The 134079-nt window shown below is 39.3% G+C and overlaps 7 protein-coding genes and 1 long non-coding RNA gene across 12 annotated transcripts; 1 reads left to right on the top strand and 7 right to left on the bottom strand.

Moving 5' to 3' along the window:
• Nucleotides 1–15053: 15053 nt before the first annotated feature.
• Nucleotides 15054–25052, bottom strand: GLE1 (nucleoporin GLE1-like protein). 2 transcript variants are annotated; one of them, XM_078578773.1, is made up of 16 exons: nucleotides 24791–25052; nucleotides 24339–24515; nucleotides 24107–24271; nucleotides 23709–23832; nucleotides 19336–19484; nucleotides 19004–19169; nucleotides 18628–18811; nucleotides 18283–18392; nucleotides 18028–18098; nucleotides 17817–17898; nucleotides 17598–17684; nucleotides 17445–17528; nucleotides 17236–17364; nucleotides 16983–17105; nucleotides 15516–15837; nucleotides 15054–15412 (listed from the first exon to the last, which is right to left on the bottom strand). In XM_078578773.1, coding segments are annotated over exons 1-15 (1878 nt in total). In that variant the 5' UTR covers nucleotides 24793–25052; the 3' UTR covers nucleotides 15054–15412; nucleotides 15516–15612. The 2 variants fall into 2 exon arrangements, with proteins under 2 accessions (XP_078434899.1, XP_078434898.1); XM_078578772.1 differs by lacking the exon at nucleotides 24791–25052 and having other exon boundaries at nucleotides 24339–24777.
• Nucleotides 25053–49256: 24204 nt separating this feature from the next.
• Nucleotides 49257–50736, bottom strand: LOC144705546 (uncharacterized). Its single transcript, XR_013582058.1, has 2 exons — nucleotides 49939–50736; nucleotides 49257–49381 (listed from the first exon to the last, which is right to left on the bottom strand). It is a non-coding gene; the product is annotated as an uncharacterized LOC144705546 (long non-coding RNA).
• A 2771-nt stretch (nucleotides 50737–53507) lies between these two features.
• On the bottom strand, nucleotides 53508–58711 carry FMA (basic helix-loop-helix (bHLH) DNA-binding superfamily protein). The gene is made up of 4 exons (XM_078579021.1): nucleotides 57687–58711; nucleotides 56200–56685; nucleotides 54889–55302; nucleotides 53508–53751 (listed from the first exon to the last, which is right to left on the bottom strand). Exons 1-4 carry the CDS (start codon nucleotides 57714–57716, stop codon nucleotides 53665–53667), a joined length of 1017 nt encoding a protein of 338 aa, XP_078435147.1. The 5' UTR covers nucleotides 57717–58711; the 3' UTR covers nucleotides 53508–53664.
• Nucleotides 58712–62231: 3520 nt separating this feature from the next.
• Nucleotides 62232–64721, top strand: TFIIIA (transcription factor IIIA). The gene is made up of 6 exons (XM_078577637.1): nucleotides 62232–62439; nucleotides 62530–62667; nucleotides 63311–63629; nucleotides 63703–63938; nucleotides 64025–64168; nucleotides 64453–64721. The coding sequence occupies exons 1-6, from the start codon at nucleotides 62242–62244 to the stop codon at nucleotides 64597–64599; spliced, it is 1182 nt and encodes a 393-aa protein (XP_078433763.1). The 5' UTR covers nucleotides 62232–62241; the 3' UTR covers nucleotides 64600–64721.
• A 4707-nt stretch (nucleotides 64722–69428) lies between these two features.
• On the bottom strand, nucleotides 69429–86585 carry LOC144705107 (SAGA-associated factor 29 homolog A-like). 3 transcript variants are annotated; one of them, XM_078577639.1, is made up of 9 exons: nucleotides 86191–86584; nucleotides 84319–84412; nucleotides 83474–83550; nucleotides 82698–82807; nucleotides 78182–78264; nucleotides 72287–72331; nucleotides 71862–72018; nucleotides 71479–71492; nucleotides 69429–69714 (listed from the first exon to the last, which is right to left on the bottom strand). In XM_078577639.1, exons 1-9 carry the CDS (start codon nucleotides 86306–86308, stop codon nucleotides 69609–69611), a joined length of 804 nt encoding a protein of 267 aa, XP_078433765.1. In that variant the 5' UTR covers nucleotides 86309–86584; the 3' UTR covers nucleotides 69429–69608. The 3 variants fall into 3 exon arrangements, with proteins under 3 accessions (XP_078433765.1, XP_078433767.1, XP_078433766.1); XM_078577641.1 differs by having other exon boundaries at nucleotides 86181–86316; XM_078577640.1 differs by lacking the exons at nucleotides 69429–69714; nucleotides 71479–71492 and adding an exon at nucleotides 71594–71818 and having other exon boundaries at nucleotides 71892–72018; nucleotides 86191–86585.
• Nucleotides 75744–78171, bottom strand: LOC144705106 (uncharacterized). The gene is made up of 2 exons (XM_078577638.1): nucleotides 76282–78171; nucleotides 75744–75940 (listed from the first exon to the last, which is right to left on the bottom strand). The coding sequence occupies exon 1, from the start codon at nucleotides 77390–77392 to the stop codon at nucleotides 76292–76294; it is 1101 nt and encodes a 366-aa protein (XP_078433764.1). The 5' UTR covers nucleotides 77393–78171; the 3' UTR covers nucleotides 75744–75940; nucleotides 76282–76291.
• A 4324-nt stretch (nucleotides 86586–90909) lies between the features above and the next one.
• Nucleotides 90910–93384, bottom strand: LOC144705736 (uncharacterized). 2 transcript variants are annotated; one of them, XM_078578529.1, is made up of 6 exons: nucleotides 93162–93384; nucleotides 93038–93083; nucleotides 92800–92963; nucleotides 92618–92720; nucleotides 92374–92543; nucleotides 90910–91747 (listed from the first exon to the last, which is right to left on the bottom strand). In XM_078578529.1, the coding sequence occupies exons 3-6, from the start codon at nucleotides 92908–92910 to the stop codon at nucleotides 91163–91165; spliced, it is 969 nt and encodes a 322-aa protein (XP_078434655.1). In that variant the 5' UTR covers nucleotides 92911–92963; nucleotides 93038–93083; nucleotides 93162–93384; the 3' UTR covers nucleotides 90910–91162. The 2 variants fall into 2 exon arrangements, with proteins under 2 accessions (XP_078434655.1, XP_078434654.1); XM_078578528.1 differs by having other exon boundaries at nucleotides 93043–93083.
• Nucleotides 93385–97068: 3684 nt separating this feature from the next.
• On the bottom strand, nucleotides 97069–99780 carry LOC144706096 (BSD domain-containing protein). The gene is made up of 4 exons (XM_078578991.1): nucleotides 99580–99780; nucleotides 99061–99179; nucleotides 97659–97756; nucleotides 97069–97310 (listed from the first exon to the last, which is right to left on the bottom strand). Exons 1-4 carry the CDS (start codon nucleotides 99755–99757, stop codon nucleotides 97169–97171), a joined length of 537 nt encoding a protein of 178 aa, XP_078435117.1. The 5' UTR covers nucleotides 99758–99780; the 3' UTR covers nucleotides 97069–97168.
• Between the last annotated feature and the right edge of the window lie 34299 nt (nucleotides 99781–134079).

The following is a 134079-nucleotide window of genomic DNA, read 5'->3' as shown; positions in this document are numbered from 1 at the left end:
TTGGGAGTATGTATTGAAAAAATGACTTTATATCTAATTTATGAGAACAGATAATAAGTGTGTTATCAGCCCTGGTGCCCCCTTGTATCATAGGCAGTAAGGTGAAGTTCTCTAAGAACAAAACAACTCATATAACCAGGATTTTAGACATAGTGATAACGACTGTCTAAAATCAGCCCTTTTACGATGAAATTAGCCATTTTATTCTAAAATGGAGTATAGGAGTTAGAGTTACAGGCAATAAGTTTAAATATTTTATATTAGAAAATTTTAAATTATAAATGAGAGAGCAAGGATTGGCTGTGAGGCTTCGCCGATTGAGAACTCCTCAGCTCAGTCCAAGGAGGCTTCGCCGATTGAGAACACCTCAGGCTAAAGGCAATGGAGGCTTCGCCGATTGAGAACACCTTAGAGGCTTCGCCGATTGAGAACGCCTCAGAGGCTTCGCTGATTGAGAACACCTAGAGGCATCGCCGATTGAGATCACCTCAGGCTTTAGAGGCTTCGCCGATTGACAAGGGCAAGTTTTTGACTTTTAATATGTTGTATTATATTGTTATACGCTTGTTATTTAAAAACTTGCCCTTGTGAAATAAGGGTTTTTCTTAACCACGAGTAAACGAGGTGTTCTCAATCGGCGAAGCCTCTAAAGCCTGAGGTGATCTCAATCGGCGATGCCTCTAGGTGTTCTCAATCGGCGAAGCCTCTAAGGTGTTCTCAATCGGCAAAGCCTCCATTCCCTTTAGCCTGAGGTGTTCTCAATCGGCGAAGCCTCCTTGGACTGAGCTGAGGAGTTCTCAATCGGCGAAGCCTCACAGCCAATCCTTGCTCTCTCATTTATAATTTAAACTTTTCTAATATAATATATTTAAACTTATTACCTGTAACTCTAACTCTATACTCCATTTTAGAATAAAATGGCTAATTTCATCGTAAAAGGGCTGATTTCAGACAATTGTTATCACTATGTCTAAAATCCTGGTTATATGAGCTGTTTTTCTTACAGAACTGCACCTTACTGCCTATGATACGAGGGGGTACCAGGGCTGATAACACACTTATTATATGTTCTCATAAAATTTTCTCATCTATTTGACTTCCAATATAATTTATATTTATTTTAGCAATCAAATATAATTTAACGAACTGAAACTAGCAAAAAAATTTAAAATTATTAAATCATGGTCAGAACATAATTATCTTAATTAACACAATTTATTCAAAATTTAATAAAGAATCAGGTAATTTAAATAGAATTTTACATCATAAAATACTAATTAAATACCTTCATGGGCCCTTCAAAAGCACGGGTGGTGGTTGATAATTGTGGTATGAAAGAAGTGAGAAGATGATTTTGACCATCGCAAACAATGGCGGAGATGTTTGCCCACACACTCCAAAAAAAAAGCAAAGAGGGGACAAGTAATGAAGATTTTACCATCTCGGTGGCGACAAAGATGGAGGTGGATACTTGCCAAAGAGTGGCAGAGCTGGATTTGACAGGAATGATGGTGAAAAACTATACTATCGGTGATGGTAACATATGAAAAAGGATAAAACCAGGAGTAAAAAAGATAAAGATCATACTAACCTCATCAACACATGCTAATGTATCGAGTGGTACTTTCTCTTCATGTGTATTAATCTGAACATCACTCCTTAAACCCTTTTCTCTTGGAATGTAAGAACCGTCCCAAATGATATTTTAAATGAGCAAAACAATTCACCAATTTTTATTAGCAACGAAACTCAATGGCCTAAAAGGATGGAGATCCAAAATGGTGGATGGATGAGATACAGATGGAACTACGCTTATGATTTCAACTCAAAAGTCCTCCTGGATTGTTAGATATCTTCCTTTGAAGTTGGAGCAATCTGAGCCATCCAATTTTCTCACCCCCTTTGATTTTCCCAGCCGTAATCCAAGTGGTTGATGTCTAGCATGGCAAAAAAGTTTGAGGAAGCCCAGAAAATTTCATAGAATCCTTTAAAACTATAATTATGAATTATTAAATTATTTCCTTTATGAATATAAAATCATTCAATTCTATTAAAATTCAAGAAAATTGGATCAATAACCTTGTAGAAATATACAATAACCTTGTAGAAATATTTGAATACAGTTCAATACATATTTTTTGACTTATAATTTTTTTATTATTATGAAATTAATTTTATAAATTTATGTTTAAAATACCATAAAGTAGAAAAAATTATGAACTCGATTCTAAAATTGTAATAAAATTTTAAGCCTTAATAAAATGCAGTTATGATAATTTAATGAAAATAAACATAATAATACATTAAATTGCTAAAAAAAATTAGCATGTTGTTGGTGCCCTTGAAAGTCAAGCTTGGGAACCTCGATTTAATGGAAGGCGGGAACATCAAGGGGAAGTCATTTGTTCAAGTGATCACTTGGGTATATAGAGTCTAGAAAAGAGAAGGGCTTGTAGGTACTCTTCAAAGAAACCAAGTGAGAGTGGAGTGTGCTTCAAAAAAAGGTGAAATGATCATCCTTTGATTAATAGTTATATAAAATATGATTCATCATTCTTATTTATAAATGTCAATCAAGGCTCTAAAACCCAATAGAATCTATACTTCTGACAGATCTTTAGTTATAAGAGTTGAATGCTTAAATTTTGGTCATCTTGATGGATTCATGTGATCTTTCATCCAATGATTTTTTACATCTCATATTATAAAAAATACTGAGTCTATAACTTAGAAAAGAAAAGATGGGGTGGGGAATTCAAATATATATAGAAAACCTAGATATCTGATTAGAATCAGATGACCTAGATCATATATATACATGAGGTGGGGGGTTGACATGGCCCGATAACACATACAAGATACCCCATAATCTAACTCAGATCTGGGTTCATTCATCCTGAGCTTTCAACCCCCTAGCCACATCATTTATGTAATTTGGAAGCTGCACCTTGATCCGTTATGTACTGACATCCATAGTGTGCACCAGTGTGCAGTACAACCACCCAAATCAAACAAAATTTGATCACACAGGAACCTTGTGCACATTTCCAAAGGGGATGTGCAATACAACTATCGTGTGGATGTACGGACCCATTGGGGACATAAAAAGTGTGGCCTCACAGATTTGACACAATTTTCTTTAAAAATTCTAGGCATGGCTGCCAATAAATGTGAACTTTAAATTAGATAGTTAGTATATTTTGTTAATTCTTGATCCCACATAATTGTGAATTTTATGTGTTCTTGATAATTGGCTTCTTTAACACAAGACAAAAACCTAGATATCACATTTTATTTGATAAATCACAAATATATCATTAGAGTATATATTATAGGTAAATGCCGAGTATATTGAATCAAGAAGACATAGATGAAAAACATTATCTATAACATGCCAAATATATTGATATAAAAAAAACATGGAGGAAAAAATCTGGCGGATGCTGACACCATTCTAAAGAAGCATAAACTCTCAAATATTTTAATTCACAGTTGGTCCAAGCATAGATATGGCTGTGACTATGGCTAAGTGGAATCATAATAAGATTTTAGTAAAAATCCATCCTAATACCAATATCAATTTCCCAAAACCAAAAAGAAACAAAAAATTATGCACCTCAAAGTCTCCAACTGAGCATCTGAAGAATTCATGAGAGAATTATCCCGATTCTCTTAGGTGAAGCTCCAAAAAAACCATTACCCTTTGTTTTCCCTTAAATCTTCCCTTTGAAGGATGAATGGCGATTGGTGGCCCTCTTACCATACTCATGCTGAGTTATAACCATTTATCGAGATTTTAAGTACTTTCTGAAACCTGAGAAGATTAATGGTAAATATACAATTTCTGATTTCCTTTTAAGCATATTTCCACCAAATTTGGGTGATATTTTCTGCACGAAAAGATATTTTTCTCTGAATATGAATTGAACCACTAAATGTCGTTTTCATTTTTATGAATAATTAAATCTGTCTGACAGATAACAATTGGCACATGTCATTACACATTCATTTCGAACTTTCTGCATGCGTTAATGGTCTAGTATGAGGGGTTCTGTGTAGGGAGTGGACCGGAGGATTAGAATCAATATAGATGCTTCCAATCGTGATTCAAGTTCTTAACCCATTAACAAATCAATGAGAAACATATTTAATGTTGCATTGATAATAACATAATTTATGTTAATGAGGCTATAAATTTGTAAATGGTCTAGTATTAGGGGCTTGTTTACTAATAATTTTCCTTGAAACCAATTAATTTTTACTATTTAAATCATTGCATGCACTTATTCACAGTTTTTAGCTAATGGTCACTTGAACTGTTGACACTGTGACGATGTAATTGCGAGATGTGGAGACGTTAAAAGCTTAATACCCCTAAAAGTGATAAAACAGTTTGAATCACTAGTTAAACAATTGACAACATCAAATGAAATATATTCATCCATACATCATAGACCCACTAATTCGTACAACTCAGGAACCTTCCTGGTGATTCCTTTTCACCGTGAAAAGAGAGAAGAAAAGAGAAAGGACGTGAAAAAGAGAAAGGAAAGAGATGACAACACAGTTTAAGGGTGAAAATAATGAATGAGGAGAATCCCTAGTCAACCAAAGAACATAATCAAATGATATATTCATCCATACATTATAGACCCACTAATTCGTACAACTCAGGAACCTTCCTGGTGATTCCTTTTCACCGTGAAAGGAGAGAAGAAAAGAGAAAGGACGTGAAAAAGAGAAAGGAAAGAGATGACAACACAGTTTAAGGGTGAAAAAATAATGAATGAGGAGAATCCCTAATTAACCAAAGAGCATAATCAAATGATATATTCATCCATAAATTATTGACCCACTAATTCGTAGAGCTCAGGACCTTCCTGGTGATTCCTTTTCACTGTGAAATAGGAGAAGAAAAGAGAACGGACGTGAAAAATAAAAAAGAAAGAGATGAAAATACAGCTAAGGTTGAAAATAATGAATCAGAATCACTAATTAACCAAATAACATTATCAAATGAAATATATTCATCCATAACTATAGACCCACCAATTCGTAGAGCTCAGGAACCTTCCTAGTTATTACTTTTCACCGTGAAATGAGAGGAGAAAAGAGAAAGAACGTGAAAAAGAGAAAAAAAAGAAGAGATTAAAACACAATTTAAGGGTGGAAATAATGAATGAGAAGACAAGGGAGAAGAGACAAGGCATGAGAAAGTGTCGGTGCAAAAAGACGGCATTGCACTGTGTGCGTGTAAGAAAAGATGTTAAAATTCTGAGCCCAACTTACCAGATCTTATCTTTAAATAATTACAATGAATAAAATAATTTCATCTCGATTTTACGACAAAGTTTTTCTTCCTTTTCTACGTATTAGTTCATCATATTTGCCGAACTAACAACTCTGAAACTACCGCAAGTTTTCTTCATTTTTTGACCCATCAGTTTAGCATATATACTGGACTAACAATTCGGAAACTACTGCAGTTTTCTTCATTTTTTACGCATCAGTTTATCATATTTGCCGGACTAACAACTCGAAAACTAACGCAAGTTCTCAGAAAACATGGAGAAACTAAATAGAAGTTATTCGCCTTAGTTAAACATGGAGAAAACTAAATAGAAGTTTTCTTCATTTTTTGACTCATCAGTTTACCTACCATATATACTGGAGTAACAATTCGGAAACTACTGCAGTTTTCTTCATTTTCTACGCATCAGTTTATCATATTTGCCGGACTAACAACTCGAAAACTAACGCAAGTTCTCAGAAAACATAGAGAAACTAAATAGAAGTTATTCACAAACAGGAGGAAAGTCGTACTCATAAATAGAAGATATCGTCTCATAAACCCAAAAGATTTTTTGTGCATCAGTTTATCCTTTCTACGCATCAGTTTACCCTACTGCTCTTGTAACCACGTAATGGTCATCATTCAATGTTAAATAACTGGAGCTAACATCTTTTAAGTTTCTTAGATGATATCTTCTATTGATGATTAACTAAGATGAATAACTTCAATTTAGATTCTCCGTAATTTCTGAGAAGTCGGTAATTTCCATTTTCATGCGTGCTTCTTGTTTCTCCCTCTGGGTTCTTCATTAAAAAACCCATTCATGAACTCTAATCGGCTCACACAAGATGGGATTTTATGAACTATTCTAAACCCATGGAAGAACCATAGCATTAAAGAATTTTTTTATAGATTTCGCTTGGAAAAATTCACGGTTCTTGTGTTTATTATACTTTTCAAAATAATTCGTTCTGCCCTCATGCATGCTTCTTGGTTCTCTGTCTATGTTATTTATGAAAAAACAAATATGGAATGAGCAGAAGAGGAAACTTGTATATATTTCACTGTGCCAAACTTCACTGACTAATAATACTGTCGAAAATAATTGTTTATGTCCTCCAATTATGGTTGTCAATTTCAAATCATTGTCACTGACCGTCTCGTCAGTTTCAAAAGAATTCTGCTCCAATGGAAATAATTTTCTAAGTACCGGATGACCCACATCATAAATGTTTTTCAAACCTAAATCTTGCAAAACCCAGTTTGTAATTAATTAAAAATCTTGGTATCAACATCTTAGTGTGTAGACCATTAAATGCGATTCGGACAACTTCTGATGCAACAACTACTCTTATTTATTGCACCGAAGAAGACACGGGTTTACTGTCTTCTCTTGCAAATTTTAGGGTTTGTCGGTGGTATCGGATCGGTTCCGATCGAAGAGATCGAGCTTGTTCGATCGATCGTTAGGCCAAACGCTGACATGGGCCGATCCGATCCATGTGACCGTTATGTCAGTGGATCGATCCTTTGGCGGGTTAAACTAAGCACAGTTTCGTAAAATTAAGGGCTGCCACGTGTCATGTGGGACCCACCAGACACTTTTGAAGAATATTACATTTCTTAAGAAGGGCTCACTATGCGTTAGTTTTCATCTTTAATATGATGTGGTTCCTTAATAGTGTCCTAAAAGATTGGTAATTGGCGTATTTTGGTGTAGAGGCTCAGTGTGTTGCTTCTGGGAGTTGAACCTGCTGCTGCCTCTAATACCATATTAATATTTGTTTGAATGTTTATTGGATATCCGAGCAAAGTGGCATCTTCAAATCTTGGAAGCAACACACTACAAAATCAGATTTTATCAGCCAGTGATAAGTGTTGTGGGAAGCAAGGACACTGCCCGTCTTAAGAAAAAAAGTCGCACCCTGGCAATTAGTGACAGCGTTAGTGTTAGTCACGTGAATTTTTACATGGTTATAGAGCTAGGTCACCCAAAGCAACACACTGCATGCGCAGACCATAAAATAGGCATGCATCAGGTGTCGCGGGTCAATGCTGAAGAACAACATCCTACTTAAAATGTAGACTACCTCCATTGCTATAACCCATAGCTTCAAATACTATGGTATTAGCTTGAATCATTACATGGAATCAAATCCAGGTCACATATTCATATGCCAGGAACAACACACGCTACATGCATTGATCATAACATAGGCCAAAGGCAAGTGTTGTGAGGGAGTGTGGAACAAAAACATTTTACTTTAGATGAAAAGCACCACTCTTTCTATCAGCTATAGTTTTTAACACAACTGAAGTATCTTGAATCTTTACATTGCATCAAATCCAGGCCACATATTCAAATTGCATGAAGCAACACACGCTATGCTCTTTGGCTAGAAATTAGGCCAGCATCAGGTACTCCAGGAGAGTGTTGAAGAACAACATCCGACTTACGATGATAAGTAAACCCTTGAATCTTCACATACTTCATTTATCTGTGGAACCCACGATCAATTTACTGGGATCAATCAATCAATCAAATTAGGAACTGGAAAAGGGCAAAGGAGGTGTCTTTCGTCTTAGGTCGATACGACGATGACATCAGCCAATGTCTCAACCATCGAATAGGCCAACGGCAGGTGTCGTACTCAAGAGAGGGAGGGAAGAATGAGCAGAGAGAGAATAGTGAGCCAGCGAGAGAAGATAAACTGGGAGAGAGACAAGAGTGAGAGAAAGCGAGAAAGAGGATGAGAGAGTTGAGCGAGAGAAAAGGATAAGAGAGAGCGAGAGAGAAAGAGGAAAAGATAGGAACGACCCAGAGAGAGAAGAGCGCGAGAGATTGGAGCGTGGCCCAACTGTCTTAAACGATATAAACAGAGAGGAACGAGAGAGAGAGAAGAATTCTAGAGAGAATCAGAGAAAGAGGGAGAGAGGAACGAGGGAAGAATGCCAGAGGCCCGGAGAGGCAGAGTGCGAGAGAAAGAGAAGAGCGATGGAGTGAGTAACGAGAGAGAGACAGAGAGAGAATAGTTTGAGAGAGAGAGAGACAGGAACGGGAGAGCGAGAGAAGAGTGCCAGAGAGAAAGAGAAGAGTGATAGAGAGAGGAACGAGAGAAAGAGAGAAGAGCAGCAGAGAGAAAGAGAAGAGCGATCGAGTGAGTAACGAGAGAGAGAGAGAGAGAGAGAGAGAGAGAGAGAGAGAGAGAGAGAGAGAGAGCGAGAGAGAGAGAGAGAGAGAGAGAGAGAGAGAGAGAGAGAGAGAGAGAGAGAGAGAGAGAGAGAGAGAGAGAGAGAGAAAGAGAGAGAGAGAGAGAGAGAGAGAGAGAGAGAGAGAGAGAGAAAGAGAGAGAGACGAGAACGAGAGAGAGAGAACGAGGAACGACAAAGAGAGAAGAGCGCGCTAGACAAAGAGGGAGAGAGAGGAACAAGAGCGAGAGAGAGGAGAGCAAGGAACGGGAGAAAAGACGCCCAGGAAGAGAGAGGAACGAGAGAGAGAGAGACACAAGAGAACGAAGAAAAAATCGGACCAAAAACCGCACAATCGCACCACATCGGCCTAAAATCGCACGGGTCGCACCAAAGGACCATCCCTAGGATGGAAAGAACCACTCTTGAGTCCACAAATTTTCATTTTTCTGTGGGACCCACTATCCATCCACTAACTTGGACCGATCGATCGGTCGATCGGTCGATCGGTCGATCGGTCGATCGGTCGATCGGTCGATCGGTCGATCGGTCGAACCAGGCATTGGAAAAGGGCGTTAGAAGGTACAAAGAACGTGTCTTTCCTCAAGTTTCAAAGCTCGACGACGAGCTTCGGAGCTCGCCGTCCGTACGACAATGGCGTTGGCCAAGGCCAAGCTCTCCTACACAAGGCTCAGAGGAGGCCCCCTGGACGACGATGACGATGACGCCGACGCGCCGCCGCGTCCCCGCCGCCGCTGCCCGCCGCGGCGGCGGCGCCCGCGGCTGAGAATCGCGCGGCTGGGATGCATTCTGACCAAGCACGGCCGGCGGATTAGGGCATCCGTTCGACGCGTCGTCGGCCGGCTTAGCGAGGCGCGAGCGCATTTCGGCGATCTCTTCTCCGGTAATTATTTGTTTATGCAGGTTAATCCTGTTCTTGCTCGGCGTAATCTCCCCGCCAAGGAGGTTTCCGGCGTTGTTCCTCCCCCTTCTCGATATCATCTCCCCAGGGTCGGTTAATCGATGAAAAATCAGGGTTTTTTTTTCCGATCTTTGCTGGTGGAAGAATCTTGTCGATTTCCTTGATCGATCCGCGCTTGTAATTCCTTCGACTTTGCTTCTATCTTTTGTAATTTGCTCGTCGTTTCTGTTGCTGCTTCTTCTCAATTGTTTTTGTGCTCGTTGATCATTTTCTGGCTGAAAAATCCGGATTTGTACTGCTCATAGCAGAAACTTTCGGATTATTCTACTCGTTTCTTTAGATAGTTGCTACTAATGATGTTTCTTTGCTGTTAATCGAGCTATCAACTCTAGAGGAATTCGTTGTTGTTTCTAGTAATTCATGATGAACAAGTGTGCATTTTCTGCATGAAATACTTCACCAAAACGATGGTTTCTGATCTGTTATTGGAATTCCTTGATCATTTAATTATAAAAATCTTTTAAAAGTATCTACAATTGAAGTACAGAGCGTGAGAACTTCGTACCGTGCTCATTCAGAAACCTCATTAGAAATATTTTCTGATCTAATGGTACATTTTTTCTTACTCCAATCTCAGACTGTCTCCCCTATTAAAATATTGATTTTATTTTCAAAATATTCCAGTTTTCTCATTTTTATAATATTAATTGGTGTAAATGATATATATTTTTTTAATGGTCATATTTTACAAGCTTTATGCTAGGGTCCCTTCAAAGAACAATTTTGAAGTTAATTAATATGAAAAAAATGTTCACTAAAAATGGCTGTTGATCAAGAACTTCTTAGTGTTAAGGATTCCCAAACGGAAGATTCTCAAACCTCGCACTGTTCAAAAGTCAAAATTTGACTTTTGAACGTTGGTCTTCAAGTTGTCTCATTTCTTAAATAATGATTCATATTAATGATATGTATTCTTCTTTTTTTAATAGTTATATTTTACAAGCTTTATGCTTGGGTCCCTTCAAAGAGCAATTTTGATATTAATAATATGAAAAATTGTTAATTAAAAATGGTTGTTGATTGAGAACCTCTCAGTGTTTAGGATTCCCACACAGAAGATTCTCAAACCTCTCACTGTTCAAAAGTCAAACTTTGACTTTTGAACAATGGTATTCAAGTTCTCTCATTTTTTAAATAATGATTCATATTAATGACATGCATTCTTCTTTTTTTAATAGTTATATTTTACAAGCTTTGTGCTAGGGTCCCTTCAAATAGCAATTTTGGCGTTAATCAATATGAAAAATTGTTAATTAAAAATGGTTGTTGAATGAGAACCTCTCATTGTTAAGGATTCCCGAACAGACAATTCTCAAACCTCTCACTGTTCAAAAGTCAAAATTTGACTTTTGAACGTTGGTCTTCAAGTTGTCTCATTTTTAAAATAATGATTCATATTAATGATATGTATTCTTCTTTTTTTAATAGTTATATTTTACAAGCTTTATGCTTGGGTCCCTTCAAAGAGCAATTTTGATATTAATAATATGAAAAATTGTTAATTAAAAATGGTTATTGATTGAGAACCTCTCAGTGTTTAGGATTCCCACTGAAGATTCTCAAACCTCTCACTGTTCAAAAGTCAAAATTTGACTTTTGAGCAATGGTCTTCTAGGTCAATCCACATGGATGAATAATTCTACTTTCAACTGTAACTTTGACATGAAAGATAGATTAAATGTGACTAAATATTTCCTTGAAAATAATGTCTACACATGAAAAAGAGAATGAGAAAGGAGAACATCGACATAATACTGTTCACATCTGACCACAGTTTTGATCAATAAAATGACTGATTTACTTTAAGAAAATGGAATGATTTAGATGACAAAGGAGGAGATTGACTGATCTGAGAGTGGATAAAGGTCAACATTTTATGGGATAGAGAAAGGTTGACCATGCTCTAGCTCACTGTTACAGAGTCCTGCACCTTCTAGTATTCAGTTGGAATATTGGTGATTTACCCATAGGTCCACTCTCAGATCTTTTAAGCTTGGATGGTTAAGCCGGATCTCCAAGTTTGGCGCAGGTTGTCACCTAGTCTTTTTTGAAAAGCTATCCTCTTCATAGAACCTTTTTAGGATTTGTAAGATTCATGGAGAGAATGTTTCAAAAGAATTCTCAAAATACATTGCTCAAGGAGCTAAAGTCTCAAACTCCCAAAATATTAATTTACTTTAGAGGCGAAGATGTTGCAGCATTACATGGTACATTAATATGTTGGCATTCAATATCATTTACTAAAGCTAACCTTTTAAAAATATTTTAAACTCAAAAGATTTGAAAGTTTTAAAAATAATTTTCATTTTCAATGTATTACTTAAGGATTTGAAATTATAACTTATAAAACCTTGCTTCTTGAGAGTGGTGCACGTGGTCTACAAAGTAAGAGGTTTTCCGAAGGTGCAACTTTAGGAGCGGAACGAAGAAATTCTGAAATCTGACATTACTAGAGTTGAAAATTTTAAATAACAATACACACATAAAAGTTGGAAATAAAATTAAAATAATTAGTGAATTTTTGTGTATAAAATTTAATCAAGTAAACCCTAAAATTATCCCAAAAACATATATGTATGTCAAATTAAAATGAAATTATTTAGATTAAAATTTTTAACCTATCATTTTAATATATTACATATTTCACTGTGAAAATGAAACTAAATTAGCAAAAGTTACTGAATTGCAATGGCTTTTATGAGAATTCACAGAGCTGGTGCGATGTTTTCAGATTTTCTTATATTAAATAATTAATCTGTAATATTAATTTTTATTTGTATAATCGACAATAAACTGTTAAGCGTAAACTGCATTGCGCTCTTACATATTTTAGTTGATCTTAATAAACTGTACTGTCATTATTATTTATTATTATAGTTATCCTGGAAAGTTGAAAGCCAGTGCCAGTGACATATCTTAACAGACAATGTTAGTCGATCCCTTATACAGCTTAATTCATAACTCAAGAAAATAAAAATGCATGAATTAGGAAATTGAACCATCAATCAAAAACAGTTATATCCTGGAAATTATCATTATCTAATATCATTATCTAATATCATTATCTAATAATGGATTCATACTTTCTGTTACCGTAGGTAAAATAGTGTTAACTTATCAAGTTGTAAAACACCATAATCGGAAAATTCTCAGATACTACATGTGGGAAATTCTCAAGTGAAGGGGAAGATTGAGTATGAAATCACTTCAGAAGGAAGTGAATGATAAGTAGCATGACAGTCTACAAATCACAGATATCATTGATTTTCAATTCTTTTCACAACAGCTCTCTCAATACATTGGTGGTTGATGGGGGACCATCCTGCCTTAAGGACATATTTTTCTGTTTGTTTGTTTCTATTTCCCCTAACTAACTTGGGCCCCCTTCTTCCCTATAATAGGGAGGTTGCCCCTCGTAAGAGGAGAGAGCCAAATGAAAGATTTGAGAAAATGTAGTATTTTGAATTTTTAGGCATTTTAGAAGTATTTTTGAGAGTTTTTTATAAGTTTTAGAAGTTTCAGAGAATTACGGAAATGCCCCCAAGATAGGAGGTTAGGGCATTTTCCCGTCATCATCGCCGGGAGCGCCGGCGCCGCCAGCTCCGCCACCTCGGTGGCCATGGGACCCGCCTCGGCTGTCCTCGTCATCACCGGCCACCTCATCTGCCCCCGCCGGCTTTGGCCGATTCTGGCCCCTCAGGCCGCTCATTGGAGCGACGCCCGATATCGCCATCGCTGAAGTCCGATAGAATCTAGATGCAGCTGCCTTATGCCGCTGCGCCATTCCGCTGTCACATACCCGCCACTACGGTCTCCTAGAGAAGCTTCAGGGGAGACGATCGTAGGATGACATGTCGCCGCTAGTTTACTGCTGCGAAGTACATGCCGCAGTAGGATATACAGCCGCCGCTCCGCACCGCCAACGCCTATCTTTGTCGCCCAATAGGAGAACGTAGCCGGGCCCACCCAGTCACCGATGCCGAAGCGTCCGCCCCGTGCTGCCGCTCCGCTGCTCTGCCCTTTACTCCTTGTGGTGTAAACACGAGCCGCTTGATCCCGGCACGTCGTGTTACATCAGTGGTTAGACCCGATAAAACAACACTCAATATATCTCACACCAACTATCCATTTAGTTAGATCTACTTATATAATATATCATAAAAGCATAAGGACATTCATATATCATATCAATGCTGATGAAGATGTTAGTATTTCATGACCACCTCTTCAGTTCCAGCTAACTTTCTGTATATTCATTTGATAAAAAAAATTAATTTTTCCATAGTGAAGTTATACATAAGCTTTAAATTGCTAAAAGTTTAAAAGCCATGTGTAAGTAGTCTTCTAAAATAATTTTTCCACAGGGCATCAGATTTTCTTTTCATAAATATAATTATTTTATTATCTTTCTTTCCCTAATGATTTCTTAAATCCGAAAACTTATCCCAGATTAGTCTGAAAAAGGGTAAACAAAAGTTAATAAAATATATACATAATTTTCATGAAGATAATATAGAATGAAACATGACCCATTTAAATAGTGGATTATTGGTAATTTCTGGAAGCTCTAAATGACAAGATCAGATCATCCTACTCCATGAAAGGATAAGTACAATCTTTAATTATGTATATACTCAATGGGTTCATCTGGATGAGAGGAATTATTGCTTGCATACCCAAGTTGAATTTCGTATTCCATCAAACTACATATTTATGCATGATGATCCTCTACCACAAAGAGAGGAAAAAATAAAAAAATAAACGATGATAATATTTATGACGTTTTGTTGTCAGGTAAGTGGTTAAGTAGCAAAATGTTTGACATCATCTCCATTGAATAACAAACATAAACTTCCCTGATGTTTATTCGCAACTCTAAAATATCATTCATGTAAATGTTCAAACAGTCAAACCCAATATACAATGGTTCTTAACACATTGACGTAATTTTTTGCTTGATTTTGTAAGCTATTTTCTTTTATAAGGCCAAAAAATGCAAAACTAAATACATACGACCACTTGTGAATCAAGAACTCTAGTTTTGAGAGTTCTGCAATACTCTTATATTTTACATTTACCGGGTAGTCAAGGTTTGTCTTTCTTCATAACCACGAATACTAAGTAGAAGTTCACTAAAGAATAATGAATTTTCCTTCCTCATAATTTACTTTGTTGATAAGCTTCTAAGTTAATTATATATCAGAGGATTTACAAATTTTGACCATACTGACCCTATATGTACTTCCAACTTATTCAAATAACTTTCTACGAACAGTAAATTTCTAAATGATTATCCGTGAAACTCTAATCAATTCTTTTTTCTTAGTGACATTCATTCTTTAGAGCAATGGATTTGGAAATACATCAAAAGTAAATACTACAATTTTTTATCTGAGTCAAGGATTGAAAGACAATACAAATGTTACATCCTACTCTATTGAACCAAACAATTCTCTTATTTCACCAATTAACATTAACTAGAAATAGATAATTAAACTAAAGATAGACCATTTATTGAAGTTTTTAACTTGAAAAAAAATAATTGAGAGATACTTTCTTGGTCTGGCAACAAACGCCACATTCCTAATCTCTCGGAAACCCACATTAACCATTGTATATTTGAAATGTTCTTGCCCACACTCAACACATCGTTCTCCAATTTGAATGACTTGAAGACAAAGCAACAGAATGATCATGGACCTCTCTTGAAGCTATTGATCTCAATCTGATACAAGTAAAGCTGAAAAGCCCATCCACTAGACATGACTGACCAAACTCGCCAGGATCTGGTTCAGATCTTTTGGCCATAAGCAACACTTCAAGAAATTCAAGGAATTAATATGAGACTCCTCATAATAACCTCATCTACGTTTGATCCACTGTTATATGTCATTTCTTGTTTGGCCTACATTTTTGGAAGCTGATCCATTCTATGTGCCAGTTTGAATCTGCAACAAAGACGCAGGAATGATTATATAAGCATTTCTATCACTAGTAAAAAAACAAAGAAACTGAGTTTGCTCCAAAAGCTGGAGTAAGGGGAGTCTGCACCTGAAATTGGGATCTTCTTGAAAACCTGGTTTGTATCTTGATCTTCTCAACAAATTAGATGAAGAGAGAGAAAAAAAGAATGCGAGAGACTGGATGGTTAGGCCATGTGGACTCTGGAGGATAAGGAGGTTTCAAGGCGGTGGCCGGGGGGCTCTGTGAGATACTGTCTGTGATTCAAGTAGGCCTCGAGCTTGCTGATAATCCGGTGGACATCTGGATCGGATTGGGACCTCCTCAGGGCCGGCATGAACCGTTGGTTGATGGTGTTGATTAGCTTCACAAACTGGCCTCTGTATCTTTTGAACAGCGCGAAGCCCGCCATCTGAAATTAGAAAAAAATGGAGGTTAAGAGTGGTAGAAATGGATGAAAGGATGGGAGGATGATGTGTGTCGTCATTGAAAGACGGACGGACTGATGGATAGATGGATGGATGGACTGACAGATTGATAGATTGCCAGAGAGATAGACAAACAAGCAGATGGATGATAGATGGAAGGACTGATGGAGGACGGATTGTCAGAGGATGTATGGATTGATGGAAGGTCAGACGGATAGAGGGACTTTTGGATGATGGTTTTATTGGCTCGCAGATGCATGGATGGACAGATGGATGATGGTTTTATTGGCTCGCAGATGCATGGATGGACAGATGGATGATGGTTCTATTGGCTAGCAGATGCACGGATGGACAGATGGATGATGGTTTTATTGGCTAGCAGATGCACGGATGGACAGATGGATGATGGTTTTATTGGCTAGCAGATGCATGGATGGACAGATGGATGATGGTTTTATTGGCTAGAAGATGCATGGATGGACAGATAGATGATGGTTTTATTGGCCAGCAGATGTATGGATGGACAGATGGATGATGGTTTTATTGGCTCGCAGATGCATGGATGGACAGATAGATGATCGTTTTATTGGCTAGCAGATGCATGGATGGACAGATAGATGATCGTTTTATTGGCTAGCAGATGCATGGATGGACAGATAGATGATCGTTTTATTGGCTAGCAGATGCATGGATGGACAGATGGATGATGGTAAGGATGGAAGACAAAGGGATGGATGGACAGATGGACAGACATAAAGATGGAAGGCAAAGGGATGGATGGACAGATGGACGGACGTAAGGATGGAAGACAAAAGGATGGATAGACAGATGGACGGACGTACGGATGGAAGCCGAAGGGATGGATGGACAGATGGACAGATGGAAGACAGGGAGGGATGGACAGATGGACAGACGGAAAACAGAGTGACGGATGGACGGAAGACGAAGGGACGGATGGATGATCAGCTTGACAGACTGACAGGTGGATAATGGATGGATGAATAAATGGAATAACAAATGTACACATGGATGGATGGTTGAATGGATGGGTGAACACATCTATAGATGGATGGAGAGATGGACGGATGTATGTTGATGGATATCTATGAGTGCACGGATCTAATGTGACCTTCAAGAAGGCCTCTAGGGCAACAGCAGTGGATCTGGTGACTGGGAGCGTGTTGAGGAACCTTGCCAGCCAGGCCCACCCTTCTCTCAGTCCATGAGGATTGGGCACATTCCCGGCATCCGTCTGCCAGCACATCATGAATCAAGAAAAATGAAGACCAAGAGTCAATGTAGAATCATTTTCCGTTCCATGTACAGTTTTTTCAAACAAAGGAAGATCACCACAGAATAATAAAACAAAAAATGAAACTAACCTGCACCAACGCACCATACAGCTTCATGTAAGATTCAACACGATCAAGATAGCTATCAGTGCTTTCCATCTTGTCTTCTTCTTCCCGATACCCAATCAGCTTCCAATATTCCTTTGCACGGTTCATTCCCTGAAAATGAAAAAAAAAACCTGGAGTGACAAGGGAAAGAGTTACGCCTAAATTTGAACAAAATTCCCACACGATCAGACCTTGGAATATTGCACGAACTGTGGCACTGTAAACATGCAGCTCTTGTGGAATTCGGCCAGAAGATAATCCAGAGTTTCAGGAACCTGTGGGAGAAACATTTTATGCTACTTCATTTCACATTAATGGGAAGAAAGAAGAGAAAATGGTCACACATTTGCAGTGACACGGACGATGATATGGCCAACAGCAAAAGCAATGCCATCAAAGCTAGCCCCAGGATTCTCACAAAGGTCCAGCAACTGTCATTCACAAAGGCATAATTATAAGAAGCGGTATATACGTTTTATAAAATTTCTAGAAATGGACGTAAAACAACCTAAGTAAATGGTTTTTCTAAGCCACTAGACACAAGAAAAAAATTGGCAGGGTACCTTCTTCGCAAATATCATCAAGGACACAGGGTACGGGCACCGAGAGTCCCTCAGGACTTTACTTAACTCTGTCGATTTAGTTCTGCAAGGAATCAAAGACAAGACAAGGTACACTCAAAAGAGGAATCAATCTAGAATAAACTCATAAATAAAAGTCAAGGGTTGAAAAAAATGCCACAGAAATTGCAGTCCGCTATTTCAGAAGGCTCACCTAACGCTCTCAACAGTCGCTGTTAGCTGTCTTATCTGCCTGCCAATCTGCCTTTGGTACTTATCGAAATCCTGTTGATCATGATAAAGTTAATACTTAAACAAATTGTTAAGTCAATAATATCAGTCGGCAATTTTTATACAAAATAATAATAAGCTCAATCGTTTTCCACTCCAAAAAATAAGGTATCTTTTGAAGAGCATTAAGAAAAAGGAAGCCTGAGCTATGGATCAAAGAAAGAGGAAAGAGAAAGACCTTATCCCCAGAATAAAGTAATTTGTTATACAGTTCCAGTCCATTGTCATGTTTTGTGATGCGTTCTACGGCCGCTTGTTTTGCAGAATCTGCGACTTTGACAATGAAATCTGAAAAAAGAAATGGATTAATTAATATGAGCTCCGTAACATAGACCCAATAACGAAATATTACAAGGCAAATTTGGAGAATGAAACAGAGTTTGGAAGGTAAAGCTTGTATGCTGAGTAGCACTTTTAAACTCTCTGATACGTTGTTTCCAAACAACCATAAGAACATACTTCTAAGCATGCATTTTTCTTTTTATTTAAGAAAAAAATCAATAAACATTCATAAAGATAGCACCTGAAAGTGTAGAAGGCACATCTCCTTCGGGTTGTTTCTCCTGTTTCTTCTCGGTTGCTTCAGCAGGAGGAACTTTGACAACTTTTTCATCTTCCTCTCTTTTTGCCACTGATTTGGCCAACCTCTCTGCTTCCAGGGCAGCCTTCTGTCTCTCCTCTTCCTGTCTCGCAGCCTCTTGTTTAGCCTGTATTTTTGGGAATACTCCATGTACAATTACAGAGTTCTACTGATACTAATGTTTCTCAATGCCAACATAAATTCAAAGAATATTATAATTATTCAATTTTTAACAAGTAAATGAAAAATATTCAATTTCTTCAAAAAAAATGAAAAATATTTAAACGTCTCCAGATAAAAGATTTTATGGTTTACTAACCTCAGCTTCTACTTTTGCTTGATGCAATCGTGCTTCTTGAAGAGCCTTTTCCCTTTTCTTTAGCTCTTCAAGAGCAGCGTCATCTTTGATTCTCCTCTCCTCTATTTGCGATCTTTGTTCATGATCCCTTTGGATTCGTGATAGATGACTATCAAACGCTTCTGCTCTGCCATGAATATAAATGTAGTGATTCTCAAATTTATGGGAACAAAATCAAGAAAAAATACCACCACAAAGAGCTAAAACATAATTTTGAGCAAATGAATCACAAAGCAATCAAATTTAACATGGGTATATAAGACATGAGGAAAAATACAATAATAGCGCATTACATCTTCCTCTGATACTGCTTGTCCATTCGCCTATCCATCTCCCTCCTTATCTCCGTCAGTTTATCAAGCTGAGTAATAGCAGACAACGATCTACAATTTTCGCCTTTTAGCTCTGCCTCCAAAGCAAATGCCTTTTTCCTAATTTCCTCCTGAAAGTTCCACAATTACAGGGAAGCATTTATACGCTTTCAGAAAGTATGAATAAAAAAGGAGACCATGTAAGTATACAATTTCTAGTAATTTTGAAGTAAAAAATGGACACGGATCTGAACTAAAGTAAAATAAAATGGTAAAAAAATATAGCGCAATCCATATTTTAGGATACGAGAAATGTACGCTGGAATCCTCAGTTTTATTTGCAACATGAAGAAACATATTCAGCACCAACTTTTTTTATTAATTTTCATTACATTTATCGGTCAAAGTAATCAATATATAAAGTGGACTCGCAGAGTAACAGATTTCAAATTTCACGTCTCCTCTTGGTAAATTTTGCCTCGTGACATTGTAAAACTAACTAGTGGTCTGAACACTACTTCTGAACATTGATAAAAAAAAAATTGGCAAGGGATAAATAAATAACATATGCTCTTAATAAATATGTTTCAAAAAAAAATATGAGTCCCTCAAGTACAAAAGGATTCAGTCACAACACGGCACATGAAATATGTATAGACCAATGAAAGAGGACCCCTGAAAAGACCCTGGGATATTGCAGGCCTTCGCTCTTGATGCTAGGGTTCGGCACATCCTCATGATGGTAACATTATGTGACATTGATGTAGGTTGACGGCTTGCTGAGGATTTTGTCAACATCATTGTCCATGTTGATGGGTTTAAACTTGGAGGAGTCAAGATATGCAGGATGTGGAAGCGGTTTCCAGGACGTGAAGTATTTTTCATGGTTTTAGAGTAGGTTGAATAGTTCTACTTTGTTGGTTTTCGAGTGTGAGGCAGAGAAGGAAGTTAGAACTCTCCTTTGAATCTCCTATAAGTAGGTGTATGCCCATGTATGACTTTTAATGCAGTTTGGACGTTCTCCCTCTCCTTAACCACTTCTTCATGCATGTGTCTGATAGGGTTCCCGTGACTCTCGAGGGCATTTCGGCATAATTACCTTTACGTTCCTTTAAATAGCACAGCCCTCCTTCAGGGGAGGGCAGATGGGAAGTAATATTGAGTGATTGTTTTCCCTTCTCTCCTCTCGTCTTGCCCAAGCTCTATCCTCCTCTACGGTCCCCGTCTTCGTGACCGCCTCTCCCTCACCGCGTCTTCAGGCGGCTCGTCCCCGGCCCATCCCTACCTCCTCAGCTCGGCCTTTCCCCCCCACCATTCCCGTTCTTCTCTTACCCCCGGGAACCTCTCATCCTCTCCACTCTCCTTGGACTACAATCTTGAAATTGTATTACGATTTGGGGTGATTTACATTGCCCAAGATACGATTACGAAGCGGAATCGTATCAGTGTCACGATCTAAATTCTTGAACCAAGAATCAATGAATAACAAAGAAACTCCGTCCACAATAGATTCCACGAATTCCATCTCTCGATGCTATCAAGAAGAGAAGGTGAGGTAGCAACAGTTGAGATGCAGAAAGTGACCAAGAGTGCAGAATGAGAATCCAGCAGATAGAGATAGTGAGGGGAAACTTAATGAGTCTCCTCACGATAGATGTCAACGTCAGACCAAATCAACCCTCGCTCGTCCAAGGTTAGGAGTATTCAATCTCCCCCCCAGAAGTCAGCTAAGTCTATTTTTTACTGAAATATAAAGGGGATGATCATCTGAAAAACCCATGACCTTCCTAGTAGAGTCATACAGGCCCATCTCGGCAAATCCAAAACAAGATCAAACTCACCTTTCTCCAACCATTGTCTGAGGAAACCACGGTGCCTTAAGTCCTTCCAACTCATGGGTAGAAGCAGCGTCGGTTGAAGCCTCCTGCCCCTAAATAGCACAAGATGGCCCATAGAGCTGCCAGTACCCGACTGCCTTCTTCTTTCCTTCTTCACCCACAGTTCTGGATTTAGCCCCAATACGCCTATTCATAAGTGATGTCCACCCTTATTATCCCGCAGCTGGCCCAAACCATGCGACCAAAAGGGCACTCAAAAAATAGGTGTTAGCAATCTTCTTCCCCTCTAGAGCGTTATAGACATTCCGACGATGTATCTGGGTATAGCTTTTTACAAAATGCTCGTGTCATTAGTCTTCTCCATTATAGCAGCCATCTGAAAATCATTACCTTTGTCAGCAGAAGATGCATTGCCCTTACAATTATTGTTGTTTTTAGTTTACTGTTTTTTGTTTATCTGTAAATGTGGGCTCCATATGTAAGGCGCCCACTGACTCACTAATCCGCTAGCTCCCTTATATGGGTCCGGCCCATTTATTTGTAAGTCTCCGGGTTTTAAACCAGAGAAACCCTAGGAATGAAGTAAGAAGTTTCGTTGTGTTTTCTCTCTCGTTCTGACTGGCGGCTAGGTCAACTGCCGACCAGCCATGGAATCTGCTAACAACCTTCAACAGGACTTTTTGCTGCCATATGAATCTACATGCCTGGATGGTTGCCTGTGCTCCTCTCGCCCCTCTTGGATCTTTGCATATGCCCTCTAGACCCAAAAAGGACCATTTACCCATGTCCTACCATCTTGTTCCCACCCTTTGGACCTAATTGGACTAGGGACTGCTGCATGCCAAGGAATTCTACAACCCCAAGGCACCACGTAAGATGGGGTTCCATGCTCCATCCCTATAGTCCTGAACCTGGGCATTGGGGCTCCGTGTGAGTGCGTATAAACGAGGGAATACCTCACACAAGATCCATCGTGGCGACCATGCATCCAACCAATGCTGAAATACTAGGTCATCCCCTAACTTGGCAGAGAAGGAGTATCAATGAATACTTCTCAACTTGGAACTCAAGAATTCACCAAGAAATCATCAATGTAAGTCTGGATTCGAATTGAGGAAGAGTAAGATAAGAAGAGTAGTAATGAACAATCTAAGAGACAGCTCCCCCTTCCGCGGCGAAGCTACCTCCCTCCAGATCAGCAGACCAACTCCTGCTGCTCCAGCCTTTTCTGACAATTGTAACCGTCAGCCTCTGTTTTCAAGAAAAGCCCGATGCCTCCCTCCTTCATTTCTTCTATATTTATAGGGGTTTGTCCCCCCTTGGTCATGTTTTGCGGTCAAAGGGCTGTTGACCGGCTCGCTTCTTGTACCTTCTTTTATACTTCTTCAAAAAGAACATATCACATAACCATGGGAAGATCTGCCAAGGTCCTTGCCAAAAGGACGATGCCTCTTAGAACGGAGCCACTTTTCTGTCCCATTTCATCTCCCTACCATAGAAGCCCAGCAGGAAATGAAAGTATGGTCATCCCCTGGATTCATAACCCTATCCAACCATTATGTTGGCAACTCTGTGTTCATATTCTGTATGTGTAAGACCCCCAATCCTCCAATTTTAGTCGGCCGACACGCAATGTCTCATGCAGCCATCGTTAGCCTATGGCTTTGTTCCGGCCCAGATTATCTCCATAAGAAGCATCTCATCATGCTTTCTAGTCTCTTCCCAATTCCCGCTGGCATCTTGAATACTGAAAGATGAAAGATGGGGATGGCTGATAACACTGATCGCAGCAGCACTAGAGGTTTCCCCCTCGATAACACCTTAGCCTGCCATCTCTCCAGCTGTCATTCAACCTTCTCTATAACTGGTCGCCAATCTGATTTAGTCATCCTCCCCCTCTTCAATGGCAGGCCCGAATATCTCAGCAGAAGTCTCCCAATCATTGCTCTCAATACCTCTGCACAATGATTCTCCTCTTCTTGGGATAACCCACTTCCCAAAAAGGCTGATTTGGCCCGATCATTTGTAAACCAGGCCGGTAAATTTGGCCTGATCATTGACCATGACATTTACCAGGGTTGACAAGTTTTTCACTAAAATTTTACTAGGTTGAGGGCTGATATTGAAGGACAGTACCAACCATATGTGATATCGGTCATCATCAATGCCAAACATCAATGGTGGCCTCATCAATGTAATTAATCAACCACTCTAAAATTTGCCAACATCACTGTTAATGTCGACAAGGTTCAATGATGTTGACTTTGACAAGACCCAAATCTTACTTCATTTCCTTTGTGCAAAATTGAAACATCTTAAGTTAATTGAGGAATTTAAAAAGTGACACCAGTCATTTGAGAACATCTTTAAGAAAATTATCTTCCTTAAGTGCTTCAATCGTAGGGTTATAGAGGCCATTCCAGGGAATATGAAATGGTTAAAATTACAATAACAGCAAAAAATTAGTAAAAGGAGCTGAAGTAATTTATGATTGTCAATGTGTGTAAAAAGGTGTACCTTAATTCTTTGCTGGTGTTCTCGTTCCAACTCCTTCAAGAGTGACTCGGTTAAATTGGTTTTGTCCATAAGAGCAATTGGAGACTGTTCGAGATATAATTCGCCCTCAGAAGCCTCGGAATCACTGGGTAAGAAAACACGGTTGAATTACAAGTCATTATGACACTCACTGATAATGTTGAAGAAAGAGGAATATTGCCACTGGAAATACTTTTGTTCAAATAGACAATCAGGGACACAATAGCAGTAACATCTGAAGAACTCTAATATGTGGGAGTATAACGAGGCATTTGAGAATTTCATTTACGCTATAAAATGCAAAGTCAATGCAGAGTAAAGGAGAGGATTGGCATCTCAATATAACAAAATTTAGTTAATTATGACTCAAATTTGCTGACCTGAAATCTGAGTCCGGGCATGAGAAACGCGTGCCTGCTCTTGAGGATTTCATGTAAATTTCTTCCCCCTCTTCATGGTAATCATCGATATCTTCATCAGTTATGCAGATGACGAAAGCTTTGCCGTGGTGCACAGCATTCCTTTTTTTATTTTTGCCCTCGTCCCTGCCAAACCAACATCAGTAAGAGATCGCCGATTATCAGAAAAACAGGAAGAAATATCATCAAACACCTAAACTGCATTGCGCTTGAGAGTGGGGAGGAAGAAGGAGGCAGCATGCCCTTGATTGAAACTGAATTGAGCTCTGAAATGAGCGAATCCAGTGTCCAGCACGGGTCGGGCTCTAGCGACAATCTCCCACATAGTGCGGGGTTCTTGGCTACCGGTGGCTTCAGTTCGATAAAACCCCTGCAAAGAGGTCGCAGAAGGAACAAATGGCAATACATGTCTCAAAATATAAGTGGAATGAAACCGAATCACAGATTCAATCACTTGCATCTCAAATGAAAACCATTCACTTGCAGCAGTCTATACCATCTCAAGGCGATGAATTTTCCGAGAGATGAATGGAATGAAACCAAAATACAGAACAAATCACACATATAAGACGCAAATTTCTAACATCTAACGCGGAACGCGTTCAAGACGCGCCAATTCACGCATATAAGACGCAAATATCTTACATGTAAACCCCAAAAGCAGGCTTCCTGCTGCAATTTACACAATCTTATACACAGAATAACTGGCCCTCCTTTGCTGATCCTTCAAACAGATCAAGTAATCTACTCAAGAACAGCCCGCGCTGCGATCCGTCGCCTGCTTACACTCTCAGAAACCCTAGCGAGAAGCATTGCCAATTTGAGCGGAAAATTGAAGCAGTGGATGATCGAAGAAATCGCCACCTTCCGCAGAGCGAGAAGAAGGCTGCCTCTTTGTAGCCGTTGGCGGTTTTCCTGATGTAAATATATCTAGTATATTCCATCCAATTTTGATATGGCTATTCAAATTATTGTCTCCAAAATTACATTCACGTATAATAATAAACTCGCATGGGTAATCAATTTAGGGTTCTACAAGATCCTAATTCTACATTTTCATGGATTTGGTTTTGATTTGTTCAAGATGATGATGACAGTGATGATGGTCGGGATGAATGATGATGATGATGGTGGTGGTGATGATGATGATGATGATGATGATGAATGATGATTGATGATGATGATGGTGGTGGTGATGATGATGATGATGATAATGAATGATGATTGATGATGATTGATGATGAATGATGACGATGATGATTGATGATGATTGATGATGAACGATGATTGATGATGAATGATGATTGATGATGATGATGATGATGAATGATGAATGATGAAGGACGAAGGATATTGGTGATGATGATGATGATTGATGATGATAATGCATGCTGAATGATGAAGGATGTTGGTGATGATGAATGATGAATGATGAAGGATGTTGGTGATGATGATGAAGAATGGTGAATGATGAAGGATGAATGTATAAATTTTCAGTGTATTATATACAATAAAAGCTCCCCTTTTATCTAGTATAATGACAAGAAAAATTGAGCTTTTCTCTATAACTGTACACTGAAATGAGCGGATAATGATGAATGATTAATGATGTTGGTGATGATGAATGATGAATGGTGATGAATGATGAACGATGTTGGTGATGATGATGAATGATAAAGCATGTTGGTGATGATGAAGGATGGATAAATCGTTATATGTATGAATCATCTCAAGAATGAATTCGACATTGCCTAGTGATTGGTGAATGGCCAGGTGAAGCAACAAATATTTGCACTTAATGATCAAGTTTAACTCTTTGCTTAAACGGATGCAATGAATGATAGATGAACAGATGATAAGTATGACTTAGTGTTAGGCCCCTAACTAGGCGGCATCCCTGCCCAGAGGCTTGCGTGCTTATTGGGAGGGCGTGTTCACATATTGGCTCATGATATTTAACGATTGAGTCCTATTTAGTGTGATGATGCAGCGTGCACACTAAGGGTGGGGACACCCAACCCTGATCTTTCAGGACATTGCCCATGCAGTGGTAACACACTATGGATGGTGCGCGTGCGCGTCGGCACTCTGTGCGGCAGATCAGGGTGACCCGCGCGCACTGGAGTATGTGGGCTGGCGAGGGCGTTCGTGCGTGAAAGGGCGCCAAGCGTCGCAAGCGCAAGGGATGCGCAGGTCAGGCGGCAATGCAGCAGTGTAGCGCACGGAGCTGTGCAGGGAGCCGCGCAACTGCGGGCAGACATCGTGCGCATCGCATAGCCAGGGCACGAGGCGGGAGACATCTTGGGGCATAGTGAGCGCAAAGTGAGTACCGAGATGGCTTGAAGCACGTGGTGCCCTCGGGGGTAGCGTTGGGCAGGCGGCGCCCAGCTTGAGGCACCGAGCATGGCGGCGCCTGAGCGGATAGCGCGACATGTGTCAGCGCGGTTGCTAGTGGCATGTGTGATCGCCCAAGGCTGGGGTGGTGTGTGTGATCACCATGTCCATGGGCGCTGTGCGCCTGACCCGGGGCATGCGTGTAGCTGGAGGGCCGGCAAGGGCGCGTGCGGGGTTTCGGGTCTCAAGGCGCAGGAGCGCCCCTACCAAAGTGCATGGCGCCTCATCTCATTACTTCGGTATCACCCCTCATCTTCCCCATGTAATGCCTATGATGGCAATGTAACCTTGATGGCGACCACGACAACACACATTTATCGGACGTGCCTCCACCTTCATACAAGAAGTCTAGCATCATGACATGTCACCAACACCAACTTCAGAACTGTCCTTTGACGTGACACGTTGACACGTCGCCAACGTCGATTAATATTAGGTTTTAAATTAACGGTTATCTTATTTTCTCTTTCCTCCAAGGCCTATACATAGGCCAATGCTGTGAGAAATACTTGGTGATTTCCTTTGGAATTGAAGTTTTCTTCTTCTAAGAAAATTTTGCCCTAGCCTCTGACCGCCGCTGCTGCCGCCACATTTTGCCGCTATCGCCGTTGAGAGGAGCCCCCCCACCTACTTCTTCGCCTGCACACTGTCATCTCTAACCGCCCGCTGCAAATGCCCGTTGCGTGCACGCCTGCCCGCGCCCACCACACGCATGGCCACCCTGTCTGCCTAACGCACGGCCGCTCAGATCCACCTGCGCCCGCCGCTCGCACTCGCCGCCACACGGCCACTCGCGCCCGTTGCACACATGGCCGCCTGCGCCCGCCGCACGCACGGTCGCCTGCACGACCGCACGCACCCACCACATTCACAACCGCCTGCGGCTGCCACACACACAATCGCAAGCACCTGACCACGCGCACGATCGCTGAGTGCTTCAGATCCTACGTCGTGCATCATCACGCCTCGTTTACCATTTAGGCTTCGAGGCGCTGCCCCGAATCCCGCAAGGGGGCGACTCCCCCCTTGACCCCCCTCCAACTGACCATGCAGTTGGATCCATGACACCCTGTCAAAGCGCACATCACTCGCACCCGCCCACGACACATTGAGAATTACCCGCATCGCCACGACGCACTGCTCTAGTGCCGAGGTAAATTCTATCCTCTTTGGTGTCTGTGTTCTTCATCCAGTGTTCCTCGATTGTTTTTCCACCGCCGTCGGATTATCTGATTTGGACTTTTGAATCTTCTCGCAATTAGTTGATTAGGCCTTTGAATCTTCTAGTTGATTAGACCATTCGATTTATTGAAACTGTTGCTTTGTTTTCACCACGGTGGTTGTAATATAGTATTCCCACCCTCGAACGAGGATATGGGCTGCACCATCAGTATTTACACTGGATTTAAATCTTTGAAACGATCGTGTGAATTTTGTGGTCTGATTTATCCTACCCTACACTAGATAGCCTTTCCTACCCGGTCATCCCTAGTCATCCTGCATCAAACCCTTCTGATGATATCAATGCAATGATCATTGTTGAGGTTTTTGTGTTTTAATGTACACTAAATTACATTAACATCATGAATTTATAATTAAGAAACTAATTTATAATTAGAGCTTAAAATATTTTAAGATTATGTTTTTAAATGTGTTAAAACTATAAAATAAACTAGAATAATCATAAAGTACTTGGGAGAATGAAAAATGTTTTTTAAAGTTTCTGAAAATAGTTTTAAAGTATTAAAATGTTATTTTAATACTTTAAAATATTTTAAAAGGTCATTTCATATTTAACGTATGTTGAAATTATTTTCAAAAGCCTTAGAAATATTTTTAAATACTTTAAAAATATTATAAACATTTTTCTGAATTTTTTAAACAATTAAAAGTATTTTAAATAGTGCAAAATTGACTCCTAAATAAATTTCTGGCATTTTAGTTCATTTAAGAAGGGCCCAATAAGGCCTAAAATGGGCGGAGCCCATTAGCCTTAGTGGCGGACCCGACGGGCGGATTTAACCAGTTAAATCCGAGGTCGAGTCCGCTACTAAAGTTTGAATTAATATATATATATATATATGGGGAGAACGAGATTTGAACCCAAGACCTCCGCCTCAGTAATGAAGCGATTTACCACTGCGCCAGAAGTCATCTCTTAGTGTAGAAATAAATTATTTATATATAATGTACTTTGGACCCGAAAAATCGAATTAGGAAATTTGATTTATTCCAAAGGTCGGGTCCGACGGTTGACTTTCCAAAATCATTTCTTATTTCTAAAAATCGTATTTTTTTCTCACTTTTGAAATTCCTATATTAAACCTAACTACTTTAATTAGCATTAATTACTATAATTAATTTTTTAATTAAGGAAACTTTCTATAAAACTTTGAAAAAATCATAAAAAATTAATTACAGCTCCTTTTGAGCTCGAATTTTTTTTGAAATTCTCAGAAAATTACATCTACCCCTCTACCACTATAAATACCCCTTCATAGCAAGGGTTGAGGCATCCTCTTTGAAAACCATCTCTCTTGAGCTCTTTGTGTGTGAAGAAAGTGCTCCTCTTTGTGAAGTTCTTCCCCTGCAATTGGTGTGGCTGTGCTTCTCTACTCATAAGGGAAGTTTTTCATTTTGATCATTCACTCATTTAGTGAAAAGTTTGATAGATTCCTTCACAATCATAGTCTTAGTGGTGATTTTTCATATAGTATTGTGAAGGATAGTGGAATTTTGATCTTGATCTTTTGAAAGAAATATTTGAAGTTGATTTCTGTGATCTGAGAGAGATTTTTGATAGTAATTTGATCTGAGATTAAAAGAAGATTTGATTCTTGTGCTTGTGATATTATCATATACTCATCCATCATTGAGTGCGGTGATTGACTGTTGAATCAATCACGGGGAGTGGCATTATTTTCCTTTTTACTAATCTGAGCAGGTGAAGAAGATTCAGAAGGCGGGGAGGTGACATGGGTGGCATCAAGGATGTGATGGTGACGAGAGAAGTAGGCGTACGAGGAAGTGCTCGTGATGGTCTACCCGAAGGCGTTCGGGGTTGAAGCTCGTGCACCAACGAACGAGAAGTGCCACTGGAAGACTCCTCAGCAACTCTGTAAGTTGGGTGAGGGTACCTTACAAGGGAGGATCCTTGATAAGGATATCTTGAGTCCTAGTTTGGACTCGAAGAGGGACCTTGGATTAACTCGATCACTTAGCGGATCGAGGAACCAAGTAAACTTGGTGTCTTAGAGAAAGGAGGTGAGAGTTAAAACAAGGAATCATTAAAAGTTATTTAGATAATATAAAATCAGAAAAGCTAATTCACCCCCCCCTTAGCTTCCAACAATCATGTTCCCCGATAGGACTGTGTCCTCACCCTCCCCTCTAACCCCTTCTATGTGATCTGAAGCTATTGCAAGAGACTTCCGCTGCAAGAGATCAAGGCTACTCAGTGTTCTGCTCCAAGCACTTAGGCTGACAGGCGCCAGATTCGAGCAGTTGATCGTGTGACACTTATTGATACTGGATGAGAAAAATCACTGGATTGTTGTCTATCACCCTATTAGATTTATCTAGATGCTGCCACTTGGTACCACGAGTTTTGAAGCCTAAAGCCCAAAGCCCACCCATATCAGATGTTTATATAAAATATATATAAGTATTTCTCCGTATATGATGTATTCTATACCACAGAACTCCTCCAACAACAAATCAAATTAATATATATATATATATATATATTAATTAAATAACTAAAATAGTAATGCTAGACCTTTCTATTCCATATATATTATTGTATCATATATTGATACCGTGTCTTTTTCTTGCCTCCTAAATTCATGAGTGTTTACTCCGTGCATATTAAATATACTTATCAAGATATTAAAGAAAAATATATACTTTTCATGATACCCATAGTATGTATGTACTGATGCATTTTCCTATATAATTAATTACATCGTTTTATTCCATTATTCTGACAAAAAAATCATGTCTTTATTGAGACAACTTAAATATTCTAAAAGAATAGTTATCATCATTAATTTACTTCTATTATTATGCCTTATTTCCTAAAATTTAATTTTTATTAAATATTATTTATTTCTAGATTTCAAAAATATAAATGAAATTACAGCCAATATTTTCAATTAAATATTCTATAAATGTATTATTTAAAGTTAAATTATCAAAAAAATAGTAAATATATAATATTTCAAAGTATAAATTTAATTTGAACTCAACTTAACTTTCCAAGTATTTTGGAACCATGACCTTGACTAATTTCTCACTAAAGAGAGTTGGTGATTTTGGGCTAAAAATGATGCATAATGTTACTGAAATTATTAAAATACCGGTCATTAAAAGTGACAAGAATGCATTGCGTTCAAAGAAAACTTTCTAACAATAGCAAGATGTAATATATGAATCATTACATGTCCTTGAGGCATCCACGAGCTAACTGATAACATGAAATTTATTAGGTTAATACTATAAATGTGTGTTCATCAAGCTTAGCACTATCAAAACTATTTTTAGAGGGGTATAATCATTTGATGAATTTATTGGATTTTTAAGGACAATCTTGACATCATATTATTAGAGGATTTATTTTTTGAGTGAAAAAATATTTTTATGAATTTTTTGACATTATATTCATGAAGATATTCATTTTTCTAAGTTGGAATATGTAGTACGTAAAAAAATTATATTATTTAATTCAAATTTATACCTATTTTTCGGTCTTAAATTTCTGGCCCGCCATGTTATGCCATTCAATTCAATCAAATGGTGACCATCAATTAGTAGAGCAGCTAATCATCGTGAAAATGTGTCATGATGACATCACAAATTGAAATGACCTAAATATCAATAGTTATCTGACATTTTTTATTTTTAGTACACAAGGTGAACTAGACCAATATTAAAGTGATTCGATTAAAATTCCAATAAATCAACCTGGGGAGACCAAGTAAAAACTATTATATTTATATATTTTGGAATTTGAAAAGTCAAAAAGTGGTGCAATGGCATTGCATTATATAAAAATTGGTGTAATAATAAAATAATGTTGACGTGGCGTTACAATCCATGCCGCCATGTCACACAATGCTTATAACTGTATTCCACTTTTGACGAGAATGACATGTGTCCGTGCGTAATTAAATAAAAAATGAAAATGTGGCAATGTGGCACATGAGAAAGCGTCACCACACCACATGATAGTCAATTAATCAAAACATTTTTCTCTTATTCCATGCTGACACATGCTGCTCTTGGATATGCCAATTGTCAATGACAACAAAAAATGTGAAAATAATTAAAGAATGAAGATCATGGGATTTGAAAACTGTTAACAGAAAATGATGAAGAGACGATGGTGGTAATAAGGATAGAGTGTATATAATTAAAGTAACGACAATGATTGGTCCATCTTCAAGGTTAAATTATCTGAAAAACTAGAAGTCTGATCGAGCTACAATTTTAGGCCATCTTTGTATTTATCCCTTATTTCCACCACTCCCTCAGATTTATTAAGCAATGCATATTTGTAAAAATAAACCTTCAATTTTCTTCCTACATTCAAAGAGAGTGTGTTTTTGAGATCTATCCAGCTCATCATTGGTGTCCTAGGTGTTTGAGGAGTGGCAATAAAGAAGAGGGGGAGCTTAAAACATTGTACTGAAACATTGTAGGGATCAATGATGTATATGGATGGATGGGAATAGGTGAAAGTAGATGGATGGATGGATGATGTATAAGAAGATGAAGAATTAAGAGTAAGAAGACCCACGGATGATCCCTATATTCTTCCAGGATAAAGGCAATTCACCATAGTAGGAGAGCCCCTTCACTTCTCTTTCACTCTCTAACTTTAACTTGTAGTGAATGAACACTATGGAAACTTGATGGATCTTGTAATCAATTTTTTTCACTCGGCCTACTAAAGTAGAAACAATTCAAGGATGATGCTTTCATAAATCAAGGGGTGATTTATACATAATACAATCAAATGTATATTATAAAAGGAGGAATGAAAGATAAATCTACGCTTAAATATTCAGCCCAAAACTTATTTTTGACCATTGGATATTGTCATTTGAAATCGAACCACTATCAACTCTCCAATTTTCTTTCTCAGGATTGAAAGTTTTCAAAAGTCCAAAAAAAATCATAAATTTCATTAAATAGTACCAAAAGCATTTTTCATTCATAAAAATATTAGAAATAACATCTCTATAATTTTAATGTCAAATCACTCTAAAAAATATAGATTAAGATTTTATTTTCTTAATGGATATGATTCCAGGAAATCCATAAAAATCACAAGATCATTCAAAAATGGATTTAATCAATTTAATATTGATAACACAAATATAATTATTCTTAGTTGAAACAAACATAAACAAATATTAATATTAATCTATGAATTAGTTTTTTCCCACATCACATTTTTACTCCTGTCTATTATGTCTTATGCCCTCCACATCATTGTGTCTTCATCATCTTAACATCATCCAAGTCATGTACATCATTGTGTCTTCATCATCTTAACATCATCCAACTCATGTACAACATTCTATAATTACATTCTACATGTTTATATGTAGATCATTTCATGTAGTTATTACCACTTCATTATTTGTCTCACTTCCATCACTATCTCATGTCTACTATATTATATTAATCATTTTAATATTATCACCGTTCACATTGCATTTTCTTCATCTATTCATCTCGTATTGTATACATATTTCCCTTCATCTCATTATAACTATTTAAATAATATTAAAATATTAATTGACATTCCTTGTGGAGACAATAGGTACTCATCACTAACTATATTTATTTTCACGAGCACAGATTTGTATTTTATTCATTAAACTCAAAATCACCAATAACAAATTAAAACCCTTAAATTGGAGTTTATCACTAACCTTGAGCCAAGTCCCTTCATCTTTCTATTTTTCCACTCCACTGACTTCTTTATCTTCCACATTACCTTATTAAGTTATTTTTTATGAATATTATGTGGCCGTCAAGCCAATCACACCACCATGTTTATTTAAGTTCATTGAATTAAATATTTACTTTCATTATTATTCCGTGTTATTTATAATGAAGTCAATGAATATGTGCAATGACTTAGTGATTATGATGAGATCATAATACAGTGATCACTAGTCTTTAAAAATGTATTTCCAAATATTCCTATTCTATGGATAGTCGAGACGGACATCAAATTATTCAGATAGAATAACACTAGCTGATCCTACTTGTACGATAACTATTACTGATCTTGTGGCTATTAGTGTGGTGACTCTGATGACAAGTAGTGGGTACTCTTTGGATAAAGATTTCACTGAATTGATTTGTAAAAATCTTTGAATGGTATTATACCTAAATGTCAATCCGGTTAATTCATGTCACGGTTGTATAAGTGATCCACTCACCTGAGACACCAAGGACATCTCTTGAATGGACGACTACATTTTGACTACGACTTAAGAGCCTCTAATCATGGGATACAAACAAGTCATAGCTCAGATGTAGGAAGAAGCTCGCGGCGATGATTAAGTGGTCGTGACGGGATCATCTGCCCTCGGTATAAGGGGAGATCGACTCACGAAAGACGATGCAGAAAAATCCATGGCCAGGGTAGTGAGGATATTGGAGAAGGAGTTTTCCAATGAGCCCTGTTACGCGTTAGTACTAATCGAATGACAGATTAGGGTTTGACGATAAACCATACCCTAAGTCATTCGAGTGTCTTGTGCAGATGATGGATTATACATATACAGTAATCGATTGACGGTAAAGGTTCCATGAGAGAGTTCAACACAACTCGATATCTTCTAGAGCACAAGGTGTAGCTTGGCATCCTACGGGCTGGAAACTTAACCTATCGAATGGGTTAAATTGATCATTATTTAATTAATCTATATGTTGATATATTTAATTAGTAAGGTTGGTCAATAAATGTTATTGGGCCACTAAACTTATCAACTAGAATGATACATACGCCTAAAAGGCCACACACACAAGTTCATAAGAGTATTGGTGGATATATTTTACTTTGTAGGGTTTTTGTGAAAAATCTTAAGTAAAATATAAAAAGGGAAAGGGCTCTCATTTCAAGCACCCATATAAGCCAGATTTGAGAGCCCCTCCCTTTCTCCACTCTCTTCTCCACTCATCCAAGGAGAGTGTCTTCATGGTGAGAAGATTGTTAAACAAGGTCCATTCGGCCTAATGCACTATCCCTCTCTCTCTTTTATTTTGTCCCACATAGGGTTATTTCTCTAATCCTACCCTTGTTAGCCTATATAAAGGCATGTAATCCTCTCTGATGATTGGTCCTAAAAATTAAAATTTCTCCCAGCAACTCTTCAGGTGCTGCCCCCGCTGCCTGATAAGCCTAAAACTAATGTGTAGATATGTCGTTGTTTGGGCTTTTAGACTTATGCTATAAAATTTATAATAATCCTTTATCACTAAATACTGTGTATAGAGCAAGCAAGGGGTCGAACCACAGGGAGGCACTAAGCAAGATTATCAGTTTCTAGATCGATGAATGACTTCTTTATAATGCTAAAAAAGAAAAAAATGATTCGAGTTCTTTATTTCATTTTTTAATATGTTTTATAGAAAACTAGCCCCAATTTTTTTTATAAATTGAACAGTTTTCATCTATCTCGGGATACTCAGTATAAATTAAAAGAAAGCTAGTGAAATCTCTTCACCGTAAATTATGAATTATTTTTTATTGGTCAAAATTCAGTTTTATCCGATTTTAAATAATTTAATTCAAGAATGAATTAATTTTTCCACTTAATAGAATTTAATTGTGTTTATAATTAATAAAAATTAATTAGAAAGTTAATTTTGATTTAAATATTTTAGGTCAAGACACCCAAGATAGGATAATTTTAATTATAAGATCAGATTAATTCGGATTACTAATTTACCAATCAAAATATTTTTTTATAAATAAATTTATATATATCTAAATTTGGAATTAATAAGCACAAAAGGGGGTTTTAAAATTGGACTTGAAGATGGACGATTTTTTTAATGAAATTTTGGATTTAGATATTTTAGATGTTTAATTGAATTTTTAAACAATCAATTTTTAAATCTAGAGAGAGAAAGTAGGAGATCTAACCTAGAGAGAAAAAGTAGAAAAATTTGGGGAAAAGGTGAAATTCGACCCTAATCTGAAAATCCAAAAATGCAGAAACGATCCAAATCTATGTAGAACTAAAGATTAAAAATCAGATCTTGAATTAAAATCAAAATGTAATACTAATTTTATTTCAAAACAACTTCAAGGGCATGTACATTTCGCCCATGCCTTCGTGTTTTAGAATCGTTCAAGAAGAAGTTCAAAAATCAAATTAGAAACTTACAATTTTCAATGATGAACCAAGATCTGTTGACTTCCATAGCAACTCGTGTGTCCCTCCTGGCCAAATCCTTGGGGAGAGCTTCAAAAAGTGAATTTCGCCTTCTTCCTCACATCTATTTACAAATCCAACCGTATGGATCGTATAGGGGGAAAAGACAAACATGTCCTCAAAATTTCAGCTAAATCGAATGGCTAGATCTCAAGATATTGTCATTTTACTGGGGATTAATCCTAGCCGTTGGATCCAAGTATATAAAAATGGAATTTTCTGATTCGTCGAGGCCTTTTTCCTTGTTTTCTCCGCCCTCGGATCGCATTCTGACACGTCGTTGTGCGCTTCCACTGGGCGCAATCATTGGAGAATGATGCTTCATTTAAATGGCTAACAAAGCGCCACGTCGCTCCTTTTAAAAAAAAAATAACGAAGAGGTAAGCTTAGCGCACTTTTTTAATACACACATTGTCAATTTCTGTGTGCATTTAATGCACGCGGCGAATCGACTGCACGTGTATTAAAAAAATGAATCCCTTTTATTTATACAAAAGCATGTGTGTCGTTGCCGCGTGCAATCAATGCACGCGGCTAATTGACTGCACGTACGAGGAATGTTTGTACGTCATAAATGCACGCAGAGATCTATTCTCTGCATGCATTTAATGCGCAAAAAAATTAATGAAAAGAAAGCGTACCTTTTCCTCGCCGACCGCGCCGCTCCTTTTGAAACAATCATTCGCTCATTGTGGCATCACGCATTGCGATGCCATAATGAGCCAATAATGCTCTCTCTCTCTCTCTTATTATTAAAAAATTATGCATCCACTTATTTGCCCGAATTTTAGGCAAATGACGTTGATGCCACATGATATATATATATACTATAAAATGCTTTCTAAAATGCTAAATAAATAAAATATGTATTCTTTAAATTTGTAAAAATCATTTCTTGGTTAAATATTGGTCAGAAAAATATAAACAAATTATGGAAAAATTCCAGAAAATTTGTAAAACCCTTACCAACCTTTACCCAAGTATTCTAAGCCCTGTAAACAAATATTTATTCAATGCAAAGAGGTCAAATACCATGTAAAAATACTAAAAAAATCAAAAAAATATTAAAATCAAGGTGTAAGTTATTTATCTCCATTTATATATGATAACATGCAAATATGGCCATTAAAACACATAAATGTAATATAATATTCATCAATTAAACATTATAATTTGCAAGTTATCACTGCCGCCATCGCCGCCAGTCGTCCTCCTCATCGACCTAATCAGGTGACCGCATCTCATTGCCGTCCTTCTCCTCCTCGCCGATCGTAAGATCACCCTGCGACCGCTCGCCGCTTCTCTTGCGGCCTCCCGCGGCCCCACCGCGGCACCCTGCCGCAACCTCTCGCGGCCCCGCCGCGGCCTCCCACGGTACCACCGCGGCCTCCTACCACCTCCCGCAGCCCCACCGCATCCCACAGCCTTGTCGCATCGGCGGCCCCACTGCAGCCTCTGGCAGCCCATGCTACGGCTTCCCGCCGCATATCGCGGCCCCCCTACAGCGGCATCCCGCGTCCCCCAGCCGCGGCATCCCTCGGCCCTCGTAATTACATCTTATGGCCCCCATCGCAGCATCCCGCGGACCCCGTCGCAGCCTCACGTGGCCCCCTACCGTGGCCTCCCGCAACCCCCGCCACAGCCCACCTGTGGCCCACCAAGCCAGTCAGTCCTCCAGGCGTTCTCCCGGTCTTCTTCCAGTACCCTCGCTGTCAATTCCAGTGATCTTCCCCAGTCAGCGATCATCTCCAAGTCTTGAGGTATGGATCATTTGAACGATTCAAACCCATTGACGAGGGTTATTTCTCCACTCAGACAAGCTGCCCCGCAACTAGCAATTGTCCGTTTGATATCCGTCTGATATCTAGTATCGGACATTCGATATTCGATACCCAAAAAAAAATGGGACGATGTCTGATATCGGATATTGGATATCAGACGATATTCGTCCAATAGGTGAAGACAGATATCGAAGAGGGATATCGAATGCGTAGGGGCGAGACGGATATCGGATACCAGATATCAGATTTCAATATTTGGATATCGAAACCGATATTCAGATATCGATATCTGGAATCAAAAGCAAAATCTATATTTAACATCATTTTAGATACTCTATGTTAACAATGCCATATGTTTTTAACATGTATTCTACCTCATTTAACATATAGAGCCTAAACTTTTGATTTTTTTCCATATGGGATAATAGGATTCGGAGTTTAACATTAACTCCGAATCGTATTATCCCATATGGAAGAAAACAGATATTCTGAGCTCTATATATTAAACGAGGTAGGAAATCTATTAAATGATATAATAATATTTTATTCTATAATTACTACATTATTAGTCCGTAACTGCGTAAGATATTTTATTAATTACATATATTTAACAAATAGTTTACTCGTTCAATAAATAGAGTTCAAATTTCTAATTTCTTCCATATGGGACATAAGAATTCAGAGTTTAATGTTAAACTCTGAATCTTGTGATCCCATATGGAAGAAAATAAAGTATGGGCTGTAAATATGAAATGAGCTATATAATAAATTATAAAGCTCTCTTCTTACCCGTTGGCCCACGTAAATCTTCTCCAACCATTGTACTATGACGATTAATTATATTTGTATACAATATTCAAAGTTGGATATCAAAATCCGATATCCAACTCCGATATCTGATATTGTCATCCTTGCCTTGAGACGATGGTGGATGATGACATCGATACGGATATCGATATTGGATATCGTTACTGTAGCAACCGATATCCAGATACTGGAAAAGGCGGATACCAGAAATTTCCTTTCCGGTATTCGATACAGCATCCGTCCCGAAATCGTACTCCGATACTAGTATCAGGACGGGCGAACACTATCCGCGACATTCTATCACAACGCAACTTACTCAGCCGGCTTATATCTTCAGTTGGAACAATTATGGGTCGTGGGCATCGGAATTTGAGCATATCCTGACATCCCACAACCAAGGTCATCATCTAATGGAGGAACCTCCCAGCGTGACATCACCGGCATATGCAGATTCGAATCATCTCGACTCGGCCATATTAACATGGATACTCAAGAGCATTGAGCAAAAAATCGTCAAACCCCTAGCTCGTATCCGACCGGTTGAGTGATTGTCAACTATGTTGGAAAACATGTACGCCAATTGAAGCAACATTGGTCGCACAGTGGAGATCTCCGAAGCACTCCTCTTGTGTAAGCAAGGAGACTCTACACTCCAAGCTCACTTTGGGAGAATCCATGCAATAATTGAAGAATTGGTCGTCTACAGCCAGCTATGACAAACTCACGAACGCTAGAGTGTTATTACCAGGAGTTGATAGTTGGCACCTATCTTGGCGGACTACATCTTTCTATCTCCTCTCAGCTCAGGGGCCCCCCTTCTCTATAGAGATCATGTTCCCGACATCACTCAGATCTTCACCATTGCACTTTGAGTGACCATAGGGCCGTCTCACGTCTCACAAGGGGCTTCTCCTACACCGTCAGCAATGGCAGTCTCAGCACCGCCTGCTCCGAGGGCTGAAGGCAGTCGACCACCTCGCGGGAAGGGACAAAATTCCTTTCCCCCATGCGCCTACTGCGCTAAACAAAATCACCCTTCCAACAAGTGTTGGAAATAATTTGGGAAGCCGCAATCTGCCCAAACAACAGTGGAAACTTCAGTTACTCCACGTCCACCCTTGCCATCAAGTGTCCCATTATCGGCGTTTCAGGTGACACCCACATCAGCTAAGTTGGATGCATTCTGACAATTTATAGGCCATTCTGGATCTTTTCATCCATCACCGACATCTGCCCCGTCCACGTTAGGTACACACTCCTTTCTTGCTTCTTCATTTTTGTCATGGATTATTGACTTAGGGGCCTCCAAACACATGACCGGTACATCCTCCATCCTCTCATCATACAAACCTACATCCCTATCTCCTTCTATCACCATTGCCGATGGTCGGACATATCCAATCAAAGGCCTCGGCAAGACCACTGCCTCATCACACCTACCTCTCACCCAAGTCCTCCATGTCCCCAAAGTTTTAGCCAATCTCCTCTCAGTCAACACCATCACCCATACCCTCCAGTGCTCTGTAACATTTTTTCCTACTTATTGCACCTACCAGGATCTACATACCGGGAGGAGGATTGTCTTGGGCTGTGAGAATTGATGAGGGATCCTTGAACTCGTCTCTGATGACATCCCTTCTAGCCCTCTGGCACTTTTATCTTCTCCTACTTCAAAATTATCTTCCTTTTTGTGGCATCACCGCTTGGGACATTCATCTTTGAAAATTTACAGAATATATTTTCTTCTCTTACTATTTTTTTGTGCAAGTCATGTCAATTAGGGAAACATCATCATTCCTCCTATCCACGTCATGATGGGTCACTCACATCTTCTCCATTTGACCTAGTCCATTGTGATGTCTGGGGTCCTTCGCGCACTCCTTCTATTATTGGCTATCAGTACTACATTGCCCTCATTGATGGCCATACCAGAGTCAGCTGGACCTATCTTCTCCACGATCACATTGAAGTTTCATCTACAATCATTTAGTTCTTCAATGAGGTACAAACTCAATACTCCACTACCCCAAAAGCCTTTCGTAGTGATAATGCCTTGGAAGTTGTTCAAACCTCACTTCAAACCTTCTTTAGTGATCGTGGTATAATTCACCGAACCTCATGTCCTCACACTTCATACCAAAATGACATCACAGAACGAAAACAACGCTCCCGCCTTGACATAGCTCGCACACATCTTATCGGAATGCATGTCCCTCAATATCTCTCGTCTGATGCTATTCACACTGCCACATACCTCCAAAACTGCCTCCCCTCCACAACCCTCAACGGTGACATCACATTTGCCATCTTCATTTGAATGCCGCCTTTTTCCTTACCTCCACGAGTGCTTGGATGCAGTGCCTTTGTCCAAGATCACTCCCCATCTTTTTCTAAACTGGGCCCTCATGCTCACTTCATTGGCTACTCTCAGACGCAAAAATGGTATCGTGTTTATTTCCACATACCTAGACTTACGTCATCTCAACTAACGTTATATTTCATGAGTCTCCCTTCTTCTCTCCGGAAACAACTCCTTGTGTCCCCATAACACCTCCACTAGGCTTCTATCCGCTGCTCGATGTTATAGATTCCCCTCCTTCTCTTGTCATTTTTCCAGGATCTGATTCATCATCTCCCACTAGATTCTCCACGGCTCAACCTCCGATGGTGACTCAATACCTGCCTCTCCAGTATCGAAGCTAGCCTCTTCACCTCCTCTCGAGATGATCTTCACATTCCCATTGCCCTACACAAAGGTACACGTATGTGCACTCACCATCTTAATTTTAACTTGGTCTCCTACGATCTCCTCTCTCTTCCTTCAGCACCTTTTCCTTGGACGTGGCCTTTGAGTCATTAACTAGGATGTATGATGAGGTAGCATAAGTACCTGCATGGAAAGCCACCATGGATCTTGAAGTAAATGCACTTGTATCACGGGGCACATGGACATTAGTCTCTCACCCTTGTGATGACAATATCGTCATGTGCAAATGGGTGTTCACGGTCAAACACAACCCTGATGGGTCAATCGCCAGACATAAAGCTCGTCTGGTTGCTCGTGGCTTCACCCAAGTATATGGGATTGACTACATTGAGACTTTCTCTCGTGTCATTTGTCTAAATTCCATTCAAGTGATTCTCTCTTTGACAGTTAATTAGGCATGGAGTATGCATCAACTTGATGTGTCTAATGCTTTTCTTTACGATGATTTGGAGGAGCAAGTCTTCATGGACAAACCTCTAGGGTATGTTGTTTTGGGGGAGTCATTGAAGGTATGTCATCTAAAAAAGGCTATCTGTGGCCTTAAGCAGAGTCCTCGTGGTTTGCCAAATTTGGCGTACTTCTCAAGAATTTTGGCTTCACCCTGTGTCAAACTGATCTGACGGTGTTCACGAAAAGTACTAATGCCGGTGTTATAATACTTGTAGTATATGTGGATGATATGCTAATTACTAGCACCATCGAGGGTATTTAGGTCACTGAGGCCTATCTCATGCAGTACCTTAGTCTGCATGACTTGGGGACTCATTGGTACTTCCTTGACATTGAGTTTGCTTATCAGGGTGAAAAACTTTCTCTCTCTCAAGGAATGTACACAGGAAACATGAGTTCTGGGATGCAAGCTGCCATCATCTCCTATGGAGGCTCGTCCATCATTTTGGGATACTTCATCGCCACTACTGACTCATGCTGACCAGTATTGACGATTGGTGGGGAAACTCATATATCTCATAGTGATACGCCCCGACATTGCATATGAGGTTAGTGTCCTTGGTCAGTTCATGCATGAGCCACATTAAGTTCATTGGCAGGATCTTTATGGGTACTTGCGTACATCAAAAGTGTGCCTGGGAGAGGACTTCTTTATCAACGTCATCATCATCTTTGAGTTGAAGCCTATTAAGATGCGTCATATGCGGCCGAACCAAGGGATTGGAAATACACTACAAGCTATTGTACTTATGTCAGTGGTAATCTGGTCACATGGCACTCTTGGAGCACAAGGTGGTCGCCTGCTCTAGTGCAGAATCCAAATATCATGGCATGGCTTCCATAAGTCAAGAGATGGTATGGCTTTAGCTTCTGTTGCAAGGGCTTTTTGGTGTAGAATCTCCGACTCCTATGCCTATGCACTGTGATAATCAAGTTGTTATCTTCATTGCCAAAAATGAAGTGTTCCACGAGGGACCAAGCATATTGAGGGGGACTTCCATTACATTCGCGACAAAGTAATGGCAGGGATCATTTTGACTCCATTTGTCACATCACCTCAGCAACTTGCGGACGTCTTCACCAAGAGCCTGTTGGGAATATCCTATGGTGGGATTAGCACCAAGCTGGGCTTTATTGATCTATACGCTCTAGCTTGCGGGGGAGTGTTAAACAATGCCCATTAGGCCTAATCTAATATACTTCTTTCTCTCGCTCTTTTCTTTTGTCCCACATAGGATTAATTCTCTAATCCTATCCTCATCAGTCTATATAAAGGCATGTAATCCTCTCTTATGATTACACCAGAATACAATCGTTCTCTCATTTCCACAAAGATCTAGATTTTCAAGAAGAGTTGAAGAAGAAGACGTGGAGAGCCAAGCGTCGAGTGATCGCGTGGATACTTTCTACAGGCCGGACGCGTGAATGGCTTTAGAACAATCTTGGAATGGCAAAGTCAAGGGTGGAACGAGTTCCCCAAAAGGTACATTCAATGTTCAATTTTAAAGATTGATTATGAATCCATCGGCACGCTTACGCATCCATGGAAACATGTTTTCCATGGACGAACCAAGGCATCGAACCCAACAATATCAGGGATGCAAATATTGGGAGAAGCACAGGGGCATGATAGGAGGAAGATTGATCATTCTACACCGTATTCTATATGGCACTAACAAAAGGCAATGCTCTGCTAGACCAGAAATCAGAATCAATCCTAAATTTATGAAAAATTTTCCGGTCATATAATGACTCCTTTCAAATAATCATACCAGCACATTAGTTAGTTCACTATTCTTTGCAATTTAAGCTAGTTAAAAAACATAATCTTAAATAATTTTAATAATATAGTACTCCACTCACCCTCAAGGAAAGATGCAAAGAGATTTTTATGAAATTATCTATGGAGTTCAATACTTGGAGTTAATGTGGAAGCGTAACTCATGAAACAATACTGGTTGGATGTTAAGAGGAATGCTTTGCAAAAGTCATTTGTGAAATTCATGTAGGGAACAGAAAGACAATACCATGGGGTACCTGATTGTAATATAGTGTGAATATTTTATGAAATAAGTTGTGCAATGCATAAACTTAACTCTTACACATTATTAGTAAATACAACTTCATGATGAAATATGAGGATGAAGTTCTCCCACATATGAGCTAATTATAATACTGGTGGAGAATAATTGTCATCATATGAATCTGGAACATATAGAGTCATCCTTGTGATCAAGGAGAGTACTTGACATTAAGGTAATGGAGTCAAAGTTAAGCTTAGACCGGATGTAACACTTAGCAAACATAGAATATACTTTCATTTAGAAAATCTATTACAAACATCTCCAAAGGATTAGCTCTAGCTAATGGGTGTGATGAACTCTCAAACTTGGTTTATAGTGACGAAAATTGCCAAGTGATTATAAGTCAAGTCCCTAGCTATTTTAGGTCTGGTCCATTCACTAATAAGTGACTAAGTCAATAACGAAAGTTAACCCACCCTAATCCTCTCTACTTGACCATATTCTTTTCCTCCCTCTTATTGATCTAGAAAGGCATCTAAGGAACCCATAACAATTCTAAGCTCAAATACACCTCATGTTCTTGAAGATACATACTACTGATAGAACTCTCTAATGTAACTCTTATCATGCAAGCCTTCATTCACACAAGCCTCTTGAATGACTTAGGGTACGGTTAATTGTCTGACCCTAATCTGTCATTTTAGTTAGTACTAATGCGCAACATGGATCATTAGAGAACATATTCTCAAATATCTTCAATACCTTGTCCAGGGATTTGTTGTGTCTTCTTGCTTGAGTCAATCTTCTATAATACCAAGGGAAAAAATCCATCTTCATCACTCAATCACAAGGGATTTATGGCATTTTAGTAGTTTTTAATTAGCAGTTCATACCCTACAAGATCACTAGTAAACATTGAATTATTGTTTTTGCTTAATAGCTCATTATTTCAAGTACTTGTCAATCTTATGTAACATATCGTATTTATATTTTAATGCTTCACTGAAAACACACATCATTAGTATCTTAATATTATGATACTTAGATGCTTATTCATAATAAATTGGTTGTATATGCATTTTATCAAGCCTAATATCATTAAATCCATTTTACGAATGATGTGTTGAATTTTTTGAATGTTGAAGTGTTTTTATGGTTTTTTTACATGACATTATGATTGAAAACAATCTTTTGAGTCAAAACATGAGTTTTGTTGAATTTGTTAGCATTATATTTACAAATATATGTCATTTAGTTGGAGTATACATATATATATATATATATATATATATATATATATATATATATATATTTGTATTTTTTGGCTGTACATTAATGTATTTTTGGATTTCATTTCTGATGTGCCACATGTTTGTTGGGTTCTAAAGGCCTTGATATGGATGAATAAATAAAAATAGTCCGTACTGGAAGACTTGAACAGAAATCGAACGACATCAATAAAATATGAAACAAAATACCTGTGCACGGATCGCATCTGTGATTTTTTAGATCCCGGAGTGAGACGAGTCGAGCTGCTCAAATATGCAGCCCCTAGACGTATCCATGTGATTCTTGGCATGTCGAATCTCCTCCTCGTTGATGAGCCTTGTTCTACCTCCACCGTCATTGTTACATCGTTTGGATTGCATCGGGCATGTAGGGGGTGTTGGGAGAGTGGAGAAGAAGGGAAAGGGCATGGGTGAATTTTGTTCAGGGCCTTCCCCTATTTATACTCTGTGAGTATTTTTCATAAAAACCCCCAAAACTTAAGTATATCTTCCTTCGTTCAAAAGGCCATTTGCGTGTGACCCTTTAGGCCTATGTATCAGGCTAGTTAATGACTCCAACGGCCCAATAACCTTTATTGGCCTTCCAAATTAATTAACTATATCATCATATAGATTAATTAATATCGGATCAATTTAACCCAATCGATAGGTTGAGTCTCCAACACGTGGGCTGCCAAGCTACACCTCATGCTCTATAAGATACAAAAGAGTAACATGTTCATCATCAGTTACTATGTACGTATAGTCCCTCATCCACTTGACACTCCTAGGACGACTTAGGCTATGGTCAACTATCAAACCCTAATCTGTCATATGAGTTAGGAATGATGCGTTTGAAAATCATCGAAGAACTCTTCTCTCGATATTTCACTACCTTAGCCAAAGACTTCATCACATTGTCTTCCTTGAGCTGCCACCTCTTATACCAAGGGTGGACGATTTCATCTTGACCACTCAATCGTCTTCGTGAACTTCTTGATGCACCCGAAGGTACAACCGTAGGTCATAGTCAAAGTACAACCGTCCATCTACAAGACGTCTTTGTAGTCTCAAGTCTATAGATCACTTACACAACCATGACGTGAATCAACCTAATTGATAGTTTGGTATAATAACATTCAGGTATTCATACGGATCAATCCAGTGAACTCTTTCCACTAAAGAGCACCTACTATCTATCGTGAGTGTCTCCATACTAATGGCTACGGGAACGGCCATATTCATCATATGAGTGAGGCTAGATAGTGTTATTCTATCCGGATACTCACGATAAATAGTGGGTGCTCTTTAGTGGAAAGAGTTCGCGATAGATAGTGGGTGCTCTTTGATGTCCTCCTCGCATATACTTCAAATAGGATTACTTAGAACACATGCTTAAAGACTAGTGAAAAACTCTGTATTACATTCTCATCATAATTTACTAAGTCGGATCATGTATTCATTGAAACTTCATTATAAGTGTCACACACGCACTTTAATGAATATGCTCTACCAATGAACATGAATCGAGATATGGAATGTGTGATTGGCTTGCTGACCTCATATATTTCCATCAAGCATTTATGTGTCTGACAAACATTGGAGGTTTTTAAGTGCACTGACACATAGTCATGTCACATGCCCTCTTTATGTTATTATAAAATTATATTGTTATTCCCATTTTGTATATTTCTTTTGCAAGGATACATGCCTCAAGGGGAGCCATCGATCAAGGATGATGAGGATGAAGCTGAGTCAATCATTGCAGTGCGAAAGACAATAGCCTAAAAACAAAGTGACAACACTTATGAGGACAACTATAGACAAATCTTCTAATTAAATCAACATCTAGAAATTGTCCAACTTCAGGGCTTGATATCCAACAATCCAGATGGTTGCTCAAGGTGAAAATTTGAGTGTAGCTTCATCTTTATTTCCTCTACTCATCTGTATATTGGAATATATAATTTGAGTCCTATCTCTATAAAAATATCTTTAAACTCACTTTCTCCTAGGGAGGCAAATTGAAAGAGAGTTAGGTTTTGAAGTTCCATCAAGGGTATTCTTGGTGTCTTGAGTGCATGGAGAAGGTCAATAAACAAGTTGGGATGCTGATCTTGATCAGGAAATTGCCTTGATTCTAGAGAAACATTGGGATATAAGGTAATTCTCTTCCCTAACATTCATCCATCTTCAACACATCCACTTTGGTAGATCTATACCATCTTTCTCATTACCATCCACCTTCATCCATCATCTACATTGTCACAATCTCGTCATGTGTTCTTGCCTCCCCTTAAGGCATAAACCCTAAACAACTATCTTCTTCCATGTACATCCTCACTCATCTCCTCCATCCACCATCTCCCCGCTATGTCTTCACATCTCTTTAACCCTCATTTCCACTCATCTGAACCATGTAATATCATCTATGTATTCACCTATCTTGAACCCTCATTTCCACTTATCTTAATTACATCATCTCACCTATGTCTTATCTTACACATCTTCACATCCTAGTTAAGTACTTTACCTGCCATCTCATATCACTGTTCCAACCACATCACTACATCTTACTCTATATATTTCCCTTCTGCTCCTAGCTGAAATCATTATCTTGAGACAACAAAATCCCTAATATCCATTCCGCATGGAGATGGCATGTACTCATCCACTAACTAGAATTATTACTTGAGTATCAATTTCTAAATTTCTTTGATTGAATTCAAATCAACAAAGACGTAATTATCCGCCTAGATTTGAATTTATCATTGAAATTTTAGGTCAAGTTTTTGAGGCATTATTTGTTTATTTTCATATTTTAAAAGTACAGGTGTTAGGGAATTAAAAATTACATATTCTTTTCAAATTTCAGCCCATAGGCGCAAGCCGTAAGCCATTGCAACAGTTATAGGCAAGCAAGCCAGAACCACAACACATAGCAAGAAATAGTTATAGCCATAAAAAGAAGCATCACATGCGATGGATGACTACAAGACAACACCACCGCACCTAAGAGAGGTAAACAATGTCAAGGTTCCAAGGGTGCACATGTGGGAGACGTTCTTTTTTTTGAATTCAAAATAAGTTTCCTTTGCGTTCAATAACTTTAATTTATCAACATAATATTACCCAATTTTAATTTTAATTCCATTGTCTCAATATAGGTCCTAAAATAACTTTCCAATTTAGCTATTTTATATAAGTATGGCAAACAAAATATTAATGAAAATTTAATTTTTTTAGTTTGATGAAGTCAGTCAAGCCAAATCAATAAAATCATATAATTTCAACTAAAACGTGGTCAATAACTTATGAAATTTATGAATAGGAGTAATAAGATTCATAAAACGAATTTAAAAAGGAAGCAAGTGCCTACAAGAATATGAAATGATGTTTGAATTAAATAAAAATGTTATTTTATTATATATCAAGTAGCACCAGTTGGGTTTACTTTATTGTAACTTCATTTATTTCTTTTAAATATGAACTCATGAAAATGTTTCAATTGCCTATTTTCATAATATTTGATTTGAATATAAGATCAAGATATTATGGTATTGATAACAATTTGTGTTAGACTCTTATACACCTCCTCAACTTTAGGTTCATGATACCATTCTTGACCTGTATTTTTTGGACCATAAAATTAATCTCATGCTTACAGATTAAATAAATCATCATAAGTTCTAAAAATACCTGGTTACTTTTATTTTTTGTAGGCATCACTTATATAATTATATACCTCAAATTACAAATAGATACTCTCATGAAACAGATGATTGCCATCTCTTTAGAGACAATGCTATTTCCCAAGATTACTCTAGTACAAATGATATTCAAGAAAAAAACAAAAAAAGATCTCAGATCATTTACATAATTTCTTGGCATTTGAATTTCACTGATTTGAATAAAAGCTAACAATAAACAGATAAATAATCTACCTACATTTATAATTAAGAAAAATATTTTTAAAAAATGATCTGAGATTCCTAGACCCTAATACTCAGTTTTTTCCCCAAGATGTTAAGGATCCACTTGATCATCCTTGTCGCTATTACATGTTTATATTTTGCATTTTCTTAAATTAAAAGCTAAAGAGAAACTAAAAAAATTCAAGGCTTATCAAATGTAGATAGAGACGATTACATTAGTGGTAGGACAGTATTTATAGAGATTACATTACTCGCATAGAATAATTGCTCTATGAAAAAAGATAAATGATATGTTTGTCAGTTTACATTGAATATGAATATCAAACAGTTTTCTGCTAGAGATTATTGCCTATTTTAAAACCAAAAGAAACTCAACATTAAAACCAGGAAGATATCCAAATTTGACCAATATTAAGATGAATGAGGAAAACAAACCTGATGCCGGACGTCGTCAAGACGTCGTCCGGTCGATACCGAGGGTAGCGGCTCGGTATCTAATCAGGATCTCGATCAGACGACTACGATCAGCGTCGTCCGAACAATGCAAATGGACAGGTATGAATGATGACGATAATGCGTGAAAGCCCTACTATGGTACGTGCGTGCGCTGAGGTGCGGTGTTGCCGTTCCAGAGAATGACGGGATCGCTTCTGGTGAGGTCAAACGGACCTCCCGAATCTCGCCCGAGAGGGTCGAGGGCGAGTACGTCGCCGAACGGGGATACCCCGCTGGTATGCTCACACGCGTCGGGAGAATCCGACTCGTACTGGGCAGGTAAGACTCTCGTATAAATTCGTCATTTTCTCGACCTGTCTCGCTCACCTATATCTAACCCGAGCACGGAGGAGGCAATACGAAAGTGCACTGAAGTAGATAAGAGACGTAAAGAGCAGGGGGAAGGGGTACCTTCGTCGCGCTGGCGACATGTTTCTCGTGTCACTGAGGTCCGGAAGACGTCAACGGTGGGGCGCGGTGTCGAGGGGAAGCGGGCGGCGACGGGCGATTGCGGAGTGGTCTGTTGAATGGGATGGGTGCTGGACGCAGGGTGAGCGCCGGAACCAGCGCGCGGGGCGTGGGGCGGCGATCGGGCTTGGCACAAGGGCGGTGAGGGGCGCCGGGCGCGGCGTGGGCACCGAGCACAGTTCAGCCGAACGGGCACGGCCGTGTGTGCGGGCAGGGCGATGGCGGGAGCGGTGGAGTTGCGCGGGTGGAGGCGTTGTCCCGCGCGGTGGCGACGCGGGCGAAGTCCGCAGCACGGGCTGAGCGGCAGAGCTGGGCCGATCGCGCCGCGCGGGCGCTGGCAGCAGTGCACGAGGCGATCAAGCGTGGGCTCGCGCGGCAGCGTCCGCTCGCGTTGGCGTCGGCTGGCACGGGCGGCACTTCACGGGCTGTATGGCAGCGACGTCGGCCGGCAGGCAGCCGGGGCGGACGGGGACCGGTGGAGCGGCGCGCCGTCGCGTTCTGTGACGGGAACGGGTCAGCGGCGATGGCGGGGTCGCCCGAGGCAAGGACAAGCCTGTAGCCGTCAGAGGCCGATCGGCGGCGCGCGAGGCCCTGGCGGCGGGTGCAGACGTTGGACGGCGGCGGACGGGTGACGACTCCTTTCTTCTCTTCTCCTTCTTTCTCTTCTTCCTTCTCTTCTTCCTTCTTCTTCTTCCTTCTTCTTCTCCTTTCTTCTTCTTCCTCTCACGAACGTGACTCTTGGTCTCCCAAACGTTATAACTTTCAAATGAAAAATCAAGAGTGTCTTTATATAGGAAGTGTGAAATGGGCCCCCTTAAACAACAAAGGGAAAAAGAAAAAGAAAAGAAAAGGGAAGAAAATAAAGGGGCTTGTAAGGCCCACTAAGGTAGGTGGGAGGGGAAGATATCCTCATATGGTTCTTCCCCTCGCTGCAACGACAAAACGATAAAGATGGAAAGCGATGACGCGAAAATAAGAAACAAGTAAAACGATCCGAAGGTGGCGTGTCATCGCGCCGTATATCTGAACCTGGGGTTGCGCGTCGATGCTGCGGCTCGATGATGGTGCTGGCTCCTCGCGTGACGACCCTGCGGTGTCGGACGGTGCCGCGCCATCAAAACCACATAAATTTGTTACCATTTCACCTAAATAACAGTTTCAGCCTTGAATTTATTCCTCTGCTCATCTCCAATATAAGAACCAACTTGCAGATATGAGTTACAATGTATGTTTTGAGAATTTCAAACTTTTCTATAACTTTCAGGCTTATGTTATTTATGCTCTGTCCAAAGGGTGGGTGTTTTGAGCATTTGGGTGTATACTAATCTTTGTAACCCTTATGTAGTCAAGAGTGCACCAAGTGACATTAGAGAATTATGAGAAAAAAAAATCAGCATTTATTTAGTTGTCTGGACACAGAGAATCCTAATGCAATGACCAAACATCATATGAAACACCAAAAAAATTAAGTTTTATATCGAAGTAGAGAGTTAATTCTTCATGCATCAAGTATTACGAGAACCCTATAGTCTAGGAGGAGAAGCCAACTATAGTACAGACAATAATGTTTAAAAGATAGTATAGACATGTAATATCTTATTTTTTATTTCTTGTTTCTTGAGAAGGGTAAACCTTTTCAAAACCTCTTAAGGGAAATAATTTAGTTTTTGAATTCTTTATGGTTTTGGATTTGAAAGATAAAAAAATTTTGAATTTGAAAACGGAACCTTTGTGGGCTTTAATGGAGCAGCATAAAAATATGTAGGCATAATCTCTCTCACATCCTTCTATTGTAACTATTACCCTTTGTTAGACTGGTTTGACATAAGAACTTCTCATGATATCGTCACAAATTCCAATCAAAATTAATTATTTCCTCTTCAACACGAGGTCAAAACATAGTTTCTTGGACCTGAACCATAATTCAATAAAAGTCAAGATGCTGCTTTTAGTTTCTCTCTCTCTGCCTCTCCCCCCCTCTCTGTATCGCTTCATTGCGCATGTCTTTCTATCTCTCTTTCTCTCATCGCGCTCTCTCTCTCTCCGTTATTTTCTGTCTCTCACTTGGTTGCCCTTCTGTGTTTCATTCTCTATCTTTCTCTCTCTGATACACAACCAGACACTGAGACACTCGATATTTCCCTACTTCCTGTTTCTCTCTCTCTCTCTCAGCCGCGTTCTTTCACTGTTTTTCTGTCCCTCTCTTTGTCACTCGCACTCAGAAACAGCCTCACTCTATTGCAATTTTCTATCTTTCTCTCTCTCTGTCTCTCTTTGTTTGTCTCTCTCTCTCTCACACACATCTCGCCCTTGCTCTCTCTTTCTCACTCCTCTACACCTCCCTCTCTCTCTCTCTCTTTTCTCCCTCACTACTGTCTCCATCCCTCTCTCTGTCTCTTTTTTCTCTCTCTCACACTCTCTCTATGTCTCTCTTTTCTCCCTCACTCCTGTCTCCATCCCTCTCTCTGTCTCTTTTTTCTCTCTCTCACTCTCTCTCCCCTCCTCTCTCTCTCTCTCACTCCTCTCTTCCTCCTCTCTCTCTCCAAGCATATATCTCTCTCTCACTCCTCTCTTCCTCCGCTCTCTCTCTACGTATATATATCTCTCTCACTTCTCTCTTCCTTCTCTCTCTATGTATATCTATATCTCTCTCTCCTCTCTATCTCTATCCATGTATATATATCTTTCTCGCTCCTCTCTTCCTCCCTCTCTGCCTCTGTCTATGTATATATATATCCCTCGCTCCTCTCTTCCTCCCTCTCTCTGCCTCTATATATATATATATATCTTCCTCTCCTCTCCTTCCCTGTATCTCTCTTCTTTCTCTCCCTCTCCTACCTCCACCTCAATCTCTTACTGTGTCTCTATGTTTTCTCTCTCTCCTTCTCGCTTCTCTCTCTGTGTCCTCTCTCTCTCACTAACGTTTTCTCGCTCGCTATCTCTCTCTCTCTCTCTCTCTCGTTTCTAGTCACGGGGTCACTTGAAAAGTCTATCTTCTTGCAACTGGGCGCGTGTATCGTTGACCTTTTTAATGCCCAGCATCTTCCTGACAAACATATAATCGCTGTTTGTTCTCATCGGTCTGAATTTCCAGAAGCTTCTCTCTCTCTCTAGATCTCTCCAGTTTCTCTCACCACCACACGTGACTGCCCTTACTTTGTTCATCTCTCTCTCTAACATGTGACAATATTGGTTATTCCTCCACTTGTTGCCTACCCATCTCTCTTTTCTCTTTTCGCTTTCATTCTCTCTCTACGTCACATGTGACTGCCTTAAAAAAAGGAAAAAATGTAATTGCCTATCCATCTCTCTACGCGCTCTATTCTTTTAATCTCTCTCCTTTCCATGCAGTATCACGTGATTGCATCTATGACATGCTTATCCATGTCTCTCTCTACATATCTATTCATCACGGTAATCTCTTTCTCGTATCAGTCCCTGTCTTTATTGGTAGTTCTTTTTCCATCTTTATCTCTATCTCCACCCTATTTGTATCTCCCTTTCTCTGTCTGAACTCGAAATGACAACTGGTTATAGTATATATTAGGTTTGATATCCAGACAGTGTGAATACAATGGGATCATGATTACATGCTTCTCCGGGAAAATCCTCCGGGCTTTTATGAAAGAATATTATTTAATAATTAGTAGGTGATTTTGGAATTAATCATCAGATCGCGCCGGCGTTGATAAGGCTGAAGATCTGCTGTATCGAGCTTGCCATGTCCTCTGCGGTGAACCTCACTTCACCTGTTATCTGATCATGTTCAAAACGATGGAAATTCTATTAGCCTTTGTTCCTTCGCCATCTCTCTCTCTACACAATTTTATATCTACGTCTGTCCCTCTATTTATGTATCTAATAGTCAAACTATATCTCCACTAGTCTGCTTATCTGTTTTCATATTGATTAATATATCTATCCATCCATTCTTCATATTAAATTATCAATGTATACATATATCTATCCACTTATCCAGCTAGTCCATCCATCTATCATGCTACCAATGTATCGTTTTTCTGGCTTTCTATCCATCAATACGTCCATCTATCACGTCAAACTATACATCTATTTTTTCATATCCATTTGAACATCCATTCATCTATAATCCATCAGTCTCTCGTTACATATACAGACATAAATACCGTTTTTTCTTATTTATTTCTTTCTGTATATTCATCTTTTATCTGAGAATCTATCAACCTATAAAAGCATGTCAATCTATCAACGTACCTACCTATCAATATATCAATCCATATAATTACCTGTCTATACACCCGTCCGTCCATCCATCCCCCTCTCCATTTATCTAAATAGCTATCCATCTAAACACCTATATATCTATCTACATGCACATCTATGTATCCATAAATCTATGTCTTTATATCTCTATATCTATTTATATTTCTGTATTATCCATCCACCTTTCTCTCCATTTATCTGTCTATAAATCTACATATCTATATATCTATCTATATACATATCTATCCATATGTAAATCTATCTATCTTTATACCTATTCATCTATAATACCCATCTATCTATCTTTATCTATCTTTATACACATTCATCTATAATACCCATCTATCTATCTTTAAACCCATTCATCTATAATACCCATCTATCTATCTTTATCTATCTTTATAACCATTCATCTATACTACCCATCTATCTATCTTTATCTATCTTTATACCTATTAATCTATAATACCCATCTATCTATCTTCATACGCATCCTCTATAATACCCACCTATCTATCTGTAAATCCATACATCTTTATATCCATCCATCCATCTAGCGCTTTATTTATCCATCTATCTAGCTATCTTTATGTCTATATATCTATCAACATCTATCAATATCTATCTCAAGAGGGTGAAAGAAAGACGCACCTTGACATTGAAGGAGTAGAGGACGGTCTGCTCAATGGTGGTGATGTTGGTGTGGAGAATGTTGAGCTGCAAGTCCTCCAGGGCGGCGATCGTTCTGAGGAGCTGCCCGGGCCGCCGGCGGGACAAGATCTTGATCATGGCGTCAAAGCCGAGCACCTTCACCTCCACATCCGCAAGGCACGACTTGCTCTCCGCCGCCTCCTCCGCGGTGGCACCGTCGTAAGGCAGAGAAGCTTTCATCTGATCGCCGCTACCGGCGAAGAAGGGAGGCAGAGTAGTCTGAGCTTCTCCTGGCGGCCTTTGCGGCTCTCCGCCTCCCATTCTTCGCTGTTTCTGAGATTCTAAGCACTGCAGGAGCTGCTCTAGTTCTCGCACGAAGTCTATCGCTCCGCCGATTATCGACGCTTGATCTCCCTGCGTTCGAAGAAGAAAAAGGATCAGATGGCGTCGATGATGGCGAAGAGGAGCGATAAAAGTGCGAGAAAATGGTGACGATGTATAGAAAGTGTAAAAGGAGTGAGAAGAAGAAGAGTAAGAATACGGATGATGAGATGATGATGATTATGATGATGGTGATCATGGCGATGATGATGGGTAGGATGAAGATGAAGAACGAGGAGAGGATGATGGTGATGATGATGAATGAAAAGAAGTAGAAGATGATTATGAGGAAAAAGAAGAGGATGATGGTGATGATGATGAATAAAAAAGACGAAGAAGATGATGATGATGATGAAGAAGAAGAAGAAGAAGAAGAAGATTATTATGCTGGTGAATAAAAAGTAGAAGATGATTATGAGGAAAAAAGGATGATGGTGATGAATAACGAAGAAGAAGAAGAAGATGATGATGATGATGATGGTGGTGGTGGTGGTGGTGACGAAGATGAAAACGATGATGATGACGATGAAACAGAAGAAGAAAAAGGCGATAATGGTGAAGCAGATGAACAAGGAGAAGAAGATGGTGAAGAAAAGGATGAAGATGAAGAAGAAGATGGTGAAGGAGAGGATGATGATGAAGAGGAAGATGGTGAAGAAGAAGAAGATGGTGAAGAACAGGATGATGACGATGAAAAATAAAAATGAAGAAGGAGAAGATTATGACGACGACGATGATGATTAGACAGAAGAATAACAACCAAAAGGAGGAGGAGAAAGATAATAGTAGGAACATGAACACCACCGCCAACAACAACAACAAAACAACAACAGAAAGTACAAGAACAACAAGTAAAAAGAGAAGAAGATTAACAACGATTCAACAACAACAACAAAAATACGATGAACAACACGGTAAAATCCCCCTTACCCTCTGAACATATGAACTGGGCATGAGAGATCTAAGCACGCGGAGATGCTCATTCATCTGCTTTCTCCTGTTCCTCTCCACAGCAATATGAGTCATCCTCTGAATCTCCACTTCCTCCGTCGTCTTCAACGACCTCGGCCTCTTCCGCTTGCTCTTCCCTCCTTCCATAACCTCTCCTCTCTTGCTTTCCCCTCCTCTCCCACCTTCCTCTGAACGCTCCATTGCGGGCCTTTGAAGGTATTTGTCTTCTACGGCGATCTTTGATTGGTTGAAAGCGAGCTTTGGGCCGAAGTCCGCGAACTGCATCACCTCCGCGAAGCTTATTCTGTCCAGCGAGATTTGCCGCTGAGGTGGCGGATCTTGGGCGAAGTCTGTCATCTCCATTCTTCCCTCTAAATTGTCTCTCGGTCGTAGTAGTTGGTTTATTTCCTGCTGTTCCAGGGAGTAGTCCAGAGGTCCGAGATTGTTCTGCGGTTGGAACGCTAGCTACAGAGAGAATGAAAGTTAGTGACAGAGATATAGAATATAGAGTGAAGATGAAGAGGGATGAGGAGGAGAAGAGGAAGAAGGAGAAAGAGAAGGAGAAGAAGAAGAACAATAAGCTGATGATGAGGAGGAAAAAATGAATAAAATTTTAAGGGAAGAATTAAAGAATTATGGCGAAGAAGAAGAGGAGGAGGATGAAGAAGAAAATACGAAGAAGGTGATAAAAATGATGAAGAAAAGATGAATAAAATTTTAAGGGAAGAATTAGAGAATTATGGCGAAGAAGAAGAAGAGGAGGAGGAGGGGGATGAAGAAGAAAATACGAAGAAGGTGATAAAGATGATGTAGGAAAGATGAATAAAAATTCTAGGGAAGAATTAGAGAATTACGGCGAAGAAGAAGAAGAGGAGGAGGACGACGAAGAAGAAAATACGAAGAAGAAGAAGAAGGTGATGACGATGATGAAGAAAAGATGAACAAACTTTGAAGAGAAGACTAAGAGAATTACGACGAAAAAGAAGGAGAAGAAGAAGATGAAGAAGAAGAAGAAGATGATGATGATGATGATGATGATGATGAAGAGGAAAATACGAAGAAGAAGAAGGTGATAACGATGATGAAGAAAAGATGAACAAACATTGAAGAGAAGGCTAAGAGAATTTTGAAGAAAACTAAGAAGAGGATGATGAAGAAGAAGAAATACGACGAAGAAGAAGAAGGTGATAATGATGAGGAAGAAAAAATGAACACCATTTTAAGAGAATGATAATAAAATTATGATGAAGAAGACGAAAAGATGATGATGAAGAAGAAGAGGACGAAGAAGAAGAAGAAGAAGAAAAGAAATAAGAGGAAGAAAAGAAGACGGTGGGAAAGAATAAGAAGAAGAACGCCGAGTAGGTTCTCCTACAGTTGAAACACCAGCTAGAGAGAGGACAGAGAGAATGCGAGAGAGACAGAGAGGGAGACAGAGCTAGAGAGAGAGAGAGAGAGAGGCTTACCGGGTAGTTTTCGCCTGCTTCTTTCTCCATGGCGGTGAGCTTGGTTAGAGAGAGAAAGCAAGAGAGAGAGAGAGAGGAAGAAGAAGGCGACGGAGAGCGCCTGGCTGTTTCTCTGACTACTCTGCTAAAATGGAGGCATTGGTTGACCTTTCTTTTTGCCTCCCATGGGAGGAGGCCAGTCCAAGAGAAGCAGACAGAGATCTTGCAGGTGCAGTCAGACAAGAGTTTTTTTTCTGCAGAATCTAGAGAGAGAAACAGGAGAGATGGGTTTGTAGTAAAACGAAGTAAGCAGAGGAGAGGAGGAAGGAATTGAGAGAGAGAAAGAGAGAGAAAGCGAGAGAAAGCGAGAGAAGCGAAAGATGGGTTTGTAGCAAAACGAAGGAGAGTAGAAGAAGAAGGAATTCAAAGAAAGATAGAGAGAGAAGCCGGAGAGATGGGTTTGTAGTAACCCGAAGTAAGCAGAGGAGAAAAAGAAGAAGGAATTGAGAGAAAGAGAGAGAAGCGAGAGATGGGTTTGTGGCAAAACGAAGGAGAGGAGAAGAAGTAGGAATTCAGCGAAAGATAGAGAGAGAACGAGAGAGAAACCGGAGAGATGGGTCTGTAGTAAAACGAAGTAAGCAGAGGAGAAGAAGAAGACGGAATTGAGAGAAAGAGAGAGAAGCGAGAGATGGGTTTATAGTAAAATGAAGTAAGCAGAGGAGAAGAAGAAGAAGGAATAGCGAGAAAGATAGAGAGAGAAAGAGAGAGAAGCGAGAGATGGGTTTGTAGTAAAACGAAGGAGAGGAGTTCAGAGAAAGATAGAGAGAGAAAGAGAGAGAAGCCGGAGAGATGGGTTTGTAGTAAAACGAAGTAAGCAGAGGAGAAGAAGAAGAAGAAGAAGGAATTGAGAGAAAGATAGAGAGAGAAAGAAGAACGAAAAGAACTGGCAGGGAATGAAAAGGCTCTGGTTTTGAAGAAAGGCGGTGATGGAGCCTGATTGCATTCATTAGGAGCCGCCATGACATTCCCCCACCTCTCTCTCTCTCTGTCTCTCTCTGTTTTGCTATTTATCTCTCTCTCTAGCTATTCGTCTCTCTCTCTAGCTATTCGTCTCTCTCTCTAGCTATTCCTCTCTCTCTCTCTAGCTATTCCTCTCTCTCTAGCTATTCGTCTCTCTCTAGCTATTCCTCTCTCTCTCTAGCGATTCCTCTCTCTCTCTCTCTAGCTATTCCTCTCTTTCTCTAGCTATTTCTCTCTCTCTCTCTAGCTATTCCTCTTTCTCTAGCTATTTCTCTCTCTCTCTAGCTATTCCTCTTTCTCTAGCTATTTCTCTCTCTCTCTCTAGCTATTTCTATCTCTCTCTCATCATCCCAGATGCCCTTTTATTTATGCATTTCACATGTTGTTTCAACGCTCCTCTCATTTTCAACCATCACATGATTTCCACCGTCCTCTCTCTAAACACTTTCACCATCAATTATGATAATGCCACTTTTTTTATTTTAAGATTGGTAAATCCTTTTCTTTCTTTGGCTCACTATCAGAGTGATGTTACAGAGTATCAGTGTAGTTCGTCATTTTCGAAAAATATTGATGTATGATTGGCTTAAAGTTTCTTAAAGTTTGGTGTATGTTAATGCCACTTTTTTAATTTCCATATAGGTAAATTCGTAGCTTTACCTCTCCTGAAATTAAAAGAATTATTAGTTCAGATGTATGATTGTCTTGATGTTTATTAAAAAAAATTAATGAACATGATGCAAGTATGCTACTTCAAGTGAAATTATTACTGTGTTTATTCCCTGACAGAGCCCACAGTAACCAAGTCAATCTGGAAATAACGTGGCAAAAAATAATTTTCCACAGTTTATCTGTCCAAGAAGAATAGTATATTAAAAAACAATTTTCATGCCATGCTAGGAAATTATTGCATTTATCAGATCTTAAAACTGGATGAAAAGTCTTATCTCAAATAAGATTCTAATTGGCTAATCATTACTTCAAAACTTAATCACCTTTGCAGGAATCTAAAATGAAGCCTTTTATTTGCGAGATCTTCTTATTCGAAAACTACAATTTTTTTCGTATTAGGAAGTAAAACGTTTGTAATGAGACAGCTTTTAATTCTAAACATTATTTACTAACAATAAATAAGTGTTAAATATTATTTCAGAACAGATTATGACTTTCAGAAATTTAATGAAAATTAGATAATGCTAGGAGACATTTCCAATTTCATACAAACGAGTCACACTAGAGTACATGTAAGTTCTTATTCATTGTTTGAAAGTGAAGTATATGTTAAATATTATTGCAGAACAGATTATAACTTTCAGAAATTTAATGAAAATTAGATAATGCTAGGAGACATTTCCAATTTCATACAAACGAGTCACACTAGAGTACAAGTAAGTTCTTATTCATTGTTTGGAAGTGAAGTATATGTTAAATGTTATTTCAGAACAGATTATGACTTTCAGAAAATTAATGAAAATTAGATAATGCTAGGAGACATTTCCAATTTGATATAAACGAGTCACACTAGAGTACATGTAAGTTCTTATTCATTGTTTGAAAGTGAAGTATATGTTAAATATTATTGCAGAACAGATTATGACTTTCAGAAATTTAATGAAAATTAGATAATGCTAGGAGACATTTCCAATTTGATATAAACGAGTCACACTAGAGTACAAGTAAGTTCTTATTCATTGTTTGAAAGTGAAGTATATGTTAAATATTATTTCAGAACAGATTATAACTTTCAGAAATTTAATGAAAATTAGATAATGCTAGGAGACATTTCCAATTTGATATAAACGAGTCACACTAGAGTACATGTAAGTTCTTATTCATTGTTTGAAAGTGAAGTATATGTTAAATATTATTGCAGAACAGATTATGACTTTCAGAAATTTAATGAAAATTAGATAATGCTAGGAGACATTTCCAATTTGATATAAACGAGTCACACTAGAGTACAAGTAAGTTCTTATTCATTGTTTGAAAGTGAAGTATATGTTAAATATTATTTCAGAACAGATTATGACTTTCAGAAAATTAATGAAAATTAGATAATGCTAGGAGACATTTCCAATTTCATACAAACGAGTCACACTAGAGTACAAGTAAGTTCTTATTCATTGTTTGGAAGTGAAGTATATGTTAAATGTTATTTCAGAACAGATTATGACTTTCAGAAATTTAATGAAAATTAGATAATGCTAGGAGACATTTCCAATTTCATACAAACGAGTCACACTAGAGTACATGTAAGTTCTTATTCATTGTTTGAAAGTGAAGTATATGTTAAATATTATTGCAGAACAGATTATAACTTTCAGAAATTTAATGAAAATTAGATAATGCTAGGAGACATTTCCAATTTCATACAAACGAGTCACACTAGAGTACAAGTAAGTTCTTATTCATTGTTTGGAAGTGAAGTATATGTTAAATGTTATTTCAGAACAGATTATGACTTTCAGAAAATTAATGAAAATTAGATAATGCTAGGAGACATTTCCAATTTGATATAAACGAGTCACACTAGAGTACATGTAAGTTCTTATTCATTGTTTGAAAGTGAAGTATATGTTAAATATTATTGCAGAACAGATTATGACTTTCAGAAATTTAATGAAAATTAGATAATGCTAGGAGACATTTCCAATTTGATATAAACGAGTCACACTAGAGTACATGTAAGTTCTTATTCATTGTTTGAAAGTGAAGTATATGTTAAATATTATTGCAGAACAGATTATGACTTTCAGAAATTTAATGAAAATTAGATAATGCTAGGAGACATTTCCAATTTGATATAAACGAGTCACACTAGAGTACAAGTAAGTTCTTATTCATTGTTTGAAAGTGAAGTATATGTTAAATATTATTTCAGAACAGATTATGACTTTCAGAAAATTAATGAAAATTAGATAATGCTAGGAGACATTTCCAATTTCATACAAACGAGTCACACTAGAGTACAAGTAAGTTCTTATTCATTGTTTGGAAGTGAAGTATATGTTAAATGTTATTTCAGAACAGATTATGACTTTCAGAAATTTAATGAAAATTAGATAATGCTAGGAGACATTTCCAATTTGATATAAACGTGTCACACTAGAGTACTTGTAAGTTCTTATTCATTGTTTCAAAGTGAAGTATTTGTATTTCACTAGTTTCCATACACATTTATAAAAAAATCTAGGCAAATGTCGCAGCAATATTTATTTTAAAGAAACAAGTATACATATTTTTTTCAGGGTCATTTTAACTGACAAGTGAGAGGGTGTTAATTTTCAAAATACACTTTGATATAGATTCCTTCAGTTTATTATTGATCAAGGAAGATTTTTATCTCTTTAATTGTTTTATAAGATGAATAAAAATAAGTTATTAAAAAACTTTCATCAAAGTTTATTGTCAATCCTTCTAAACAAATTAGCCAAGGCCCAATATCAAGCCCATTAAGGCCCAATATAGGCCCATTAATGCCCAATATTTCATATGTTGTACTATATAAACTTCTTAGAATTCAGAATTAGGGTTTGAACAGAAAATTTTAGGGCAAATGTCTAGCCGCGGCGAGAGCGGCGATCGTAGCTCTTCGGCGGTGTCATCCGATAACAGTTACGAAATGGTGGAAGAAATTGAAGTGGATTCATTATCTTCGAGTTCCAGAGGCGTTCGTAGGTATTTTTGCGACTTCTGCGGCGTCAGCCGATCAAAGAGATCCTTAATCATGTCACACATGATCTCCCACCATCAGGTGATATCAAGCACCGTTGAATTTGATTCATTCCTGTGCTAAATCGATGTTCTTTGTGTTGTTTCGGAAGTAATCGATATATGATTTCAGGACCAGCCTGAGCTCTGGAGATATTTAGGCGACGGCGGAAGCGAGGAGAAGTGCTCGGAGTACAAGTGTACCGAATGTAGCGCGAGCTTCCGGAAACCGGCTTACCTGAGGCAGCATATGCAGAGTCATTCCCTTGAGGTCGTTATCATTGACTATTTCTGCTATTTTTGTGCTCCTTTTAACCCCAGACACATGGGAATCACGTTATTTTTGTTCAATCCGTTGTTTTTAACTAGTTTATTACACGGTCTACGGATCAAATAAAGTTTTATATCGTTCCTATGGGGGTCAAGAAGAAGGTTTTCCATGAATTTGGTCGAAATCGGGGGCTATGTCTTCCGTCAATTTGGTCGATTTAACCCCTTGAACATGGGCATCGCTCAATTTTAGCTCATTCATTCGTGTTTAACCAGCTGATTACTCGGTCATCGGATCCGAGAGAACTTATTTATCGTTCTATTGCGTCATAAGAAGTTGGTTTTGCAGGATTTTTTTTTTCATGATGATAATTATGAAAAAAATAAACATTTGGCGTGAAGCATTGGATCCCATTTATAGAACTCCAAAATGCCAGAGGCTGCATCTCCGACCTTGACCGGATTAGTAGCAGGGTGGGGGACCTCCTGCGAAGACCCATCAAGCGGGCCTCATTCACGTGTTGCCCTACTGAGGTTTGTTCACTGGAAAGTTAATCGCGTGATGGGCAGATGTTATTTTTCTTATTTTTATTCTTGAGTTAATACAATTTTCAATATAGTTAACATCCACCATATCATTGCAGAGGCCATTTGTATGTCCAATTGAAGGTTGCCACAACAGCTACCGAAGGAAAGATCACTTAGTCCGCCATCTGCAACATCATGAAAAGAAAATCTTTGAATGTTCAGTTAATCTTTGTGGTCGTCGGTTTGCCTCAGAAGAAAACCTGCAGGGACATACGAAGAAATATCATCATGATGAGAATGATGTGGATGATGTTGATGATTGCAGCTCTAGTGATGCTCAAACTGAAACCATTAAACGCCATATTTGCTCTGAGCCAGACTGCGGAAAGAGTTTTAAGTACCCTTCACAGTTAAAGAAGCACATGAACTCACACGGTATATCTATCTTCAATCATGACCGTTGAATTTAGGGTTTTGATTTCTCAGCTGACGGGTAATTTTAATCTAGTCAAACTCGATTACGTGGATGTGATCTGCATGGAGACGGGTTGCATGCAACACTTCAGCAGCGTTGAGTGTCTTAATGCACACGTGCGAACCTGCCATCGTTACGTCCAGTGCTCAACTTGTGGGTCTCAGCAGCTGAGGAAGAATTTCAAACGGCACGTGCGGATCCATGACAAAGAGTCTTCTGGGGAGAAAATCAAGTGCCCGTATCCGAGATGCCTCCACACATTTGTCACGGTAAAAGTCTGCAAATATCTTTAATTGACTCATATAACTGTTTAGTTTAATAGTTTTTAAGTTATAATTGGTATTATCTTGTGCAGAAGTCGAATCTCGTCAAGCATATAAAGGCTGTCCATCTTGAACTGAGGCCCTTCATGTGCCGATTTCCCGGTTGTGGCCAGAGATTTCCTTACAAGCACGTGAGAGATAATCATGAAAAATCTGGACTCCACTCGTATGCCGAGGTAGCTACTACTTTCTATTATATAGGTAACCAGTGTTTGAGAACAATGGTTAATTCAGACGATTACGATGTCAATTTCGTTAATTGTCATTTAATTGAGGTGGTTAGAAGACAATTGTCTTCCTTGTCATCGATGTGGGCAGGAGACGATGTTGATTTCGTCTCAGATGACGAATCTACTGCTCTTCCTTGTCTTCTCGTCTTCGGCATCAATATTGGCTTACCTTACAATGGTTTCATCTGTTATCCCAGACTTGTCTCTTGATTTATGTTTTCTATTTTCAGGGAGATTTTCTGGCGGTTGATGAGCAAATCCTTTCTAGGCCGAGAGGCGGCAAGAAGAGAAAGGTGTTGCCTGTAGGTTCGTTGCTGAGGAAGAGAATTGCCGCCGCCCCTGGCGATATCAACTCCAAAGAAGATGAAAGTCCATGAATAGGATCTCAAATATGCTCTCTTCATGTAAGTTTTTGATCGCTGGGTCTGTGTAGAATCTTGGTTATATCTCCCAGAACAGTATGTAAAGTTTTTATATAGTGCATTAAGAAGAATACCAACCTGCACTGTTTTTTGTGTAGTTGATATACCATAGATAAGGCTGGTGGTCGGACAATAATTTTTTGGGAAGAGGAAAACTTGAAGTGTGTAAAATATTATTTTGTTCCTGAGAACTCATTACCCATTTCCAAAAAATAGCGACGCCTATTCTTGGAAATAGTTTAATTCGATAAATGGGTAATCCTTTTGTGGAATACAATGTCACTACAATGCAAATGGTCTTCGTGATAATCGATGCATTAGTAATTAATGTTACTGGTGTACTGAATCAAACTATTACTGATGCATCTCAGTTACACTGTTGATATATCTGAAAGTTTTGCACTAGCAAGAAACTATATTTACTTCATCATTATGAAGTTCTGAATACGTATTGAATTGTTTAAAATTTTAATTTCAATCCCACAAGGTTCTTAGAAGAACATATATATAACTATTCAAAAGCCAATTCAGTGGCCACTCATCTCAAATTTTGATTATCCATTAGACCCATTTGAAATTGATGAACAATATAAGAGATCGACAATGTTATTTTTGTGGGATTCATGGCCTTGATCCACTTGATCTGAAACCATAATTGGAAAGTGGAAAGCATAAATGAATACGATATTGATCCACTTTATTGTGCAGCAAAAGCATAAATCCAAAGTGCATCTTAAAATCACAATCAAAGATGATCACATCACTTGGCATGTTACAACTTGCACATCCATGGATTCCTCATATGAGTCTATTCATCCCTTTCATATGTCTGGCCTCTAGACGTATCACACAGTCTTTTTGAATGATAGATATCCTATTCATTCTCACAAAATTGTATAGTAAAAAATTTGAATGGATTTCCCTACCATCCAGTCTCACCAAAAGCAGCACTTGGAAGAGAAAGATAAGAGAGCGGAGTGTACTCCAGAATGTTTCTCATGGGAATAAAAAAAGACTTTCCTGCTCTATTTTTTCATAAAAGTCCATAGGAAAAATGTTTCACAGTGGATTTTTTTTTAACAATAAAGAAGACCACCGGACACCAGTGGCCTACCTGCTATCATTAACGATAAAGATTTTGTACAAACAAGGTACAATCAAACTCAAAATAGGCTATCCTCTCCCTCCACCCCAAAAAATTTTATGCGCCTCCACATCCTGAGCGGCATTCTCTACTGAAGCCGCCCTCCCGTTAAACACTACCTCGTTTCGATGCAGCCATATCTTCCAGAGCACTGCGAGCAATCGGTCCCAATCAAGTCAGCTTCCATGTCTCCCGTCAGAAACTGAAGCCCAAAAGGCCTCGTCCGAGGAGATATCCACCCCTGGTAAATGCTGCAATGCCCAGACGCCCTGTGCGAATTGACATGTGAAGAACAGGTGGGAGCAATTTTCCTCTCCCCTGTCACACATAGGGCAGCAAATGGGAGCCGCAGGGCTCCATCTCCGTCGATAGACTCGTGTGACCAGCCTTCGACGCCTCAACAACCAACTGAAGAACCGCACTTTAAGGGGGACTTTGCATGTCATCAACATATGGCAAGCCTAACTGGTCGTCTCGTCGTCTCGAGCTGTTCCTCTGAGAGGTTTTCAAATATGCATCATTCACCGAGAAGGACGACCCCCGCCATATCCAGCTGTCACGGGAATCAACTACCGGTCTGAAAGGTAGAAGTGACTCTTGCAGCTCCATCAGCTCCCCAAACCATGGCTCTGATAAAGCTTCTGTCAACATAGGGACCCAAGCCTAATCCCAACATTCCCTGACCGTGGCATCTTTATTCCTCGCTAAAGTATAAGTTCGAATGTCAACAAATCTTATGTATGTGACCCTCTAGGCGCATGTATTGGTACAGTTAATAACTTTAATAGCCCAACAACTTTTCTTGGCCAACCTTATTAATCAACTATATTAAGACATACATTAATTAATCAAAGATCGATTCCACATAATCGAGAAATTAACGTTCCAGCCATGAGGTCCCAGCTACACATCGTGCTTAAGAAGATACAGACTAGTATGTCAGATCCCTCATGAGACCTTTACCGTAATTAGTTATTTTGTATGCCTAATCCTTTACTCGTGCAAACTTCCAAATGACTTAGGGTTAACCGTCAAAAACTAATCAGTTATTTTTGTTAGAACTGATACATGGGAAAAATCACAAGAGAATACCAGTGAAATTTTCAATACTATGGAAATGGATTTCAACTAAATCTTCATCCTTGAGTCATCTCCTCTTGGACCAAAGGTAGACAATCCCATATTGACCACTCAATAATTTTACTGGACTTCTTTCTACATTTGAGCTAAAAGTGATTAAAGCATCATGGGTCGAGACTCATAAGTCGTTGTCAAAAAATGACTGCTTCCATCCACAATGAGTCGTTAGTATTGAATGTATAAATACCAAAAAAAACCTGACTGATTTTAGGTATAATACCATTTTCAGAGTCATACGGATCAATTAAGTCAAAGGAGCACTCACCATTTATTCTTAGTGTCTTTACAGTAACGACTATTTAATCGTGTGTATCCATCATATGGGAGGGACTAGACAATACTATTATTTTACCTACTTTGATATCGTTCTTGGGTATTATTAGAATAGGAATATTTTTATGGGACAAGGCCAAAATGGAATTGCTACACAAAAAATGGTAAAGTTGAGGTAGAAATTTACTACACAAACAATCAAGTAAGTCTTAAGGTAATGTATCATTCACATGTTCACATAATAACTAAATCTAGAATTATATTACGCTCAAGATTAGTATTTTTTTAGATTTTATTACTTGATATATCCTCCTTGGAAAATAGAGTGAAACTTCTAAGTTCAATCTCTATGTCTATTGTGAGGACTAATAGAGTAAAATATTTTTTTGAGGACTATTTGATAATTTTGTTCCAGGAACTTAAGAGAGAATTTAAGAAAATAAAATAATTTGAGAAGTTAGGTATGTAGTTCACTGAAGATCTTCAATTTAGAGATGTTTTGGTTATTCAACTAATGTATGTAAACATTACTATTAATGTTTATATATTATAATAAATAAACCTATATGACCCAGCTATATCATCTGAGCACCATGACTTAATGCATAGTGCTCATATCTAGGTTACATCCATATTGGGCTATAACTAGATGTAAGGCCCCAAAGTATGCGACATCCCTGCACAGAGGTCTGAGAACTAATTGTAGGGACATGTCCTTTTATGGGACTCATGATTTGGAGACTGAGTTTCTCAATGTGATGTCACAACACGCACTATGGACGGCAACGTCCAACCCTGATCTTTTAGGCCATCGACCTTATGGTGTGAGTGTCCGTCGTCACTCAAGCGCGGTGGATCAGGGAAGGCCCGCACGTGCTGAGTGTGAGGGCCACCAAGCGCGCGCGCGGGAGCCAAGCACCGCGCGCATGCGTGGGGGGGCACGCAAGCTGGGCGGCAGTGCCGCCGCACTGCACGCGGAGTCATGCGGGTGAGCCACGCGGCCACGCGCGCGCACCGCACAGATCGCGTGTGCGGTGCGCGGGGCGGGAAACATCCCACCATGAGACTAAGACATTGGCTCACAGAGAGCGCTAAGACGGCGCGGGGCACATGGCGCCCCTGCGGGGAGCTGGGCACACAATGCCCAGTTTGAGGCGCCGAATGCAGCGACATCGCGCGGTCTGCGCGCGATGAGTGTTAGCACAGGTGTTGGTGGCATGTGTGATCGCCAAGGCTGGGGTGGCACGTGTGATCGCCAGGCGCAGGGGCGCGCGGCGCCCATCCCTGGGGCACGCACAACAACAAGGATGACAGACACGCGCGTGCAGCGGCATGCCTCAAAGTGCAAGATCGACACTACCAAGGCGCATTGTGCCTCGTCTCGTTAGTATTGTATCATCCCTCGTCTTCCATCATGTAATGTTTATTACCACGATATAATCTCTTTATGATAACAATGCAATGATCCAGTTCCCTAATGGAGTTGAGTCCCCACCCTCTCCCCTAACCCCTTCTATGCATACTTAAGCTATTGCAAAAGACTTTCGCTGCAAGAGTAAGGCTCCTCAATGTTCTGCTTCGAGCACTGCGCCCCGCACGGGCCAAATTCGCACATTTGTCCCAGCTCGGGATTTGAACGCGTGACACTAGAGCTTAGTAGCTGGGTAGACAATCAATAATGCGTAAGGAATTTTCATTGACATAAATTATTAACTTTCTCGATATTAATGACCAAAAACTTGCAAAATCGTCTTTTGATTTGCAGATACTTGGATTTTACCTTATGTAAAACTGTCTTTTAATTTGTTACTTTTCATCTTTTTGCTTCTGATGTTTTTTGTGCAAGCTTCCTTTTTTTCTAAGGTCAATAACCTTTCTAGCTTTCTAGGGCCCACCATTTTTATATATCTCATGCCAGTTTCCTCGAGAAGTCACTGTAAATCATACCATTTATGGACTTATTTTGGCAAATAGATGCTTTATTAGGAATTCGGGAAACTGAAAAAAAAAATCCTAGTTAAAGTAAACTAATGTCAACCTAGAAATCATAACTACATCTGGAGAGTTCATGTTCTCACAGTTCTTCCCCTACAGTTGAGACCTCTACAAAAGATAAAATCTGATTCCACCATGAATCGTGTAGATATCAGTATACTGGCATAGATGGGCTTCCATGTATGACAAAAAATAAAATAGTAGAGATGGAATATTGGGTGGCATATGGAGATTAAGACAATAAACCATTATTAATATATACAAAAGGCATGGCACGGACAAACCATTACCGTTGTCGTGAAGCTCTTAATCATGGTTAGGATAAATACACATCTCCATAGAAGCTTTAGAGATGCAAACTAAGTTAAAATGCGTCGTGGAAGTGAAGAGCTGATAAATACCCTTTCCAAAGTTATTGACGATGGCCCTCCGGAAAAGGGACAACCCTGTAGAATGGAACATTTCGCTGGGGCAAAGACCCATCTTCTTCCTCGTCATCGTCAAACTCAAGCAGGTAGCTGCAAAATACCATAATCTGTTTTTTAAAAATGGATTATTTTGGAGATCAGTTTCTATAAGACTTCAAGTGGCAGGATTTTATAAAAAAAGTTTGCATAGAGAGCTGCCGACCCAAGTTAACTTCTGTGGTGGTTACAAGCTAGTGGAATTCTTGAAGATGAAATGAATGAATGGATGTTTTTAATCCCCTGGATAACCAGGTTTGCAGACGATGACAAATCCATCATCGTTATCCTTTTTTCGTACCAGGTGAACACCGAGACAATTACAAGATGATGATGATGAGATGATGCTGACACAATTGGATGATGACGATAATTTGCCATTGCCATCTTTTTTGGTATAAGACGAATGACGATACAGAATGAGTCATATGTAGAGGAATTTCAGTCATTTTTCATACTATGGGCATTTCTGTCACTTTCACCTGACAGATGTAACTGTCACAATTGAAATATGATGAAGAGATGATGACCAGTTCGTTATCTGATGGTTTTGATGTATAATGAGGACAATAATGATTCAACACTGTCAGGGTCATCGTCCACTCATCATCATCATCCTGGATTGGCCAAACACTATTGGATATTACTGATAAGAGCAAAATTTTTGGAACATGAAGATGAGGGAATTGCGTTTCAGAACACCAGTATGAGATGTAACACAGTATGCGAAGGATTTCAAGATAATGATGCAAACCATGTGAAAACCATTTAAAATTTTTTGCAATATATTGGAGGATTATCCGAGCAAAATGACCTGGAAGTATGCGGAGGTGAGTACACGAGCCTAAATAAAATGTACTCATATTTTGAAAGTAGAAATGTCAACCTCCATAATATGAAATGGACAGATGATAAGATCCTTATCACGAGTTATCACTCAATATAAAGAGGAGATCTACTTTGGTGGGATCACTTTTTTGAATCTCCAAGAAGCAGTTACCTGACTTGGCTGGAGCTGAGAGATCCTTTCGTCCAGAGGGAGGTCACTGATCCAGTGTCTCCAGTTGTACTCTCTCAAATCTGAATCCCTTCTCTAATTCCTATTCTCTCATTCTTCCCCACACCTATCGCTGTAAAACATGTTCTTGATTTCCCTTTCTGAATCTGAAGCTATGGGAATATCATTTCTCCTATTGGAATTTGACATATCTTCATTGATCATTACCATTTGAGCCAGAATTTCGAGATTCATTACAACAGACTACGTTGTTCTAGTCCATAACAGAAATACGCTTTTCACTAAAAGCAGTAAGAATTAGAACAACATGGCCATACTAAAGTATTTTCACACCCTCCTGATGAAATCTGAAATGCTGATAAAGATTTCTGGGGTATGTAGAAGAGTATAAATAAGTAATCAATTGAAACATGTACAGTATTTGGAGATGGCAAAATTAGGACTATTTGCAGAGATTAAAAAAAGGCCCCTGATTTGTCTTCACATCTGTAGATCGTAAGAGTTTAGGGAGGTTACAGATCCTAAATTCTTACGTAAAAAGACTTAAGGATCTAGGGCTTAGGAATTCTTTTAATGGATTATGTGTCAGGGTTTAATGCATAGGGTTTAAGATAATCAGTCGATTTTTTAGGATGCTCCTGTCTTGGGGATCTGTTTACAAGAAAAAAATAAAGAGATGATGATAAAGCAATGAGTTTTACATTGGTCCCCAGAAAAACTTGGTAAACGAATTCAAATCGTCCTTTTAGTTTAGGATTATAACTATCTCAAGGAGAAAAAAAATCAGGAACACTACTTACTCATCAGTTTTCTTCTGCAATGTCGAGTACAAGTTGAAGAGGCCCCCAAACACACAGAGATCACCAAAGTCAATAACAATCAGTACGTTATATGAAGAAAAGCTTCCAAAAAAAATGCACGGAATCATATCTTCATTGGATGATTATCCGTAATGCCAATGCTAATAAGAAACCATAGGAAAAAATTATTAACGAAAATTGGAAGCCGTAACTTTTTTATGGCACATTTTGGGAAAAAAGAAATCGATTCAAACCCCTAAACTCTCGAATGGACTTTACTCTCTTCCAAACATTTAACGCTTTATGCAGCTTCAAACGAGACCTCTTCGATCATGGGGATCTGCATAGGTAATGCACTGTAAGAATGAGATGCAAGCTTTCACCTTCCTATTAGGATTCGGAACAACTGTTGCCTTGTACAAAGCCGTGGTCCCAGGGTAAACTGCCAGTACAGCCCTTCCAGATGGATAATCAGGGATATTGGAGATGTCCCCTCTTTTTGGAAACGGAATAATTCGAGACATGTGTAACTTATATCTCCTGAAAATTCAAAAACACTAAACCAAGTGAAATAGTTTGTTTTGAATGGATATCCCTATTGATCCAAATTTAAGAAAATTGACTTAATAAATGCAAACTAAAACCGGTAGGTCAAGTTAAATTTTACAAGTTTTTTTTTATTAAAACATCAGGAAGCATAAACCGAAGATAATGGCAAGTTCCATGAGTTCAACTAAATGAGAACGTTGACATCAGCTACCAAAAAATGTTTTATCAAAGCAAATAGAGTTCAAATGTGAGAATGTACTTTGGCTCTTCATCATCCCCAGGATCCTCATCAAGAACCTCAAACCTGATAGAATAGAAGAAAGAGAATTAAACACTTCAAAAGCACAATGTTTTTTTCTCAAACTTTATGCAAAAAAAAAAATCCTCCGTAGAGATTATATGCAGGCTAAGGCGAATAAAATAAAAAAGAAATATAATATCTTCTTCTTCTGCGGCTGCTGCTGATAGTGCTTTTTTTCCTACGGAAATATCATTTCCCACAAGCAATGAGAATCTTCTTCTTCTGCTGATAGTGCCATTTTTTTTCATAAAAATTGAAACTAAACATTGATATGAGCATGAACTTGATTATTTTCAAAACACTGAACCAGCAGAATTCAAGACAATTTTTATCTTAAAAAAGACGTACATTACACAAATATATTGAAAACAAGAAAAACAAAATACTTGATGTTAAAACAAAGAGACTACAAGTGTTCTTATAGTTAGCCCTAATGGGCTAATTAGAGATAGGGCCCGTAATGGGCTACGAAGGGAAGGAATAGAAAAGAAGAGTAAATAATGTCAACACTCCCCCTCAAGCTGGAGCGTGGATGTTTTCCACACCCAGCTTGACACAGCGCTCCTCAAACCTAGGGGCAAGAAGCCCTTTGGTGAAGATGTCTGCAAGCTAATCAGCTGACGGAACATATGGCGTACAGAAATTTCCCGACTCAAGCTTCTCTTTAATAAAATGGCGATCAATCTCAATGTGCTTCGTGCGATCATGCTGGATGGGATTATGAGCAACACTGATAGCCGATTTGTTGTCACAGAACAGCTAAACAGGGGAAGGAACCGGACACTGCAGCTCAAGAAGGAGCTTGGTAATCCAAAGTGCTTCACAAAGACCATGCGCAAGGGCACGAAACTCAGCTTCAGCACTGGATCGGGATACCACCTTCTGTTTCTTACTCCTCCAAGTAATAAGGTTGCCTCCCAAGAAGGTACAATACCCGGAGGTAGACCGGCGATCAACCACAGACCCTGCATAATCTGCATCAGTGTAGACTTCTAGGCGAAGACCACTGTGACGACGGAACAACAGTTCACGGCCAATCGTGCCCTTCAGAAAACGAAGAAGGCGATGGGCAGCATGAAGATGGCTCATTCGAGGATTTTGCATAAACTGACTAAGAACACCCACTGAATATGCAATGTCGGGACGTGTGTGGGTGAGATAAATCAATTTTCCCACAAGTCTTCGATACTGCCCAGGCTCAGCAAGATCTTCATTCTCATCAGCACCAAGTCGATGATTTGCATCAATCGGCGTCAAAATAGGCTTGGAGTCCTCCTTTCCAAGCTCACAAAGAAGGTCCACCGTATATTTCCGCTGACAGATTAAAATCCCACTCGAAGAATAAGCCACCTAAATACCAAGAAAATACCGTAACGGGCCAAGATGACGAATAGCAAACTCCGAAGATAGATAAGTAGCCAGCTGAGCAATGGTCTCCGTATCATCACCCGTGATAATAATGTCATCCGCGTATACAAGGAGAATGGCAACTCCCCCTGACTGGAATGACGGTAGAAGAGGGTGTGATCTCCATTACACTGGCGATATCCGCGGCGCTTCATGGCCATGGTGAAACGGCCAAACCAAGCACGAGGAGATTGCTTCAAGCCATACAACGCTTTCTTCAGGCGACACACAACGGAACTCGGTGTAGACGGGACTAAGGAGGCATACCCAGGAGGTAAGGCCATATAGATCTCCTCAGTCAAGTCACCATGAAGAAAAGCGTTCTTGACGTCATACTGCTGCAATGTCCAGCCACGGTCTGCAGCCAACGCCAAGAGGATCCGGACAGTATTCATCTTGGCTACAGGAGCAAACGTTTCCTGATAATCAATGCCATACTGCTGTGTGAACCCCTGCGCCACAACACGTGCCTTGTGCCGTTCAATAGAGCCATCGGAATTTTGCTTTACAGCATAAACCCAACGGCTGCCAACTAAGTGCTTGCCCGGTGGTAGAGGAACCAGATCCCATGTATCATTCAGAGCAAGTGCTTGGAGCTCCTCCTCCATAGCCCGACGCCAATGAGAGAGCGATAGGGCAACGTCCACCGTCTTCGGAAGTGAGATAGAGTCAAGGGAGGTAAGAAGAGCATGGTAGGATGTGGAGAGGCGATGAGATGATATAGAAGCTGCTAATGGATATAATGGTGACTGGTGAGAACAGGACACCAGGGCTAATGAAGAATTGTCTGGAGGATTGTTTGAGGAGGATGAGGGGACTGTGGAAGTGGAAGTAACACGAGGTTTTCGACGAGCGAGGGTGAGACCATACCGTTTTTCTGGAGGACAGCGGCGGATAGGTAAAGGAACACCAGAGGGAGGAATAGATGAATCCGATGGAGTAGCTTCGGGATGAGTCAATGGAGCAAGAGATGAATCCTCAGTAAGGACAGGTGGAGAATCCAAGGAAGGAACAGGAGGATCTGAGACTGGTGTTGGCAGAGGAACGGAGGATGAGATATCCTTGGGGAGAGGACGTGGTGACGCTTCGGGGAAAGCCGGAGGAGAAGGAATAGACGCTGGTGGAGACGTAGATGATGGAGGGAGAATAAGGAATTCAAGAGGATCTGGTTGCGGAGGTAAAGAGGATGAGATTGGAGAAGAGGAAGGATAATAAGGGGTGGATTCATCAAAGGTGGCATCCTTTGTAACGATAAATCGACGAGAGGGCGGATGATAACACTGATAGCCCTTTTGGGTGGGAGAATAGCCGACGAATATGCATTGAAGAGCACGAGGTTCAAGCTTGTCACGGCCAAGATGATGGTTAGGTACAAGGCAAACACGCCCAAAAACACGCGGGAGAAGATTGGTTCGAAGAGAAAGGTTTGGGAAGAAATGCTGGAGACGATCAATAGGAGTAGAAAAATCAAGGACACGAGATGGAAGGCGGTTGAGGAGATGAATGGCGGTAAGAACGGCTTCGCCCCAAAAATACTTCGGCACATGCATGTGAAACAGGAGGCTCCGAGTCGTATCAAAAATGTGACGAAACTTTCTTTCAGCAACACCATTCTGCTGGGGTGTGTATGGACAAGTGGTTTCATGGATAATGCCTTTTTGTTGAAAGAAATTGGTTAACGTGGAGTTGACATAGTCTCTGGCATTGTCGGAGCGGAAGCGACGAATGGAGGTAGAGAATTGGGTTTGAATGAGATAATAGAACTGGGGAATAACGAGAGATATATCTGATTTACTCTTTAACAGATAGGCCCACGTGAAACGAGTAGCGTCATCAATGAAAATACATAACCACCGAGCGCCGGAAGTGCTATGAACAGGGGCTGGTCCCCACACGTCGGTGTGAATAAGGGAAAAAGGGTTCGTCGAATGAGAAGAGGAAATAGGATCGAGTAATGCGATGATGTTTAGAAACTCAACATCGTCACACAAAGCGGTCAACAGCATGACCTTGAAATAGTTTTGGAAATAAACGATAAAGGGTATCAAAAGACGGGTGGCCGAGACGTCGATGGAGAAGCCACAAACGCTCATGAGATGCCGACAAGGAAACAGCAGCCGCAGCAACAGCAAGAGAGGACGAAGAAGATCGAACAAGGTAGAGGCCATCATGCTCCTCAGCAATGGAAATCTTCTTCCCCGATACCTTATCACGATAAAAACAGGTAGTAGGAGTGAAGGTAAGATCCTGGTTTAGATCACGGACAAGGCTGGATAAAGAAAGAAGATGATGAGCAAGACAAGGAACATGGAGAACTTTTGAAAGATGTATAGAAGAGGAAAGAGCAACATGACCAATGCCAGCAACAGTAAGAAGATCACCGGAGGCAGTTTTCACTTTGGAAGAGCCAGAAACTGGTTCATAGGTCACAAAAGCTCGTGGATTAGGTGTCATGTGAGCAGTGGCACCGGAATCAAGAAGCCAAGTGGAGGATGAAGTAGGATTCCCAGAATTGGATGGAGGTGTAGGAAGAACGGTGGACATACCTGCGTGGGCTTAGGAGCAAGAGCCCACGACTGAGGGGTCAAGCAATCGCCGGAGACGTTCCATTTCCTCAGGAGTGAAGCTGGCAGGCGAAGCATTTGTTGGAAGAAGACCATGCGGCATAGGCACTTGACCGACAGACGGTGCGACAGTAGCAAGATTACTTTGTTGCATGCGTTTCCGTTGAAGCTTAAAGCAAGTCTCCTTGGAGTGACCGCGCTTCTTGCAGTAGTTGCAGAAAAGCGAAGGATCGTCCTTAGGAGAATCCTCTGTCCGAGTGGAGGCACGACGAGGCAAAGCACCATTCGACGTAGTCATCATCGGAGGACGAGTGGAGGCTGACGATTGTACGACCAAAACCGAAGCCGGCATCTGAGTCTGCTGGAAACGAGCTTCTTCAATCCGAGCACTACGAAGCGCGTCCTTGAACGTAAGTCCCTTCTCCCGGTGAATAAGCTGAGCCCATAGAGATTCATACTCCGGGTTAAGCCCCATAAGGAACTGAAAAACCCGAAGTTGAAGAGTGTACTTTCGATCCACCGAGTGAGGGTCTGGAGGCATGTAGTGATCGATCTCATTCCAGAGAGAAATGAGTTCCGTGCTGTACTCCATGACAGATCTGTCCCCTTGACGCAAATTTACGGCCCGATGTACTAGCTCATATAGTGTGGCAATATTATGCTTCTTGGAGTGACTGTCAAGGGCCGCTTCCCACACAGCCCGGGCAGACTCGAGAGACAGAAATTCACCCTTGATGTTGGGTGAAATGCTGTCTAAGAGCCAGCGGTGAACCACCCCTTCAACATCAAGCCAGTCGTAATACTTGGGATCTGTTCTAGGCGGTCCGTCTTCCAGCAAATGGCGCATCAGGCGACCCTTAAGGGTGATCTGAACATACTGGCGCCATTGGAGCAAGTTGAAGCCAGTGAACATTCCATCCGGAGGCATCTTAGGCAAGGAGAAAGGTCCAGGCGAAGTGGACCAATTTCCTGGCTCAAGAGAAGACTCCGGTGTCGGAGGCGATCGATCAAGACTGGATGGAGAAGATCCCGACGTCACCTCAGGGGCCTGGGTTTCTGGACGAACACCAGCCTCAGGATTCTCCATAGACATCGTGAATTCACTCAAATAGAGAATCCAAAGACGGCCTTCACAACAACGACTTCTGCCCACAGACAGGATAATCGCACAGACAAGAAAACTGTCTGCAGAGGATCTGCCTCACGAAGAAGAAACACCCGGCGCACAGAGTTCTTCGCACACAGGGTCTGCCGCACGAAGGAGATACACCAAGCGCACAGAGTTCTTCGCACACAGGGTCTGCCGCACGAAGGAGATACCCCCAGAGCACAGAATTCTTCGCGCAAAGAGGCAGCCGCGCGAAGAGATTGCCGCGCGAAGAAGTTGCCGCGTGAAGAATCTGCCGCGTGAAGGATCTGTAGCACGAAGGTGAATGTCCGCGCAGAAGGAGGCTCTGCGAAGAAGTCTCGGACGGCAGAATCGGCCGCACGTGCAGAAGACTCTGCGCACAGAAGTGCAGTGCGAAGAAGAGCCTTCGTGCGACGCAGGAGGCTGGAGAAACACCGCCGTGAAGAGCCACGACCAATCCGAGATTAGGGGTAGGGATTAGGGTTATGCTCTGATACCATGAAAACAAGAAAAACACAATACTTGATGTTAAAACAAAGAGACTACAAGTGTTCTTATAGTTAGCCCTAATGGGCTAATTAGAGATAGGGCCCTTAATGGGCTAAGAAGGGAAGGAATAGAAAAGAAGAGTAAATAATGTCAACATATATTCTTCCAGAAACCATTAACCCCATGATCAATCTTCTAATGTGATGATACACCATGATTATGAATAAATGACTCAGCACCCAAAAGTGAGGGTGCATCACTTACGCTTTTGCTTCCCTGTCAAAATGCATTACTTTGACAATGAACCACTCAGACTTTTCAGCATCTTCAGTCACCTTAGCAGCGACCTGATAAAAAACAATTCCTCATCACTCAGATTTCTTATTTTAACTTTGCTGCTTCATATTAAAATTTAGAGTAGGCTTACAAAGAAATTATGGGGTATCCTTCTCATGTTCAACGGTAAAATAACCAAAAACATTTCACTCCAGTTTTTCAGATCCTACTTGTGAGGCACAGAAATGGAGACAGAAAATTTGGAAAGAACAGTCTGACCTTAAATCATATGCATAAACCTATAAGAAGTATAGTTATGACATGAACATATCCAATGAACACAAAATATGAACCATTCAACCCAGTGTACACACGTCAGAAAACCATAAGGGCCTCTTACCCAATAGGTTAAATGGTTCGACAAAATAACCAAGAAAAACGAGAACGTCGGAGCTTTGAATTCTTAGAATTTGAATACCAGAATGTAGACCCATTTGAGTTTCCAAGAGAATGCATCAGCAGGATGAACATAGGGGAAATGTTAGATATCGTTAATATGCCTACTTTCCCACTTTATTGAATAACACATAAAGAAGAATGTAATTGACGAGGGCCAAAAATAAGTTTATCAGTGCCGCAACCATAGCGCTAGTCGCGGTATCCACTAATCGCATGGTATCTTAATTACCATACGGTTGGCATACATCAGGGGAAGTGGAGGCAGGGTTGAGGCAGGGAACACCAACTACCAAGACGACCAGATAGAAAGGGCTTCTTATTAGGATCCCCTGATTGTGGAATTTCTTCATTCAAACTCTTTCTTTTGATATTTGCATTTTGGGACTCAGGATCTGTATTTTGTTGAATCGATTCTTCATTTTTGTCTTTGTAACCTACAGATCAGTCCCTAGGTCACACCTAGGGGGACATGAGAGAACGAGAGATCGGAGAGAGAGAATGAGGAAGGGAAAGTTAACATACCCACAATTTACTGCCCCCTTTCCTAATTTTCAGCTTGGTTATTTATAACCATCTCCCGTTCCTATATTACGATCCCTTCTACATCTACGGCCAGCGACAAGGGCACACAATGGATGGGTCTGGTCTGACACACCCTTCTCCAAAGGGGACGCATATTAGTGAATCAGATAAACAACCAGAGGAGGAACCTTGACTGTGCGTGCTTTGTCATTTGGAAACCAAAGATCCATCTAAAATAAAATGTTATTTGGGTGGCTGCTTCAGGAAGAGATAGATACCGGAAGTCATGATTGAGTGTGCTGCATGCACGAGGGGTGGACAAGGCTGCTCTCATCTCTTTTTTGAATGCACTTTTGCCCGGGAAGTGTGGGCCAGCCAATCTAGGACATGGGTGGATGTCTCCTCAGAGGAGGCCTCTCGGGATTATCTACGGGACGATGGTGTAAATCCGAGGGGCAGGAGTGGAGACGGCCATTTTCTGCACTTAATGTAATATAGCTGCACTACAACGAGGTCAAGGCGGCCATCGATGAGAGTTTGTGATGCCCTTCTTAGAGGTCAAGGCAATCATCAAGGAGCTGAAAGTGGAAGGGGCCCTAGGGCTAGATGACATTCTAATATTCTTCTTTGCTGCATTCTGGGAAATTGTCAAGACAAAGTGCCAAGGAGCAGAGAATTTACTAGGGCTATCTGGTTCTGCCACAAAAGTTCCAAGGGGCCATCAACATGGGGGATTTTCGGCCGATCTCATTGTCTAGCTCTATATAGCTCATCACAGTGAAGGTTTTAACTAACAAGCTAAATGAGATGATCTGGAGCCTTGTCGGACACTTCTGGCCCTCGTTCATTCTGGGGAGACAGCTGACAGACAGTGTTGTGATCACAGCATATCCTTGTGTTGTGGACAAGAAATAAGACCACAGATATCATGTGGAGGCAAAGAGGTTACTCTTACTCAGTGGTGAACCAGCGCCAGAGTGAGGATGCATTCAACTCCAAAGGGGGGTCAGACAGGGATACATCCTAGCGCTGATGTTCTTCATCCGTGCAGTCCCTTGCAATAAGCATGACCTAAGCTTACTCCTGCTATCTGCTACAAGGGTTTCAGACCCCCAAGCTTCCTAGCTGGAATCACTGTACAGTAGTACGCTGATGGCACAACCTTCTTTATGGAGGGATCGGTGAAGGAGGTCAAGAATGTCTCCACTGCAAAGAATAACCACAGGGACAAGCTGGAACAGCGGTTTCCTGGTGTTGTTGCAATCAATGCTCTCAGCCCTTCCCATCTTCTATCTCTCAGTCTCAAAGCTCTTTGTTCGCGTCAGCAAGAGCCTAGAAGGGTTGATGAAAAGGTTTCTATGGAAAGGCTAGAGGTTGGAGGAGCGAAGGGGGTAGGACCTTTTTTCTTGGAATGTGGTCTGAACACCAGTCAACAAGGGGGGCTAAGGGGTGTGATAGGATCTTTGATGTTGGCTCGTATCAGGGAAAGGGGCTTTCCAAGAAGGTGTAGATGTTCCCGGGGTTGGAGAGTAGAAACAGGAGTGATCCAAGGAGACGTCGAACAGATGAGGCAGGGATCGACTGGGAACGAGCTGCCTGAAGACACAATAATAAGCAAGAGATGATCACGAGAGATGGGGTTCACCAAGAGAGAGGGGGGACTTAGACATTGAGAGAGGAGACTTATGACTCAAGCTACTTTCTTCTTGGATGTCTCCTAAAGGGAGCACGACCTTATTGTAGGCTAACATGACGAGACTTCCCCTCGATAGGATGAGGATTCTATAAGGGTGTCACAGTCACACGACATGAACCTCATCAATAGAGCCAAATGGGCGGGCGGACGTATGGGATCAGAGGACGATATGGCAATCAAGGTCTTGAAAGACTATACAGACCATGTAGAGGGGCATTTGTTGTCTGGCAGGCTTGAGGCAAGTATTTCTTCAAATCTTAACATTTTTCAATGCCAATCTGGGCAACCGATCCACCTTTTTTTGCTTTTTGGTAGACAATTGATCAGCTCAGGGCCCACTAAGTGTAGCGTTCCCACTGTTCTTTGCCCTTGCGAGGATGCCTAGGGTCGTGGTTCCCCACTGTTAGACTGGAATGTGGAATCCACTGTACACCGGCAACTTGTTAACATAAAGGGTGTAGAATTATTAGAGGATGCTATGGTCCTACTACATCCGCGATCTGTGACAGGGGCACAAGATGGGTGGATGTGGTCTCGCATACCCTTCTTCGTTGTTGGTGCATACATACAAATGAGGTGAACAATTAGTGCATGATGAGTCATATGGAAGCTAAAAATCTTCCGTACAAAAAGATTGTTTGGGTAGCTTCTCCTTACAAAAAGATTGGTGACGCAGGCCGTCAAGAAGAGAGATGGCTACCAAAAGTCTCGGGAGAGAGCGCTGCATACATGGGAGGAAGAAGAGTGCTCCCATCTTTTCTTTGAATGCCCATTCGCTTGGGCAGTGAGGGCCAGCTAGTTTAGGACAGTGGTGGATATCTCCTTAGAGGAGGCCTTCTAAGACTCTCTACGGTACTGGGTATCCAGTGGGTAGGAGTGGGAACGGCTGTTTTACCTGATCTGGTCAATATGGCTGCACCGCAATGAGGTGATAGACGCTACTCCAAGACTTACCAAAGAAGGAAGACCAGATCTGGTCAACGGACGTTTGACCAGACTAAGTGAATTGGGCGGGAACTTCCCGGATAGACCTATAAATAAAGGAGGAGTCTCCCAGGTAAAGGGATATCATTTCTTGATCTTGAATCCTCATTTCTCAGAGGGGAAGGGTGGAGCTGCGGTCGCGACTCTGCTGTCGGCTTGGAAGGGAGGAGTTCTACCTTGAGGAGGGAGGACCGCCAGATCGAGAAGGAGCTCCCAAGGAGGAGGAGCCGTCTGGATCAACTCCAAGATTTTCTACATTTCCGTTAATAGCATTGTCAGACTATCCATTTCGGTGGAGAGCGGGATAATATTGAATTCTAAGGACAAGAGGCATATCTGCGACTCTGTCTAATGATTGAACCCACTATCATCAGTTTTTTTTTTCCCTCATAAAGTATCCACCTATCTCATATATGAGGGAAAGTGAAGGATAGGTTGAGGAAGAGAGTCGCCGACTAAGAGGGAGACAACAGGTGAGAGAGAAAGACTCATTAGAAGTTCTTATTCTTCTTTTCATGTCATTCAGATTATTCCTCTTGGTTCAAGTTTTGTATTTTCGAATTTTTATATCAGTGGATCTGTACTTCATTGGGTCATTTCTTCCTCGTCATTACGACCTTGGCATCAGCCCTTCGTGGATACTCCCTTGTATCATCCTCACCTTGGACTGCACCAAATCCGTCCCTCGAATTGCCATCGAGACCATCAGAAGTTGTCCCTGGAAGGAGTATTCCCTTGGGGCGCTACCAGTTTCATAAAAAAGAAAAGTTGTTGAAAGAGAACAAGAAAACTCCATTTCTACCTTAATATGATCACAAAGCCGAAAAATATAGAGGTAAAAACCTGCTCCCCCATCAAAGTGCTAGGATCTATTTGGTTTCTAATAGTTGCAGACTGAATTCTTGATGTGTCTGAGTCTTGCTTTATCCGTCTCTTTTTTTGCTCGCCAACTTCTACAAAATACCAAAAGGAAGAAGTATCAGAGGATGAGAAGAACATCCAATGGATAGGCAAAGAGAAACAATAAGAATCCGTCTGCCAAAAAACTAATGAGCTTAAGAATCAGGTTTAAAACTTTTAGATAAAGGTGGGTAGAATCCTTCTGCCAGAAATACTAAGGCGTCTGGGTATGAAAGTTAAGGGCAGAAACAGAAAAAAAGAAACTGGCCCCAAAAACTTCTAGAAATACGTTATTTTATTTAAAAAATTACTTCAAGAAAGGTAAATATGACAATGTCATCTATGTTATTTGATTTTGTTACACATTAATTTTCTTGTAACACGTTGCCTGGCTAATCATCTTTCCGCTGAGCTGATTATGAGATCCGGGAAGATTGGCGTGATGAGTACGAGGTAATTAATTAAAGATACTGATTAAAGCACAGGAATCTTGAGGGAAAAGGCTGGTGTTGAGAGTAAAGATCACCTTTCTGACAAAGAATAATCAACTTTCAAGAGACTCCTCAGGATAAAACTTCATCAGTAGAATTTAGAGCGCAACAAAATGGACTGATAAACAAAAGAATTTTAAAATAGATCCATATTTAGCAGTAGTACTGATCTCTGAGAATCTGAACATTAAATTCTAATCCACTGCAGGCATAAATCACAAAACCTACCAATCTTCTTTCTCTGTGATGCGGAAAGCCCAGTTTGCAACAGAGAGTCCACACGCTCGATTAATACTCCTGAAGCACTGTAATCAAGAAACGAAATTAAATGTCAAGAAAATCACCAAAACTTGAGGAGTTTTGAAACTTCAAGGAATGTAGTGCACCAAATTAATTTTACAAAAACAGCAGGCAGATTAAAATAGAGATACACCTTATTCAAGAAGGTCTTTGGGTCTTAAAACAGAAATAATAGCTTTGTTTGATTGACGAACGGCAATGTATAATGTCATAATTAAAAGAGGAAAATAATTTTATGTATAAGGAAATCATAAGAAATTATGTAATGCAGTTTAATGTATAATATCAAGAAAATATAATCGAATAAACAAGAAGTGTAATGTTTTCTCAACGTATGATGATTGCTTCCAAAATTTTAAACACATTAAATTTATTCCATAGATTCGAAGTGATTATATTAGTTACCAAACTGTTGTTCATTTAACACCTTTTTTGATTCTGGAGGCAAGGAAATATTTGGCGCCAAAACAAAATGGAATAAAACTTGAAACGGGAGAAAATATGATTCCTCTTGACCTCAAAATCGAACATGCAAAAGAACTAGATTTTTTCAAGAAATAAGGGCATATTTTTCCTATCTCTCGTTCCGTTGCTGTCTTTTGCACAAATCCATGAAGCTAGATAGAAATCCTTCAAGGAAGAATGGAAATCAAGAAATGGCATTTTTGCATTCACAAATTTGAATAAAACACTTAAAGAGAAAATTCCGTTTTAATTCCAACGCAGACAAAATACCTGAGCACGATAATCAGAAGTGAAGGAAGTAATCATACCTTATTTCACTCTCTGACAGATCTTTTGCACGAGCATATAAGGTGCGCAGTTTCAGTAACATGTTATCCAACGACTTCTCGTTCATGTCTTGAGCTGGATGACATAATCAAGAAAAAATGAATTTCTGGCTCTAATGTACAGAGCAAGAATGCAAACGATTTTTAACCACCTCTTCAGGGTTTAAATATCAAATTAAAGTTTAAAAACAAACTCACATCCACCATTTCATGGTGCATTTATTCCCAGAGAGATTCAACCAAGCTCAGAGTGATCCAGTTTAAAAAATGGACAAGTTTAAGGGCAAATGGAAAACAATTATTCATCTTTCATCGTTCAACAATTAATACTAAATAATTATTAAATTTTACTCCACTCGACAAAATATTGTATCGTTGGCTGAGGAAATTTAGAAGCAAGTCTTGGTCAGCTAGAGATCATTATAATTGAAACTAAAAAAATAGAGAAGTGAACAATCTAAAGATTTAAAAATTTGCCATCGAGGATCTGGGCAGTGTTCTAGTTTTCTGTGTTTTAGAACTTCACGCGCAGACGAATAAGTGTCTTCTAAATCTAACTAGTAAAGAGGTACAAAATCCTCAAAGACTACAGATAGGAGAAGCGAACAAGATTGAGAAAAAGGATATGCAATTAATGCACAAACTCCAGCGGTTATATTTTCATATTTTAAACTAAACATAGTCTCATTAAACCAATGGTTCGCGTGTTTTGAAAGATATCCTGCAATCTTACTAATGAGGATGAATCGTTCAAATACTCAAGGACTTGCAGAGTGGCATGAACCACTTTGTCGCTTCCATCCTTCAAGGCTATTTTAGTGACCAACCTCTGCCATTGAATCTTGCTATGCTGATTGATCACACATTATTTTCGTCAGAATCCATTCGGTCCCAACAGAGACCATCTTTTTATAGCTCTCATATCATGCAACTTTTAACCAGCAACATTTTTTTTGGGATCATCCCCTCTCTGGGCAAACAAAGCAATGAAACTCTTTCGGCGAAGGAAAAAATTAGGGGCCATAGCGTTCTACGACATGTACAGTAATCCCTGCTTGGAGTAATGTGCTATTGTTCTCTAACATTGAACTGCATTTTGAGTATAACACATGCTTATTCTCCGGAACGTGGAATGGAAAAGTTACAAATAAATTCAAAAGATCCATAGAATTGCAATCGAGGGATAGAAATATAAGTATTAATTCAATAGTGGAAAATAAAAAATGGGAAAATCTTTTGCCAACACTAAACTACATCTGGAGGATGAGACAAGCCTCTCCTTAACTAGAAAGGACATACAGATACAAAATTTTGAATACATTACTTCATTTAATTACTTCACCATATACTTTCCTACGAACATCAAAAAATATGTTTCCTCAAACAGGAGGCCTTCTGAGCAAATAAGGGGATTTCTATGTTGTCTGTCTGACGATGCCACATTTCCCAATGCAATAACAAACTCAGTACCACGAGTAAGTTATGAGAACGAGAACAAGGAGAGAAGGATGACATCCTCTTTTGCTCGAAGATTGAACAAAATTTTCAGGATGAAACAAACTAACTACTCCGAAACGTTGAATTCCTACTACATTCAACTTATCCATCGGGTTGCAGGCAAAGGATAGAACCAGAAACATTTCCTCTAACAAGGAAAAATATAAATTCGATGAATCTCACTCAACTTCAACCTTTTACTACATAATGTCCATCGAATATCAAAAGATTCATTTCCCAAAGGGGATTTCAACGTTCTCCATCCCACGCTATCACATTTCCCAATGCAAACTCAGCACAACAAATGGATTACGAGAACGAGAACGAGAACGAGGAGAGAGAATGACTTCAGCTTACTGCTTTGGAGCTTCTTGTGAATTTTGTTGATCTCCGACAACACTTCCTCTTGATCCTTCCTCAGTTGATCCAACTCCTTTGCCTTCTCGAATAGCCCAGGCAGTTCCACCCCCGACATCCTCTAACCTCACTCCTAAGATCACAACAGCGATAAGCTTAACCCTGGAAGCGAACTGACCCCAACTCAGAGAATCATCGAAGCTACTTTGTTAGGCCGAAACGAACTGCACAGATCAAAATCTTGTCACTTTCAACAAACAAGAAATCATTCCGCTTGAATTCAAACATTCTCGGAAACCGCCAAGAACAACAACGACGCGCGATTGATCGATCGTAGACTGCAACTCTGCAACTGTGGATCTTCCAAACGATTCTTCTTGCAATTTAATCATACTCCATTTGTCGTTGAGCGGTTAGATATCAAATATTGCGCATTTCACCTCTCACCCATAGTTCTCCTTTAGTTGCAAGAAAACACCAGAACAGTGAAAATTGTATATACGGACATCGTTGTTTTTTATATGTACCTTGTACTTTACACTAATTGGAATAAAACCCTTGAGACATAAGGATTGGACATTTAGGTCCTAAATTGACGGCTGACCGGTTGGTCAAACTGGACCAGAACTGGGAGAAAATTATTAAATATTTATTTAATATTTTTTAAAATTCTAAAAATATCAAATCCAACTCAACGGAGAGGTTTCTATTGAGCTCAGCCATCATATATTCGACCACCCGTGGGCACCCACTTGATATAAAGGATATTTAACATAACCATGAACATAGATTTTCTACATTGACTTTGACATTGACTAGTCAACCTGACCATTGATTTTCTATTGAACTCAGCCATCATATATTTGACCACCCGTGAGCACCCACTTGATATAAAGGATATTTAACATAACCATGAACATAGATTTTCTACTTTGACTTTGACATTGACTAGTCAACCTGACCATTGATTTTCTATTGAGCTCAGCCATCATATATTTGACCACCCGTGGGCACCCACTTGATATAAAGGATATTTAACATAACCATGAACATAGATTTTCTACTTTGACTTTGACATTGACTAGTCAACTTGACCAGACTAGGACCTGTCAGAGCTGGACTAGAACAGGACTGAAGTTTAGGGAAGGTTTAGGTTTTTGCTAAAAACCTTGATTGGACCGAGACCGCCAAACCCTAACTGCTTAACAAAGCTTACAGGTTATTTTAACCTAACACAGAGAAAGAGAAAGTCATTAATGAATTTAAACAACCCCTCAGAGTGATGATCAAGTAGTCAAAAGTTATCTTTAATGATGAAAGCCCCTAGAGTGCAGTAGTCATTAGAAGAAGAAAAAACAATACACTCAGTTTGTTGAAAACATCCCAAGTGATGACCAAATAGTCAAAATTTTATCTTTAATGATGAACACCCCACAGTGCAGTAGACATTAGAGTAAGAAAAATCAGAACACTCATATTGTTGAAGAAAATCATAAGTGATAAGAAAGAAGTCAAAAGTTCTCTCTCATGATGAAAACCTCCACAGTGATGTACACATTAGGAATAAATACAGTAGAGTCAATTGGTTGAAAATAGTCATAATTTGTTTGCTGGGAAAAGGCATGGATGTACACAATTTGTTTCAGCAGTTGTGTAAAAATTGCTGAAAACAACTTTACAAATCCTTAAAATCCAGCAGTAAATTTCTAGAATCCCAGGGATCATTAAAATTTTCAATGTATTGTGGACCGGTTACTCCACCACAAACCCTAGTTAGATTAGAGCATGATACTGTATTTATCAATTGAGAGAACCCAATTAGTTTCATGTGGATCCACGAGACAACTCTAAAGAATATGTTTCCCTTTGGAAGATACAGGAGGGAAATAATCATCATATTTATCTATAGTTATCATACCACTAGATTTATATGAGTTCAACACTAAATAAATAATATCAAATGCTTCATTTTTCAGAATATGTATATGTGTGAGCTAATATACAGTTATTCAATGCAAAAAACAAGTCGAATATTTTTTTTACCCACATACTTCATAATCTTCAACTGATTAAAAAATCAATAAAAAATATTTTAATGAATAATCACCTTTAACATATTTTTTTATACGTGATTTTTTTGAAAAATCTCCAAATTGGACAAAAATAGGCACATAGAGTCAATTGTTCATACAGTTTAACATTTAGTTCAAATTTCAAAAAAGTGGAAAATTATCTGCTTTATGTTTTAATAGGATGGCTCCTTGCTTACCGTCGCCGCGTAAAAACACAATAATGGAATAATCTTATGAGGAGAGAGAATGGGTTTAAAACTAGATAGTGAACGTTGAGCCTTGCTCATATGAGGAGAGAGAATGGGTTAGTTACCATGTAGTAACTAAAATTTATATTATTTTCTCTTAGACGTAGGAAATAAATCCCTTACCCATGTATTAAAAGTTAAAACCGATCAAGAAGTTAAGAAAAATAAAAAGTCAATCATCATAAACTTGGTAAGTGAAACTTTCAAACTTATTATGTTATATTTGATAACTTAAATTTGTCAAATATCTCAATAACAAAACACCACTGCATCAATTAACATGTAGATAGCAGAGGATTGTTATTGAATAAATAAATAGGTCCAGAAGTTCCACAGAAAAAATATCATGTTATATTTTTTGTAAAAAAGGATAATAAGTATCCATACGAGTTAGACTATTTTATGACAAATTGTACAAATAATATCATACACTGATGAAAACAGACAAATTAACATATAGATGACACATGGGAGATAATTGATTATTTAATAAGAATACACTATTCTATTACAAAGGTATGCATAAACATAGACGTATGCCGGTATTGATGCAGAGACGATTGTGAAAACTAAATCATATTTGTTACGGTAATAATGTATTTGCAAAAGTAAAACAGTCTTATTTTGTTCTACGTAAAGTAGACAAGAGGGTTTGGGATAGTGTCAATTTTATTTTTTAGGTTAGATAACTTGTTATCGTTATAAGTTATAGGCATGATGTACCCAGAAATAAACAGGCGTTTGACATAATCTCTAATCATGGAGCGTTCCAAATAAACTAAGTAAAAACAGAACCGATCAGAATCAGAAAGTTCAATCGTCCATTGCATTGCAGAAACCTACAAAAAGTTCCTTCACTTGTAATAATCAACAAGAAATTTTAGACTAGTAAGACCTAATAAAAAAATATATATATATAACTTCAAAATACAATACTATAAATAATAATTAAAGAAAAATTAAAGAGCAGTTTTTAAATAAAAAAGTCTTGCATTCGAATGACAAATTTCAATGTATTATAAAAAAATAAAAGTTTGGATAAAATTCCCCATCCATAACTCAAAATTTAAAATTATTACCCAGTATACTTAAACACAAGATATTCTAAGAAAGGTTACTAACAGGTTGGATGAATTCTAGAATAAATAATTTTTTTTGCATTTAATAAATATATTGGCTCACACATATATGTGTTATAAAAAATGAAGCATTTGAAAATTATGAAATAAATTAAAACATTATTTTTTACCCACATACTTCATAATATTCACTGTTAGAATTCGATAAGAAAAGTTTAAATAAATAATCACCTTTTAACATACATTTTTGTTTAGGCGTAATTTTTTGAAAAGTTTCCATATCGGGCAAAAATAGACACAGAGACAAAATTGTTCATAAAGTTTGACTTTAAGTTAAAATTTCAGTAAATTGCAAAATCCTCTGTTTTACATTTTAATAGGTTGGCTCCTTGCTTTCTCTGTTTTGAAATTTTCGCACATATTATATTATATTTGAACTGATTTATTATGATTTCATTTTTCTTTTTCGTCATTATTTACTATAATCATTCATTTTAACGCTCGTCCTTATATGCATTTATTTGAACGGAGAGGGTTGTTATTTAATAAAGAAATAGGTCCAGAAGTTCCACAAAAAAAACTACCATATTAATATTTTAGTAAAAAAAGATAAAATAATAAGTATCAAAGCAAGTTAGACTATATTATGAAAAATTGTACAGATAATATCCTACACTGATGAAAACAGAAAAAAATTGACTTCTAGAAAAACGCAAACGAGATAATTGATTATTTACCATGGTAGACATAAACCTTGACGTTTGCATATGTTGATGCAGATACTATTGTGCAAATTAAATGATATTTCTTACGGCAATAATGTATTTGAAAAAGTAACGCCCGTCTTATTTTGTTCGACGTGAAGTATACGAGAGGGTTTGGAATAAAGTATCAAACCAATTTTCTTATAATAAACTTCAATAACTTATTTTTGTCATATATTAGAATAAACTGCCCTTTGACTTCTCTCTAACCATGGAGCGTTGCAAATAAACTATTAGCAAAATTAGAACCGATGAGAATCAGAAGGTTCAATCATCCATTTCGACAATTCTAAAAGTATAAATTACTTGGATAGTTCTATCACTTTATTTGTTTCTGATTGATCCGGAGTTATATTTGTAACTAAACTGACAGACTTTACTCTCGCTATTTTTTCTTAAAAGCACAACCCATCTCTCAACATGTTCGTAGTTTTAAGACAAAATTCTGAACCATTCAAAAAACCTGAATAACAAGAAGCATTGTACTTTCTTCTAACTCGAATAACCGTTGGATTTTGGCAACATCTGAACTCAATGAACGACTTACTTCTACAGGTAAAAACAAGGAAGTGCGCACTTAACTGCACAACACTTACATTTTCATTATGACTTAGAAAGAAATCCTTAAAATACTAAAAGCCATCAATAAACATCCAAAACACAAAGAGCTTCTCGCAGATTAATCCCCCCCCCAAAGACAACTAAATTACTCTAATGATGCAGTTTGGAGACTAACAACATGAAATGATTCGGATGTTAAGTTCTACAAGAGAAGACTAACCAAATAAAACAGTCAATGAGGTTTGGTTCTACCTTCCATAAGGATGGTAGCGCGCCCCGGCAGGCCCGCTGTAACCTCCCCTACTTCCATACAACCCGCCGCTGCCGCTACCGCTACCGCCGGCGCCAGCCACTCCGTAACCGCCATAGCCGGGTCCGAGACCAAATTGGCCACCGCCTTCGTACCCGGCAACATCGGGCCCGTTATAACCTCTGTAGTCCTCGCCTCCTCCGCCGAAGACGGCGGGATCAGCCCCAATTCCATATCCCCTATAGCTTTCGCTCGCTCTGTAGTTCCCAGGGTCATAGCCTCTGCCATAGTATCCTGAAAACCCTAATGCCGACTCTCCCGGATATGGGCCCACCCCACCGCTGCCGCCGCCACCGTATCCCTTGTAAGCGGGTCCGAGGTCGCCACCGCCGTACCTCTCGTACATTCCTGCTCTGCCAGGGAGAGGCCCGCCGATCCGATCGTATCTGGGACGAAACATCTCTCTCTCATACTCACCATAGGGATCATCATATCTTCCTCCTCCAAAACTAGATGGGGGATTTCTAAAGTGCCTTGGTGGGGATACAATTGGCTTCTTTGGTTCAGCCTTCTTCACTTCTACCTGAAAGTAGAAAAAAGAAGAAGGTTATGAGAAAGAAATGAGAAAGATGATAATGATTAGGATGATCCCAATGTGGATATAGCTCGCATGTCATTTGCGCATCATAATTGCATCAATTTATCAGTCTATTTCATTCTAAGACACTGGGAAATCACGAAAGGAATTTCATCTTAATGCATGACTTAGAGCTAACAAAATAAATAATTAATGTGCATAAATTATGGCTTTTAATTTCCCTATCATTCGTTGGAATTCCAAAATTGCATCAATATATCATTCTAATCATTCTAAGACACTAGGAAATCACGAAAGGAATTTCATCTTAATGCATGACTTAGAGCTAACAAAATAAGTAATTTAATGTGCATAAATTATGGCTTTTAATTTCCCTATCATTCGTTGGAATTCCATAATTGCATCAATTTATCGGTCTATTCCATAAGACACTAGGAAATCACGAAAGGAATTTCATCTTAATGCATGACATAGAGCTAAAAAAATAAATAATTAGTGTGCATGAATTGTGGCTTTTAATTTCCCTATCATTCGTTGGAATTCTGAGATGAGAATTGGACAGACAGATTGAAAGTTTCAAAGATAAAGATTAGGTGACCTCTGGTAATTACCTGAGTACCGGCAAAGTCGACTCTGTTTCCCTTTGCTAGCAAATCATCCACAGATTTCTCGGAATCGAAGGTGATGAACCCGAATCCTCGGGAACGATTGTTTGAGTGATCACGCATGATCTGATGCTCTTTCACCTCTCCAAATTTCTCAAAGAATTCTCTGAATTCATCTGCCAGATTAAGGAGTTCATCATTAGAAGAACAAGTATGGCGAAGAATTCAAAGCCTTCTCTCATTGCTTCACCTTCAGTCACCGAAGTCGGAATGCCCCCCACAAAAATCTTTCTGGTCTTGAAATCCCTCGACCCAGGTCCAGCCTCTCTCGGAATAGTCCTCTTGATCTCCACCTGAAAGAACAACAACAAGATTTAGTACAAGAACACAAAATCACCTGCCAAATAATTCACTCTCAAACTTGAGATTAACCTGTTTTCCACTGAAGACATGTTCGTCTTCAATGACCCGATCAACAACCGAAGGATCGGCAAAAGTGATGAATCCAAACCCACGAGGCTTCCCAGTTTTTCTATCCTTCATCACCACGGAATCAGTGATCTCGCCATACTTTTGGAAATGGGTCAAGAAGTTCCCTGAAATCGGAAAGAACCGAAAAAGATAATCGATGGGATACAAAATATAGTAAAATACGAAGAAAAATACCAACCCTACCGCTAGTTGTGTCCTTGGGAAGGCCCCCGACGAAAATCTTCCTGAAATGCGCAAATGAGAAAATTCCGACATGAAAATCGATATTGGAAGAAACCCAGATCAAGAAATAATGTACTCACCCAGGGCTGCCCGCATCCATTTGAAATCGACAAACGTTCAGCAATTTGATTGGGTAGAAACCACAGTAGTGACTCACGCTTTGAGCTTTTTCTTCTGTAGAAGCTCCGTAGAATGAAAGAATCGATCGGCCTCGGTCCTCGACGTTCAGCAAGAAGAGAAGAGAACTTGTCTCCGCGGGCTCTCCTACAAAGAACTGTATGAACCCTACTGGGTTTCCATCTGGTCCTCATAAACACTTGGTAACTATAAGTCTATAATAAATATATCAAAGTCGGAAAAACATCATAATGTGTAATAAATACTATATAAGCTTGACTTAGTACAACAAAAATACTTGATAAATTTACAACCATGGGTTGTTTATTTACTCTTTTAAATTAGTGGAATACATAATTTTAGTGAAAATTTCTTAGTTTTGTAGAATCATGACTCATGGTTCATTTCTTTAACCCATGAGTAAATTATCATTTTCGTTTTCTTCTTGGAAAAATATTACTACAGATTTCTTTAAAGTGATTATCAGACTTACTTGTTTGAAACCATTTAGATAGTCTACAAAAAATATATCAAAGTCGGAAAAACATCATAATGTGTAATAAATACTATATAACTTTGACTTACTACAATAAAAATACTTGATGAATTTACAACCATGGGTTGTTTATTTACTCTTTTAAATTAGTGGAATACATAATTTTAGTGAAAATTTCTTAGTTTTGTAGAATCATGACTCATGGTTCATTTCTTTAACCCATGAGTAAATTATCATTTTCGTTTTCTTCTTGGAAAGATATTACTGAAGATTTCTTTAAAGTGCTTATGAGACTTACTTGTTTGGAACCATTTAGATAGTCTACAAAAAATGTATCAAAGTCGGAAAAAAATCATATTGTGTAATAAATACTATATAACTTTGACTTACTACAATAAAAATACTTGATGAAGTCACAACCATGGGTTGCGTATTCACCCTTTTAAATTAGTGGAATACATAATTTTAGTGAAAATCTCTTAGCTTTGTACAATCATGACTCATGGTTCATTTCTTTAACCCATGAGTAAATTATCACTTTCGTTTTCTTCGTGGAAAATATTAATACAGATTTCTTTAAAGTGAATATAAGACATACTTGTTTGAAAACATTTAGATAGTCTACAAAAAATATATCAAAGTCGGAAAAACATCATAATGTGTAATAAATACTATATAACTTTGACTTACTACAATAAAAATACTTGATGAATTTACAACCATGGGTTGTTTATTTACTCTTTTAAATTAGTGGAATACATAATTTTTGTGATAATTTCTTAGTTTTGTAGAATCATGACTCATGGTTCATTTCTTTAACCCATGAGTAAATTATAACTTTGGTTTTCTTCTTGGAGAAAATATTGCTACAGGTTTCTTTAATGAGATTATCAGACTTACTTGTTTGAAACCATTTAGATTGTCTACAAAAATATATCTAAGTCGGAAAACGTCATAATGTGTAATAAATACTATATAACTTTGACTTACTACAATAAAAATACTTGATGAATTTACAACCATGGGTTGTTTATTTACTCTTTTAAATTAGTGGAATACATAATTTTAGTGAAAATTTCTTAGTTTTGTAGAATCATGACTCATGGTTCATTTCTTTAACCCATGAGTAAATTATCACTTTCGTTTTCTTCTTGGAAAAAATATTACTACAGATTTCTTTAAAGAGATTATCAGACTTACTTGTTTGAAACCATTTAGATTGTCTACAAAAAATATATCTAAGTCGGAAAAACGTCATAATGTGTAATAAATACTATATAACTTTGACTTAGTACAATAAAAATACTTGATGAATTTACAACCATGGGTTATTTATTTACTCTTTTAAATTAGTGGAATACATAATTTTAGTGAAAATTTCTTAGTTTTGTAGAATCATGACTCATGGTTCATTTCTTTAACCCATGAGTAAATTATCACTTTCGTTTTCTTCTTGGAAAAATATTACTACAGATTTCTTTAAAGTGATTATCAGACTTACTTGTTTGAAACCATTTAGATAGTCTACAAAAAATATATCAAAGTCGGAAAAACATCATAATGTGTAATAAATACTATATAACTTTGACTTAGTACAATAAAAATACTTGATGAATTTACAACCATGGGTTGTTTATTTACTCTTTTAAATTAGTGGAATACATAATTTTAGAGATTTCTTTAAAGAGATTATTAGACTTACTTGTTTGAAACCATTTAGATAGTCTATAAAACTACTACTCGTGTTGAACTCATGTATTCAAATATTGAAATATGGATGAAAATTGAGAAACGATTGGTACATTATCTTTCGAGTCAATTATACCACTTTCCACTATTAAGACAAATAATTGGATTAAATTATACACTTGAAAAGGTATTTTTTTCTCTGGAGACAGGTCAGAAGTATCATTAAATTTGAAAAAATAGTATCCATATTCTCAGATATAGTTCAAATTCGATAGCCAATGGGTAAATGATAAATGCATAGCTAACTTTGGATGGAAATTCAGCTTCGAAATATCTAACTGTTTGTATATTATCCTATTTTTAGATCTTCTACATTAGGGATCCCTGCCAAATCATGCAGTAAGTTAGAGAAAGTGAGAGATAAACCCAGACATATGTCACTAAAGATAAACACTTGAGAGAAATCAGGAAGATGAACACAAAAATGTCTAAAATGTTCTGCCTAGTCCAACATGATTGTTTACCATGGCCAGAATAGTATTGTTTCGTTAGTTGAACTTATTCAGGACTTGAAATTTGGAAAATTAATTAAGTCGTGCACTTGATAAATAGCTGTTATCGGATAGTGTTGTCTTCCTCACTCTTTGATATGGTTATGGATTTTCTAGAGAGTGCAGCACCATAACATTTTTTCGTACCGCTCTATTTTCAACCATCATCGTTTTATTTATATATTTCCAGTCTAAACATTTGAAGACAATACTTTATTTCATCCCAATATCCCATTTTTATCATTCCATTGACTAATCATTTAGATGGCTTTTCGAGGATTAGGGTTGCAGACCTAATAATATTTTATGTTGACAAAACATAAATAATTCAAACGCTTGATTCCAAGAAATTTAATTAAAAGTGGTTAGGCACTTGAAATTATCTGTTTTGATTTCAAAACCAAGGTTAGCATCGAGCAATACTCTGAAAGAAAATTATTAGAACTGGAAAACAAAAAAAAATATTTATGAAATGATATGGCCACATTCATTGCAAAAAGTAGAAGCGTACTCGTAATTTGTCCTAACTCGTTTGTAAAGTAAATACGTAATGCCCCCCTAGAAAAATGAATCAAATCAAAATGTGGGAGAAATTAGTTGGTCAAGGCAAATCACCAAGAAAAATCAAAGCCTTCGGAGCTTATTTAAATTTATGATGTGTTGAATTCATTTTAACTTCTTACATATCCTCATTTAATCCCACTGAATCTCAAATTAAGACTTCCATAGAAAGTAATCGATGCCCAACTTTCTCCATACATGATTTGAGAGGGTCTTTACTTGCACCATTAAAAAACGCTAATATAAATAAATAGCTAGATAACGACTCAAAGAATGAAGTTGCATCCCTATGATCAATAATTATGAAAGTTGTTACAGATAATCTAATAACTGTAAAAATATTGTTTATTTATTGCATATTACTTATCGACTAATCCTACTAATTTTCCATATTTTTATGAAAAATGAATGATATCTCACGTTCTCTCTCCAGTCATTCATGATTCTGGAGAGGTCTCTACCACATACCATCCGAATAGACTATAATAGGAATCAAATTTTCTACCACATTTCCAATTTGAAAAAAATTCAAAACTACATTCTCATGACCAATAGTTCTATAAAAAGCTATGCTCCTGCGTATCAACCTTCCACTTACATAGAAACCCAAAAATGCACATGATAACCATATGAATCTACATCCAAATAATCATTAGAATTCATCATCCATATATTACAGGTCAATAGTAGGAGAGGTGTTGTCCAATGGCTTTGACAATGTCATCTCCACCTCAATGACACCTTTGTCAGTTTGTTCTTGTTCTTTCGCTGCCATCATCTTTAGTTTTGCTTTCTGTGTTGCACGAAGTTCGTACCTGAAGAAGGTATCGAAAAAATGACCTCCACTCAAAGAAAGGACAAATCAGGAGAAAGAATAAAATGCTACGTCAGCTAATGCCACCGTTACTTTACTGATTACTCGAGTAAAAAACTAATAGCTTGAACAGAAAAAATTACAAGTTCACGATTGTTGTTCAATTGTACATAAATGGCGCCTGTCCAGAAACAAGTGCTTATCAATAATCTTTTAAATAAAATGCAATATTAAAAGCATAACTTGCTTAATCATATCCTCTGATAGGTCGTCAGTGAATGTTCTAATCCTTTGGAACTCATAAAAAACGATTAAAGATGGTTTTCAAGGAAAAGGTCAGAGATCTTACGGTGCCAAGAACTTCTTTGCAAGAATGAAGTAAATTCTCCAGAAATCAATGTCTTTCATAACTCTAGGACACAAAACGTATCTAACCTTTGAAAATTCCTGGAATAGAAATGAAGAGAAAATAAATATGAGTAACATCAACGAAAAATTTTCCCTCAGAAGTGATCATATTTGAGAAAATGAAAGAAAAAAAACGTAGCTCAAATATGGCCAGATTCATGCTGAAAGAAACGAGAATACTAAGCAGAAACAATGATATATTCACACTGCCCTTTAATCGAGAGAATAATTTGCATTCGTGCTATAGAAAATAATTTATGTTTTCTAATTAAGAGCAGAATATATTAGAAGTAATAAACGAAAAGCATTTTTTTAAAAAATTAATAAATGAAAAGCGTTCCAAAGCCCATAAAGCTACATTTATGAAAAAGTGCAAAGAGGGTATTTCTTTTTGTTTTATCTTTTCATCTTAACCTCTAAGTGACAGAAAGAAAACCGTCCATTGTAACAGAACACTCACCCCAGTTATTACAAGTGCAGATAAAAACAGAGATATAGGGTCACTTTTTTGAATTTAAGTTACCCTAAATGTGTGGTTTTTTGGCTCGTTGCTCATCCGACAAAAGCCACGGTGAGTCTTGCCTTTTCATGGTTTAGAGAGATGTGACCAGAGAGTATTCATCGGAGTGTATGTATACATATATACCATATCACGGGCATCACCGATCTGGGTTTCTTCCTTCCCTTTTTTTTTTGAAGTTATTGTCAATTCATTTACTCATGTCAAATCTGTGCCCCAAATTTAGTTTCTAGACTCAACTCATAGACAAACAATGATCGCGAATGTCAAGTTTAGTATCTAGACTCAACTCATAGACAGGCAATGATCCTCGTTTTTTTTTCCGTTGTGAGATACATTTGTTTGGTTTGGTATCGTTGAAGACGATATTGATCAATACTTTCCATCAAATATTGGATTGATATCACTCTCTCTCCCATATCCCTGCCTACAAGGTCTTCATCATAAGATTAGATGTCAGCTTCATCGGTGAAAACAAATCATATTAAAAATCACCCTGATGATTCCCAACTCCTGTCTGGGGTATTTTCGTCCATCTTCTTTAGAGTAATTTTCCTTTAAATACCTGTAGCCCATCCTTAAGGAGGGCAGACAAGAAGTTGCTAAATTGCAGCCATCCATAACGGATATTATCACAGGTTTAACATCATTTACTTCAATCATTGTCTCTCTTTCCTTCTCCGACAGAAATATATTCAGAGGTTATCTCATTTCCCTTTACATAACTAAGAATGAAATATACAGATCACCCTACTAAAAGGATAAAACCACACCAATAGAGTAAAATACAAAATATCCACCAAATTGAGGAGAGATTTTATACCTTAACACCTGAAACGATGAGCAGGGCATGCTTTTGCTGCCAGTCTGTGAGATCCTTTTGGATATTCTCCTCATGCTTATGATCTACTCCAATTGAGTCCCCAGTGGTAACCGAATCATCTGATGATCATTAAATACTACGTGCAGTGAAGAGTTTTCTAGGCAAGAAAAAAAATTCGCACATAATAAGTAGCAAATGAACCTTATGGTCTATGATTGTCTGAATCTTGGATCAATCTATCTCCAGAGAAAAAGAAAGGTAACAAATAAAGCTTATGGTCTGTGATTGTCCGAACCATCAATCAATCTCACGATGGAAAAAATAAAATTCCCGATTTCTACTTCCAACAATCATCTTAATTATCTTTGAATGTTTTCACGGGATGAGGCAGAATTCTCCTTGAGACTCAGAGGAGCGCTGTAAGACCAATTCCAATCTTCTGCACGGATAATATGAAGAAAAATCTTTTGAAGAAACATTCAAATCAGTGACCAAGGCGCTAAAAAAGGAAAAAGTTACCACATTTATCGTTCTGGTAGAGGCGAAAATCTTTGAAAGTGTCGACAGTCAATCCCCGGACGAATTCCTGCAGTTTCTCGGTCACACCAAATTCCTCTTCCTCCTTGAGAGAAACCCTTTGCTTCGTAGATCCCCCTCCCCGACCCAGAAGCCAGGAGAAGGAAGAAGAGCCCATCATCGAAGAAGACGGAGTTCTTACTCACAGAAATGCAAGTCAAGAACATAGCAGTTCAAGCTAGGGAACGGCACGTCCCGGACGTAACGGAACGGATGACGAAACGTGACGGACGGTGTGACAAAACTTTAGTCACATCACCGTCCCATCACGCGTCCCAAAAATGCAAAAAAACCGTCATGTTCCCGTCAGGCATCTCTCCATAGGGTGTCACCGTCACCAGTGACCTGAATAAGACCTGAGGACAGGGAATCGGAGGGGTACATCTCCAATTATTTATAGGAGGCATCGGTGTGCGTGCACAAGAAAAACAGGGACTTCTGTGCAAAATGCCAGGAAATCGAAATGGCGAAGTCACGTTGCGACATCTCAGACGTCGGACAGCTTAAAGATAATGATTTTTATAGTATTTTCTGTCCGTTTTAAGTTTTCAAAAATTCCATCAGGGGCGTCATCGGTGACGGCTGTTCCGTCACGTCACGCGTCCGGGGCACCCTGTCACCGTCGCGCCCTCATCACAACCACTTCGTCATCCGTCACCTTCACCATCACGGAGCCCTTAAACTGTCAGCATCACCGTCACGTCATCCGTGACGTTTCCATCACGGTGACGTGTGACGTGACAGATGCCACGTGTCGATGCCTAGTTCAAGCCAACCCATCCGTCATCAACTCCCTTCCTAATCTTCATCCGTCATCCTGCCTGAATTCAAGAGGGAAAACAGAATAAAAGCCTTCCTGCCTTCCATTCCGTCATGGGTTGGGGTTGGTTTACTCTAGGTTTACAACTGTCCTCTGCCCATTCGGTCCAGCCCCTAGGACGAAAACAGTAGGAGATATCATACTCTGTGACGGATGACTGGCCGAAATGCCATTCAATCTTGTTTCCCTTGTCAGGTGTCAGTAATTTACTTTAGGTCTACAACCTAAAGTAAATTATTGTGTGATGGATGACTAACTGACCCCTCATATGGAAATGGAGTAAACTGCAGACTGTGTGACGTACGACCAAGTGACAAGCTGTAATGTCTCATTCCTTACATACTATTCTGTCATTTGTTGTCTATCTGCAACCCTTTGGGGTAAGGCTTGGACATGGTTGATAATCTGTTGTCCATCCTGTCCATCACCATCATCAATCATCCGTCCTGACACCGTGCCTTTCGTTCTATCACACGTCATTCTGTCATAGGGCACCGGTGATTTACTCTGTCTCCAACCACCCTCCATCCATTTTGTCTAACACCTCGTATGGGAAACCGAACAAAGTCCAAGTCCAATGGCAGATGACTAGTTGGAATACTGTAATGTCTTGTTCCGTCCATCCTATACCCTCATCCATTGCCTTCCCACTAAATCTAATAAATAAGTTACATAAGAATTGATGGAGGACCATCTCGAGGACGACGCCACGATGACGAAGAACCATCTCGAGGATGACGCGACGGGATGTCGTCAGCCACGCCGAGCAGCTCGCGCCGACGCTCGCCACCCGGGGTTTAAGTACCCCGCGTAAGAACTTTTATCTTTTTACTTATGCTCATTTTCATGTGTGTTTGTATTTTTGGATTCGTGGACTGGGCCAATGTTGTTGGGCCCCGTCCTCGTCATTTTTACTTTTTATGTTTGTATTTTGAATTTGTAAGGGAGGCCGAACCACGTCTCGCGACGGTTCGTCCTCTCCCACATTCACTTGGCACCCATCCTCACTATATAAGGGGATGGCATGCCCAAGGAACACCTTGGAGTCATTGTTGAAAAGTTTATTCACAATTCGTCTCCCCCCCTATCGTAGAGAGTAGTGTAGGGGGTTTGGCTAGCCCCACCCCACGTTGAGATCACTCCGTGGGTAGAGCCCACGTCTCCCCGTCGAGATCACTCCGAGGGAGATGTGTTAAAGCGCGCCGTTGAGATCACTCCGGTGCGAGGAAAGAGTTTCAAGAAGCCGCCGCCATCAAGAATCGAAAGAGGCCTTCGTCGAGATTACTCCGGGGGTCTTGGGAGATTCAAGAAGCATCGCCGACACGCCATCAACCGGGGAAATCTGCTCCGTCGAGGGAGCACACCCCAGATCCGTCAAGAACTCCTCTTTCTTGGAGGGTTCTTGGTTGTTACAGTTCAAGAAAGCCATTTCTTGGTACCTTTTTCCACCCTTCCACCATTTCTTGATCGCCCACCCCCCTTTCCCCATCGTTTCTTGATTCCAACCGCCTCGTCTTGCCTTTCTTGATCGCCCCCTTTCCCCATCGTTTCTTGATTCCCAACCGCCTCATCTTGCCTTTCTTGATCGCCTACCCTCCTTTCTCCCATCGTTTCTTGATTCCCAACCGCCTCGTCTTGCCTTTCTTGATCGCCCACCCTCCTTTCCCCATCGTTTCTTGATCCCCAACCGCATCCTCTTGTCTTTCTTGATCGCCCACTTTCTTTCCCCTTGATTTCTTGATTTCTTGATTTCTTGAATTCTTGATTTCATGATTTCTTGATTTCTTGATCTCACCATATCTCCTTGATTCCCCTTCGTTCTCCCCTTCGCCCTCATCTTTCTTGATTTCTTGATTCCCACCCTCTACGCCATAACCGATTACTTGGTTTTCTGCCCCACCCCCACGACTATTCCCACGATACTTGGTTCGCTGTCTTGCCCGCCCACACGACTACGCCGTGCGCCAGCCAAGCGCGCGCCTTGTGCGCCCTCTGCTCCGACTTTTGTTGCACGCCACCTGTGGACTCAGCTCTCTGCTGGTAGTTACGACCGCACCATCCGCACCCGGTTTTGTCCTCGCCAACGACACTCGTCCGCACGACCTGACACTAAGCATCCGCTCGATGACTTGGACGCCTTGGACTAAGCGATACAAAGGTCAGTCTCGTCTCCCCTCTATAAACTCCAGTATTATTATCTTCGACAGTCTCGTCTTCCCCTATCGCGTCCGCTACCGTGATATTCTCGAACATCATCGGATAGGACTAGCCACCTTGTCGAGCATAGGGATTCTTGTGGTAGACGGACTGTCATCCGACTTGGACGCCGAACGCTCCAGGGCTGTTAGATGCCCCTCACTTAGTAGACGTCTAGTAGGTCCAGCGGGTCATTGGGAGTTTGATCTTAGGTTCACTCGTCTCTCATTGATCAGTACGGCCGACGTCGCTATCCGTCAAGTCCTTATCTGCTCATTCGTATTTTCTCATCATTCGGCTTACATCCCATACATTCGCATCATAACCCTGTGACGTGAAACGCGCCGATCGATCCCGGCCGTCGTCGTATCACATCAAGAATTGTCACAGGATCACAAGTTAAGTTCTTCAAGTCTTTTCACCCATTTTTACTGATGGCGAGGACGCCAACATATCATCGACGAACGCGTCACCACGGTCAACCGGAGTCAACACTAAAGCTGACACGCCACAACCGCCAACTAGCACGTCTCCACCCGCGCACGTCTCTACGCGCGTCATGACACGACGCCAAAGGCAGATCCACAACTGCCCTTTGGCGTGACATTGCGCACGTCTTTACTTTCTCGTCAATTTCTCTTTCCTCCAAGGCCTATATAAAGGCCATTGTTTTCAAGAAACTCTTAGGCAGTCATAATTTCAAGAATTGAGTTTTGTTTAACTCTTCTTGGAGGACTGCCCAGTCTCCCCTATCCCTTTTAACCCTAGTAGTCGCCGCCGCCGGCGCCGCAACTGCCTCGCGACGTCGGCCTACAATCCTCTCTCCTTCCTCTCTCTCCATCCGCTTTCTCTCTTACTCTCTCTCGTTCTCTCTCTCCCTCTCTCCCTCTCTCTCGCCCAAGGCCGCCTAGGCAGCCCCGCCAGGGCCGCCCAAGGACGCCCCCAGGCAGCCCCGCCAAGGCCGCCCAAGGACGTCCCCAGGTCGCCCCCAGGCAGCCCCGCCAAGGCCGCCCAAGGACGCCCCCAGGCCGCCCCAACAGGGCAGCCCTTGGCCGCCCGTAGCCGCCAGGCCGCCTAAGAACACCTGGGGCCGCCTCAGGCAGCCCTGTCAAGGCTGCCCAACAGGCAGCCCTGTGCCACCCAGGCAGCCCCGCCAAGGCCACCCAGGGACGCCCCCAGGCCGCCCCAACAGGGCAGCCCTTGGCCGCCCCTGGTAGCCCCGCCAAGGCCGCCCAAGAATGCCAAGGGCCGCCCTCAGGCAACCCCGCCAAGGTCGCCCAACAGGGCAGCCCCAGGCCCCCCTAGGGCCGCCCCTGCCAGGGCCGCCCCAGGCCGCCCCTGCCAGGGCCGCCCAAGCCACGTCCTAGACCGTCGCCTAGAGCGCCCCATGCCGCCGGTCGTCATCGACGCCGTCCGACGCTTCGAGCTGCGCGCGCTACGCACACTCCGGGTGCGCTCCACGCGCTCCGCGCACCCTACGCGTGCTTCGAGCGCGCGGGTAGTCGCCTACGCCTGACTCTGCGACAACGATATCTACTCACTACCAGGGCTGTTCAACGCCCGGAATGCCCAGAATCTTCCTCGTCTAGTGGGCCACTCAACGCCCAGATTCGCCCAGCCTCGTCACGATCTGAATTCCCCGCAACCTCTTCACGCACTACGGTGCCGAGGTACACCTGAACTCTTTGGTGTCGAAGTGTTCTCCGTTCAGTGTTTTCTCGAGAAGTTTCCACCACCGTCAGAATTAGATTTGGTTTAGATTTTCTACTTCTTCTCCCTCTTACTCGAGTGTTTCCTCGCGACGCGAATTCGGGTATTGATTTTGGTGCTTAGGCATCGTCGCAATGGGGGAAGACAGTACTCCCGCCCTCGATAAGGGTCGGAGCTGCACCACCAGATTTCATCGGTTTTAAAGTCTGAATCCGACCGTGTGAATTTCTATGGACTGTTTTATCCCTCCCTACAAACCCGTCTATCACCCTTTACCCGTCGTCAACCCATCCGTCTCCTCAGTCGCTCTTTTCTTAGTTGTCCATTCCTTAGTCGTCCATTCCGTGGCCGTCCTACGTCATTTACTCTGCTTCCAACATATGACTTCTTCTTCGATAAAGCTAAATTTCTGACCTCTCTATTTGCATAAACTTTATATATTTATATCAAAATTCAATTTAGTGTGATATTGAGCTGACACTTACGTTAATAATGTCTAGTCTACTTAGATCAAATCATATTAGTGGTTGATAGTTCTAGAGGTGGGACTAGGGACGTTTCAGAATGAGTGTCTCTATAAACATCTTTTCGAGGCAAATGGGACATATGACACATCCTTGAACACATCTAGAAGCCATGCCGTCTGACATCCTAAAGGTATCTAGAAAGCTTTGCGCATCTAGATACCAATAAGAGATACTGGCATTGATATTGATAATGATATGATATAATGGAGGTAATGTTAATATTAATGGCCGAATTATGGCCTGAAGTAGGGATTCCCCAATTTCATTTTGTAAAAAACAATTCCCTCCTCAAAAATTTGGGTATTCACCATTACACATGCTAAGAACCTCTGCTCAAAAATTATCCTTCTACTGATGGAAGACAAACACACATCCATGTCTCATTTGAATTTCTTAATTTAAATCATACCGATTATTATTCATGTAGAATATTTACTATGATGTAAAAGATGTGTAATGATAGTGATAGTGATGAGATCATATAATGTTGATCACTCATCTATAAAAAAATATCATAAATATTCATTTTCATAGGATATTCAAGAAGGACATCAAAATAGTTAGAATATCAATCTATTCATTATAAAATTATGAAGATGGTTGATCATGTAAGTTTTGCGGAGGCATTAAGGAGAGACAATGGGTATAGATCCGGATTGTCCCGGACGTGGACGATGGACGGGATGGGACGGATTTCATCCCGTCCAACGTCCAGAGTTTTCCCCGGGACGAAGGACGGGATGGTTTTTCGTCCGATGATTAAAAAACCGTCTCATCCAACCATTCTGGGACGGTTTTTCATCCCATCCAGGATAAAAGCCATCCCGTCCCTCATCCCGGATGAAAAAATATGTTTTAAATAAGTTTATATTTCAATATGTTTATTTTGAAAAAGCCAGTCGCGCCCTAGCTGCTTCCTTCAAAAATGGAAGCAGAACACCACCCCCTCTGGCGCAGGACAATCCTCCACCCCTTCCCCAGAGCAACCAGGTCGGTGGCCCTCCCCGCCCGGCGCCCATTCGCATCGTCGAAGACCGCTTTCCCAACATCGAGGTATGTGCCATCCATATGTCCTCCCTCTTTCTTTGTACCCATCCATAATCCATCTATCTTTTGGTTTAGCATCTATCCATCTATATGTCGTCCCTCTTTATTTTCACCCATCCATGATCCATCTATCCATCCATATGTCGTCCCTCTTTCCTGTACCCATCCATTTTTCTCTCTGTCTATCATCGATAATTCTTTATGTCATCTTTCTCTTTTAGATAACTTCCTTACAGAACTGTAACTTACAGTTTGTAAGGCACTGATTTCGTCCAATTTTTTGATATTTTGTAAAAAATAAAATTGCATTAAAATTTACAGTTTAATAATTTTAGATAACCTCCTTACATAACCATAACGTACATATTTAGTCCATGCTTTTTGATACTTTGTCAAAAATAAATTTGCATTAAAATCTACAATTTAATAATTTTAAACTATTTCCTTACAGAACTGTAAGATTCTGATTTCCTCCACACTTTTGGTATTTGGTCAAAAATAAATTTGCATTAAACTCTAAAATTTAATAATTTTATAAAACTTCCTCATAGAACTATGAGGAGCTGACTTCATCCGAGGAGAAAATTTCTCAAATTTAGTTACTGTTAGAAAATTCTGCAGGGGTAAATTTCAAAAAAAATTTGGGGGGAAAATTGGATAACAGAAATCATACATTCAGCCACTATTTTACCCAGATGAACAATTTGCAAAGATTGCTGACCATCTGATGAGAGCTTTGTAGATTCTTGATCCTCAGATCAAATTCCCGAGTTTAGTTTTGGATTTAAATCAGAAATACTTATTGGGTATTAAAAATTTATCTAATGCATATTCAGAGGTTTATTCTGGTATTTTTTATGAGTGAGATAGAGGGGAATACATGATGACAGAGAAATATTGATAAGAGGATGAGATTATCATGAAGGGGAAGATTTCCTGATCTTGGAAGTAGATTAGGGTTTTTAGTGAGATTTTGTGTTTGAAACTTAGAACTTCCTCAATCCCATTAAATTAAGATTATCCAACTACTTATCTTTATCAAACATTTCATCCATTAATTTACCAATTCATTCACTCCATTCCATAATCCCTCAACTCCACTTCATAAATACATATATACACATTGAATATATATGAAAGGTCATCATATATTGTTTTGTAATCTGTTGAGTCCACCAAATTTCCGTCATGCAACCAATAAATGAATTTAACACCGTTGAATCCCTCCTCAAAATGTGAATTTATTTAGCTGTTCAATAATGTAATCTATAGAAATTTATTCATACTGTTCTTCAGATTCTTATGGGAATTATTTCTTCAAATTAATCTGATGCATGCTAATTCTAAGAGAGTTTAATTCAATATTGTAATCTGTTTTGTTTTGGCAGGCCGCAAAGAAGCTGTCGAAATTTCTTCGTACTGTTCTTCAAATTCGTATCGGAGTTGTCTCTTCAATTTAATCTGATGCATGCTAATTCTTAAAATTCATTTGAATTCAATTGAAACGATTTGAGATGAATTCAATTAGATCCATGCTTCTTATCACAAGTGTTCTGTAGTCAAATCCCCCCCCCAAACATTTCGACAATTTGTTAAGCATTTCTGCCTAATGAAGAAAGTTCGAGATCAGTTATCCTAACTGAAAATTCAAATAAGATAAAATATGGTGAAAAGTGACTCAGATGACAATGTTGGTGCAGATGATGCAACTTTTAGCTCGACTTTGTAAAATGAAGAATATATCATTGTTTTTAGATCCACTTCAATTAGTTTTCTTCAAATTCAGCCCATCCGCTTGTGTAGCCCAAGAACCTAAAGTATATGTGGGTAATTTTATCTTTAATCATGCCTGGATTTTTTTCACAGAAAATTAATATTATACTTAGTGGGCCCCAATATATTTTTATTTGGCTGCTTTATATGTATTTTCCATGGAATCTGTCAAATATTTCTGATGCAGGACGGACATTGTCGACGTCCTGCGGCGGGAGCGTGCGGTCCGTTCGTCCCTCTCGGGGACGTTCATCTTGGGCGGCACGCCCGCCTTGTCGGTGGGTGTCCCGGAAAGATCTTGTCCTGGGTCCTCAATTCGTTGGAGGGCCGAAGTAGACTCTATCTCCATGTGGTATGTGCTCCTCGGGTAGTCTTCAAGGCGTTGACGGGCCTGATTACCGGTGGAAGCGGATGTTCAGCCGGCCGGATGGCGAGGACGGCGGCGAACTAGCAGCTGCATAGGACGGCCATAGGCGACGTCGTGTGGCCAGCGGCGGAGGCCAGAGATGACGGCGACAGGAGATGGCGGCGGCCAAAGATGGTGGCAGCGGCGGTAGCCGGAGATAGCGATGGCGGCGGCCGGAGATTGCCAAGATAGCGGGCCGCGGTAATGGCCCTCCTTCGCGGTTATAGGCCTCGGGCTTGGACCAGATCGGGCCACCGAGATTTGCGGCGGCCCACCAAAACTAGGCCCGTGATGGGCGTACGGCTGTCGTGGCATCCTCGAGATGCGTGCATGGTGATTGGGCGTTCGGAGAGTGATTGCGGCACCTCAGGGCATGTGTTGCCGGCTGGACTTCGCAGCAATTCGGAGGGCAGCGGCGGCGCTTCGGAGCGCGGAATGCGGCGCCTCAGGATGCAGGAGCCGGATCAACGAGTGGGCCCCTTGGGCCGGAATAGGGGCACCGACCTGTAGTGTTCAGGCCCAATGGGCCGAGTCGGCGCAGTTGAGGACTGACCGGTAGGGGGTGCGGCGAGGGCGCGGCACGCGGCGGCGAGCGAGGACGCTGCGACTCGCGGCGACGGCGTGGCACGGCTCCAGCGGTTGCGGCCGGCTGCCGCGCGACCGCTGCGGCTGATCCGCCGCGGCGGCTGCGGGCACCACGGCGGCTGATCCGGCCGCTGCGGGCTGCTGCGGCGGCTCCGGCGGCGGCGGCTGCGGGCTGCTGCGCGGCTCCGGTGGCTGCGGGCTGCCGCGCGCTCCGGTGGCTGCGCGGCGCGGCGGCTGCGGCGGTTGCGGGCTGCGGGCTGCGGGCTGCTGCGGCTGATCCGGCGCCAGGCGGCTGCGACGCCGGGGCTCGCGCCGCTGGCGGTTGTGGCCGCTGCGGCGGCTGCGGCGTTCGGCTGCGGCCGTGTCGGCGGCTGCGGCGCTGCGGCGGCTGCGACGCTGAGGGCGGCTGCGGTTGCTACGGTGGCGGCGGCGTTGGGCGGCGGCCGGGCGGCGGTCCACCGACCTGGAACCCCGGCGGCGGCGGCCGCCTAGGGTTCCGTCGGTCTGTCCTGACGGAACGGGGGGGGGGGCGGAACGGGACGGGCGGCCGAGGTCAGTCCCGTCCCGTCCGCCCTTCACTCTTCTACTCTCTAAACGGAACGGGAACTGTTTCCAAAAATCCAACTAGACTTACTCCGTCGGGCGCCCTCTCCTCCCGTTATGTAGGGAGGATAATGGGCCCTAAGGAGTGGTCCAAGAGAGGGAACCCATTAGGAAAGGGTCCCCCTCTTAAGACCACTAGTACAAAGTTTATTTAAATATAAAACCTTAACCAAACCTAGAGAAAAAAAATGCGGATACGTTGAGGGCTTCGCCATCAATTTCAGATCATTCCTACGCATCTGTTCAGGAGCTTCTTGATTGCAGGCATATTTGTCGTTGACCCAAAAGAGGTACATATATATATCAATTTGTCTTATATAACAATTTTTTAGTTGCATATATATCATTTTGTTGCATGTGTTATGTGATTATTTTGTTTGAGTTCACCAGAATGTTTATCGATCTGTCGATCTATTGTTAGTGCAATCGTTTAAAGATTTGCGATTAATATCAATGGTAATCTCCAAATGGGTTTGACAATATGCAGAAGAAGAAATGGGTTCTTTCCACCCATCCTCCGTCACATATGCACTACTGTAATGGATCCATCAGTCCATTCTACTCAGTGTACTAAGATTTGACCAGTCGACGAAGTAAATATGATTGATGGATTGTTTCTTCTGATTGGTATAAGTGTCCTTCAATTGACTTACTGACGGAGGCAAATTGCGATGCTAATTTTAATGGTCGTTGTAATTTTAATTTGCCTACAATCAAATAAATTTATAATATGTAGAAACTTACACAAAGATGTATAAGTGAGAGTAAGCTCGTCTCCACAGGGACTGGCTTTTAGGTGTAGATTTGATAATTGAGTTATTAGTTAATAAGATCTAGAAATAATACTAAAGATAAGAGGGATAGGAAGCAATAATTAATTAATAAGTAGAGGGGAAATTAGTTTGATAAGATAATTGTAGAGGAGAAAATATCTACGATTCTATATATGTACTAGAAAAGAATAATGAAGAACTGAAGAGGTTAGATATTATATATAAGAAGGGTAATAGTATGGTTACTAGTAGTAGTTAAAAGTAAGTATATCACTATAAGATACCCTATGCTTATAGAATACTACTGATATGGGTGAACTATTTAGTATAGAATCACTATAGGTATTTGAGAGGTTTTTATATGATTTATATTTTTTTTATAGAGTTTTTATAATTGATTTTAAAAACAGGTAGATTTAGTCGAACACCAGAGAGGTGTTCGACCAAATGCCCTTGAGGAGGGATAGAAGAGAAGCTATTTATATAGTATTTAATTAATAGTATGTTTTTTATATGTTTTATAAATATCTTATAGAGATAATAGGGTATTTTTGTCGAACGTCCGTGAGGTGTTCGACAGAATGCCCGAAAGACTTCGAGTAGTGATTAAGAGAGGTTAAGAGGGTTCATTCTGTCGAACGCCCAAAATAAGATGAGATATATTTTTTTGACGTTTTTGGAAAGTTAAATGGGGTAGAACTTAGGTAAATTAAGGAATATTCATCGAACACACTAGTTGTTTGATGAAATGTCCGAAGAAATCGCGGTAACAACATTTGGATGAAAAGTGGATCAGAGCAAGGGTAAACAAACTCGATTCAAAATTAAACTATAAAATCTTGAAGTTCAACAAAGATAAGCTTAGAGTACCTAATCCCGCCCTGAATAGAAGTAAGGGGGTGGCGGCGCCGATCGCCGCCGCCTAGCATCGATATGTGGTTTGCCCCTTCCTTCTCTCCCTTGCTGGCGCAGAATTGAGCTCTCCTAGCTCTTCCTTAAAGCCTCCCGGAGCTTCTCCAACGGTCAGGAGGTTGTCAAGACCCTCCTGCCGTTCTCACTGCAACCAGACGGGTCCTCCGCCGCCGTAATGGCTTAATGGTCAGAAGATGAGAAATTGGGGGCACTCAGCCCCTTTTTAACGGCCTGGGTTTCCGGCCGCCGGTGTCGATGGCTAGGGGCGAGGGTGGACATAAATGCCCCTGGCCTTCGGATCTTTCTCATAAACATCCAACGGCTGCGATTAAATCGCAATTCTGGGCCCCGTTTATGGTGCACCCACATCCTGCCTCGCCAGCATTCTGGGCTCCATGTGCATGGGCCTGGCCTGCGACTGGGACTGGCTTGAGTGCTCCACGCTCGCCGGACGTGGCTGCTCTCTTGAGGCACAACACTTGATTTGCTCCATTGCCGGCCCATTAAGGGGTTCCTTTTTACTTTCATCATTCTTTATTTTCCATGAAATATATATCTTTCTTTTTTTCATGAAATTTTCTCTATTTGTTTCTTCTCTTAATTTCTCCAACTTTCCCTTCTTCCCTGCAATAGCAGACATACTAAATAGAGCCTTAGAAAATTAAAAAGGTCCTAAATATTTTTACTACAAAATCTTTGAAGTTCTAAAACATGCATAAAAATAACCTTAAAATGCATTATTTTGTCGTTTGCTCTATTTAGTGCAAGGAATGTAAAATTGTTATAAAATTGGGTAAAATACGCATGAACTGATCCCAAAATGCCCTTAAAATGAGTATAATTACATGACACATTTTGGGTCTATCACTTACTGTAATAGAGCATCATTATTTTCTGCGTTTTTGTCTTTTATGAACCTAGAGTGTTGAAAACAACTATTTAAGTATCTATTAAATGATTTATATTTGAATGTGACTCTAATATGTCGTGCAAATTGCACGTCACACACATAGTAAAAATGACTACATATTGTGAATTATTTTGATAGAGATATGGAGTCCACATCTGCTACCACTCCAAAATCAACGGCTAGGGCTATGCCGTCAGTGTCCGCGGAGTGTTGTCCAATAGAGATTGATGATAATGTGTCATCTCGATGCGTAAGATGCAATTGGTCTAAAATTTTAGATCAATTTGTTGAAGTTGGCCCGAACGAGTACTAGTGTACGCTTTGTCAAGCACAGAACCCCACCCATAAGGTCATCATCAAGCGGAATAAAGAAAAGAGCACAAATGCATTTTTGAGACATCTAGAGAAAGTACATCATAAATTTCACGGTGAACTCAAGGGAATCTAGACAAAGCAGAGAAGTATATTGCATTAAGAATTACTATCCCACGAGTTGTACATATGCGGCATCAACACGGAGCGTACGAAGGAGGAGTTTGTCAGGTTCATCTGTGACAACGATATTCCTTGGCAACTTGTGAAGAAGAAGTCGTTCCGAAGAATATGGTTCTGCGGGACACAAGTGGTTGGGGACATCCCTGGTCCGGATGCGGTCAAAGCAACCGCTTCTAACATGTATAGATAAGTACAAGCAAAATTAATAGAGATGTTTGCTGACATGCACAGTGTCACTCTTACCGAGGATGCTTGGAAATCACAAAATCACCCTTTTAGGTGTCACTGCCCACTAGATTGACATCGACTGGAAGCTTTGTGAGCTACTCCTTGCTATCCAATGGACCACGGGATCCCATTGCGGCACCAACTTGGCGAGGATCATTGTGGAAGTTGCATATGAATATGGCATCGAGTCGAAGCTTTGTGCCATCACCACGAACAATGCGTCTAAAAATAGAACGATGCTCGCCTATGTTCTAGATCAACTGAAGACCGTAAACCCACAATTCACTATGGATTGACATGTACCATGCGTTGCCCATGTACTCAACCTTGTAGTCCAGGCGGGACTGAAGATCATTCGTAATCCCGAGGTACCCGTAAGTAATACGCTACGCGTCTGACATTTCCACACATATACAACGTTGGACATGGATGAAATGATTGAATCACAAGTCGATGAATATACTATGATGACAGTTGCACCTTTGGGAATAGATGTTTCACGTGTGAGAGCCATCATCAATGCTATTCATGGATCCACGTAACGAATGGAGAAATATGTTGATATGTGCAAAATGTATGAGCTCCCCAACTCGATTAAGATAAAGGTTGACTACCCAACGTGCTGGAACTCCACTTTCATTATGTTAGAGTGTGCTCTTGCCAAGAGAGAGGTACTGGACCATACGGCCGTGAATTTCCTTTCGACGTCGACTAAAGATTATGCCCCATGTTAGGAGGGCTGGGAGTTGATTGATGAATATCTGCGCATCCTCGGCCCACTGTGCCAGGGTTCTGACTTTGTGTGTTCCGAAAAGAAATTTCCAATCACTGAGGTAACATCATTGATCGCGGAGCTTAAGACTCAACTTGAGCAGGCTATGTATAGTGCTGGGGCAGCCTTGGATGCTGAGCGGAGGGATGCGTTGCGCTCGGCATGTAGTGCTATGCATAACAAGTTGATGCAGTATGCAACGGTACTTTGGGGCAATCATTCTGTGGTAACGGCGGTGACTTTGGATCCATTCTACATGATAGACCTTGTGCATCCGTCATATTGCCAAGACGTGCTTTCCTATCTTGCCGGTCTTTTAGACTGCGTGTGTAATACAAAAGCAACTGAATGTGATTCGGAGTAGGGCGAACCATCTGAAAGACACCGTCTGTAACATTATGTATTCTCCAAGCGACAATATACACGTCCATGCAAGAGTCAGTGACCACGCTCAATGCCTCGACAAGAGCTTGACAAGCATCTAAACATCCCGTGCAGTGAGGAGGAAGATAATCCACTAAGCTGGTGGAAGGACGTCAGAAAATGATAGTTTCCGAACTTGACAAGAATTGCGTCCCAATTTCTTGCCGTAAGCCCGACCAGTACACCGGTGGAGCGGCTTTTTTCGGTTGGCCGAGGCATCACCAGGTATTGAAGATCACGCCTAGATGCAAAGAGCATTGAGATGTTGATGATGCTTCGTGCATGGTTCCATCACGTAGACCAGTACTTGTCTGACTCCGATGATAACTCTATCGACGACGACATATCCTATGATGGTGCGTTATGTTATATCGCTTTCTGACCTTTGCCTGAGCCTGCTTCTTTTTCTTAACTCTCTCCTTTCCACATAACAACATAAGGGGGAAAAATAGGAAGGCAGTGGACGGGTTTACATTATTGCTACGTTCTAATGCTTACTCTAAGTCGTGCTAGTACCCCATCCATGTTGCTTTTTTCCATCTTTCCCCATTTGTGAATTTAACTGCTCTAGAAATTATGGATGGAACTGCATTTTAAATTTCTCATTGTTCTGCATTTCTCGAATTTATGTTTCTGAATTGCAGTTTTCAACATCTGTTTCTGAAATGCAATTTCGAATCTGTGCCTGATCTTCATTTCACAAATATTTGTCTTTCACCTGCAATGCAAAGTCTCTCTCTCTGATGTGTTATTTTGAAATTATTTTTCTTAGCTCTGATCTTAATTTCTCAAAATTTTGTTTCTAATGTGAAATTAGAAATTTCCATTTAAAATCTGCAACGTCGAATTTGTCTCTCATCTTCACTTCCCAAATTTAGAATTTGTTTTCCCTCTGAGATTTTGAATCTTTATGAGGGAATATGAAAATTATTGTAGATCTCTCTGATGGAAAATGGTTGACTAGCCTTTTTTTTTAACCAGAGTTTCAAAATTACACTGTGCTTTGTATTTTGAAATGATTTTTTCTGATATAAAGCCAAATTCCTTCTTAAATTTCACTTTCAAGATTTCTCAGACTTGTGTCCAAGATTTCAAATGCTCTAGGTATCCAGTTTCAGAAGTAAAGATTTATTTTTCTATTTCTAAATATATCTCCCCTTTGGCTGCGGTTGTATTAACAGACCCGACCATTCATTTTTTAACTGAAACACTTGAACGTTTTTAATCGGGTCCCTTTAGGTCAGATGGCTATTATATTATGGGATATATAGATTGGTTGAACTGTAGTTTTAATTTCTGATATCTAAAAAAACTTTCTACACTGGTTCTCTGTAGTTATAACTTCTCATTGACTTGTAGTATTTATCCTTGGTTGACATTTACTACTTGAGTAAATAATTGGACTGATTAGAAGGTAATCTGCGGCTGCTCGCTGGGAGTCAACTGTTCCCTTCCTCTTACTGCCTAACAGCCTGTTTAATAATTCTACTCTTTATTGAAGCTATTCAGACAATCTCATTTGAGTGAAATTTCCATTCTCAACACTATTTATTGTATCCTCAACTTTCTTTCTCAAGTATCCACTCTCTTCCTCAGATACCCTTTTCGTTGATAACCGATTCATATCGGAATATGTTAACGTATCTCAGAAAAGAAACAGTTTCTTTGAGACATTAAAAAAGGGTAGTAAACCATTTTCCATCGCTAGTAATTTGCATCAATCAGTCTTTGTTACCCATTGATCACATTCGAATTCCTGTTTGAATTAACAATTTTAGTTTGTTTCCTTATGATGTTGATCTGATTTCAGTGTGGACTGCCTAAAAACTGTAGAGGTGAGATGGCCATCTCAACACCATCATTCTACACCATAGTGAAGGTGATTTTGAGCGAGTTTGATGGATGGCTGCATGAACTCTACATCAGTATTCTGTCTCAGATTCTGAAAAAATGCTGCCTACTTTCTGTTTCACCTTTGATGTGATGGATGAACACCACATGCCCACATCTAGCCCTCCTCTGAAATTTTTTTTTATTTACATTTTAGTTCGTTTGCTTTCCTTTTAACTCCAATGGACATTTCAAAGGGTGGTCGTAAGAAATATATGAAATTTTCTATTACAACATATCCATCTCAATTTAAGATGGAGATAAGAGTATTTAAAAAATCTGATCAGTTATGCACACCATGTGACATATTTAAGCATGGAAATTCCATGATGGAATACCCATCTTTCAAAATTGTAAATGACTTCTTCAAACACTATTTCATTAGATTGACAAAGTTGGGGATCAAATAATGAAATATCTACATTCATCTGGAATTTCAATAATGAATTTCAACTTCAACTTTCTACTACGTAAAAATCAATTGAATTTTTCAGAAATAAGTATTACAAAGATTTCAATAACTAACTTGAAAAAAGACACCATTGTAATAAAAAAGATTTTGTAATGGTGGGGTTTAAATAATGAAATTTTTACATCTCTCAAAAGATTTATTGCATTCTTAGGGAAATTAATCAAAGGATAAAGGGTATGTGAAAATCATATTTTACCTAATTATCTGTTAAAGTACTCATTTATCGCAATTAATTACTACAATACGATTATAACTGCATGTATGAAAGATAATTTTATTCCTAATTAATGAGGGATTAAATATTGAATTTTCCACATTTTCAAATAAAAACAAATAATTTTATGGGAGTTTTATCAAAAATTTTAATTAATAATCCGTCTACTTTTCGTCCGTCCACCGTCCGCGACTTTCGAACGGACGGTTTTTTCATCCTATGGGACAAAAAGCGTCCCGTCCGGCCGTCCCTAGGACAAATTTTCATCCCGGAATTCATCTGTGCCCTCGGACGGGATGAATTTTTTGTCTGGGGACGAAAAAACCATCTCGTCCGTGTCCCTGATCTATACCAGTGGGTCTGAATGGGACCTTGGATGGTTAAAAAAATCACTCTCAATAAGGTTGATTGATCTTACACTAGGGACATCTTGTACATGGTCGCTTGTATTTTGATTATTATCTACAAGTCTTGAGTGTCGGATTAAAACCTGATTATGCCAGACGCAACAAAATCCATGAATTTGATTGAATAGTCCATATATAGGCAGTATATGTTGTTTATTTAATTTTGACCATAATTATGTTTATTAATGAATTTTCCACTTAATCTATAAAATATAGGGTAACCAAGGGGTTGATCCATTAGGAAGTTAAAATTTTATTTCACTTTTTTTTGTAATCTTGCAAATGAATAACTAAGTAAAGTGAAAATTATAGTTTTAGTAAATTTCTATATTTATAATTTTATAGGATTTATAGTTGGACAGAAAGTATAGAAAATTTACAAAAACTAATATATTATTATACCTTCTTAATATCAAAACGGCGAAACACATATTTTGTACTTTTGGAGAGTTTTCTAAAATACATTTAAGAGAAAAAGTTTCTAGAAATGATAAATATTATTTTCACAGTTTTTCTTATAATTTATGTAAAATAAAAAAAATTATTATAAATAATGAATAAAATTTTAAGATATTTTTATTATATTTTTTAATTCCTTAGATGCTTAAAATATAAAAATGCCTTATTGGCTGGTAATATTGGCGGTTGGCTGGGGTAGCCAGCATAAGTTGATATGGGGTGGCCAATGATAACATGATAAATAAACATATATGTTCATACATTTGAGATGTTTTTAGTATTATTAATTTATAATTTATCATGTTATTATTTGAATTAACCAAATATTTATGCATTAGCTAGAAATTCCAACTTTTGCACATTATGATTATTTTTCACTAACTTCATTGACTTCTATGGAGTCAATCAGTTTGATTACTGATGAATATTTTATAGTTCCAAATGTGCAGAAATTTAAAGGAATTAGAAGATACAAGTCTTAGGAAATTGGAGGATTTTTGGGAGCTTAGTGATTATCAAAATTGGCTGAAAATGATGAAACAGTGTTGTGGGCTTTTAAAGGAGAGATCAGAGGGGCTTGGGCCATGACCTGAACTACCCATTGGGCCTTCAAACACCTTACAAAAGAAACAAACTGGAAATTACAAGGCAAAGCTCTCAATCAATGGAGAAAAAGAGGCAAAATGGCAAGAAAAGAGAATAGATAATGCCTGTAGGGGTATTTTAGTAATTCTCCCAATGTACAAATAGACATTTTCTCCCTCATTTTCCCTCATTCTGGACGTGCTCTAGCAAGTGGCTGGCCAGCAGGACAAGGCATTTTTCAGAATACAGGTTGTTCAACCTGCTTAATGTGAGTTTATTGAAGTTTTCTCTTAATCTCGTCTCTTGTTTGCATTGAAGAATGCCTGATCTTGGCAAAATATAAGGATCCATACTTGAGAGGAAGCATTGTGGGCTCATTAAACTTGCATTTAGGCTTTAGGATCTCAGATTTCTACCTTCTCCATCACTTCCCATCCATTTACCCTTAAAATCCATCACTTTCCCACTCTAAACACTCATTTTCTCTACTTTATCTCTCTAAAATAGGTTTTTTATCTCATTATACCTTCATCTATATCCATAGTTACTCCCCTAAAAATGTCATTAAAAACATTCTTCATTTGCACATCCAAATTCTATCTCAAACTCCTTCTACACTCTCTCTTCATTTTCTCTTTCTATCTCCTCATTTTGGCCCTTTCTCTCTATAGAATCTGTTGTTTCTCTCTCTAGACCTTAATCCATATCCATAGTTCACCCCCTAAAAATTCCATAAAAATCTCCTTCATCTACACCTTCGAATTCCCTCTCAAACTCTCTCTACACCATCTCTACATTTTCTCTCTCTGTCTCTTCATTTTCTCTCTCTATTCTCTCATTTTGACATTTTATCTCTCTAAAATGTTTGTTTCTCCCTCTAAGATATCTCCCTATATCTCTCTAGATCCTAAAGCATGACCTAATTCAAACCCCAAAAAATCGCATTAAAATATCATTTTTTATCATTTCAAAACACAAATTTTATGTCTTCTAGCTGCCACCGTGCGGTGTCGTGCGGTACCCGTGCAGCAGGACAGCCCTCTACCCGCCGGTCCGTGCGCAGCCAGCACACATGACCGCAGGGCACAGGGTAGCCCTGTGCAGGACTTAGCCAAATCCGCAAAGTCCTGACCATTGGGTTAAGCCCAATACGGCTTAAGCCCAATTCACTTAGCCAAATTGGGCTAGCCTTAGTGGGCTGACCCACTTAGGCCAGCCCTATACGGGCCACGCCAGGCCCGCCGCCCATCTGCCGCCGCCGCCGCCCCACCGCCGCCGCTCTGCCGCCGCTGCAACCGCTCTGCCGCCGCTGCAGCCCCTCCGCCACCACCGCTTCCGCCGCCGCCGCCGCCGCTCCGGCGATCGCCGGAGTTGGTAAATACCATATTTTTAGTATTTAAAAATTATTAAAAAATAGAAAAATCCGAAAAATTATTTTCTGCATTGAAAAAATCCGAAAAAATTAGGAAAAAATCTAGAAAATTCATATAATTTATTTAAATTCATTTTAACACCTAAAAAATTCTTAAAAAATCTATATCTCTCATTTTTAATATTTATAGTTGTTTTTTTATGTAAATTAATTCCAGAAAATTCTAAAAATATTTATTTCAGATTAATTTGCTAAGAGAAAATAGGAAAATTAGTTTAAAAATATGAGTTTGTGTTTCTCGTATTTTGGCTTAACTTAAATCATAGGGAATTATGAAAATTACCTAAAAATCTAGAAAAATCCCAAAAATTGTATTTTTCACGTTTAAAATCATTTTCTTCATCCCAAGCTTGAGAAAAAATTTTGAAATTAAATTTCTGCCTCTCTGTGGATCGACCCCTTACTTGCCCTATATTAATTATAGAGTATTTAAGTGGAAAATTTTCATATATATTGTTGTCTAAGTCTGAATCAAAACAACGACATAAAACCCTTAAATTTGGACTTATCAGCCAGCCCTGGTAAATAGGATTCATGGGAATTATAGATCACCTTAAATAAACATAGACTTAGCAGGCACCTATAGTGCAGCCATAGATTTGTGGGCTGAAAGAAAAGGAGATCTTTGTCAAGAACAAGAAAAATGAAAAAGAGATGGAGTAAAAGAAGAGAATACCCGATAAAGTGAGATAGAGATCATTGTTACAATTGTTGGTATTTATCCTAATAGCTAATAGTGTTAACATAGTTAGTTACTATTAATTAATCATAGTCGTTACAACAATATATAATGGATATCATAAGATGAATCTTACCTGTTGGATCTTCAACTGTATATATTTAATCCTATCCACTGTATATATTCAACTGTATATATTTACTTGTCTATGATTAATCCTAGCCATCTATCTTTGATCCTATAGTTATTCCTGGCCACTAAATTCTCATAACGAGTATAGGGTACGTGTGCCAATATTACTTGCCAAATTTACTTGCTATACGGTTGATGAGCTGGGTGCTGATGTGGCACCGGGTTTCCAACTCCGTTATCATGGGCAACATTTAAGGTAAGAAAAAGTTGGTTTTTGGAGGGCAAAATTGTTGAATGTTTATGGAAAGAGAAATGAAAATAAAAGATGATGATAAACTGGTATAAATGAGCAGATCGAGAGCAAAAGTAATAGAAAATGAGGGAAAAGTGGAGAAAATGGATAAGGATGGTGGTGAACACATAGGTCTAAGTTCCAGGAGTCAAGAAGCGCATGTCCTGATTTCTCAACGACTCTTCATACGATTAGATCATTATATATTCCAGGATTTTACATGTTCCCCTACAATAAAATGGACCGGCAAAGGATGAACACATAAAAGATCAGGTTGAACACCATGATCTTGGAGAGTCTTATCCTTCTCGCGAGCCACTACTGGAACACATACAAGTTGAGGTAAATATGATAAATAGGAATGGAATATATATAAAGTGACATGATTACCATAATACCCTTCGATTATTTTTTTAGCTCTCTTTTCTGATATGTTGAGGCCCCCTATCACTTGAATTTATAGTCATCGTTAGGTCAGAATTTAGAGGGATCAGTGGATGGAAGGAATTGGCCTACGCACCTGAAACTTGTCTTTTGAAGCCAAGAACAGAAAATGATTCAATCTATCAAAATAACCCAAAAAACAATTTAAAAATCAGATGTAATACTCCAGGTATCTGATAATTGTACCATTTATTCTCCGTAAACTTCTACAAATATAGAACTTGGAAATATTCATCAGAAATAAATATATTTTATTAAATTCAATTAGTCAGTTAAAAATGTCCAAAATGTAAAAAAAATATATTCATATGAAGTTCATAAATATTAAAACAGAATAGTTAATAAAATCATAAAATAGTATTTAGATGCTTAAATTCATATTTAATGAATGTAATTATGGGATAATTTATCATATTATCAATACTACCAGCTTAGTGCATTGCTAGTCCCTTGGCAATGCCCCTGATGTTTTCTTTGAGTTGTCCATCTATGCCTAAAACAAAAGGTAATGAGCATAAAATGTTAAAAATATTAATCCCACCTCTAAGTATCAATACACTCATGATCAACTCTCTTGTTGTGTTGGAAACCTAATATAGTGCATGGATATTGGATATTAGATTCCAAAAAAAATTGTGTACATTAAAAATATTAATACATAAAGTTCTTATTCATCCATTTGGCCCAGTAAATCATCACTTCATCAATTATTGATTAGGGGCTGAAGTAGAGGAAAGATCACAATGCAATACAGTGGGTGATAGGGTGGGGGCAAGTGAAGATTGGATGGGTAAGATGTGGCATCCTATCTTTCTCTTTTTCTTAATCTCAAATCAGATACCAAATATAATATCAGAACCAAGACTGATCTATCCTACCTTTAATATGTGATCAGATTCTGATCAATGGTAGTCTGATGGATCTGTTAGCCTTCTTCTGATCAAATACATGATTCAGATTAAATATGATGCCAAAAATAATCAAACTTAAGATCTGGCATTTTAAAAGATATAATATTTAAAATTTTAAGACATATCTGGGGTGAATTTGTTTATATTTATGTAGAATTTTTATGTTTATTTTTGAATATGTAATATTTTTTATAGAAATAACCTAAATCCAGATTGACTGCCCCCCTTAATCCCAAGTCAACTGACTTCTAGATGAAAGTAGGTAAGGAGACGGGTCATAGTCCTCACCCTTGGTGCCACATGAGTAGTTCGGGGGTGTAGAGAAAAATGGCTAGAATCTTCAAGTGATGTTGAGCTTCAGAGTCAGTTTGACTTATGATGAGCTTCAAAGTGATCACAATTAGAGGTAAATATTGGAAGAAATCTTTCCCCCACTTATTTAGCATGGGGTACCAGGATTTCTCCTCGTACAGGAATACTAGTGTGAGTATCCCATGACTGATCTTCATGTGTCGAGCCTCCGTTGTTGTTGCCCCTTCTTGGGATCCTTATGCTGGTCCTTGGAAACTGGAACCCTCCCTCTCTTCATTTAGGAAAGTCCAACAAGGAATATTTGTATAACTTTTCTATGGGAGGAGATTGATAGTACACTTACAATTGACTATTGTACTATGTGCAGATGTCATTATCCTCCAATGGCTCTTGCTCTAATTGATATATTTTCTAGGCTAGTTTGAGATGCTTCTAAGTTTGATAACTAAGAGGATAAATCCTTTGGAAATGATAATGAAGGTTTGTGGATAGAGGGGCTTGTGATGTAAGGCATATGATTATATGAATGGATGAATGTTCCCTTTGAATTTCCTATTAGAAACATGCCTTTCCATTTGTTGGGATATTGGGTAAATGCATCTGCACCTGCACCATGCATGTGGAACTCAGGGAAGGGAGTATTTATCCCTGATACATATGCATAACCATTTCTTCAGTTGTCCATATGTGACATATCCATACTTCTCCAAAGTCATATCTTTAATAAAAAAATGTGATGGTTCTTTAGACCTAAATTAAATCTACGATGATCAACTGACCTTGCATGGAATAGAATATAATTAGTCAATAATATCAACTGTTTGTTTATGTAGCTAAGGTATAACCTAAGAGATGATATAAATTAGGTTCTCTAAAAACTTTAGGAACTCTGGTCTAGTTAAACTAAGTGAGAGGTGGTGTTCGTATCTAGAGGTAGGTAGATGATGAGGATGAAAGAAAAGTGTTTTATACACACTATAGAGGTAACACAACTCCTGTATATCATGTCCCAGTAATCTTGTTCCTAAATCCTCACTCACCAACCACCTAAGCATAAGTCTAGTCATCATGTTCCAATAATCATGTCCCAATAATTCTAATACTTGTCATGTACAGCCTAAACACCGTAAAATTTGGCTTTTTCTCTCACCTTTGGTCATTTCAGCATTCCACCTCCCTGAAAGTCAGTTTCTAAGAAAATACTGATTCATATAAGTATAGTACTATTCCACATTACAATATGAGTTTTTTATATAATTGAAATATTTAATTAAGATGAGAGATATCAATAAATATATAAACATGAAATTAACTTCCATCGAATATAACTCCCTTAATGCTGTCTTTATTCCATCGGATTTTGTTCTCCTTCTCATTTTTCTCCAATTGTGGTTTCATTGATGTACTTGATCTTCTAATATTCAAAATGAGATATTAAATCAATTCATGCACCAAATGATATGATTATAAATTCTTAGAATGTTCATTCACTTTTTCCAATAAAACTCAAAAATTGACCTAAAAATTTCCTCAAATCAATCTTATGAAGCTCGTTACTGATCGTGAATCCTGAGTCTTTTTTTTATTTATTTGCTTGTAATTTTTCAATCCTGCATTAAGTGACACAATTAAAAATATGGAGTTATATTAAGGTTAGGAAAAACTTTTGTGGTCAATGAAAACTCAAAATTGTGCTAAAAATTCTTGACAATGATATCTTATTAACCTCTTTGTTGATCACAAAATTCTTTAGTGTTCATCTTTGTTTGCCTATACATTTTTTAATATTTCATAAAATGACACAATTTTGCATTATATGTATTTTATTGACGTTAGTCAAACTTGTATTAACTAAATCTCAAATTACATGAGATGAATTCTCTGGTGAATGATATTTTCAGAACTGTTTTTTGCCGCAAGAATTCCTTTTGGCCGTCTTGTATTCCCTTTGACTTCTTGAAACCTGGAAAAATAGTATGATTATGAAATTCAGTTTGAAAAATTGCATCATGGCACAATTGTGTGAGCAGTCCTTAGACTTGAGACGCCAAAGACACCTTGTTGATCAATGATTTTGTTTTGCTGTGACCTACGAGTCTTTAAACATGATATGAAAACCATCCTAGGTTAGATTTAGGAACAAGTACATGAAGGTAATTGTATGGCCAATATGGGATTGTCCACCTACAGTATAAAAGGACATTGAATCAAGAAATAAAATATAGTTAAATCCCTATCTAGGGTAGCAGAAATATTAGAGAAGTTTTTGATCAACTCCAATTTAGGGTGTCAATTTGTCATTCATATTTGAGTTAATTTAAAAAAATTATAAACCTTTACTCATAAAATAATTTGACTACTTTGCAATGAGCAAGGGACATCTCCACAGGGGACGGAGATTAGGGCTGAAATACTCTTTATGTGACGATTCAAGAGGGATGAGAAGACATACATATAAAATATGAGATCGTGATGTGATTAAGGGAGGTGATGAGAGGGTGACAATAACTATTTAATATCGATGATATGAATAACAATATGGGAATAGGTAGAGGGACATGGATAGATCAGATGGAAATGAGAGAGTGATATAGATAAAGACATGAAGTGATCATTGTAATAGAAGATGAATAAGAAGATAGGATGATGAAATGGGTGAATAGATGTGAGTGGATGTGGATGGATGATGGTGAAATAGAATGGTGGAATAAGAAATGATATTGATCTAACTAGCGAATGTATAGAAGAATGGATAGGTGCTTTTCAGATGGAGAAGAGGATGATGGACTAGATGATTTAGTGTTTTTATATGAGAAGAAGATGATGAGATTCAGATCGAGATCGGAGATGCCTAAAGTAGGGTGAGATGATAGAAGATGGTGATAAGAATGAGATGATGAAAATAATGATGTGAAGGAGAGAAACTAATGTAAGACAAGAGTCTAATGCATGTGCCGCCGGTGTCAAGGCATTTTCCTGATGCAGATCTGCCCCTCCACCTCTTTGTTGATCTTCCCGAAGCACTCAACATACCAAGAACACTCTTGATGGACCTTCAAAACTTCATCGTATTTCAATTTTCCTCTCTAGGAGTAACTAAGCTTAAATATAGTTTTTACAAACATCCAAGGCTCTATTATAGACATAACAGTATGGATGGAAAGAGGCTTAAAAAAGGTCCACTCAAAATTTCAGTTGGAACCTCCTTTTGGATTGTTAGATGTGGTGATTTGAATTTGGATCATTCTCAGCCCCTTAGTTTCTCACTCTTCCGATTTTGGAAGAGCAGAAATAGTCAAAGAGCCATTAAAAATTCCTAAAAATAGACATTAATTCATTAAAAAATTAGAAATATATATTTAATTTAAAAAATCGTATGCCTTCGAACATAATGCCAAAAAATTCAGGAAAATAATATATCGACTCCAAAAATTGTGTTCCTTCAGAATTTGATGTCACAAAAATCATCAAAAATATTTTAAAATTCATTAAATTAAAAATATTATTTGAAAAATAAATTTAATCATTTTAGGCTTGATAATGCGTATATATAATCAAATTAGTATAAAATAAACATGTAAAGAGGGTATTACTAATCTTCTAAAAATGTGTGTTTTAAGTTTTAATTTATTAAGGTTTAACAATTAATCAAACAATAAATCATCTATGAATCTCATACAAATGAATGAGTATATGTACATAATGGTTACATGAGAAAATGGACTTCTTATAGGGCACATGGTGTACCTTAGAACTCTAATTGGGTTAAAAACATCCTTGATCAATCAATCTATATTTTGATATTGTTATTGGGCCATTTAAGTTATGAGCTAGAGAGAAACATTAGCCAAGAGGCTCACACACATAAATTTTCAAATATTGATAGATAGACAATAAGATTTGGGGAAACCTCATTTGATACCCATGTGAACCATTGTTAAGTGTCGTCCCATTTCTTCTCTTGCTCGTCCACATGTTGCTTCTAATGATTCTGAATGGTGAGGTAGTTAGATTTCTGGCATCACAGTTCAAGGAAATAAGAGGGGATCCAATGCTCTAAAAATCATGTGAGTACATGTGGAGGCCAAGAATTTGAACAGCTTGAAGATACTCATTCACGGTGTTGGGTTTTAGAGGTCTAGATCTAGATGAAGGAAAAAAAATGATCCGCAATGGAAGACTTAAGCGAAATCGCACGGCATTGATAAAACCATTGAACGAAGTACCAGTGCATGGATCGCATTCGTGATTTCTTGGATCCCGGAGCGAGACAAATTGAGCTACTCAAGTGTGCAGCCTTTAGAAGTATCCATACGATCCTCGGCACGTCAAATCTCCTCTTCTCGTTGACAAGCCCCATTCAATCTCCGTCACCATCGTTACGTCGTTGCATCAAGAGTGGAGAGGAAGCGTGGGGAGAAAGGAGAAGAAGGGAAAGGCCCCTGAATAATTCTGGCCTGGATGAATTTTGTTCAGGGCCTTCCCCTATTTATACTAAGTGGGTATTTTTCATAAAACCCCCAAAACTTAAGTATATATTCCAACATCCAAAAGACCATTTGGGTGTGATCCTCTAGGCCCATGTATCAGTCTAGTTACCGACTTGAGATCCCCAATAAACTTTATTGGCGTTCCAAATTAATTAACTATTTTATCATATAGATTAATTAACGTCGGATCGATTTAACCCAGTCGATAGGTTGAGTCTCCAACACGTGGGGTGCCAAGCTACACCTCATGCTCTAGAAGATACAAAAGGAGTGTGTATCGACTCGCTAATGGAGCATGGTCGTCATCGGTTACCGTGTATGTATACTCCCTCGTCCACTTGACGCTCCTAGGATGGCTTAGGGTATGGTCAACTGTCAAACCCTAATCGATCATCCTAGTTAGTAATGATGCATTTGGAAATCATCAAAGAACTCTTCTCCAATATTTCACTACATTGGCCAAGGACTTCATCACATCTTCTTCCTTGAGTTGTCACCTCTTATACCGAGGGTGGACGATCACATCTGGACCACTCAATCGTCTTCGTGAACTTCTTGATGCACTCGAATTAAGACCGTTTAGAATCCCACGATTAGAGACTCGTTCGTCATAGTCAAAGTACAACCGTTCGTCCACAAGACATCTTTGGTTTCTCAGGTCTAAGGACCACTTTTACACCGTGACGTGATTCAACGTGGTTGACAGTCTGATATAATACCATTCAGGGATTTGTACGGATCAATTCAGTGAACTATTTCCACTAAAGAGCACCCACTATATATCCTTAGTGTCTCTACACTAATGGCTAAGAAAATGGCCATACTCATCATACGAGTGATGCTAGATAGTGTTATTCTATCCGGATACTTCCATGTCCTTCTCGAGTATCCTTCGAATAGGAATATATAGAGAACATGCTTAAAGACTAGTGATCTCCGTATTACGATCTCATCAAAATTCACTAAGTCGGATCATGTATTCATGGACTTCATTATAAGCGTCACACGCGCACTAGAATGAATATGTTCCACAAATGAACATGGAATGTGTGATTAGCTTTCCGACCACATTTATTTTCATCAGAAACAACTAAGAAATGGTGCATTTGATCCATGTGGAGGTGATGCTTTCAAATTATCTGTGTTGGTTTTAATAGTTGTATTTGATTTGGTATTACACTATGAAATTGAGTTCAGATTGATTCGCTTGAGGCCACAAATCTGAGCACTGAACACAAAGACAATGTAGGGAATATAGAGTTTTAGATAAGGATCCTATTGAGTTATTCAATGTTCTAAACATATTTTTTTGAAAAATGTTGGGAGAGTTAGATTTATTTTGAATATATCTTGCTTTTGTGTATTTTATAACATAATTTATCAAATTAACTATTATCTCAAATTATCTCACTTATGATTATAATGTAACTGTGCTATGATTATCATTTAATTATCATAATAATTATTATTTGTTGATTTGAAACCCCGTTATTACAAAGGCCCAAATTCAAAATTTAGGAAGAGACAATGTCGACATCAGAGAGAAATTTTCCTCCCTAGATAATAGCTAGGACCAAATTGTTTTTGACTTGGGAAAGTCTCTAATGATAGTTATTTTGGGCAATGACGTGTGATTGAATAAATTTTTATATCTTGAATAAAATTTTCATTCTGCTGTGATTCATACCCAGTGGTGGTGGGTGTTATGCATACCTCATCTATTCAATGTTGTTATGGTGTCCATCTTATCACTCAATGGTATAAAAGATGAACTAAATTTCAAAACTCTTAATCACATTAAGCATGATCAGCTGAAAGGAAGCTAAAATAATCATAATCTTCTCAATGATGTTGTTGGCAGTGTACCACAAGGAGTGGTTGTAAACATTGTGCCTTGAATTAACCATATCCTAGAAGACAATCAAGACATCATTGTAGTATTTATGTGTTTGACACATTCCCCGTAGGATTTCCGAGAATGTGACATTCAAGGAACTATGGAGATATGCCATGTAAATTTATTTGGAACCTCCAAATACAAAGGTTGCTAAGGCCTGGAAAATGAAAATGCAGAATCAAGAAGACAATCAAGACATCATTTTAGTATTTATGTGTTTGACACATTCCATATATATGAATGAACTATGGAGAATGATACTGGCCTTTTGGGCATCACCATTCATACTGAACGATTCAAAAGTTGAAATGAAAATTAAGAGATATTCATACTGATTATGAAAAAATGAGTCAGAAATTAGAGTTTGAAAAATTATTGTTGGAATTGGTATTAATTGGAAGTAAAATCCAGAGAGATTGGATTGGATATTGAAATAGAATGAGAGATTGAAACTGGTAGGTAAAGGTTGATTTTATGGCCAGGATAGGAGCTTTAAATTTCATTAACATGACTCTCATGGAAATTATCACAAAATCATGGTGTTGGTGCAAAGGTTTAAGGAGATGAAGTGAAGGAAATTATTTTAGAAATTTTAACTCATTAGAAATGATTATTAACCCTGAAATATTGTATCAGTAAATTGTGAATAATGACAAATACTGAAAAAAGAAAGAAAAATCCAAAGATGAGAAAGAAAATCAAAAGAAAACATGGAAGAGGTGTCTTGGGGACTGATGGCAATTTCTAATTGTGGAAACCTGGCCTAGATCATAAGGATCTGAACCTCCCACACAAGTAAGTTTCTCTTTTTTTTAATTGTTTCAAACTTTAACCTTTTTCATAGGGTTCACGCATTTGGAGGTTTATATTAATGATAGGTAATAGACCGTGCAAGGATATGAGAAAAATAACACCTATGACAGAATTAAGGAATAATCTGAACCAACATAAAAATCATTGAGACATTTCTTATTTTCTATCTCATCATCTAAGTATCATGACTAATTTTAAGAACCTAATTCATTGAGATAGTAGCTTGTTAACTACCCCTCTTCTTGAAATCTAAGAACCTAATTCCCCACCACCACCTTAGATTTGTTTCTTATTCTACACAGAATAATACATGAACTATTTAATTAAGTGGCTCACTTATCAGTCTGTCTAAACCAACAAGAACCTCATGGGAACTTTTGTCAGGATTCCTAAGTCTTGTAACATTTATTTAAGTGGGACTTAGTTCCTTACACCTTTATTAATGACACACCCATAAAAGTAAGGTTAGAGTTTAGTTTAACAGTGCATTAGATACAATCACTATATTTATTTAATCACATTTCATAACAACAAAACGGAGTGTCATTTATAAAAAGCTCATAAAACCTTATTGCTTCATGTAGTTCCCTTTCATACAATCACAGAGTGCTTAGACCCAACTTTAAGACAGTACAATTCTGCCCCCCTTTTACTCTTATTCTAAAGGTTCTCTATGTCCTACTAGTGTTCGCTTGTCCCAATACCGATACCGGATGACGGTATCGAGACGGATGCTGTATTGGATACCGGAAAGGGAATTTCTGGTATCCATTTTTTTGATATTCAGATATCGGATCTCGATATCGGATATCGGTTGCTACAGTGCCGATATCCGATATCTAGATCTGTCTCGATGTCGTCATCCGCCTTCGTCTCAGGGGGGAGGATGACGACATTAGATATCGGTGTTGGATATCGGATTCCGATATCCAACATCAAAAACCTATCTTTTGTATTTTGTCAATTTGTGTATTTGTGATTCGATAATTTGAATCGAAAATACACGAACCGGCGGAGAGGGTTTGGCACCTTGGCGAACGGTGGAAAGCAGACAGCGGACGGCAGCATCGGCGGAATCGGCAATCGCGGCTAAGTTCTTCTTCGCCCTTCAATTTTTTTTCCTTTTTCTTCTGTCGATATTTGACTGCTTCATCCGCCAATTCTCATTTCTCAATTCTCATCTGAGCCATTCTTCCTCCGAAAATTCTAAATTATCATATGAGACCTTCTTCATCCGCCAATTCTAAGTTCTCATCTGCCAATTCTCAATTTTTCTTCCTTTATTTCTCATAGCTCCTTCCCGTTCATAAAACTGTTGGAATTTCCATTTTGGTTGCATGTACTCCAAGAGTTGTATTTCAAATTGAAGCTACTGAACTTCAGTTCTCGCTCACCCTCTGATTCTAGTTATCCTTTTTTCTTTAATTCTCCCTCTCATCTCTCGTTCTGTGTTACTCTCTAATTCTTTTTAACTTTTTACCTCCGATTCTCCCTCTTTTCTCTCATTCTCTCTTACTCTCTAATTCTCCTCTCTCCTCTCATTCTCTCTCACGCTCTGTTACTTTTAAAATTTTTTATTTCTAACTCTGCCCCTCTAATCTCATTCTTTCTTACTCTCTAATTCTCCCTCTCTCCTCTCATTCTCTCTCACGTTCTATTACTTTTTAACTTTTTTATTTCTAACTCTGCCCCTCTACTCTCATTCTTTCTTACTCTCTAATTCTCCCTCTCTCCTCTCCTCTCTTCTCTCATTCTCTCTTACACTGTAATTCTCCCTCTCTCCTCTCATTCTCCTTCACTCTCTCATTCTAGATATCTTTTTTTCTTTAATTCTCCCTCTCATCTTTCGTTCTGTCTTACTCTCCGATTCTTTTTAACCTTTTATTTCTAATTCTTCCTCTCTTCTCTAATTCTCTCTTACTCTGTAATTCTCCCTTTCTCCTCTCATTCATTCTCACCCTCTGAATCTTTTTCACTTTTTTATCTGTAATTCTCCATCTCTTCTCTCATTCTCTCTTACTCTCTAATTCTCCCTTTTTATCTGTAATTCTCCATCTCTTCTCTCATTCTCTCTTACTCTCTAATTCTCCCTCTCTCCTCTCATTCTCTCTCATGCTCTGTTATTTTTAACTTTTATTTCTAAGTCTCCCTCTCTTCTCACATTCTCTCATACTTTGTAATTCTCCCTCTCTCCTCTTCTCAGTTCTCACATTCTGTCTTACTCTGTAATTCTCCCTCTCTCCTCTCTCCTCTCATTCTCTCTTTCTCTGTAATTCTCCCTCTCTCCTCTTCTCAGTTCTCTCATTCTCTCTTTCTCTGTAATTCTCCCTCTCTCCTCTTCTCAGTTCTCTCATTCTCTCTTAATCTGTAATTCTCCCTCTCTCCTCTCCTCTCTTCTCTCATTCTCTCTTACTCTGTAATTCTCCCTCTCTCCTCTTCTCTCTTCTCTCATTCTCTCTTACTCTAACTCTCCCTCTCTCCTCTCCTCTATTCTCTCATTCTCTCTTACTCTCTAATTCTCCCTCTCTCCTCTTCTCAGTTCTCACATTCTGTCTTACTCTGTAATTCTCCCTCTCTCCTCTCCTCTCTTCTCTCATTCTCTCTTACTCTTTAACTCTCCCTCCCTTCTCTCATTCTCTCTTACTCTGTAATTCTCCATCTCTCCTCTCCTCTCTTCTCTCATTCTCTCTTACTCTCTAACTCTCCCTCTCTCCTCTCCTCTCGTCTCTCATTCTCTCTTACTCTAACTCTCCCTCTCTCCTCTTCTCAGTTCTCTCATTCTCTCTTACTCTGTAATTCTCCCTCTCTCCTCTTCTCAGTTCTCTCATTCTCTCTTTCTCTGTAATTCTCCCTCTCTCCTCTTCTCAGTTCTCTCATTCTCTCTTACTCTGTAATTCTCCCTCTCTCCTCTCCTCTCTTCTCACATTCCCTCTTACTCTCTAATTCTTCCTCTCTCCTCTCCTCTCTTCTCCCATTCCCTCTTACTCTCTAATTCTCCCTCTCTCCTCTCTTTCATTCTCACCCTCTGATTCTTTTTCACATTTTTACTTTTTAATTCTCCCTCTCTCATCTCATTCTCTCTTACTCTCTAATTCTCTCTCTCTCCTCTCATTCTCTCTCACGCTCTGGTACTTCTAAATTTTTTTTCTAATTTGGAACTTTTACAGACCAATGGCAAAGTTGGGAGTTGTTTTTTGTCCGAATCTGGATATTTGAGTGATTCAATGCGTGTGCTCAATGCTGATTATTATTCATTCACTGCATATGAATCTGTACCGGTGACGATTATAAATCCGAGTTACTGATTCCGCTAGATTCATTCTTAGTTTTATTTTGTATTTTTATGTTCCAATTTGGAACTTTTACAGTCAGATGGCATAGTTGGGAGTTTTTTTTGTTCTAATTTGGATATTTGAGTGATTCAATGCGTGTGCTCAATGCTGATTATTATTCATTCACTGCATATGAATCTGTACAGCTCACGAAATTATTACTTCAGCACCATGAACCAACCTCAAGACGGTAGTGCCCCGACCTCAAGACGGATATGGATCAGGAGCTAACTTTCCTGAACGTACAAACGCGGGAACATCTCATGTCGTACAGAGTCACCCTCGTTGCACCGTTTAGTCATTATTGACTACTTCTAACATATCGGTGATGGATATTATGAATGCTTGTTGTGTCGGGAGAAGAACTTGCACAATAAGAGAAAAGCAATAAAGCGACAGGCCGACAAAAGCACCAACGTATTTTGGCGACATTTCAAAGCTTGCCATCCTGCTCGTCACGCTGAGCTTAAGGGCGAGGTGTTGGAAGATCCCGATCAGCTGCGTATATTCGAGAAAATTCAAAGCAAACAACAGGGAGAGCCAAGCCGACGAGGGCCGATTATAGGGCATACATCAAACGAGACGAAGAATGTCATTGCACGGTTTATATGCATGACTGATTCACCGTGGAGCATTGTTCATAATGTCGCATCAAGAAGATGTGGCGCTACACGACACTGGTCAACTTGGATCCTCCCAAAGCCAAGGTCATTAAGCAGTGGACCATCCAAATGCATGGACGCATGAAACAAGATGTGAAGAAGCTATGGGAGAACGTGGACCAATTGTCCCTCACCGTAGATGCATGGATTGCAGAGAACGGTACTGGACTTCTAGGCATCACCGTCCATTGGGTGGACGATAAATGGGTATACCGAGAGCGGGTACTTGCCATCCGAGAAATCCTTAGCAAGCACGACAGGGACAACATGGCGTCCATCGTTCTCCAGGCCCTAGAAGAATTATGTTTGTGGCCGAAGGTCAGCATTCAGCGTCAAACTTATCTTATTAATTAAAAATGTGACTTTACACGTGACCAGTATTTATGCAGGTTTACACCGTGACCACTGACAATGCATCGGCAAACAAAAGGATGTTGGCTTTGATGGAAAAAAGATAAAGAACGTCAGCGCGCCGTTTAGCGCCAAAAGGCACGTCCCATGCGTTGCACACATTCTGAACATTGTCGTGCAAGTGGCAATAAAAAGCTTCGGCATTCCTTTGGCCCAAGCTGTAGAGCCCGAAGAAGGTGACGTGATTAGGACAGCAGACCAATACGACAGTGACCACGACAATGAGATCAGAGATATATTCTCAGCATCCGACGAAAACGACGGAGCACATCGGCCATTATGTTTGAGTGATGCAGTTGCGAAGGTGCAGACACTAGTGCGCAGTATTTGGAGCTCTATGCAACAGAGAGAACATTATGCAAAGGCATGTGAAGATGACCTCAAAATCGAGGACTCTAACATAGTCGTCTTAGGCTGTCCGACCCAATG

The sequence above is a fragment of the Wolffia australiana genome, chromosome 7 (genome assembly GCF_029677425.1).
Source record: "Wolffia australiana isolate 7733 chromosome 7, ASM2967742v1".
In the NCBI taxonomy this organism is placed as follows: domain Eukaryota; kingdom Viridiplantae; phylum Streptophyta; class Magnoliopsida; order Alismatales; family Araceae; genus Wolffia; species Wolffia australiana.
The sequence above is the reverse complement of the archived record's forward strand: the minus strand, read 5'-3'. Positions and strand labels throughout refer to the sequence as shown.

Coding starts and splice junctions, on each gene's coding strand:
- GLE1 (XM_078578772.1), bottom strand. CDS start 24,553: ATGTATTGCCATTTGTTCCTTCTGCGACCTCTTTGCAGGGGTTTTATC. Junction 19,170..19,335: donor AAGCAGTATCAGAGGAAGAT/GTAATGCGCTAT, acceptor TATTCATGGCAG/AGCAGAAGCGTTTGATAGTC. Junction 17,899..18,027: donor GCGACTGTTGAGAGCGTTAG/GTGAGCCTTCTG, acceptor GATTCCTTGCAG/AACTAAATCGACAGAGTTAA.
- FMA (XM_078579021.1), bottom strand. CDS start 57,716: ATGGAGAAAGAAGCAGGCGAAAACTACCCG. Junction 56,686..57,686: donor AAGCAGGCGAAAACTACCCG/GTAAGCCTCTCT, acceptor TTCTCTCTGTAG/CTAGCGTTCCAACCGCAGAA. Junction 55,303..56,199: donor CCAGTTCATATGTTCAGAGG/GTAAGGGGGATT, acceptor CTTCGAACGCAG/GGAGATCAAGCGTCGATAAT.
- TFIIIA (XM_078577637.1), top strand. CDS start 62,242: ATGTCTAGCCGCGGCGAGAGCGGCGATCGTAGCTCTTCGGCGGTGTCA. Junction 62,668..63,310: donor TGCAGAGTCATTCCCTTGAG/GTCGTTATCATT, acceptor ATATCATTGCAG/AGGCCATTTGTATGTCCAAT. Junction 64,169..64,452: donor GACTCCACTCGTATGCCGAG/GTAGCTACTACT, acceptor TTCTATTTTCAG/GGAGATTTTCTGGCGGTTGA.
- LOC144705106 (XM_078577638.1), bottom strand. CDS start 77,392: ATGTCTATGGAGAATCCTGAGGCTGGTGTTCGTCCAGAAACCCAGGCC.
- LOC144705107 (XM_078577639.1), bottom strand. CDS start 86,308: ATGTCGGGGGTGGAACTGCCTGGGCTATTCGAGAAGGCAAAGGAGTTG. Junction 83,551..84,318: donor CTGTCAGAGAGTGAAATAAG/GTATGATTACTT, acceptor TCTTGATTACAG/TGCTTCAGGAGTATTAATCG. Junction 72,019..72,286: donor GGGGATGATGAAGAGCCAAA/GTACATTCTCAC, acceptor TTGAATTTTCAG/GAGATATAAGTTACACATGT.
- LOC144705736 (XM_078578528.1), bottom strand. CDS start 93,181: ATGGATGCGGGCAGCCCTGG. Junction 92,544..92,617: donor TCCGACTTCGGTGACTGAAG/GTGAAGCAATGA, acceptor TTAATCTGGCAG/ATGAATTCAGAGAATTCTTT. Junction 91,748..92,373: donor TCGACTTTGCCGGTACTCAG/GTAATTACCAGA, acceptor TTCTACTTTCAG/GTAGAAGTGAAGAAGGCTGA.
- LOC144706096 (XM_078578991.1), bottom strand. CDS start 99,757: ATGATGGGCTCTTCTTCCTTCTCCTGGCTTCTGGGTCGGGGAGGGGGA. Junction 97,757..99,060: donor TCATCGTTTCAGGTGTTAAG/GTATAAAATCTC, acceptor TTTCTATTCCAG/GAATTTTCAAAGGTTAGATA. Junction 97,311..97,658: donor GCAAAGAAGTTCTTGGCACC/GTAAGATCTCTG, acceptor TACCTTCTTCAG/GTACGAACTTCGTGCAACAC.